This window comes from Mirounga leonina, unplaced genomic scaffold, assembly GCF_011800145.1.
Source record: "Mirounga leonina isolate KUSES-001 unplaced genomic scaffold, KU_Mleo_1.0 Mir_481, whole genome shotgun sequence".
Classification (NCBI taxonomy): domain Eukaryota; kingdom Metazoa; phylum Chordata; class Mammalia; order Carnivora; family Phocidae; genus Mirounga; species Mirounga leonina.
The window spans coordinates 2370443-2507611 of NW_023270773.1; the positions used below are offsets into that span (position 1 = coordinate 2370443).

At 53.1% G+C, this 137169-nt stretch overlaps 9 protein-coding genes across 12 annotated transcripts in view; 5 read left to right on the forward strand and 4 right to left on the reverse strand.

Moving 5' to 3' along the window:
- Positions 1 to 451: 451 nt before the first annotated feature.
- Positions 452 to 10975, forward strand: LOC117999830 (immunoglobulin lambda-like polypeptide 5). The gene is made up of 3 exons (XM_034989216.1): positions 452 to 1077; positions 9027 to 9145; positions 10517 to 10975. Exons 1-3 carry the CDS (start codon positions 878 to 880, stop codon positions 10834 to 10836), a joined length of 639 nt encoding a protein of 212 aa, XP_034845107.1. The 5' UTR covers positions 452 to 877; the 3' UTR covers positions 10837 to 10975.
- Positions 10976 to 42852: 31877 nt separating this feature from the next.
- On the reverse strand, positions 42853 to 48713 carry ZNF70 (zinc finger protein 70). 2 transcript variants are annotated; one of them, XM_034989220.1, is made up of 2 exons: positions 48659 to 48713; positions 42853 to 45619 (listed from the first exon to the last, which is right to left on the reverse strand). In XM_034989220.1, the coding sequence occupies exon 2, from the start codon at positions 45537 to 45539 to the stop codon at positions 44193 to 44195; it is 1347 nt and encodes a 448-aa protein (XP_034845111.1). In that variant the 5' UTR covers positions 45540 to 45619; positions 48659 to 48713; the 3' UTR covers positions 42853 to 44192. The 2 variants fall into 2 exon arrangements, with proteins under 2 accessions (XP_034845111.1, XP_034845110.1); XM_034989219.1 differs by lacking the exon at positions 48659 to 48713 and adding an exon at positions 46151 to 46197.
- A 933-nt stretch (positions 48714 to 49646) lies between these two features.
- On the reverse strand, positions 49647 to 51727 carry VPREB3 (V-set pre-B cell surrogate light chain 3). The gene is made up of 2 exons (XM_034989086.1): positions 51211 to 51727; positions 49647 to 50492 (listed from the first exon to the last, which is right to left on the reverse strand). The coding sequence occupies exons 1-2, from the start codon at positions 51257 to 51259 to the stop codon at positions 50176 to 50178; spliced, it is 366 nt and encodes a 121-aa protein (XP_034844977.1). The 5' UTR covers positions 51260 to 51727; the 3' UTR covers positions 49647 to 50175.
- A 3301-nt stretch (positions 51728 to 55028) lies between these two features.
- On the forward strand, positions 55029 to 57291 carry CUNH22orf15 (chromosome unknown C22orf15 homolog). Its single transcript, XM_034989087.1, has 5 exons — positions 55029 to 55053; positions 55674 to 55760; positions 55855 to 56001; positions 56223 to 56307; positions 56979 to 57291. Exons 1-5 carry the CDS (start codon positions 55029 to 55031, stop codon positions 57142 to 57144), a joined length of 510 nt encoding a protein of 169 aa, XP_034844978.1. The 3' UTR covers positions 57145 to 57291.
- Positions 57292 to 57410: 119 nt separating this feature from the next.
- On the reverse strand, positions 57411 to 59479 carry CHCHD10 (coiled-coil-helix-coiled-coil-helix domain containing 10). The gene is made up of 4 exons (XM_034989221.1): positions 59214 to 59479; positions 58742 to 58949; positions 57720 to 57867; positions 57411 to 57619 (listed from the first exon to the last, which is right to left on the reverse strand). Exons 1-4 carry the CDS (start codon positions 59252 to 59254, stop codon positions 57600 to 57602), a joined length of 417 nt encoding a protein of 138 aa, XP_034845112.1. The 5' UTR covers positions 59255 to 59479; the 3' UTR covers positions 57411 to 57599.
- Positions 59480 to 61494: 2015 nt separating this feature from the next.
- MMP11 (matrix metallopeptidase 11) lies at positions 61495 to 71751 on the forward strand. 2 transcript variants are annotated; one of them, XM_034989223.1, is made up of 9 exons: positions 61545 to 61625; positions 65176 to 65246; positions 66724 to 66953; positions 67872 to 68015; positions 68095 to 68228; positions 68369 to 68610; positions 68697 to 68913; positions 69703 to 69960; positions 70902 to 71751. In XM_034989223.1, the coding sequence occupies exons 3-9, from the start codon at positions 66745 to 66747 to the stop codon at positions 71033 to 71035; spliced, it is 1338 nt and encodes a 445-aa protein (XP_034845114.1). In that variant the 5' UTR covers positions 61545 to 61625; positions 65176 to 65246; positions 66724 to 66744; the 3' UTR covers positions 71036 to 71751. The 2 variants fall into 2 exon arrangements, with proteins under 2 accessions (XP_034845113.1, XP_034845114.1); XM_034989222.1 differs by lacking the exon at positions 65176 to 65246 and having other exon boundaries at positions 61495 to 61625.
- A 1264-nt stretch (positions 71752 to 73015) lies between these two features.
- On the forward strand, positions 73016 to 109612 carry SMARCB1 (SWI/SNF related, matrix associated, actin dependent regulator of chromatin, subfamily b, member 1). Of its 2 annotated transcripts, none has more exons than XM_034989224.1 (9): positions 73016 to 73372; positions 77470 to 77608; positions 79360 to 79489; positions 82868 to 83005; positions 85082 to 85209; positions 94609 to 94775; positions 101287 to 101477; positions 108751 to 108882; positions 109271 to 109612. In XM_034989224.1, exons 1-9 carry the CDS (start codon positions 73280 to 73282, stop codon positions 109308 to 109310), a joined length of 1158 nt encoding a protein of 385 aa, XP_034845115.1. In that variant the 5' UTR covers positions 73016 to 73279; the 3' UTR covers positions 109311 to 109612. The 2 variants fall into 2 exon arrangements, with proteins under 2 accessions (XP_034845115.1, XP_034845116.1); XM_034989225.1 differs by having other exon boundaries at positions 77470 to 77581.
- A 2183-nt stretch (positions 109613 to 111795) lies between these two features.
- DERL3 (derlin 3) lies at positions 111796 to 114083 on the reverse strand. The gene is made up of 7 exons (XM_034989226.1): positions 113984 to 114083; positions 113805 to 113870; positions 113651 to 113724; positions 113438 to 113531; positions 112757 to 112952; positions 112156 to 112246; positions 111796 to 112050 (listed from the first exon to the last, which is right to left on the reverse strand). Exons 1-7 carry the CDS (start codon positions 114074 to 114076, stop codon positions 111969 to 111971), a joined length of 696 nt encoding a protein of 231 aa, XP_034845117.1. The 5' UTR covers positions 114077 to 114083; the 3' UTR covers positions 111796 to 111968.
- A 16046-nt stretch (positions 114084 to 130129) lies between these two features.
- SLC2A11 (solute carrier family 2 member 11) overlaps positions 130130 to 137169 on the forward strand; it is a 16335-nt gene continuing 9295 nt past the window's right edge. Inside the window, exons 1-3 of the mRNA XM_034989227.1 lie at positions 130130 to 130234; positions 133542 to 133640; positions 135488 to 135648. Coding sequence (XP_034845118.1) covers positions 130220 to 130234; positions 133542 to 133640; positions 135488 to 135648 — 275 coding nt within the window. The 5' untranslated portion in view covers positions 130130 to 130219. The remainder of the gene's footprint in view (positions 130235 to 133541; positions 133641 to 135487; positions 135649 to 137169) is intronic.

Here is a 137169-nt window from a genome sequence, read left to right on the forward strand (position 1 = left end):
AGTGTGCCAACGCCATGCTCATGATGGTGACCTCTGGATAAAATCTATGAGGGTGGGCGCCTGGGTGGCTCAGTTGGTTAAGCGACTGCCTTCGGCTCAGGTCATGATCCTGGAGTCCCTGGATCGAGTCCCGCATCGGGCTCCCTGCTCGGCGGGGAGTCTGCTTCTCCCTCTCCCACTCCCCGTTTGTGTTCCCTCTCTCACTGTGTCTTTCTCTGTCAAATAAATAAATAAAATCTTAAAAAATAAAATTAAATTAAAATCTATGAGGGTGTGAGTGTGTGAGTGTGTGCGTGTGTGTGTCAGAGAGAGAGATGACACCCATGAGGTGCTGGACATGGTGCATTAAACCCTATTTTTATAATTGTATCATGATTCCCGAACTTGAACATCGGCTTCCTGCTAAACGACACCTGTTTCCTCCCCTGTCACCACCCCTGCCCCCAGGCTGGTCAGAACAGCAGCCCCAGCCCCAGCCCACTGAACGCAGGCAACTCCTACCCCACCGGCATTTCACTGCCTCCATGGCTTCTCCAGTCCCAGGGGAGAGGCTCCACAGACCCAGGCGCCCTCTGAGAAGGAAGGCAGGAGCAGGTGTGGCCCACCCAGGGCCCCAGGGACAAGACCAGGCTTGCAGCTGTGGTGGGAGACGGTTGAGCTCTGGATGCCGACCACAGCAGGGCAGTTGGCCAATGGCCCGCTGGGAGAGACCCCCCGGAGTAACAGCCATGGGCCTTGGAGAGAAGGTTCAGGCAGAGGACCGGGCCGCTTGGGCCAGGGAACACTGGGATAGCCACTGCCAGTAAGAAGGACCAGGGTACTCACTGACTCTCCTCCAGGGAGCTCAAGCCTGCAGGTCCTTTGACCCTGAGGGCAAATGAGGCTGGGAACAGGTCAGGTGGGCTCTGAGGCCCCCTGGGGGCAGAGCCCTGGCCCCAAGCCATGCTGGCCCCTGCTGCTGCTGGGCTTGGCTGTGGGTGCCCATGGTCGGCTGCCCCCACTGACAGTAGACCCACCGAACAGCACCCCAGACCCTGGAGCCCCAGCAGGAAGGAGCTCTCGGAGCCCGTGGGACAGGTAAGGGACTGAGGGAGTCATGGGGGTGAGGGAGGAGAGGGTCTTTGCAGCCAGAACTGGGACTGGGACAAAGAGCGGCTATGAAGGGGACAAGAAGGACAAGGAAGAATCAGTGAGAAGGGGGCAGCCTGGACAGACACTGGCTTTATTTAAAGTGTTGACATTTTGTCCATGGTGTATTCATTTGCATTCATTTGTTTTAGTATTGTATTAATATATTATTTGTCTTAATTACTGAGCTTTTTGGCATTCCTAAATTTTGCACCCAAGGCTAGTGCCTCACTCACCTCACCCTGGTCTTCTGGGTAGGGAAGAAACAGGAGGCAGGGGCAGGATACCCACGTAGGTGGTAGGTGCTGTGACTGGGTCAGGGTGCCCAGGCCGCCTCCTCTTAACTGATGAGCCACCTCCTTGCCCTTCCCCTGCTGGGCAGGGGCCACCCCCTGGAGCACTAGGGTGCAGGCTCCAGCCAATGCTTCTTTTCTTTTTTTAAAAAGATTTTATTTATTCATTTGAGAGAAAGAGAGAGGGAGAGAGCACAAGCCGGGGGGAGCAGCAAAGGCAGAGGGAGAAGCAGGCTCCCCACTGAGCAGAGAGCCCGATGTGGGTCTCAATCCCAGGACCCTGGGACCATGACCCGAGCCGAAGGCAGCCACTCAACTGACTGAGCCACCCAGGCGCCCCTCCAGCCAATGCTTCTTACATCAGAGTGGGCCTTCCCTGCTGTCCCTAGGTCACCAGACCCTCAGCCAAGGACCTTCAGCCAGGGCCGCTTCCTGTGACTGACCCCCTAAGAACTCAAGCCCACCCAGGGTGCAAGCGCCTCCATGGGAAAGGCCCCTTCGAGTGTCTGTGGGGGCCACGGTCTGCCACCACTTGCTGAGTGACCCCAGGCCCTTCTCTCTGTGTGCGGTGGGAAGTCCCTGGACTAAGTGCCGAGCATCTGGGTCCACTTATGATAATGAGTGACACAACAGCACGTTCATTGTGGGCACTAATCACTTTAGGGGCAGAACATCCCTCAGCAGCCCCACAAGGCAGAGCCTGCTATCGTCCCCATTTTACAGATGAGGATAGAGATCCAGAGAGCTGAGGGGACCTGCCCAATGTCACACAGCCTGTGCAGACTCCAACACGCAAGCCTGATGGCTGCCAGGTCTTCCCACCCCCATCTCCTAACTTGTGGGGCTGACAAGTCTGCCTCTCCCAGCCTCAGTTGCCTACCTGCAAAGCTAGGGGTCCTAGTTGGGTGAGGGCCTTGTAGCCTGACACCCACCCCAAGGATGCTGGTGTTGCCATGGTGCAGGACTGGAACAGGATGAGATGCTTCTGTTCTGTATTAGCAGGCCAGCCATGAAGGGTGGGTCAGCACCTGTGGGTGTTGGGCAAGGACTGGCATCTCAGCATCCAGCAGGGCCCTGGGAAACACAAGGAGAGATGGAGCCCCCATGGGGGGTCAGGCCTTGTGCTGGGGCTGGGATCCCAGGGGAACAAAGCTTTGGCCCCAATTCAAGGTCCAGCGAGAGAGGGGGCAGGTGAAGCAGCAACCACACATAAGGACAATGGCGAGGTAATAGAGGCACAGAATGCCCAGGAAGCTCCCAGTGGTCCGCAGGGCTGGAACGAGTGGGTACTGGGGCCAAGATGGTCTGAGAGAAGGCTGAACAGGTGACCAGCCCCTGACATAGAGGACCCATCCCTGGAGGACAGACTTCATCTGGGGCATCCTGGGGAATGTTTGCAAGGAAAGGACATGATCAGACTTGGGTGGTTGAGGGTGGGAATCCAGAGCTAGAGAGACTTTGAGGAGGGTGTGGCTGTGTCCTTGGCAGAGTGGACGGGCAGTTGGAGATTCAGGAGGTGGGAGTAACAGGAAAGAGAGGAGCCAGGATGCCCCCCTGGCTTTTTTGCTAGCCAGTTAAGAGAGCGCTGTGACTGCACCAGCCTGTCCTGCATCTTAATAAAATGGGCCAAGAGAAGGGGTGGTTTGCAAGGCCTTGGTCTCCCCCAAGGAAGTCTACTCACTTTCCGGTCACTCAGGGCCGGTGGATGTAGAGACGATGGGGCTGAACCAAGGGGGTCACGTGCAGTCTTGAGGACAGACCGATAGACCATTTTTAGAGCAGTAAGGTGGGACGGGGGGAAATGACCAAGCTGGTTTTACAGATGAAACGCTGTTGGCCAGTGATGGGGTGTCTCCAGGCAAAGGGAATAGCAAAGGCTGAAAGGAGAGTGAGGCGCGCAGGCACAGCAGAGATTGGGGGAGGTGAGGAGGGTGGCAGACCGCAGGGGGTTTCACGCCCCCATGATTTTTCCCGAGGTCCTTGAGGGACTTACATAAGGGACTCTCAGAGTCAGATTTGTGTCTTGGGAAAATGGATCCAGCTTTTTTGACGGCAGATGAGAGCTGCAGAGAGGGGGCTGTCCACACAACGACCAAGATCACCTGTGAAATTGGCAGGTGAATTTAAAGTGATGGTGCCAGAGGTTGACGGGGGAGGACTGGGCACTGTCATGGATGGTCAGTGGGAGAAGAAATTCTTGGAACAAATGACACCGTGTGTCAAGATGTATAAAAATCTGCATTCCTTTTAACCAAGTAATTCCACTCCTAGAAATTTATCTTGAGGAAATAATCAGAACTTCAGCTAAATATTGTAAGTGTGTTCAGAGGAAAAAGTAGAAAGCCCTTCAATGTCCAACAATACGAGAAGGTAAAATAAACTATGGTATATCCATGGAAAAGAATAATAAACTCATTATATATATATATATATATATATATATATATATATATATATATAGTGACTATAGTAATGTAATAAAGATTTCTATTTTTATTTTAATTTATACAGAGTAAAATTCCCTCTTTTTGGTATAGTAGTTGTATAAATTTTAATAAAATCATAGAGTCATGTAACTACCACCACAATCAAGATAGAGAACATTTCCATCACCCCCCAAAATTTCCTTGTGTCCCTTTTGTAATCAGTCCGTTTCTCTGCCCCAACCATGGCAACCACTGATCTCTCTGGGACCCTATAGTTTTGCCTTTTCCAGACTATCATATAAATGGAATAATGCAGTATATAACCTTTCTGTAAATTAAACTTTTTATTTTGAAATCATTGTAGATTCACATGTAGTTGTAAGAAACAATACAGGGGACCCCATGTCCCCTTCACCTGGTTTCCCCCAATGGTAATGCCTTGTAAAACTATAGTAAAATATCACAACCAGGATATTGACATTGATACAGTTAAGGCACAGAACATTTCCCTCACTGCAGATTCCTCATCTTGCCCTTCTATTGCCACTCCCATTTCCGTCCCTTCCAAGCCCTTTCTTTATCCGCTGGCAACTACTAATTTGGTCTTCATTTCTAATTTTGTCATTTCAAGATTGTTCTATAAATGGAATCACACAATTTGTAACATTTGGTGTTAGCGTTTTACACCCAGCCTAATTTTCTGGATGTCAGTTCAGATTGTTGGGTGAATCATAGTTTGTTGGTTTTTTATAACTGAATAAGAATATTCCAAGTACAGAACCTTTTGAGTCTGGCTTCTTTAGTTCAGTATAACGGCTTTGAAGTTCACCCAGGTTATTCCATTTGTCAATAGCTTGTTCCTTTCTATTGCTGAGAAGTATTTCATTTTTCAATGTATTACATTTTGTTTAGCCATTCACCAGTATAGTGTTGAACTGAAGGGGCAAAAATAGGCATCCTTGTCTTGTTCCTGACCTTGAGGGAAAAGTGTTCAGTCTTCCACCAATGAATATGATGTTCAACGTGGATTTTTCATAGATGGTTTTATAAAGTTGAGGAAGGTGCCTTCTACTCCAAGTTTTTAAAGTCTTTTGTCATGAAATTGTGTTGAATTTTGTCAAATATTTTTCTGCATCAATGGAGATGATCACCTGGCTATCATCCTTCATTTTATTATTATGATATGTTGTGTTGATTGATTTTCTTAAGTTGAACCCCCTTGCATTCCTGAGATAAATCCCACTTGCTGTATGATTCTTTCAATATACTGTTGGATTCGCTTTTCTAGTTTTTTATTGAGCATTTTTGCATGTGTATTCATAAGGGATAGTTTGTAGTTTTCTTGTGATGTCTTTGTTGGGTTTTGAAATCAGGGTAATTCTCAAAGAATGAGTTAGGGAGTGTTCCTTTCTTTATTATTTTTCAGAAGAGTTTGTGAAGGATTGGTGTTAAATTTTCTTTAAATATTTGGTACAGGGGTGCCTGGGTGGCTCAGTCAGTTAAGTGTTTGACTCTTGGTTTTGGCTCAGGTCATGATCTCAGGGTCATGGGATCGAGCCCCACCTCAGGCTCTGCGCTCAGGGCAGAGTCTGCTTGAGAATCTCTCTCTCTCTCCCTCTCCCCCCCCCACCCGCTCATGTGCCTGTATGCACTCAATAAATAAATAAATAAATAAATATTTTGTACATACACACATGCATACATAAAAATATTTGGTAGGATTTTCTGGTGAAGCCTTCTCATCCTGGGCTTTTCTTTATGGGAACGGATTTTGATTACCATTTTAATCTCTTTAGTTGTTATAGGCCTGTTCAGGTTTTCTATTTCTTTTTGAGTCAGTTTAGGTTGTTAGTGTCTTTCTAGGAATTTATTCAGTTCAACTAGGTTATCTGATTTGTTGGTATTCCATTGTTCATATTATTTCCTTATAATCCTTTTCAATTTTGCATGGTGTGTAATAATGTCCCAACTTCCAGTTCTGCCTTTTTTTTTTTAAGATTATTTATTTATTTATTTATTAGAGAGTGAGCAGGAGAGAAACAGCATGAGAGGGGAGAGGGTCAGAGGGAGAAGCAGGCTCCCTGCTGAGCCGGGAGCCCGATGTGGGACTCGATCCCAGGACCCTGGGATCATGACCTGAGCTGAAGGCAGTCGCTTAACCAACTGAGCCACCCAGGCGCCCTAGTTCTGACTTTTTTTAAAAAAAGATTTTATTTATTTATTTGACAGAGAGAGCGAGGCAGAGGGAGAAGCAGACTCCCTGCTGAGCAGGGAGCGTAATGTGGGATTCGATCCCAGGACCCTGGGATCGTGACCTGAGCCCAAGGCAGATGCTTAACTCACTGAGCCACCCAGGTGCCCCAGTTCTGACTTTAATAATTGGAATCTTCTCTGTTTTGTATTTGTCGATCTGGTAAAGATTTCTCAGAGCTGCTAAACTTCGAAGAACCAGCTTTTGGTTTTACTGGTTCTCCTTATTGTTTTTTATTCTCTAATTCATTTATTTCTACTCTAATCATTATTATTTCCTTCCTTCTGCTAGCTTTGGAATTAACTTGCTCTTCTTTTTCTATTTCCTTAAGGTAGACTTAAGTTATTGGTTTGAAATCTTTCTTCTTTTTTATTTTTATTTTTTTATTTTTATTTTTATTTTATTTTATTTTATTTATTTATTTATTTATTCATGAGAGACAGAGACAGAGAGAGAGGCAGAGGGAGAAGCAGGCTCCCAAGGAGCAGAGAGCCCGATGCGGGACTCGATCCCAGGACCCTGGGATCATGACCTGAGCTGAAGGCAGACGCTTAACCATCTGAGCCACCCAGGCGCCCATCTTTCTTCTTTTTTAATAGAGACTTTTTATAGCAATAAATTTTCCTTAGAACACCACTGTCACTGAATCCCATAGGTTTTAGTGTGTTGGGTTTTCTTTTCATTCATCTCAAAGTATCTTTTAGTTTCACTTGTAGTTTCTTCTTTGATCCACTGGTAACTTAAGACTGTTGTTTATGATTTTGACTACTCTAAATACCTCACATAAGTGGAATCATGCGGTATTTGTGCACCAACATTACACAAGGGTTCCAATTTCTCCACATCCTTACCAACACTTGTTTCCTAGTTTGTTTTTTTAATAGTAGCCATCCCAATGAATATGAGGTGGTATCTCATTGTAGTCCTAATTTGCATTTATCTAATGATTAGTAATATTGAGCATCTTTCATGTGCTTATTGGCCATTTGCATATGTTCTTTGGAGAAATGCCTGTTCAAGTCCTTTGCCCATTTTTGAATTGGGTTGTTTGTTTTTTTCTTGTTGAGTTTTAGGAGTTCCCTATATATTCTGGATATTAACCTTTTATTACATATATGATTTGCAAATATCTTCTCTCATTCTGTGGGCTGCCTTTTTACCCTGTCAAAAGCATCATTTGATATACAAAATTTTGACATTTTCATGAAATCCAACTTGTCTAGTTTTTCTTTTGTTGCCTGTGCCTTCAGTATATCCAAGAAATCACTGCCAATCCAATGTTGTAAAGCTTTTGTCCTATGTTTTCTTCTAAGAGTTTCATTGTTTTAGCTCTTATATTTATGCCTTGCATCCATTTTGAGTTTATTTTTGTATATAATGTTAGGTAAGAGTCCAACTTCATTCTTCTGCATGTGAATATCTATGTTTCCTAGCACCATTTATTGATAAGACTGTCCTTTCCCCCATTGAATGGTCTTGGCACCCTTGTCAAAAATCATTTCATTGTATGTGTGAGAGTTTATTTCTGGGCTCTCTGTTCTATTCCATTGGTCTGTATTTATGTCAATACCACACTGTCTTGATTATTGTAGCTTTATAGTAAGTCTCGAAGCCTTGTGGTGTCATTTCTCCAACTTTGTTCTTTCCTTTCAATATTGTGTTAGCTATTCTGAGTCCTTTGCCCCACTATATAAACTTTAGAATCAGTTTGCCAATATCAACAAAATAATTTGCTGGGAATTTGATTGGGATTGCTTTGAAGCTACAGATCTGGCCTGAGGTTTGGGTAGTGAGAGCACTCATGGTCATGTGTGACAAGATGAAGACAGAAAAAAGAGCTGGATTGGGGGGAAGGTGGTCAATCTCACTTGGATATGGTGAGTTTGAGATTCCTGTTGAACATCCAGCTGGAGATGGTCAGTAGGCAATTTAGGGAGAGTCAAGGAGAGGGTTTAGAGCTGGCCTAGACTTGAACTTCACCAAATGGGCAGTAGTGGGAATCCACAGTATAGGAAGATGGCAAAGGAGGACCCAGGGTGCCAATCTGGGAGTCAGCTGCCATGCATGGGCAGGGGTGAAAGAGAAGTCAGGGGAGGAGAATGGGAGGTCTCAGTACCAACAGGAAGAGAGTCACTGAAAACAGAGGCTGATTCTATGTTGCATCCTGTAAAGACATAATGTACAACAGGAACTGGGGAACTGCCCAGGAAGAAGGCCTTGTTGGCCCTGACTTGAGAGCTTTCAGGGAGAGATGGAGATGAAAGCCAGGAAGGCCCTCCATGTCCCAGCATATGAAACAGTGCCTGGAGCTACTTTTGGATGGATAGATGGGTGAGTGGATGGATGGATGGATGGATGGATGGATGGATGGATGGATGGATGGATGAACACATGGACAGAGGCACAGACAGGTGGACAGAAAAACAGTGGTCTGAGAGATTACAGAAAGCTTCATCAAAGAGGTGGGATTGCATTGTGACTTGATGTGTAGAGAAAAAGTGGGGGGTCTACACATGGAAGTACAATGAGTCAGGAATGACCCAGTCCCAGACCAGTAGGAGCAGGAAGGAAGCCACCTGGCTGGACCATGGGAAATTGTAGGAGAGGAACCCTCGGAAGCTCTAAATGAGACCGTCAGGCAGGTCTGAGCCAGTTGAGGACTCGCTCTGCCACACCACATGAGAGGACAAGGCACCCAGGGATTTACTAAACACCCACTCTATGCAGTGTCACCATCAGACTGAGGATTAGGAGGTGACCAGGACAGCCTTGGAAAGGGGGGAAATATACAAGACATGGGTAGAGTCTGCCTCAATCAGGGGGCTGGGCATGGGGACACCTCTGGGCTGTGGGCTCATCCAGGTGTGCCACAGCCTCTAGGAGGCTGGCTGCCCAGCCCCACCTGCTACAGCCTTATGCCCATCACAGGTTCCTGTTCTGGCCTGGCCCCCAGGGGGCAGGCCCCAGGTGCTGGCCTGGTGGGTTTTGGCCTGAAACTCAGTCATCCTGGTTTGTTTTCAGTGAAGGAACCCAGCTCACCGTCCTAGGTAAGTGGCTCTCACCACATTTCCCAACCTGCCCCACCCCTCTGTTGTCTTGGGAAAGTTACTTTTCTTTGGGGGCTGCTCCCTGTCTGCCCTCCCAGCCTTAAGGACTGACCTTCTAGCAGATCTGTGGGATCTGGGGAAGTGGATTGGTCTCAGGGAAACCAGTAGGAAGGACCCCAATGGTACAAGTATTTACCTTTAGAATCTGACGATTGAATGTGTCCAGATTCCAGGGCTCTAGGCTGGGGGTGAGTGATCCAAAAATGGGGGCTCCTTCCCTTCTTCCAGGGCAGACACCTGTGTGGGGTCTGAGGCTGGTTCTGACTAGGGGCACTGGGGTAGCCTTAGAGAGTCCCTTGGGGTCTTGGCTGCGGGCTTGATGCCCATCCAGGCTAGGAGGACCACACAGGAGGCTAGGGACATGGCTGGGGCTGTGAGCCCAGCCTCTGGGCACACAGAGGGGCAGCCAAAGGGGAGGCCCATAGGAGGGGGACAGAACAGTCTGGTTTGCTCTAGGCTGAAGTGCTGAGGGCCTCTGCTAGGCCATGGGGACATGGAGACAGAGACACAAGCAATGCAGGGCAAGGTGACCAGAAACACAGCCCTCCCAGGATGTTGGTCAGAAGGGAGCAGGTACCATGGGGCAGAGTCTTACCTGTCCCTGGAGCCCTATAATCCCCAGGTGTCTCACCTGTCCAAGGGGTGGCCTCCTGCCTTCCTCAAAGGGTACTTTAGACTCAGAAGATGACAAAGTGGGAAGTGAGTGGGGGCTCAGAGCTACACAGCTGCCCCTTAAAGTCAGGAATCATCAGAAGTGCTGAGGTGGCCATGGGGCCACCCTGCCTGTCGTCTGCGGGGAGTAGCCCCAAGAAGGCTGCAGAAGTGAAGGGTCCTGTGGTCAGGGCAGGAGAGATGTGGGAGATGGCAGAGCCTTGGAGTACCCAGCCTTCCCAGGAGGCAGGGACAGAGCTATTCCTGAGGGGGACAGGGGCTCCTTGCCCCACTGGGTGCAGGGCTCGGGACCTCCATACATACCGTCAGAGTTGTCCTGGCAGGCTGGGTAGGGGACTCCAGTTCACAGGGGAAGCACCTGGATCCAGAAGAATGAAGTGATATGGGGCCCAGATGCGGGGCTGAGGACGAAACTGAGGCTGCAGATGCACCTCTCACACATCTGGGAGAGGTGACATGGAAGAGCTGCTGGGAGCATGGGGGGCTGCTTGCTGTCCAGGGCTGGAGTGGTAAGGAGGATCCCCTGGGTGAACAAACATGGCCACCATGGGAACAGTCACAGAAACTGTAGATAAGGGAAGGGCTGCCCAACACTGGGACTCTCCCTGCATCTCTCCACTCTCTCCTCTGTCCACACAGATCAGCCCAAGTCCGCGCCCTTGGTCATGCTCTTCCTGTCATTCTATGAGGAACTCGGCACCAACAAGGCCACCCTGGTGTGCCTCGTCAGTGACTTCTACCCCAGTGGCGTGACGGTGGCCTGGAAGGCAGACGGCAGCCCCGTCACCCAGGGCGTGGAGACCACCAAGCCCTCCAAACAGAGCAACAACAAGTACGCGGCCAGCAGCTACCTGAGCCTGTCGCCTGCCCAGTGGAAATCATACAGCAGCGTCAGCTGCCTGGTCACGCACGAGGGGAGAACCGTGGAGAAGAAGGTGGTCCCCGCAGAGTGCTCTTAGGTCCCTGACACCCTCCCCCATCCAAGGGGGCCTGGAGCCACAGGACCTCCGGGCAGATCTGCCCTCCCACCAGGGTCACCCCAGCCCTTCTCGCTGCACCCGCTCGACACTCAATAAAATGTCCTTTATTCAATCAGAAATCGTGCTCTCTGCTCATTGTGCTTCTAACACTTTGCATCCTGAACTCAACCATCCTCAAATGTGAACACAATTCTTTTCACCCTGTGGGAAAAGAGTCAGCAGAAGGCATTGTCATGTTTTTGCAAGGGGTAGTTTTACTCTCACCCAGAATTGCCAGAGAATATTCCAGAACAGGAGATACCAACAGCAGAACCAAGATAGGCCATCCTCCACCATGTCTTTATGCTTACTTTTCCTGCACGGACCATGTCAGTCACCAGCAGTACCAAAGCCCACTGCTCGTGGTTCCCTGTGGACTCCTGGATAATGTCTGAGTTCCTCCTTGGACCTGGGGCCTCACTGTCAGGGACTAGCTCTCTCCTGAGATGTCCACTCTCCTTTCCTGGTAGGCCCCTGCTCGACGCCATGTTTTTTCTGGTTTCCTTCCCCATCATCACAGCCTAGAGTGTCCCCTCTTTCTTAGCAGTCCCCTTGCTCCTGCCTCCCCAGTGACACTGTCCTGTGCCCCTCCCACAGACGTCTCTGTCACACTCACTACAGGACCCTCAGTCCCTCGACCCTAGCCATTCAATCCCACACTCCCACTGAGGGCTCCTCCTCCCACGTGTGTCATGGGGGCCCCAGCTGCATGCAAGGTCCTTGGGAGGCAGGGACCCTGTAGAGTCCAATCCATCACTGACCCACCACAAGCACTAACCCAAAATGTCCATCGGTAGTCACTGGGGCCTTGAGTTCAATGTCAAGATCAGATTCTGGATTATGCCCTGGACAAATCTGGGAAACTGATTCACCTTCTTAGGAGTTGGGAATGGGCCCTGAGAACCAGGAAGACTGCCGTGCGGGGAGCTAGCTCAGGGTGGCGGGTCCAGGCTCCGCGTCCCGCACACAGACTGGGCACGTACACACGCACGATCAGGTTGCATGCACACGCCAGTACACACACAACCATGCTATTGCACGCACGGCCGTGTGGGGCCTGTGCCTAGGACGTGTGGTAGCATCCAGAACCCTCCACGGGCCTCAGCTCAGCAGAGGGCACAGGCCCCATCATGTCTGTGTTGGAAACAGGACTGTCAGTTCTTCCAGGTGACATTCCCCAAGCCAGCCGGGCCACAGACCGAGCTCCTTCCAGGAAGTTACCTGGGATGTGATATGTCACTCAGACATTCCCTCCTACCCCTCCATGGCTGGGGATGCGGGGAAGCTCACCCCACAAGGAACTGAAGATGCGGGGGGAGGGGGCCCCCTCTCAAGCTCCCATGGGCCAGACCAGCCCCCACAAAGAGGAGGCTGGACTTTGAGCCTCCCAAGCAGCGGCAGGTGGGCCTGGGTTTGGCGGGGAGGGGGTGTGCTGCCGGGGGTGACCGAGGGTTTGTGTTCGAGGCTGTATCACTGTGTTACGTGTTCAGTGGAGGGACCCAGTTGACTGTGCTTTCTCTCTCTTTGGGGACCAAAGTGAAATTTGGATTTGAATTTCTCTCCTTTCCATTCAGTCTAGGACTGGGATTTGAATCGTTCTGACATTCTGGAAACTTCACCTTCTTGTCTGGCCATCTCACCCCCTGTAGCCTATTCCTGCTCTGAAGCATCTGGTGGGGACAGGATGGGCCAGTTCCAGTGACCCCCCCCCATACACACCCCTCCTCGCTGTGACTCAGAGCTGCTTCTCCAGTTGACCATCTCCTCTGGCCTCTGGGATAGTAGGAATCCTTAGTTTTCCTTATGGGGCAGTTTCATTCTTACCCAGAATAGCCCAGAGAATATTCCAGAATAGAAGGTAGGCCAGCAGGACAGGACAGCCCATCCTCTGCTCCCTCCCTATATTTATCCTTCTTGTGTGGACCATGTCCACCCCGCGCAGTCTCAGGGCCCATTGTCCATGGTTCCCCATGGCCTCCTGGTTAATGGCTAAGCTCCTCCCTGGAATCCTGGGGTCTCACTGGCTGGGACTGTGAGGCAAGAAGCTTCTCCTTGGAAGGGAGGAGAGCCTGAAATATAGATACCGTGTTAAAGACAGACAGACCAAGCCAGCCAGACAGAAGATACTAGGGAGAGTTACCTGGGGGGGAAATCAGACAGACCGATGCTGGAGGACAGATGGATTTCTCAAGAAGCTCTGAGGTCTCAAGGCTGATGCCAGCCAGGAACAGGGCAGCTCAGGGGTGGGATGGCGAGTTTGAGGACCGGTGAACCTGCAGAGGGACTGAGGCCAAAGAGGGTGCCAGGGCTCCCCTGATTTGGGCATTGGGATGCTCCCGACAGACCTGGGGGGCTCTTGCCAGGGCTCACGCCTGTCATCCCCAGCCCTGCTCCCAGCACCCAATCAGCTCTCAATAAAATGTCCTTTTGTCAATCAGAAATCATGCTCTCTGCTAATTTTTTTTTGGTCTTATATTTAATTTGCAGCCTCTCGAGGATTCTCAGGGTGAGATGCATGGGATCCTAGGCACCCAGTAGGAAAGTAGCCCAAGAGGAGAGGCTTACAGTCTCCCTGGGGCATCTCCCAGAAAATTGGCCGGGACATGAGGAGTCTGGTCACTAGAACCTCAGTCCCTCTGTCCTGTCCTTCCACCATTCCTCCTCCAGCACAGAACCATGCCCACTCCCTGCTATCTCTCTGGTCGGAGAGGCCATGGCTGGTGACCTCCAGATAAGCCCTCCCTCCCTGACCTTGTGGGGACCCTCTACACCCTGGTGTCCTCTCTTTCCTCAGCCTGGAAACTCTGCTCTGGCCTGGAACCCCTCCGCTCCTGGCCCTCGCCCCCCATATGCCCTCCACCCCCCACCCTGCCCAGCTCAGCTTCTGTCCACCTTTACCCCCTCCCTGTCGCTTCCTCAGTCTGGACCACCCATGAGGTCCAGGACACCCCAGTAGCTCGGCTTCACAGGCTCTTGAATCTGGGGACCACTTCGATTCCTCACCGGATAGCAGGTTCAGAGATGTAAGAGGAATAGGAGGGGGCGCCTGGGTGGCTCAGTTGGTTAAGCGACTGCTTTCGGCTCAGGTCATGATCCTGGAGTCCCTGGATCGAGTCCCGCATCGGGCTCCCTGCTCGGCAGGGAGCCTGCTTCTCCCTCTGACCCTCCCCCCTCTCATGTGCTCTCTCTCTCTCATTCTCTCTGTCTCAAATAAATAAAATCTTAAAAAAAAAAAGAGGAATAGGAGGAAGCCAGGAAGGAAACTGTCACACAAAAGGCCTGCCGGGGGAGTTGGGCACCAGCAAAATAAGCTCTGAGCTCCCCAGGAACCAGTGCAAGGAGGGAAATAGGTGCCCCACAAGTTCTGTGGAAAGGACACCCTGCTGGAGGGAAACTGGTGTCTCAATGCTGAGGCCAGGCATCTTGTACCATAATAAAAAGTGGGGACCTGTTTCACCCGAGGCCTCCCCTTTGATGGGACTCGGGCTCTGACACACACACACGTAACCACCCGGCAGCCTCGGGATACGGCAATGACCATAAGGATGTTACCGCTGCTTCTGCACGGGGAGCCCCCCCACCCGGTGTTCCTGTCTCCGTTACCACCAGGTCACCATGGCCCCGCGGGGCGGGGGTGGCTACCTACTTACAGTCCCCTGATTTGGCCCAGTGCGGCCCAGCCAGGCAAGCTCCTGCCCCTGGATCCAGAATGGACCCTTGGCGCCAAGTCACAGCGCCCTGCACCCGCTGCACGTCCAGCCCACGCCCCCTCTGCCTGATGGCCCCTTGGGTCTTCCGGGGCCCGTGCGCCACTGTCCCGCTCGTGCCCCAGCTCTGCCGAAGAAAGATGGGGAACTGTCTCAGATGTGTGGCTCAGAAAGTCACCTGCCATCTTCTGGCGGAGGGGAAGGCATCATTTATTCCGAATTCTCTCCACTCAACCCTGGAAGTCACTGGGAAAAGCAGGGTCAATCTGGGGACTTTCTGGGTGGCGCCGTGGGGCTCCGGGGGCCTGGGGTTCCGGCCGCTCTAGGACATAACGGGTCGCAACTGGACCGGGCCCCTGCACCCTCAGCCCTTTGTGCTGGGCCCCTGGGCTCCCGCTTCCGCCAGAACTCTGGGGGGCTACAGGTGGTAGGTCAGGTGTGTCACTGTGGGCGGTGGCCACGGACAGGTTGACGGTGACCCCCTGGCTGAGTGCTGCTTGAGGCTCGTGCTTTACCTCACGTGACGCGCAGACCAGCCCGGCAGGCAGGCGTTAGTGCCCCCCCCACTCACAGATGAGGGGAACTGAGGCTCCCCGAGCACCAGCAGCCTGCTGAGGTCCAGGTGGTCAGAGCCACAGAGAGGGTGGGCACCCAGGCCACTCCCTCAGCCCGAGGTCACCCTCCTTCCCGAAGAGACCATGACTACCAAGCTGGGAGAAGGTGCTGAGCACACAGACCCCCTCGTCTCCAGAAATCAGAGCTAGCCTTAAGGACCTGTGGGGTGGGCGGATCTGGGCTCCTTGGCCCTCTGGTCTCAGATGGTGAGGAAAAGAGCAGCACTGGAAGGTGGTGAGTGCGGCAGCGGGCGTGTCCCTGTGTGCCCACATCTGGAGCCGCGGGTGTGACCGGCTGTGAGTGTGCCGTGCGGGTTTGTGCCTACCCCTCTGCCCCTCACGGACAACTTCTCAGGGAACAGGGTCAGTCAGAGAGCTCCGCACACTGGAAGCGGCCCCTCTGTACCACAGCCACGGACCCAGCGGTCTTCCCCCACCCCCTCCTTCTACTAGACCCGCAGGTCAGGGAGGTGCTGGCCACTTCCTGACCGTCTCCAGAGGCCTCCTCCCTCTGACTTTCAGGTTCCCAGGGCAGGCTCCACACTCCTGTCCTCTCAGCCAGGGGGTGTCTCAGCAGGCCCACAACCCCCCAGCATGCTGAGTCTGAGCTCCCCCGGAGACCTGGGATCTGAGGGTGTCAGAGCCTGTCAGCCGGCCCCTCGAGGGCCACAGACTCCTGAACAAAGCAGAGGCAGGTGTTGTGTGCCCATTTCACAGACGAGAGAGCTGAGGCAGCGCAGCCCCATCGAGTGCTCTGTGGGCCAGCCTTGGCAGAGGCACCACGATGGGACCCGCAGTCCCCCGGCTAACCTCACCAGGGGCCACACCTGGTGGTCACCATGGGGTTCCTGGTCTCCGTGGGCCCCACCCAGAGCCCCCGGGTGTGAGCTCACACCAGCCCAGGCCTGAGAGACCCGGGTGTGACCTGGACTCTATTTCCCACCCAGTGACAGTACAGCGTGTGTGGGGACCAACAAGGGGCGGGTCCTCTGGCAGCCCTGTCCCCAGGAATCCAGCAGGAATCAGGGAGAATGTCTTGAGGAACCAGAACAGGGCCCAGAGACAGGGCTGGGTGACTTCTGTCACAGAGCTGGAGTCATCCGACGCCCCTGTGTCCACTCTAGGGACAGAGTAGCTGATGGTCAGTATGACCCACCAGGGCACACCTTTGTCATCACACCCTCTTCCTGTGGCCACATGAACGCCCTTGACTTGGCCCCAGGTCCCTCCTGCTCTTCAGCGTCCAGCCCAGGGACATCTGATGTCAGGGCTGATGGCTACTGAGGGACCACTGAGCATCCACTGTTCCCCTTTGCTTTGTGGTCGGAGCCTGGACAAGCCATGTGTCCTCACCAGGTGCCCATCCTTTGTGGGAAGATGTGGGGTCTCCCGACCACCCTGGGAGGAGAGAGGAAGCTGCGGCCAGACCCGGCCTGACTCCCAGCAGAGGACAGAAAGGCTGCCGTGGGCCAGGTGGTGGAGCGCAGCTCTCTGAGGGAAGGGGTGCTGGGCCCGGGGCCGCAGGGCTGGAGAAGGTGGGACCCCAGACCAGCCAGGGGAGCCCCATCCTCAGGGGGCCCTAGTCAGACAGGGGCTCCAACTCAGTTCTAGTGTGAAAGGTGAACCTTCCCAATCACTGCCCTGGGAACGCAGAAGCACAGTTGTCCCTCAAGAGACTGGCCAGTCACTCATCTGACCATCCACCCCTCCATCCATGAACCCTCCCTGAGGCCTCCTGGGGCCTGGCTTGTGTGGGGCTCTTGGTTCCTTGTGCCCTGGGCAAGGTGGTGCTGGCCCAGCTGAGGCCAAAATGAGACCTGGAATGTGCTTCTTTACCCCAGGAAGAGGGCGCTGTGGTGCTGGGGTGCTCTGGGGAGACTTTTCCAGGCATGTGCTGGAGCTCATGGCACTGAGACCACTGTAAGGAAGACAAGGGTGGGGGTTCTAGGGGTCCTGAGTAGTCAGAAAAGGTTGCCTGGCAGCAGCAGTGACTTCAGTAACCTCAAAACAGGACGTTGGAGCCGGACCCCCAGGGCTGGAAGGACAGAGGTAAGGAGGGCATCCTGGGGGGGCAGCATGAGCAAAGGCGCAGAGGGGGACCATAGCACCCCTCAGCTGGTGCTCTCCAGCCCCACTGAAGCCCCCTGACCCCTCCACCTTAAAGACCCCAGACTCCTGTCTTCCATGCCGCCTGGCCCGCCCTCCTGCTCACCACCCAGAAAGCCCTTGGATTCTGTGCCACGCGGCTGGGTCCTGCCCTGGGGAGGAAGGAGAATCAGACCCAGACAGTGACCACGGGGCAGGGGATGCTGGGAAGCCAGCCAGGGCGGGGTTGCAGGGGCATGCAGGAGTTCTCCGGGGTGGACGAGTGGTCAGTGCTGCAGGTAGGGGACAGCAGGGCGAGGGCCTGAACGCGCATGCTGAGCCCAGCCGGCAGACTGGAGTGTGCAGAGCCCTGGAGCCTAGCAGAGGGGCAGGGGCAGGGCCCTGAAGGCCTCAGCACTGACTAGATCCTTGATTCCAAAATCAACTGATCCCTGAGACCCTAGTGAGTGGCCTATTGTCCCTGTAGCACTTACAAAACATGGGGACATGTGGTATTCAGCTGAGCCACTCAGGGATTCTGTGAGGCTGACAACCAGGATCATCAACCCATTTCACCGGTAGGGAAACTGAGGCTCAAAATGGTTAACCTCCCAGAGTGAGCTGGAGCATGCCTGCATGTCCCGACTCTCAGCCTGGGGCCTCCGATCTGATGGAGGGAGAGACTGAGGCCAGCAGAGGATGGGGAGAGCTGCTCTCTGCCAGGGTCCAGACATGCTCATGGGGGGAGACCTCCCTCTATTATCCTGTGGCCCCAACTCCCTTTCAGGGGTGCAGAAAGGAGGCCCAAGAGTGGACATCAGGCGGAGCCAGGACTGCAGACCCCTGAGAGGAGAGAGGGCCAGCCTCCCACAGCTCCCATTTGCGGTGGGAGCCCAGACCCCAGGGTCCCCACCCACACACAACCCTTTTCCGCCCTTGACCTTGGGTGATTTGCATCCCCTCTGTGGGCCTCAGTTTCCTCGTCTGTACAAGGCAGAGCTAACTCGTCTGTCCCCCACAGGGTGGGTGTGGGGATTCAAGCCTGTGACGTGCCTGACCCATGGTGACCCTCAGCAACCACCAGCTATTGCTGTCATCTCCTGGGCTCTTGCCCAGGGGACACCTCTGATATGCTCTGTGACCCTGGGCAAGTTGCTTCCCCTTTCTGCACCCCAGCCTTCCTTTCTGCTCAAGGAGAGCTGGGTGAGAGGTTCCAAGGGCCAGCCTGCCAGGAAACCATAAGATTCCTAAATGAAGGCATTGGGCAAGGAGGCCCTGGGCCTACAGGGGCCTTGAAGCCTGAAGGAGAAGGGGACTAGGCTGAGTTGCCTTCCCCAACCCTGGTGGCCTTGCTTCCTACCCTGGGAACCCCCAGGCTAAAGTTAATTCTAACTTTGACCTAAACCAGAACTCAAGGTGATAAATGGGGAGAAGTAAGGGGAAGAGAAACTGAGCCCATGGTCAGCAGGGCGTGGAACAGGTGACAAACACAGCCAGGTGTGGCCCGGGAAGAGGACACAGCAGACTCAGGGCTATAGCTGGATGTTCGTGTAGCTCACAGGAAGGAGTAGAAGAGCCCTCCCCCTACAGCCAGCCCCCTCCCCCACCCCACCTGGGCCTGGTGCTACCCCCTGGCTGCCTCCCTGAGCGCCACTCTGAATCCCGGAATCCTGGAGGCCCAGACCTCAGGGACTCTCACCTTCTCCTTCCAGGACCCTCACTGACAAAGGAAAAGCTACTGCCCACATGGGGTGCAGCCCCTTCCTGGGTCTACAGACTCTTTATCTCATCCTTGGCTCAGTACCTGGGAACTGCAAGGCTCCCAGTAGACAGTATGAATGAGGGAAGGAAGGAAGAGATGGGTGAGCAGATAGATGTGTGTGGGGGTGAATGATTGATGGATGTGTGGGTGGATGGATGGATGGATAGGTGGGTGGGTGGGTGTGTGAACAGATGGAGAGATAAGTGGATGCTTGATGGATATGTGGGTGGATGGGTGGATGGGTGGACGGAGGAGGGATAGATGGATGATTAATGGATAGGTAGATTAATAGGTAGAGTGGGTGGATTGGTGGGTTCATGGATAGGTTAGTAATTTGATGTGTAAATGGATGGACAGATAGTTGGGTGGAAGGGCAGATCCATCCTGGCAGTTCTGTGCAAAGTGACTGAACCTGACACTTGGTTCTGATGCTGATGCTGATGCTAACTTGAGTGTGACCTTGGGGCTGTCATTACCTTAATGTCTCTAAGCCTTGTCCACTCACGGGCAACAAAGTTGTGGGTTAGTACCTGCCCTGCCCACCTCACCAGCTCAGCTGCTGGGTAGTCAGCTGAAAGGATAGACAGGCATGAAGGTGCTTTAGGAACCGTAGAGGGCTTCCCAGGTATGCTCTTGGTGTGGAAGGACCTTGCAGGTCATTGAGCCGACTCCTCCCTCCCCGCCTCGAGTTGGATCACAGCTTGTGGGAAGAGCCTGAGCTTGGAGCCAAGACAGACCTGCGTTCTAGTCCTGACTACATCACTTTCCAAGTGTGCGACCTTGGGCAGGTGACTGAGACGATATACTAGTACCAAACAAAATAGACTTTGGGACAAAAATTATTACAAGAGACAAAGAAAAAATATTATATTTTGATAAAAGGATCAATCTGCAAGGAAATATAACAATTAACATATATGCATCTAACTGCAGAGCCCTAAAATCTATGAAGCAAGAACTGATATAACTAAAGGGAGAAATAGACAGTTCTACAACCATAGTTGGAGAATTCTATACTCCACTGTCAATAATGGATAGAACGTCTAGACAGAGGATTAATAAGAACGTAGAGGAGCGGCGCCTGGGTGGCTCAGTTGGGTAAGTGTCCAACTTCTGATATCGGCTCGGGTCGTGATCTTAGATCCCCACGTGGGGCTACACTACATGCTGGGCATGGAGCCTGCTTAGAATCTCTCTGCCCCTCCCCCGCTTTCTCTCTTAAAAAAAAGAACATAGAGGAACTACATATATTATAAAACACATCTAATAATACATATCTAATAACTACAAACCTAACAAAAATCTATAGAACATCCATCCAACAATAGAACATACATTTTTCTCAAGTGCACATGGAACATTCTCCAGAATAGACTATTTGTTAAGTTATAAAATAAATCTCATTAATTTAAAAGAATTAAAATAATACAAAATATCTTCTCTGACTTCCTTGGAATAAAACTAGAAATAAATAATACAAGGACATTTTGTGAATTCACAGATATGTGGAAAGTAAACAACACACTCCTAAGTCATCAGTGGGTCAAAGAAAAAAATCACAAGTGATATTGAAAATACTTTGGGATGAGTAAAAATAAAAGCCTAAGCTGAGATTATGACCTGAGCCAAAACCAAGGTTGGCCGCTTAACCAACTAAGCCACCCAGGTGCCCCAATCATTTGTATTTCTACGCACTAGCAATGAACAATCTCAAAAAGGAAATTAAGACAATTCCAGGACACCTGGGTGGCTCAGATGGTTAAGTGTCTGCCTTCGGCTCAGGTCATGATCCCAGGGTTCTGGGATCGAGCCCCGCATCGGACTCCCTGCTCCGCGAGAAGCCTGCTTCTCCCTCTCCCACTCCCCCTGCTTGTGTTCCCTCTCTCGCTGTGTCTCTCTCTGTCAAATAAATAAAATAAAATCTTAAAAAAAAAAGACAATTCCATTTACAATAACATCAGAAAGAATAAAATACTTACGAATACATTTAACCAAGCAGGTGTGAAGTTTGTACACCGAAAACTATTGCTGAACATTGCTGAAAGAGATTTGAAGAGACCTAAATAAATGGAAAGACCTTCCATCCAATCTGTTCGTGGATTGGAGACTTGCTATTGTCAAGATGGCTACTTCCCAAACTGCTCTGCGGGTTTAACAACCCTACCCCAATCCCAGTGGCCTTTTCCACTATGGAAATGGAAAAGCTGATCCTGAAACTCATAAGGAAATGCAAGGACCCTGAAGACCCCCCAAAAATGAAAAAATAAAAATAAATAAATCTTAAAAAAGAAGAACAAAGCTGGAGGGCTCACACTTTCCAATCTCAAAGCTTACAAAATCTACAGGAACCAAAACCACACAGTGCTGGCGTGAGGATCAATGCGATGGAATCAAGAGTCTGGAAAGAAAACTACACCTGTGGCCAGCTAATTGCTTTCAAACACTTCACCTTTTTGAGCAGTTTTAGGCTCAGAGCAAAATTGACAGGAAGGTGCAGACATTCCCCATATGCCCCATCCCTCCCACACGCACAGCCTCCGTTGTGATCAGTCTCCCCCTCCGGAGGGGCGACAGGCCTACGCCGTCATGGCCTTGTTACCCAAAGCCCGCAGTCGACACTAGGGCTCCCTTTCGAGGTTGTGCCTTCAAAAGTTTGGGAGTCAGCCCAAGGACCTGGAGGGGCTTATCTTGGGTGGAACGATCCAGGCCTGGGGAGATATTTCTCTCCTACCTCGGTGCCATCCTGTTAGAAAGGTCTGGGGAGCCTCTGGGGCCCCCGAACTTCAGGCCCAGGTGGAGGCAATCGAGTGTGATGAGCTCAGCTCAACACAAGGGAGAATCGCCTTATTTGTTTTCTGAGTTCCTTTTAAAATACAATTTATTCATCTTGGCCTTTAGTTTAAAAATAACAACAGCTCAGTCAAATAATGTAGAAAGTACAGAACACCAAACAGGAGAAAAAAATTCACCCCTCATACTTCACCCAGAAGAGCCACTGCTGATGGTGTGATGTACTTCCTCTATTCTAACCATAACTGTAAGGACATATACAGGAAATGTATCTGTAAAGTTTAAAAAGTAGTAACAAAATCGCTGTCACGCGCCACCTATGAACGAGAACGTGCCCGGGACCTCAGCGGCCCCCGGCTTAACCGCCCCTTCACTCTTTCCCGTAGTTTCGGGGCTCTGTGTGCCCCTGAACCAACTACTGCTCAGCTTCGCCTGGTTTTGAACTTCCCGTAGAGCCAGTGAGACTGCGTGTGTTTTCTCTCCCGACGCCGCATCTGTGCTATCCGGCCCCGCGGACCCGACCAGGCTCCTCTGCTCGGCCGGCGCCCACGAGCCACCGCCCGGTCGCGCCCGGTCCTGGCGACACTGGGCAGCTCTGCCCCCCGGGGCCGGCCGCCGACACCTCTGCAGCCCGGAGCGAGGCTTTCTCCGGGGCCCTGGCCCCGGGCAGCGTGTTGTTTTCGTTTGTTCTCTTTTTAAAAATGGAGACAGCTTAGGTTTTTTCCTGATTACAAAAAGAAATTCAAAAATCCTTTTAAGAGAAAACAGAAAAAAGTAGAAAGAAGTTGCCAGCGCAGCCTGGAGACTGTGCTGGCCGTAGGTGGTGTATGTCCTTCCAGGCCTGACCTTGCATGTCACACGGACAACAAATAGATGACAGACGATAGACGACGGACGACCGACGATGGACAAGAGATGATAGACAAGAGCCAGGAGATAGACGGACAGCTTCTTTTGTCACCGAACGGGACAGCCACACAGGGGTGGGGAAACCTGGGCGCGCGTCGCACTTGTGAGCCCGAGGTCCCAGTGACACTCAGGCAGCCTGTCCCGGGTCCCGCCAGCGCCACCGTTCCACACAAGACGCAGCCAACGCCCCGGCCTCCATCCCTGTGCATAAGTACCGCCACGGACTTCGGGCTGCCCGTCGCCGCATGGATCGAAGGTCACGCCTGTCCGAGGCTCTGGAAGCACGTTACAGGCCGACTTCCAGAAAGGCGGCACATCCCTCAGAGCCCAGAAGTCCCGCCTGGGTCCTAACAGCCGGGGCGTGGACAGAGAGGCACCCGAGGACACTGTCCTCCCAGCAGTCCCACTCTGACCTCAGCTCTACTCTGAGGCAGAGGGCACGGGGGCTCCGAGGACTCTTCCCAGCTCCTTGGCGCCCCGCCATGGGGTGGCCCCTCCTCAGGAGGACTCAGACCCCTCTCCGCAGTGGTTACTCTGTGTCTCCTTGGCAGCACCGAGCCCCGGGTGGGAGGAGAAGGCTCAGGGCTCTGAGCTCGGCCTCTGGCAGCTCTGAGGGGGCTGGGAGGGCGTGAGTGCTGGAATGGGGGGCTGTGGGCCAGCGGCTGTGAACCTACATGTGTGGGGCTCTGGGAAGGCACCAGAGGCCCTGCTGGTGGTCCCCACAGTCAGGGCCCCAGGAGGGGATTTAGTCCCCTCTGCCCCAGATAACACATGGCCCCTCTGTTTCTGAGGCCAGAGACCCATCTGGCCTTCTTGGGGCAGTTGCCCTTGATGTGGAGGTTGGAGGGGAGACCTCCAGCAGCAGGGCCTCGTGCCTCCACCCTGGCGGGGAGGGTCTCAGAGCCTGGGCTGTCAGGCCCATCAGGGGTCCTGGCTGCCCCAGGAGCCAGAGAGGAGCTAGGGGTGAGGGTCACTGGGAAAGTCTCTAAGGTTTGGGCTCCACGCACCCAGCTTTCACAGGAGAAACCGAGGCTCACAGGGGGTGAAAGGTTTGTCTGGGTCACGCTGTGAGCCCGGCTACCTGCCTCAAGGCTCAGTGCTCTTTCTCACATGGTGCTCAAATGTCCTTGGCCCCGAGGGGGGCCCCCCTCTCCACTGGGCTCCAGCCCCGTGACCTGTACCCTAAGATTCAGCATTGTTTCTGGGCTGTAGAACTGAAGCACATTTAAGCACATCCTGGCTCAGTTGACACTTGTCATTGTGCAAATCAGTAAAGGAAAACCTCACTAAAGCATACTCTGGAGGATAGAAGGGGAGGCTGGAAAGGGGAACCCTACCACTCAATGTCAATTACAGGATGCATGGTCAGTTACAGATCCCAACAGAAGAATCATCAACAGGAAAGAATGATTACAGGCCCCAAAAGGACCAGACCTACTTTGAATCTTCTGTAAGAGATCCACTACCTCAGGGCGCCTGGGTGGCTCAGTCGTTAAGCATCTGCCTTCAGCTCAGGTCATGGTCCCAGGGTCCTGGGATCGAGCCCCGCATCCGGCTCCCTGCTTTGCGGGAAGCCTGCTTCTCCCTCTCCCACTCCCCCTGCTTGTGTTCCCTCTCTCGCTGTGTCTCTCCCTGTCAAATAAATAAATAAAATCTAAAAAAAAAAAAAAAAAAGAAATCCACTACCCCTGCAACTCAGCCAAGGAGAAACCATCTTCACCCTTCCCTCCTGCCACTCCTCCTTCCAGGCCTGGGGGAGCAGAGTGAGCCCACTACCCCACACCTCACATGCCAGGTCCCTTCCCCAAGGGGCCTCAGGTCCATACCTGAGGAGAGGAGCTTGGGCCTATCAGGAGTTGATGGCCCAGTGATCAGGAGCCCAGCCAGGAGGTCACCGTGCACGGCGCAGAGGTGTCACCCACACAAGGATGTCACAAACTCCCCTGACTGTCCTCCATGGGCCACACAGTGTCCCAGATACATTCCTGGCCAAGGTATCCCGAATGTCCCTGTACAGTGTCCTGTCACACATACACCCCCCCCCCCCCAGTTCCCAGGACCCTGCCAGAACCCAGGGGAGGGGCTGGGGCAGAGGAGCTGGCAGGCTCTTACCCCACCTCCCTCACACACAGGGTGCACAGTCCCCCATGAGGAAGAAGGTACCTCGGGGAAGAGGAGTTTCCAGACCAGAGAGTCCCTGGGAGGGGTCTCCTCCACGCTAGATGGGGGGGACACAAAAATACCAAGGACACTGACAGATACAGCACACACAGAAGCACCAAATCCTAACCTGTGGTCAACCAACTCAGATCTTTCACTAAGAGAAGAAAAAGAACTGGTTGGGGCACCGGGGTGGCTAGGCAGGTTAAGCGTCTGCCTTCGGCTCAGGTCATGATCCCAGGGTCCTGGGATAGAGCCCCACGTCGGGCTTGCTGCTCAGTTGGGAGTCTGCTTCTCCCTCTGCCTGTGCCCCTCCCCCTACTTCTGCATTCGCGTGCTCTCTCTCTCTCTCTCCCTCAAAATAAATAAATAAATAAAATCTTTAAAAAAAAGAAAGAAAAACAACTGGTCAAGCTGGACTCCCCTTGTTCCTGCCCTTGCCCCCTAGTCCCATGTACTCCCTACTTTCTGGAAAGAAACCCAGTGTCATTCATTCCCCAGGGAGAAACTGATCTGCTGCGAAGACTGGCATTGCTGTAGGGCTTGAACATGGCTGTGGCCTCAGACACCAAGTCCCGGAGCAAAGTTCCAGAGGGTGACAGAGGCCAGAACAAACAACACGTTCTGCTCTAATATGTGGTGTGATGAGTTCCTTAGGGAAAGAAGGGGTTAAGGGGGGCAGAGTGACAACTGTTAGTTTAGACGGATGATCAGGAGAGCCCACCCGTGAAGGAAGTGAGAGGACCAGCCCAGGAAGGTGCTTGGGGAAGAGTGCTCCGTGCAGAAGGAACAGTAAGTGCAAAGGCCCTGGGGTGGGGTGTGCCTGACGAATTGCAGGAATAGCAAGAAGGCCAGTGTGGCCCCATCCAAGGAAGGGCAGGAGGCAGGAGAGGGAGCCAGCATGTCCCTGGGGCCTTGCAGTTTAGGCTGAGCACCTTACATTTTATTCCAAGTTTTCAAATGTACCCAAACATCACGGCGACATATCGTGCTCCTTCTAACTTGCTACACAGATAACGACTGGGATCTAACCACTGAGCTGGATGCCTCTGTGTGTGAATAGACAGCACGGTACTGGCCATCCTAGTAGATGGATGAACATTGGGGCAGTTGCGGTTCCTCCTTCACAAACACTGGGCCAGGGAACCCCGCGTCCCCGGCGCACACACCAGCGCTTCTGGGGGGCGCGCACCAGACCTGGAACCGCAGGAACCCAGGGCGTCCTGCAACTGCGGGGACACGGGGCGTCTATGGTCACTTTTACTCTGAGCATCAGCCGGCTCTCCGGAGCAGCCAGACTCATTTGCAGCCCGGAGACAGGTCACGGCCCCCGTTCCCCATGTTCGCGCCCTTCCTTGGACTGTTGACGCTCGCAGGTTGCTGCCCCCGCGGTGCGCATCCCCCCGCGGCATTGAGAACCCCCGGTAAAACCCCTAGGCGTCAATCGACGGTCACTAAGCCCCACCATCCTGGTCTCCATTCTGACCCGCCTAGTGTGACTCTGGACTCTCGAGCCTCAGTTTCCCGTGGCGTCACTCGGAGGTCCCTGAGCCCACCCCACGGTCCTGGTCTTCGCTTGTTTGGGTCCGCGCGCAGGATCTAGCGAGGGGACAGAGACCCCTGGTGGCCGATGAGAGTGAGGCGGGTCCGGGAGCCCGGGCGAGATTAATGGTGGCTAGAGCCGGATGGTGCAGGGCGAGCCCCCTGGGACCCACACTCTGGGCAGAAGCTGGGCCAGCGGTGTGCCCAGAGAGGCCCTCTCCAGGTCGCTCCTCCGTCGTGAGCAGGGCAGCCGGGGTTGAAGGCAGACGGGCCTGGGAGCCCAAGGAACCCCTCCTCCCATCAAGGCGCGCGGGTCATCGCCAGCCTCGCCCACCCTCCCATCAGGTTCCCATCCTGTGTGGGGTTCTCTTCCTAAACCCGAGGTTCTTCCATGTATAGCACGGATCATCCCTTGGCTCCAGAGGACCAATGAATGAGAGTGAAAGAGTGTGAGGCTTGTACAGGAGTATGAGGGGTGGAGGAAATATCACTCTGAGATTGTGTGAGTGGGGGTGTGAGTGTGTGCAGGTGTCTGTGTGGGTGAGGAAGTGAGAATGTATGTAGGTGACGTTCATTCTTCTCCTAGTTCACACACACACACACACACACACACACACACACACACACACAGAACAACCGGAGCTGAACAGAAGTTTGTGAAAATTGATCAAGGGGAAGCTTGCTGAAATGGAATGGCAGGAGCTGACTTACCGCTGGACTCAAGGGTTGTCAATTACAGACCCCCAACAGAAGCATAAACAGGAAAGAATCATCAATTACAGGCCCCAACAGAGAAAGCTGTACACAGCATTTCCTACAAGAAATTGACCACCCCAGCCACTCAGCCAGTGAGAAACCATCATCACCCTGAACTCTTGCCTTTCTCCAGTGTACTCTCCTTCAAAACAATCTGTCCCAACTTCCTCCTCCTCCATATGGTGATGTTTCTCTCCTTTGTTTGTTGGACTAGCCTGTGGTTTTTGCCCTAGTTTGCTTGTTCCAAATTGTAGTTCCCTAGCAAACCCACTTTTGCTGCTAAAATAAACTGCTTTATTTTTTTTTTAAGATTTTATTTATTTATTTGACAGAGAGAGAGATAGCGAGAGCAGGAACACAAGCAGGGGGAGTGGGAGAGGGAGAAGCAGGCTTCCCTGCCGAGCAGGGAGCCCGATGTGGGACTCGATCCCAGGACCCTGGGATCATGACCTGAGCCAAAGGCAGACGCTTAACGACTGAGCCACCCAGGCGCCCTAAACTGCTTTATTTTTAAGGTCAACATTACTTGAAGATCAGAAGTGGGATCCAGAAAAGACCCCCAACAACTCTGAGGCTTGTGAGCAAACAGGTGCTGGGACCCACAGAGCTCACTGTTTTCTTGCTGACCCTGGAGTTTAAGGGTAAGTCTCTCCGGGATTTTGAACTCCTCCTTCTGTATTTTGAGCTCTCCAGGCTTCATTTGGGATCTGTTGTAGAGCTTTCTCCTTTCTGAGAGTACTTGTGTGGCCTTTGATCTAACTCCTTTTTAGAACCTGACTATTTCTATTGAAACTGTTCTAGCTCTTGGTCTGATTCCTTCTGGAACCAGGCTGTTCCTATTGGAACTGTACTGTTGATGATTTTTTTTTTTTTCTGCTCTAGGAAATAAAACCTCTAAGAAATGGGATCCCAGGGGCGCCTGGGTGGCTCAGTCGTTAAGCATCTGCTTTTGGCTCAGGTCATGGTCCCAGGTCCTGGGATCGAGCCCTGCATCAGGCGGGAAGCTTGCTTCTCCCTCTCCCACTCCCCCTGTTTGTGTTTCCTCTCTCGCTGTGTGTCTCTCTCTCTGTCAAATAAATAAATAAAATCTTAAAAAAAAAAAAAAAAAAGAAATGGGATCCCAATCCTCAAAATGCTTTAAGAGGGCCCTCCCCTTCTGGGACCCAGGCCAGTGTTATTTAAGAACTGTGGTCCCTCCTCACGCACATTTTTTTTTTTTTAAAGATTTTATTTTATTTATTCATGAGAGACAGAGAGAGACAGAGGCAGAGGAAGAAGCAGGCTCCCAAGGAGCAGGGAGCCCGATGCGGGACTCGATCCCAGGACTCCGGGATCATGACCTGAGCCGAAGGCAGACGCTTAACCATCTGAGCCACCCAGGCGCCCCCGCACATTTTTTTTTTAAAGACTTTATTTATTTGACAGAGAGAGACCCAGCGAGAGAGGGAACACAAACAGGGTAAGTGGGAGAGGGAGAAGCAGGCTTCCCGCGGAGCAGGGAGCCCCGTGTGGGGCTCGATCCCAGGACCCTGAGACCATGACCCGAGACGAAGGCAGATGCCCAATGACTGAGCCACCCAGGCGCCCCTCCTCACGCACATTTCTAACTAAATGGGCTGACTTAAAGTCATTTAGAACAGCCATGGTCATTATGGGAAATTGGAGGCCACTCTGGCCATTATGGGGAATTTTCAGCCTCCCCAAACTTCCTTTTCTCAAAACTGAATTGGGCAGCCATGCCTTTGAAATTGTCCCCACTGCACGCGATGCCTATTTTGACTGGTATTTTGAAGCTTCCAAATATTATCAGGTATCTAAAATTACCTCTCTGCAAGATACAATGTCTAGACTGAGGCAAAGACAAAAAGGCTTCTGAGGTCTCTTTTCCCTGTTTTGTCTCCAAACACACTGCAGGCACCTTATTATGCTCACACCCCACTTCTGGTGCCACCATCCTCCTTCCCGTCTGCACCTTCTCGATGTCCTTGTTTCCCCATTCCAATTATCCTGTCAAAATTCCCGGAACCTCTCCCTCTTCCTCCTCCTTTGAAACTGTCCCTTTAAGCTAAACTTTCTGAGCATCCAAATAAATCCCAAATATCTTCTGTTCTCTTGACTAAGGCTGGATTTGGGGCCATAATCAAAGAGTTTCCTAAAGCAAGGTAGAACTCCCATAGGTTTGCTGAGGGATGTAATAATAGAGTTATTCAAACTTACCAACCTGATTTCTAAGATTTAGAGGAATCAGTCCAGTGATTGGGGGAGGAAACTTGCCCAAAGGGAACATCCTGAGAGAGAAAAACAAAACCTAACTTTTGGTGAAAATGGCAGAACACTTGCTGACAACCTCCACTGAGCAATTGCAGTAGCTTTTTGTAAGCCTGTTGATGGGAACGAAATTCAGGCTTTGCACGCAAATCTGATGAACCTGTTTGTGACTATTGTAATCAGTGTGCGCTTGTTTTCAAAGAAAACAATCCTGGTCTTCCTTTAGATGTTGAAAACCCTTGGAGAGCCTTAACTCCATGTTTCTTTTGGGGCTGAACTTGGATCTTTCTCTTTTAGTTAAGAGGACCAGGATGGAATGGGAAACTATGTCCACTCCTCACTGCAAAGAGCCAGGACATGGAGGAAAAGATTGTTACAAACTGAAGTGCTCCAGGTGCCTTCAGCTCTCTAGCCAGCTTCTCCAGTGTCCTCCTAAGTCCCAATGATGGGGCCATCCCCAGTCCTCCCTCTTAATGGGCTCAGAGAAACAGCGCTCCAATTTGGCAATAAATCCGTCATTATTCACACTGGAGCTACACTCTTGATGCTCAACCCCACTGCTATAAAGCAGCTCCTGCCTCAGAATACTGAAGCAGTTCAAATAGTGGGGGGCTCTAATAAGCCTTGAAAGATTCCTGTCTCAGAACCTATCCCCTTTTGCTTAGGTCCTTTGAGAGATGCCCACCCTTTTCTCCTTAGTTCTGCTCCTCCTCATTTTGGGAGCCAAGATTTCTTAGGAAATATCAAAAGGGGGAAATAATTTTCTAGAACTTGACAATGGTAATCAAAGAAGCCAGCCAAGGGGTGCCTGGGTGGCTCAGTAGGTTAAGCGTTCTACTCTTGATTTCTGCTCAGATCATGACCTCAGTGTTGTGAGGTTGAGCCCCTCATTGGGCTCCTTGCTGGGTGTGAAGCCTGCTTAAGATTCTCTCTCTCCTGGGGCACCTGGGTGGCTTAGTTGGTTGGGCATCCGACTCTTGATTTAGGATGGGGTCATGATCTCAGGGTTGTGGGATCGAGCCCTGTGTGAGGCTCCGCCCTTGGCAGGGAGTCTGCTTGGGATTCTCTCTCTCCCTCTGCTCCTCCCCCTGCCCTGCATGTGTACTCTCTCTCTCTAAAAAAAAAAAAGAAAGAAAGAAAGAGAAAACCAATAGCCAAACCTCTGTCGTGGTCCAAAGAGATGTTTTTCCAAATGATAATTTGGAAAAACTGACACCCAACAATTGGCCCCAAAAAAGGAAAAACGAAATTGGAAATCTAATAGCTGTTTGATTTATAAACAGTGAGAACTCTGATTTGGATGAAATAACAATCCGGCCTGATCAGAAATGCTAAATTTTCCACTACCTATAACTGTACATACGTTAAACCATTGGTGTACTGACAAAATTATGGCATTCATGAACCAATACCGGTGGGGAAATACTAAAAAGGCTGCAGAAACTGCCTACCTCACTTGTCCCTACTGTCCAAAGTACAGTCTGGGGAACCCTGTTTAAACTGCTCCCAGACACGTTGAACTGCCCATTGGACCATTAGAGGTTTGGAAAATGGATTTCGTACAGCTTCCCCAGTCTCGTGGATAGGAATATGTTTTAGTCATGGTTTGTATGATTTCTCACTAGTCCCTTGTAGACAGACTGCTGCTTCTTCTGCAGCTAAAATTCTCTTAGAAAAGATTATCCCTATCAGGGGAACCCCTGTAGAACTTCATGGTGACCAGGGAACCCATTTTACCAACCAGGTGCTTCAGCAAGTGTCTTTGGCCGGTTTTACCACACTTCGTGATGAATACCATCCTCAATCTTCAGGGTTAGTTGAACACACTAATGGCACTATTAAGACAGGACTGACGGGGCGCCTGGGTGGCTCAGTCGTTAAGCGTCTGCCTTCAGCTCAGGTCATGATCCTGGGGTCCTGGGATCGAGCCCCGCATCGGGCTCCCTGCTCCGCGGGAAGCCTGCTTCTCCCTCTCCCACTCCCCCTGCTTGTGTTCCCTCTCTCGCTGTGTCTCTCTCTGTCAAATAAATAAATAAAATCTTAAAAAAAAAAAAAAAGACAGGACTGGCAAAATTTGTAGAGACCCTGCAAATACATGGCCAAAAGCATTGCCATTGGACCTTCTAAATCTCAGATCTACCCCCTTTGGAACTTGTAGACTCTCACCCTTTGAGATAGTCCCAAGACATCAAATGCACTTGGCGCCTGTCTCCTTTGACCCACAATTGATAGAAGATATATTTTGGTATTGTGAAGGTTTAGTTGCTTCTGTTAAAAATAACTGCTTCGGTAGGAGCAGTCTGTCCACCGTGCACTCGCAGGAGATGAAGATCTTAAGCATCATGCCTTGCAACCTGGAGATTTTGTCTGTTGGAAAAGACCCCTCCAGAAAGACTCGTCAACCTTGCTGGAAAGGTCCTTATCAGGTACTGCTAACCACCCCTTGTGCCACCGAACTCCAGGGAACAGACTCTTGGATTCACATAACGTGTAAAGAAAGCACCAAACCTTCACCGGACCTGCACGGCACCTGGTGACCTGGAATTGAAGCAGACGTCATCTGACAAGACCACTTTGCCAAGATATCCAGACCAGGCCTGATAGAAGGTTCCAGATTCACAGAAGTTTCTCTTTTTCATCTGGACCATGGAATGACTCTGGATTCTTATACAAGTTCATGGTTTCTGAATTTCTTTATTAAATACATTCTGGGGGCACCTGGGTGGCTCAGTTGGTTAAGCGACTGCCTTTGGCTCAGGTCATGATCCTGGAGTCCCGGGATCGAGTCCCGCATCGGGCTCCCTGCTCGGCAGGGAGTCTGCTTCTCCCTCTGACCCTCCTCCCTCTCGTGCTCTCTGTCTCTCATTCTGTCTCAAATAAATAAATAAAATCTTTTAAAAAAAAAAAAACATTCTGTTCCAGTTTGAGATAACAATACTGTTCTAAAATGTCTCTGAAGTTTTGCTGTTTTGCAAAAAATTCATCAGCTATGGCTTCACATTTATGCCTGTATTACATCGTCTCAGACACACTTGGCTAATTGCAAGTAAGGGTGCTCTTGCAGCAAACATTATTCTGCTTTCATGGCTGCTTTAAATGGGGACTTCCAGGAGGCATACGTGACTCCCAAGTTTGCCTCCACAAAGGGAACTTTTCTCCCCTAAGTCAGAATAAATGCCAACAAATATTTTCAGTTGGCTGCTTTCAGACCTAGGTCTCAGGACTCTGAAACCTTAGGATCATCATGCAGTTGGAATTGTCCTGTGACTTTTGATTCTGTACTTGTTGGCTGTCAAACCTTTGTAAAAACGAGGTACCCAAGGAGGAGATGATCTCTGGTGCTTACAATCTCAGTAAGTATGGACTACAGATGGGAAGTGCCTGAGAGTTCTCCTGCTCCCCCTTCTTGTTACTCGAACATGATCTCAGTAGGTTTCCAGTAGGTACAATTTCTCTCCAACGTGACACATGACACCCTGGGAAGGTCCTTCCTGGCACCAAGGGACAAAAGGCCAACGAATTTAAGAAAACCTGACTTGATCAGCAATGTTTTCAGAGAAAGATTTTGGTCAAAAAGAAGGAAATGTGAAAATTGATAAAGAAAACCTCACTGAGATGGAGTCAGGAAGCCAGAAGAGGGAAGCTCTGGTGTCATACCACTTGACTCAAAAGTTGTCAATTACAGACTACCCGCTCCCCGCAAAGAAGAATCCTCAATAGGAAAGAATCATCAGTTACAGGCCCACAGGAAAAGACGTACTTTAAATTTCCTACAAAAAGGGCGCCTCGGTGGCCTAGTCGTAAAGCATCTGCCTTCAGCTCAGGTCATGATCCCAGGGTCCTGGGATCAAGCCCCGCGTCGGGCTCCTTGCTCAGCAGGAAGCCTGCTTCTCCCTATCCCAGTCCCCCTGCTTGTGATCCTTCTCTCGCTATGTCTCTCTCTGTCAAATAAATAAATAAAATCTTTAAAAAAAATAAATTTCCTACAAAAAATAGACTACCCCAGCAACTCAGGCAGTGAAAAATGGCCATCACCCTGAACTCTTGCCTTTCTCCATTGGACTTTCATTTAAAACAATCCTTCCCAAGTTCCTCTTTCTTTTCCATGAAATAATGTTCCTCTGCTTTGTTTGCTGGACTGGCCTATGATTTCTGCCATAGCTTACTTATCCCAAATTACAATTCTCTGCTGTACGTAATGCCGTTTTTGCTGGTAAAATGACAGTGACTGCCTTATTTTTAAGGTCAACAAATTAAAGTGGCAAAAACAGGTTTTATCCAGGAACTACTGCGATAGGGGGAAAGAAACTTAACATAGAGCCAGGTTCAATTCAAACAGCATGGGCAAGAGCGCATTTGTTACCAAAGAGCAGGGTGAGGGGCAGTGGATGGAAGATTACTAACAGCGGACACCATGGGTAAGGCAGATTCTGGCTGACCTGAACCTAACTGGATTCTTTGCTGAAGACAGGCCAGGGCGATCAGACCTCACATGGGGGATGGCAGAGGATGAGGAACCTAATCAATATCGAGAGTGCAGGATTCTGGTAAAATTGACTTCGGAGAGTTCTTGCTGAAAAACAGATTTTAGATGGGATGCCTGGGCAGCTTAGTCAGTTAAGTGTCTGACTCTTGATTTCGGCTCAGGTCATGATCTCAGGGTCGTAAGATCGAACCCTGCATTGGGGGGGGGGGGGGTCTGTGCTCAGCAGGGAGTCTGCCTGTCTCTTTCTCCCTCTCCCTTTCCCACTCAAGCTCTCTCTCTCTCAAATAAATAAATCTTGGGGAAAAAAACAGATTTTAGGGCCCCCTGGGTGGCTCAGTCAGTTGAACATCCGACTTTTTTTTTTTTAAAGATTTTTATTTATTTATTAAGAGAGAATGATAGAGAGCATGAGAGGGAGGAGGGCCAGAGGGAAAAGCAGACTCCCTGCTGAGCGGGGAGCCCGAGAGCATCCGACTCTTGATCTCAGACTTGAGTTCAAGCCCTGTGTTGGGCTCCCCTTGGGTGTAGAGCCTACTTTAAAAACAAAACAAAAACAAAAACAGATCTTAGAAGGAAGTGTACAGATGGGCCTAGGAGAAGGTTCAGGAGCCTGACTACAGTTTGATCAAGGAAAGAATCTTTGTCAACACACACACACGCATTTGATATCCTGTAACTCAGATATCAAAATAGGTTACCCACTATTAATACATCTAGCGTTAGGTTGCAGGGAGATGGAGGGGGGCTGTTACAAATACATGCAGGGGCACCTGGCTGGCTCTTTTGGTCGAGCGGGCAACTCTTGATCTCAGGATTGTGCGTTCAAGCCCTATGTTGGGTGTAGAGATAACTTAAAAAAAATAAACTCTTAAAAGTAGGGGTACCTGGGTGGCTCAGTCGGTTAAGCATCGGGCTCTTGATTTTGGCTCAGGTCATGATCTCAGGGTTGTGAAAGCACACCCCATGTTGGGCTCCATGCTGGGCGTGGAACCTGGTTGAGATTTTCTCTCCCCCTCTGCCCCTCCCCCCGCTCCACCTCCCTCTCCCCCACATGCCTGCTCTCTCTCTCTCTCTCTAAAAATAACTGAATAAATAAAATCTTAAAAAGTAAATAAGTAGGGGCGTCTGGGTGGCTCAGTCGTTAAGTGTCTGCCTTGGGCTCAGGTCATGGTCCCAGGGTCCTGGGATTGAGCCCAGCATTGGGCTCCCTGCTCGGCGGGAAGCCTGCTTCTCCCTCTCCCACTCCGCCTGCTTGTGTTCCCTCTCTCGCTGTGTCTCCCCCTCAAATAAATAAATGAAATCTTTAAATATAAAGGAAATAAGTAAATAAATGCATGTATGTTCATGTAGAAGCAAGAAAAGAAATGCTGGGAACTACTCTTTTCTATGCCTGTTCGCTGGCTATAGCTGGGGTTTCTTGCTCCCACTGCCCATTCTATTCCCTTTGCCTTCAGCAAGCACCCCAGCGGTCGGGTCACTTGTCCAGCGAGGTAACGCAAATCTCCATCCTGGAGGATCTAGGACAGGAGCACTTCTGACTGAAGGAGGGGGGTAGTTGGCATGAACTGTCCAGCTCCAGACACATTCCTCCCAGTCCCCAACACCGACAGGCTGATCACCCACGCCTGTTGTGCACTGGCACGAGATGCCCACAGTGGCCAAGGGGGCGTCCTTGGAGAAAGCATGCTTCTCTTGGGAATGGAAACTTCTCAATTAGCAGAGCCTGAGTGTGTATGGGAAACACGTTCTTATCTGCTGGCGTCCCCGCCTGTAAATCCCGGCAAGGGGGCGAAGAAGCACCACTTTTTCTGTTACATTTTTATGGTTTCTAGCATCATTGTGCTGGATTCCAAGAACATAATCTGTACTTCGGCCTAGCCCAGCATGTGTGCACTTTTGTTCCATGTGTCCTTGGAAAGGATGTGTGTTCTGCACTTGGCACACTCTGCTCCATGGATGGCTGTGAGGCTGTCTCGTTCGGGTCCTCTCTAGCCTTTTTCACTCACAGCCCTCTTCTTCTATCAGTTACTGGCAGAGATGTGTAAAAATCTGGTAGCACCCATGCATCTAGTAGGAGTCCCCAGGCTTGGCTTCCTGTGGCCCCACAGCTGGCGGTGGGCTTCCCCCAGGCAGGCCTGGCTTCAGACCAGTGGCATGGCTGAAGCAAAGGGCAGAAGGAGGTGCTGGATCTGCACCTGTGGAGAGGTGGGAGGGGAGGCAGCTGCTGGCCGTCCCATAGGCTGGTGAGCACCAGGCGGGGGGCAGGGTCCTGCTCCAGGGAGCTCTGCGGGACAGGCTCCTGGCGCCCCCTGGTGGCCTCTTGTTTCATGTCAGCTACTTAGCCTCTGGAAGGCACTGAGGTCTCAGACAAGGAGACCCCGCTGTTGCCCCAGCCCCGGTTCTCCTCTGTCCCCGCGGATTGGCGGGTCTCTTCGTCTCCCTCCCTTTCACTCCCCTGCTCCAGGTACTCTGGGGAAACAGGCTCCTGCCGGCATTCTCAACATCGGTGCCTGAGAACACGAAACACTAAGGTCTCCTGGTACAATTTTGAAACTGACTCCAGGCTCTTCTCCACTTCACTCTTCTATGAACCGGATTTACCTCGAAATTCCTGCTGGCCCCTGGTTCCATCACACTGGGAAGAAGCCAACGATGAGGTGAGCTTCAGTCACTGTGAGGATCTGAGAGTCCTGGCTATCTTGGGCAGGAGATAGGCTGTGGAGGGTGAGGGCTCAGGCACAACCTTTGTTGGGGGTGCTTGGGGTGCTTGTAAAGTCACTTTTAGGAAATATATAAATATGCCAGGTCTTACGATGTGAAAGTGTCACAGCGAGACATAGAGGACAACAGTCACCCTATCTTGGACCTGCTCTTATCTTCTCATTCTCCACTAACCGAAGTGTTGACCCTCACCCTAAACTTGGCCTTCTTCCCTGGTCCAGCTGCACCTGACACAGAATACAGCACAGGGCCGGGAAGGGCGCAGTGGGGGAATCTCGCCTCAGAATACCTGACCCCGGAGAAGGATGCCCCATGTTCAGCCCATGTTCTTTCTGTGGGTGGGAGACAGCTGCCCCCTGAAGGCCACCCTTCCGCTCTTCCCACCAGAGGAAGGCATATTTGGGAACATAGGGGTTCAGTGTGGCTGGAGCATGGAGGGCCTGGGTGAGGAGGAGATGTCACATCAGGAAGGGCCTACAGGCTGGCCTCAACACAGGTTTACATAGAAACCAACGGGGATGTTTGAGGAAGGGAGTGACCCCATCAGACTGAGAGAACGATCACTCCGGCTGCTGAAGGGAGTGGGCAGAGGGGAAGTCAGGCCAGTGGTGGGAGGCCAGGGGACGGGGCTGTGCAGTGGGCCAGAGCGGATGGCAGCAGCCCCGGGTAGGAGCCATCAAATGACAGGAGAAGGTGGCATCAAGAGATTAAGGGCCAGACTTTTGGGGTGGGGATGAGTGAATGAGAAGGCAGAAGATGAGGTGGTATCTGGCTCTTGGCTTGAAATTGGCAAGTCTGGAGAAAAGAACAGATGATAGAGCGCTGAAAAGCATCCTGAATGTGCAGAACGGGCAGGAGTAAGTCTCATTCACACAGCACAGGCTCCAGTCCCCAGCCCGCTGTGGGACATGGTGGCAGGTCCCTCCCCTCCGGGGCTCAGTCAGGTAGAAAGGAAGATGGGCAGAGAGAGAGAGGCCCCTATCAGGGAACTCCAAGATGGGCCATCAGAAGGAGGGATAGGCCTTGGGTTTTATTTATAAGACCCACATAAATCGCCACCGGCCTCCAGGAAGGCAACTGGGGTTGCCCCCCAGCACGAGCCCAGGACAGCTCTTCACTTTTGAGGGTGCCTGTGGTCCTAGGAGAAGATCCATCCAGAACCACACAAGGTGCAGCTTCCTTTTCTGAAAGATGAGACAACGTGAAGATTACACACGTTATTAGCACATTATTACTTGGTTGCTTGTGACTCTCTCTCACTTCAGGGGTTCCAGGACCTGGAAGACCTAAGTGAGGTCCAGAGGGCAGAAACAGTGGTGCTTCCGGTGATCTCCAGGGAGAAGACGAAGCCGGGCTAATAAGTGAAAGACACTTCACTTGGAGAGCTCGTAAGAGCCTTTCATGTGTCTGCAAGTCGCCACCAGAAGGCGCTCTGGACCTCAGAGGGCAGGCACCCACCAGGGAGGAGGCCATGGACACTGGAGGGTCTTCAGCGGGTGCCCCCCACCAGCATTCTGAGTGTTGTGCAAGTGTGTGGCCTGTGGTGGAGGATAGGTCCATGTCCTGACACCCCAATTCTACACTCACCAGGCAACCTTCTGATGTGGCATCCTGAGTTGTTAGATACTGAAGATGGGGTTCTCCCACAAGAAAAGGGCTTCTCGGGCGCCTGGGTGGCTCAGTTGGTTAAGCGACTGCCTTCGGCTCAGGTCATGATCCTGAAGTCCCGGGATCGAGTACCGCATCGGGCTCCCTGCTCGGCAGGGAACCTGCTTCTCCCTCTGACCCTCCCGCCTCTCATGTGCTCTCTCATTCTCTCTCTCTCAAATAAATAAGTAAAAATCTTAAAAAAAAAAAAAGAAAAGAAAAAGAAAAGGGCTTCTCTCTCCCCACCCCCAGTAACTCTGTGCATTGGCATTCTGGCAAATGTGTGTATATATATATATATATATATATATATATATATATATATATATATCCACCTTGTGTAATGTTGGCGGACGTCCACTTGTACAAGGGCTGAGCAACTCTGAGCGGACAGAGTACTTGGTTTTCACTTTATTCACTTGGCCTATGGTGACTAAATCACTTGCCACCTGAAAAGTCCTGGCAACAGCTGCCCAAGGCTGCACTATAACAGGCGAAATTGTTCTTTGCCACGGCTGCCGGGTAGGTCTGACACTAAAGCACCTCACTTCTGCTAAATCATGGCCTCCGTTTCCCCACCTGCCGCAGGAGTGGCCAGAGTGACCATATTCTCTAATCTCTGCAATTGTGACAGTGCTTCTCCCCGCTACCACAGAGGAAGGGGGAGGGCTGACAAGGGGACCCACCTGGGACAGACAGGTGATGGGGATGGGGGTTATGAGATCAGGTTCCCTGCTGCTTGTCCAGATTACCGTACACATTCACTCAGGGAGTGTGGGATGGATCTGTGAGGTCTAATTCTTTGCTACATCTGGCAGTGTTTCCTAAAAAGTAAACCACAATATACTATTCCAAGTTATGCTGAAAGAACTTTGGGAGGAAGAACAGAAAAAGAAACATTTCAAGAAAACACTAATAGCGTACTAATCCTCTATGCCCCCAGTTTGCCATGCAGGTTTGTATTTCTATCTCCTCTGAGCTCCACAGGGCTGTGAGGTGGCATCATTCCTCCGGGTTAGAGCCAAGAGCACTGAAGCCACTTTAAGAGTGGGATCAGGGGCGCCTGGGTGGCTCAGTTGGTTAAGCGACTGCCTTCGGCTCGGGTCGTGATCCTGGAGTCCCGGGATCGAGTCCCGCATCGGGCTCCCTGCTCGGCAGGGAGTCTGCTTCTCCCTCTGACCCTCCTCCCTCTCATGCTCTCTGTTTCTCATTCTCTCTGTCTCAAATAAATAAAATCTTTAAAAAAAAAAAAAAAAAGAGTGGGATCAGGACAGAGCCTGGAACTGACAAAGGCAGGAAGGAGCAGGTGTGCCCAACGGCAGACCATCAGCCTCCCCAGAAATAATATTCCACACATGGTGAATAACTCCTAAAGATGGACATTAAATGAGCACGGCCTTTTTGGGTTAAATGAGTTCATCTGGGCGCCTGGGTGGCTCAGTCGTTAAGCATCTGCCTTTGGCTCAGGTCATGATCCCAGGGTCCTGGATCGAGTCCCACATCGGGCTCCCTGCTCGGCGGGAACCTGCTTCTCCCTCTCCCACTCCCCCTGCTTGTGTTCCTGCTCTCGCTCTCTCTCTCTCTGTCAAATAAATAAATAAAATCTTTTAAAAAAATAATAAATAAATAAATGAGTTCATCTATATTAAAACAAGTATGAAGATAAATTATGCCTTACTCTATAAATTGTGATATGAGAACTTCTTGCATAAAAAAAAATTACAGAAAGAATCAGAAAATAAAATCCAACACTTTGCTGTTTGTAAGTTATACAGCAAAATATATACACAAATTTTAAAAATGCTGAGCAAAATCAACTCTCATGCAGATGCAAATTGAAAAAAGCAAGGGGCTTCAATTATGGTATCTGGAAAAGAAAAATTTAAGCTAGAAGAATTAAAAGAGGCAAAGACACTAAAAGGCACAATTTTGCAATATATTACTATTAAATATATATGCTCCAAATATCCTGGTACTTACTTAATGATAACCCTGCCTATTTCTCAAAAAGGATTTGAGAAAAGTGCACGTCTAACATTACAACAACGAACATAAAATAGAAGCAAATTTAAGTGAAACAGAAAGTAAAAAACACAAAATCAGACTATGATTTGATCATGTCAATGAGTGTTCTTAACTATTTTGAGGCTCACAGAGCCTTTCCAAAATGTGGTGAATGCTACAGGTCCCCCAACCCCCAGCCCCGAACAATTCTTTCACGTATGTAACCACCCAGTTTTGTTCCATTCCTCTCTGCTGCCTCTAAAATAAACCTGTGCACCCACGGACTCCTAGGCAGTCTGCAGACCCAAGTTAAGAACTGTAAACAACAGAGAAAGTATGAATTTGAGTAACAAATAGAACTGATGGAGTACAAACCCATTTCTTGAGATTGACAAATGCTTTATAAAAATTGATCATATCTTCAGGCCCAGAGTAGGTTCCATGGACACTTAGAAATGTTGACACCACAGCACAGTAAGAAAGAACAGCAATGACCTATGCATTCATCACTTAGAAATATAGAAAAAAACAACAACCCTTGGGCCAAAAGGAAATTCCTCATATGGTAACAAAAACTTGCACATGTCAAACTGACAGAGTGCAGAAAAAGCTCTAAGAAAAAAAGTCCTAGACCAAAGTACCTGCATTTACTAGAAACATTAAAAATATGATTAGCTATATCTAAATAATTTCAGAAATGTAAAATATGAAGTAAAAAAAAAAAAAGCAGAATACATACACTTCGACAAAACCATTCAATTAGTCAACAAAACCAAGAGTTGGAGCTTTACAACACTCAACATCTACCATAAGAAGGAAAAAAATGTAAGACAAACATAAAACAACTAAATCCAAGGACGATTAAAATACTACCAGGATGTTCTCTTGTAATATTACACTGTTCAAGAACCTAAATAAATTGAAGGATTTAAAAATACATAAAACAGTAAAGGAATGTGAACAGAAGGTACTAGGTTCTGCTCACACTTTGAAAAGTACCTGGTCCTACCATGGTTATGTGAGAATCTGTCAACCCTTCAGAAAGGGGGTCTCAATCCCCATGTTACATAAATTGTCGACAGGAAGGAGGAGATGGCGGGGGGGACCAGGAGGAGGAGAAAGTGCATATTCCAAAATGCAAGAATGGCATAAAATGAGGTAAAGGAAGCTGAGAGAGGAGGGAGCATCTGGGCAGGGTGGCGTGAACCCCCTGTGGTCTGTTCAGGAGCAAACCAGATTGGCTGAAATAGGGGCTTATGTGCAGAAAAGCCCCTGAGGGTTGGCTTTAAGGAGCATGGTGGCATGTGCAAAGAGATGCTTTAAGAAAATCAATTTGGCTAGGGCGTGCAGAAGCACACGGAGAGACATCAAAGGTAGGAAACCGATGACTGCCGGATAAGGACAGGCCTGGCCAAGGCGAGGCCGAATGGGGGGCCGGGGGGGTGCGAGGAGGTAGATCTTGGGGAGGGGGCTGCTCTCCCACCCACGCAGAGCAGGGGTCTCAATTCTCTCTGCACTCTTAGTAAGTGACTGAAGATCCGCAGCGCAGGCCACATGCAGGCAATCCCCAGGGCCAGCCAGTCAGGCCACTCTAGCTGGTGGTACGGTAGGTTCTAGGAGACCCGGGTGCTGGCTCAAGGTTTCACACATTCACGCAACAGAGAGGAGCTGGACAGGAGTGGCTGCTGTCCTCATGGCTGGGACGTCCACTGTCATCCCCCCAGCTGGAGACCTGGCCTTTTAAAATCTCCAGCCTGCCAAGCTCCACTTGCTAAGTAACAATTATTTGTCCATTTTTATTCATCAAAACTATACATGAGCACCAAGCTGAGCTTCTGATTAGCTGAAATAGCCAGTGTTCCCATGATGCGGGTAATGGGATTCCAGCTATAAACTTTTGGAAAACTTCAGAATCGCTCAGCCTAGGGGCGCCTGGGTGGCTCAGTCGTTAAGCGTCTGCCTTCAGCTCAGGTCATGATCCCAGGGTCCTGGGATCGAGTCCCGCATCGGGTTCCCTGCTCGGCAGGAAGCCTGCTTCTCCCTCTCCCACTCCCCCTGCTTGTGTTCCTGCTCTCGCTATCTCTCTGTCAAATAAATAAAATCTTTAAAAAAAAAAAGAATCGCTTAGCCTGCCTCGGAGGAGCCTGGGGGAAGGCAATACCCAAGAGATCCTGGTGGCCACACGAAGGCCTGAGGACCTGGGACAAACACCTCTCCACCAGCCAGACACGGCACAGCCTGAGCCCATTCCTGGTGGATGGGAGGCATGGGGACTGAGACAGAATGGCCACCTTCAAACTCTGCTCACGGCAAGCAGGCCTGATATTTGGGAGATGCTGGGGTTGCAAGATGCCTAGCATAGAGCTCACATCCTGGCTACCTACTGGAACATTCTAATCACCTGGGGAGCTTTAAAAACATACCACTGTCTGAGCCCCACCTCTGGGGATGCCGACTGCATTGGTCTAGGCAGGGAACAGGCAATGGTACTTTTTGAATAATGCCTGAGGAGAGAGGACAGAAGTACGGGGACGCAGACCACACTGCTTCTGGGGATAGGTTGAGGATGGCATCTGGAAAGGATTCCTGTCTGGGAGGTGGCCCCACAGGGCATCCACAGCCCAGGATACAGACTGGAGGGAGTGAATAAAAGCCTAAGCCCTGGTTCAACGAGAGGGTGGGCTGCAGGCCCTGCCATCCGGGGAACAGCAGGGATGCCTTTTGGGCCTTTAGGAAATAGATCTCTGGGTGGGGCAAGGGTCCCTCTGGGTCTCCATCCTCAACTGCCAGTTGCCAAAGCACTTCATGGGTGGTTTCATTCTGAACAGGAGTTGGCCAGGTCCCAATATCTCCATCTCATAGATAGGGAAACAGAGCGTTGGAGCTTCCTCAAGATCACACAAGTAGGAGGGGCAGACCTGGGATCTGAACTGGGACCTCTGACTGAATCGCCCTGCTTCCTAGGTCCCCCAGCACTGGAGAGCAGAGAGGTGGCTGCAGAGCCCCCAGACCAGAAACGGGCCCTGGGGCCAACCAAGGCACACTGTGGTCTTGGGAGCCCTAGGTCTTGTGGAGGAGTTATAACTGGAGGGCACTGATGCCTTATGCCAGGCTGAGTCAAAGCCAGGGTCAAATGTCCTCTGGCCTACAGGACCAAACCTCTACCGTCCTGTGAAGGCCATCTGCCAGAAACCACCCTTACTCTAACCCAGAACAGGGATTAAGAGACCATGCCAGGGGCTCACCACTCCCTTCCCCAACCCAGAATGAATCCTTCCAGACCCTCCCTCTCTTCTGTAACCTGTTTTGGTTGTCCCCACCAGTGCCCAAGCCAAATGGAAGATTCCATTTTGCTGTTAACATATCTACTTTCGGATTCATTTTTCTTTAGCGGATTCAGACTGTGAGCACAGTTCTGTCTTCTCAAAGTGCCAGACTGCAGTTGACGTTAGAGAGTTCATCTGATATTTTTGTGTGTTTAACTCAACTTTCTCCCTCTGGTGTTTATTCTTCTGGATTTTGACAAAGGCGAAGAGATGGCAAAACTCAATCTCACAGGCTTGGGAGTCAAATCAGAGGCCAGCTCTCTTTTTGGGCTTGCCTCTTATTCAGCGGCCTTCCCATTACTCCACCCTCCCACTCAGTAAACCTGCTGCATGTGGGGCGCCCAGGGCGGGGGGGCGCGAGGGGGCCTGGCTGCCAGCGTGGGTGGCCAGAAGCTCTGGGGGTGGCACATTTCCATTCGGCCCTGGGATCAGGGAGGTGGGTGGGGTCTTACAGACAAGGCGATGGGGTGTGGGTTCCATCTGGGAAAGGGTTTCAAGCTTTGGTGTGAGCTCCTCCTTCTAGAGCTTCTCCCCAGCATGGATTTTCTGATGCCGAATAAGATGTGAGCTTCCCCTGAAGGACTTGCCACATTTGTTACACTCATAGGGCTTCTCTCTGGTGTGGGTTTTATAGTGCTCAATAAGGGCTGACCTGTGCCGGAAGGCTTTGCCACACTCGTTGCATGCGTAGGGTTTCTTCCCGGTGTGGATTCTCTGGTGCTGAATCAGGGCAGAGCTGTGGCAGAAGGCCTTCCCACACTGGCCGCACTCATAGGGCTTCTCCCCAGTGTGGATGCGCTGGTGCTCGATGAGGGAGGAGCTCTGGCTGAAGGCTTTCCCACACTTATGGCATTTGTAGGGTTTTTCGCCGGTGTGAGTCTTGCGATGTTCAATGAGGTTGGAGCTCTGGCTGAAGGCCTTCCCACACTCTTCACATTTGTAAGGTTTCTTCCCAGTGTGAATCCTCTGGTGCCGAATGAGGTGGGACCTGTGACAAAAGGCTTTCCCACAGAGAGTGCATTCGTGAGGCTTCTTCAAGGTGTGGATTTTCCGATGCTGGCTCAGGCCAGAGCTCTGATTGAAGGATTTCCCACATTCCTTACACTGATAAGGTTTTTCTCCCGTGTGGATTCTCTCGTGTTTTCTGAGACTTGAGCTCCGGCTGAAATCTTTCCCGCATTCCCTACACTCATACGGTCTCTTCCCAGTGTGGGTTTTCTGGTGTTGTGTGAGGGCTGAGCTCTGACGAAAGGCCTTTCCGCATTCCCGACATTCGTAGGGCTTCTCCCCAGTGTGAATTATCTGATGTCTGAGAAGGTGTGAACTCTGGCTGAAGGCCTTCCCGCACTCACAGCACTCGTAGGGCTTCTCCCCAGTGTGAATCACCAGGTGCCTGAGAAGGTGTGAGCTCTGGCTGAAGGCCTTCCCGCATTCCCGACATGCATAGGGTTTTGCGGGTGGCGCAGTTCTGTGAGGTTCGTTAGGTCCTGAGTGTGCCCTGCTCGCCTTCTCACAACTGTGTTTATTGGGTTCCTCTCCACTGTGGGTTATCGGACACATACTAAGGTCTGATTTCTGCAAGAAGGTTGGGCTGAAGATTTCATCATCCTGGGATCTGTTTACTGGGGGGGTACTCTGATGCTGAACAGGGCTTGAGCACAGACTGAAATTGCCCTCATAATCATCATGTTCCTCGTCTTGCTCCCCGAGAGGGATCTCCTTATAAATAACAGCCATTTGCTCTAAACCTCTTTCCTGAAGAAAAGGGTCCCCCAGGTCCTCCTCTGGGAAGAGTTCTTGCTGCATCTCTAAGCTGTCCTCAAACACAAAGGTCTCACCAAACTTGGCTGCTGGGGGAACCTCCATTGTGACTCTAGTATCACCCCCCAATGACTGTAGTTCTTGAAAGATAGTCTTCTTAAGGACACACTTACTGTTCTCCCAATCTGAGAAGAAAACAAGGGATATTGTCAAATCAAGCACCTAGTATGTACCTCCTTCCTGTGCCAGAATCTTTCGTGGACAAGACAAAATAAGATACAAGCTTGCCCTTGAGATGATCCCCACTGAGTTAGGGACAAGTCTGATTGATCAGAAAAAACTACAAAGAAGACAGACAGACAGAATCAAGTGCTACACCATGGGGTCTAGAATCTAAAGACTGAAGGTGCTCAGAGAGGTAGATGAGAGCAGGAGTGGGGCCATTGTGGAAAGGAGGCAAGATTCTGGCTAATGGAGGACCTTGGGGATGGGGGTTTTGGAGACAGCGCAAACTTCCCTCCTATACTAGGTTAGCTGCACCCCCTCCAGCCAGGTGCCCAAGCCACAACCCTGGGAGTCAGCCTAGACCTTCCCCCTCTCTCACCCCATACGCCTAGTCTGTCCATTTCCTGAGGCTTTATTAAGAGGCTTCTGCCTCTCTGTCAGTCCGCAGCCCAGGCCTCAGGGCAATTCCCCAGGATTACTTCCATACTCACCTCCCAAATGACCACTTGCCTCCAGCTTCTACTCCTCCCTCAGGTCTGTTGTCTACATCGACACCAGCGTCAAATACCCCAAACACAGGCCTGATCATCGGTCTCAGGATCTTGCAGCAGCCCAAATCCTTCCCAAAGCCCTTCACAGCACTAGCCCTTCCAGCCCCATCTCCAGCCTCTCCTTCCACACAGCCCTAAATGCTTCCTCCTCCTAACAGGTCCCCCTCTCTTCTCAGACTGCCACTGGATCATCTTCCCAGACTCAGTCCTAACGTCCCCTTTTCTGCATCCTAAGACTGGTGGTCTCAGGCACACCCCCTCAGTGCCTGCAGAGCTCAGTGCACGTGTGCAGCACGAGTGCTTCACCATCCTGGATGGCAAACATGGGCCCTCAGGACTCCTGCCACCACTGCCTGAGAGCTCCCTTCATTGTGGAGCCCCCAGCCCCAGACCCCAGCACAACAGGACAATCTCCACACACACTGGTTGCATAAATACAAGACTGAATGGAGGAAAAGCCACTTGGTTTTGTGCTAGGACTGATGGCCACATTTTTTGGAGGGGAGGGGAGCACAGAACTCTTTATTCAAATAAATCGTCTCGGAGATATAAATAAATAAAAGACAAAAGCAGAGCTGCTCCAGTTAATGGGGGTTGTTTTCATAGGGACATGGACGGATCCTGGAACACCCCCCATCCCACTGTGGTGGCCTCTGAGGGAGCCCCTCAGGACCCCATTCAGAAATTGCCGTGCAAGCTAAAGGGAAACCCCAGGTACCATGATAATGATAACCGTTCATGTTTATTGAGCATCTACTATGTGCTAGGCACTACTAGACCTTCTATAAGCACATTTGCATTTGATCCTCACAACTCTATACAAAGGTACTATTAGCAGTACACTGAAACACAGATAGTTAAGCAGCTCAAAAAACACACTAAGTTGGGGCGCCTGGGTGGCTCAGTCGTTAAGCATCTGCCTTCGGCTCAGTCATGATCACAGGGTCCTGGGATTAAGCCCCGCATCAGGCTCCCTGCTCCGCGGGAAGCCTGCTTCTCCCTCTCCCACTCCCTCTGCTTGTGTTCCCTCTCTCACTGTGTCTCTCTCTGTCAAATAAATAAAGTAAAATAAAAACACACTAAGTTAATCAGCATAGTCACGATGGAACTCATTCCTACTTGGAAATGATTTTTTTTTTATGAATTATAAGGCAGTAAAAAGGTCAGGTGTGAAAAGCACAGAACTGAAGTAGTCTCAAAAATTCTTTGACCACTTAACTCCCTTTCCCTCCCTCTTCAGCAACCATAATCTCCAGTCCTTCAGGTTCTCTAGATTGATCTCATCAGGTCTAACAACCCACCAATTTCGCCCTGGTTCTCTCTTCTAGTCCACCCTTCCCTGTCTAGCTTAGACTCTATCATGGATCGAACTATAGACTCTGACCAGCATCACGTTCCTCGCCTCCCTGCCCTGCAACCAGCTGCCAAATACCAACGTTCTCCGTCAATTCCTCCTAAGATGTTAAATGTTGCCAAAGAAAATCATAGGACTGTGTACCGCACGGAGACAAATTTCAAGTTTCCAATTTCAGCTGGGACTTCAGCATCTTCAGCTCTTGCATCCAGTGACCTCCTTATGGCCAATCCCTCTCTTCTCAGCCCTCACTTTCCCACCCCTTTTGGCAGTGCTCACCAATAGCTCCTTTCTCAAAACCCTTCATTTCAGAAGTTGCAAATTGGCAGCCTGGGGATCCTGCCACAGACACGTTTTGTTTGGCTGGAAAAGAGCTGGAATCTTTTTTTTGTTTGACTTAGCTGCCAATATTGGAAACTCTGTGTTTCAGGCTTTCTCTTGAAAACTGGAAGATGTGATAATACGGGTCCACCCCTTCATTAAACCCACCTTGCCTACCTGAACGCCTCAAGGTTTTGAAACCCCCAGCCCCCTTCCCACCTCCTGCTTTATTCCCTTCATTTCTGAAAGTTCTCTCCCTTACCCGCCCCCCCCCCCCCCCCAGTTTTAATGCTCTCTGATCCCCTTTTCTTGGTATCTGTGATTGCAACTCTTCTTCCACCCACCTGTTAAATCCTGGTATTTCCAAGGTTCCCTCCTTAGGGGTTTTCCATTCCCACTATGGACCGCCTATATGCTGAAGTCTCCACTCTGTTTAGAAAGTTGGCAATTCTTTATCTGTCCTCAACGTTTTAAATATTTTTGGACCGAAGATCCAAAGGTCAGGAACCCCACCTTCCCACCTCTCTTGGGGCCTCCTCGGCTCCTCCTGCATCCGTCACCCTTTGCTTCGGGGAGCCCTCAGGGCCTGGGCACCCGGGAGACCCTCGGTCCGTAGGGTTTCCTGGCTGGAAGCCTGCGAGCGGCTGCGGACACGCACACGCCGCCCGAGCGGCGATGCGGGAGCCCTACATGCTTCCCACCGATGAGGGACGCCCACACCCCAGGCCACCGGAGGGACAAGTGGTCAGACCGGCCGACGCCGAGCCACTCACCTGGGCCGGGGCGGGGCCGCTCACCTGGGCCGGGGCGGGGCCGCGGGCGGGCGGGGCGGGGCCGCACCTCAGCTGCTCCAACCCGCGGCCAACCCGGCCTCGCTCTGCGGCGGCTGCTGACGCGGAGCCCGCGGCGGCCCGAGCGCCCGGAGCCCCGCCCCCTAGCCCGCGGGCACTTCCGGAACCGCTCTAGGCCGCGTGGAGGTCCCCGCGTCTCGGTGCTCCTGCGGCGCCTGGTGTCCGCGCGCGTAGCCGCTCCTGCTCGCGGCGCCAGGACAGGGACTGGGCACCGGGCCTTTCCCAAAGCAAATCCTGGTCGTGGGCAACACATCTGGTCAGCCGTTGGCGGGAGTGAGGAAGAGGCAACTGAGGCTGGGAAGGGCGGGCGGGCCTAGAGCCGCAGGCAGGCGGCCGAGTTCCTGCGGCACTTGCCCTGCGGGTGGGGGCGAGCCAGTGGCCGCGGGGGGTGGGGTCTTCAGGAGAAGGGAAGGGGTTCCCAGAGCTGTGGAGCCCGTCACCCCGCACAGGCCCAGAGGTCCTGCATGATTCACCCTTCCTGGGTAGCCTCGGTCCTGCCTGCCCAGCTGGTATCAGCAGAAACTGAGATGAGAAGGGGCCAACTGAGGGCCCAGGAGACTGCTGGGAGTGTAGGCTGGACCCTGGAGACCCCCAACTCCAGTGCATGTGAGGGATGACTCGAGACATAAGGAACCGGGAAGGAAGAAGAGTGTGTTCTTGAGCGCCGCCCCCCCAACCCAGACGCTCGGCTCTGCTTCTAATAAGGATTGCTCTTCCACTCAGTGCTCCCCACTCGGCTCAGCTGCTCAGGTACAACCTTCCCTGCCTGTGGGAGAACTGGTGGGGGAGGGGGCACAGCCCTATCACGGGACCAGTAGAACACACATTCCTAACTGGAGAGATGCTGCCCACCTGAGCCGACCCGGCCTCGCTCCGCGGCGGAGTACCCTCCATCTAAGCCCTGGGGTGCCTCTGAGTGCCCCCACACCACATACATACTCACACCTGCCTTCCTGCCCCATCAAGGAGTAAGCAGGAGCTCCCCTCGGCCCCCAAGCTAGCAGCCTGGGCTCCATGAGGACCCTGTCCAGTCACCCCTTGAGCGTTGAACCACAACCAACCATGCAGAGCTAGGAGCAGCAAGAGCTGGTTCCTTTTTCTCTTCCTCCAGCTCCTCAGGTCACAGGAAGCCCAGGCCACCAGTCTAAGCCCCCTGGGGGCCAGTAGAGAGGCTGGGCCCTGCCCCAAGGGTCTCAGGTGCTTCCTCTTCTGTAACAATCCCCAGAATCCCTACCCCCACACTCCCAGTCACTTTTTCAGCAGGAATTTCATGGCCCTCCGCATAGTTATTGTTCACGTTTGATATTATTTTTTACAGATTTAATATTATTAACCCATTTTACAGAGGAGCAAAATCAAGATTTGAAGAAAGAGGGGGGCCCAAGGTCAGAGTGCAGAAATGAGAGGCAGACGAGAGGCACTCATCCCACACTCCACCCCTAGGATGTGTAACCCACAGAGCAGTAATAATCTGCGTCGTCCTCAGGCTGCACGGGGCTGATGGTCAGGATGCAGGCATTGTGGGCGGCGTCTGTGGCTGCCGAGAAGCGGTCAGGGATGTCAGGCGGCCGGTGGTAGTTGTCCTCTGAGCGGTAGTAGAGGAGATATCGGGGGGCACTCCCTGCCCGTTGCTGATACCAAGACACGCCGTGCTCCCCGACAGTGGCATGGCGGGGGCTGAGCATGCAGGAGAGTTGGGCCACCTGGCCTGGAAAGACCAGCAGTGCATCCGGCTGGGCCAAGCCTGGCTGAGAGACTGAGAGAGAGAAAGAGAGAGACCCATGGGCTCCTTTCTTCCTGTCCCCACCCCACGAAGGCTTGATCAGATTCCAAGGAGACTCTGACTCCCGAAAGCCTCATAGCCCAGTGCCTTGGAATTGAGAGGGATGGGGAACAAAGATGGCAACCCCTAAGTCCTCATTTGTTTTATGTTCGCAAGAATCTGTGTTCAGTTGAGCACCTAGAGTTCAGAGTATGGGGACTGGTGGCCTCTGGGTCCTTCTCTGCCCACCCCCGTTCCTTACCCTTCAGTCACACTGGCTCTTCCAGACTCTGGCTACCACCACCAGGAAGCCTCCTGGGCTGTCCCACCCATCAGCTCAACCTCAGACAACTGGCTGCTGAGAATCTTCTCAAGGAGAGTTTGTCCCTGAAGCCCTTGGGATAGCTTCCCATGTGAAAAACTAAAAAGGTGACTGACCACTTCCAATCTCTTCTGAGTCCCCAAAGAATCAGAACCTGAAGGGATCCTAACGATCTGGTCATTCACAAATGAGGAAACTGAGGCCCACACAGAGAAGTGACTTGCCCCAGGTCTAGGGCAGAGCCAGCTGTAGCCAGTTCTCCCCTCCACCTTAATGCCCCTTCTAGAACCCTCCCACTGCCCACATTGATTTGCTTCCTTGCAGGGGCCTTCTGGAGCCAGTGCCATCCCCCACCCCACCCCAGGTGAGCCAGGCCTAGGGGGAGCTCACCGGACAGGAGGGCCCCAGTCAGAAGGAGGGCCAGATGCCAGCAGGCCATGGCTAGAGGCAGGGAGGCAGACAGGAGTTGTTCTGTTGGGAGTGCTCCAGGTGCTTCAGAGCACAGGCAGGGGAAGCCCCTGGACCATGACAAGGCATGCAAATCAACCCATTGACTAGGGGTGGGGGCATGGGGGTATAGTGGCTGGGGCCCAACAGCTGGGCCCTATCTTCCCAAATGTCGGGATCCTGGCCCCACAGGGCCCTCTGAGAACAGGAGTCCAGAAATCCACACATACACATGCAGTTATAGCAGGTAGATGCTTTTTTATTGAGGTGTAACTCACGTAGGATAAGGTGCATAGATTTTAAGTGTATGGCTTAATGATTTTATTTATATGGAGATATATATATATATATCTCCACCCCCGCAACCTCTACCCAGATGACGATTTAGAATGTTTCCATCTCCCCAGAAGGCTCCCTCATGTGCCATCCCCATCAGTAACAGGCTCTCTAACCCCAAGGGTAACCATCATTCTGACTTCAATCACTTAGATCAATTTTGCTTGCTCTAGAACACCAACTCTAAGTGGAATGACAGTGTGTTCCTTTTGCTCCTGCTTCTTCTGTTCAACATTAGGAGAGTCATCCGTATGTGTGCAGCAATGTCTAATTCATTCTCGTAGTTACATGTGGATAAACCACAGCGTATCCACAGCTTCTCCATTCTCCTGTGAATACACATTTGGGTGCTTTCCAGTCTTTAACCATTACAAATAAAACTGCTGTGAACATCCCTGTCAGTGTCTTTGGTGCACCTGCGTTCTCATTTCTTCCGGTAGACACCCAGGACTGGAGTTGCTGGGCGGAGGGAAAATGTACATTTAGCTTTAGTAGATACTACCAGTGTCCCATGGTTGTACCGATTTGCACTGCCACCAGCAGGTAGGAGAGGTCCAGAGATATCCTCGCCAACACTTGACATGGTCAGTCCCTTTAATCTGCCAGACGGGTGGAGGAGCTGACTTCCCAAGTTGGGGTTCGAACTTGACTCTCAGATCCTCCTCTTCTTAACTACACAACTTCAGCCGAGTTCCTTCCCCTCTCTGGAAAATGAAGATGAGCATAGTGCCAGCCCAAGGGGTGTGAAGAAGTAGGTGGGATTTATTTGCTCAGTGCCAGGCACAGTGCGTGTATTGATCATGCCTTGCATTTTCTGTATTTTGATGCTTTGACATCTGGGGCCTTGCGGACCTTGGAGGGACTGACCTTCCCAGGGCTACCCAGTTCCTAGAGATAGTAAATAACTCACCCAAGCGGGTATTTATCAAATGCAAACCAATCCAGAGCCCACATCCCCAACCACCTCCTCTATGGCTCTCATACTCTGGGCCACTGTACTCCTGCCTTAGTCACCCAGGGCCAGGTACCTGACAGCCAGGGACAGCCCCGATGCCCCAGAGCCCTGAAATTATTCAAACTAGCCACTCTGGAGCCTGCTCACTCTGCCTCACCTGTTCTTTCCCTCAGAAACCATAAGGCTCCCTCTCGCCCTCTGCCTGCTGACCTACCGGGTGCTTCCCCACGTGTCCCTCTGTGGTGCGGCATACCCCATCCCCTAGAGATCTGTGGGGAACAAACTGTCTTCTCAATGGCAATCTCTTGGTCTGCTGGCCTTAGCATACCTAAATAATAATAAAAGTAATTAAAACGGTGCGTTCTTATTAACTCAAAGCCTTGAGAGTTCCCTTGGGGGAGGTTATAAAGCCCCCCTCCAACGGGTCCCATTCTGTTTCTAACATCTCCCTAGGGCATCTCCAAAACACTCAAGATCAAAGACTCTGTTAAGGCAGCAGTGAAAATGAACCCTTGGGACAACAGTGATGGTTGTTGGAGCTGAGGCTCCAGGGCTCGGCATGGACATTTTTCTGGAATATGGTTGCAGCCCCTCCTGAGTTGTGCTCTGCAGGACACAGGGCCCCAGTGACAGTGGTGTCCTGGGAAGAAAGTGTCCTGTGTTTAAATAAATCTGCGAAACACTGCTTGTTCGCACAGTGCTGATTCTGAGCGCTTCCAGCATCCTGAGCACCAAGGTAGCACTTTAAAGTGTTACCACGTTTAAGGGGCACCTGGCTGGCTCAGTTGGTAAAGCATGCAACTCTTAATCTCAGGGTTCAAACCCCACACTGGGTGTGGAGTTTACTTAAAAAGAAAGAGAAAGAAAAAGAAAGAAAGAAAGAAAGTTACCACATTTAATCCTCACAAGGACTCTGCTGAGCCGTGTTCTTACCACCCCCCCAACCCCCCCAACCCCCCCGCTTTCTACAGGGGGAAGCACTGAGCTGAGTGCTTATCCAGAGGCAGAGTGTGATGCTCGGCAAGCTGCGCGGAGGATTCAGTCTTCCTCCTGAGTCAGTGGCCCAGAGGGCAGGACAAATAGCCTAATCACCCTGGTGGGGGGTGGGGGGTGGTTGCATTTCCAAAACCTAGGGGAAAGGGAGCTGGCAAAGGTAGGAAGCCTGATCCAGACGCCTACCTGGCACCCTGGCTGAAGGGGTCTGGTAGGGGCTCATAGACAGGGGGTACAGGAGACAGAAACTGAGAGAGACAGAGGGGGTGCTAGGGGGAGGAAGGAAAGGAGATGGTGAAGAGAGAGAGAAAGGGAGAGAGAAAGTCAAAGAGAGGATGGACATGGATGGAGAGGCAGAGAAACACAATATCCTGTCTGCCAATGTCTATATGGCTTTGTTCATAATTGCAAAAAACTGGAAACAATCCAAACAATAGCAGGTGAATGGATCAACAAACTGGCACATCCAGACAATGGGACCCTCCTCAGCAGTAAGAAGGAATGAGCTATTGATTGAATCTCATGCTAAGTGAGAGAAACCAGACTCAAAAGGCTCCATGCTCTATGATTCCTTTTATATGATTCTGGAAAAGGCAGGGGCAGAACACAGAGCCATGGTGGCCAGGGACTGGCATGGACTACAAAGGGGCGTAAAGGAATTCTGGGGGGTGAGGGAGATGATCTGCTTCCCAACTGTGGTGGTGGCTCTATGAGATTTGTCAAAACTCGAAAACACGAAAAAGGGTGAATTTTACTGTATGTAAATCATACCTCAAGAAACTTGCCCAAACAAGGACAGAGGAAAGAGAGGGGAGGCTGGAGGTCAGGAGGAAGGCAGAGAGGGAGAGGAAAGACAGCACAGGGAAGAGGGCCTTAGTAGGTAGGGAACTGCAAGGGTGGTAAGAACCCCTGCTTCCGCCATGGCCACAGCCCTACCAGCTCATAGTGGGGTTTTCCCAGGGCCAGGGGCCCTGATCCAGGAATCTCCCCCCTTTCAGCCTGGGAGCTCTGTCTCTACTGGTGGGGGGATGTGGTCTTGGGCTTGGGCCATCCCTGGACCACAAGGCTTGAGCCCCCACTGTAGCCCTGCCTTAGGGAGTGCCCATACTCCCGCCCCAGATCCTGTTACCAGGATACTGCAGGGGAAAGCATTTCCTGCCTAGATGACTTGGCAGCTCCCACTGCCATGGAGACCAGCTTGGAAGCTGGGAGGGCCTCAGTCTCCTTGGGCTGCTCTGACCCACAGGCGGGAGGAAGAGGAAGCCAAAGGGACCCCTCTACACCGGTGGGGTCCAGCCCCAAGGGTAGCCAAGCAAGGACCTAAGCCCGGATCCACCCACCCATTCCCACACACATACACATTTCCTGGCAGTGCCATCCCTCCCTGAATAGATCTCAGCCGTAGATCCTTCCTTAGTTGGAAAGTTGGGGGTTAGGGGATCAAAGCCCCCACATCTGTCTCCTCTCCCCTGCAGCCATGTTTATCAAAGTGATGTTTGGAGGTAAGTGGGGTCCCCTGTCCCTCAGATGGGTAGGGGGGTGGTACATTCAGAAGCTTGCTTCCCTTTGCCCTGGGGAGATTGGGGAGGCAGTGTGGGGAAGGGGGATGCACTTGCATAAGAGGATGGGGGTGGTTAGGGAAACAGCTCTGTGAAGAAGCAGACAGAATGCTTGGAATCCCTTGAGGGGCAACCCCGATGGCTGGGTCCTGGGAAGTTCCCACGGGCTCCTCTAGAAGAGCACCCACCACATCACCATGGGGTGTGTTTTTAAATTACACAATCTCTTAATTCGGTCAGTGGTCCTCAAGCTTCAGGGTACATCAGGCGCAGATTTCCTGACTTCCGGTGGCAGGTGGGCCCGGGATGGGAGGTGGGGGTTCCAGTGCTGGAGGGAGGTCTTGTGCAGAGGCAGTGTTGGAGTGGGAGGGGGGCATCCAGTGCAGGAGGCAAGAGCTGTGTGCCCTGGTCACCAGCATCTCAAGAGATGGATGGAGGAGTGTACAGTCTTAATCCTGGAGTCCTATTCCCTGCTCTGGTTAGAGAAGAGATGGGAGACAGATGGTCCCAGATCGGGGGGAAGCAGAGGGTACCATTTGCTCACCTCTGCCCCGCCCCTACAGCTGGCTGCTGGGAGCTGGTGAACACTTGGTGCAGCCCGGTGACCCTCACCGCCCACTTGAGGCAGAGGGGGCAGGTGCCCCCAGATGGTGAGGGGGCAGGGAGGGGTGCTGGGGAGGAGGGGCCGAGGGCCCTCCAGGCAGAGGTGCCAGCCCTGCCTTCCCTCCCTCTCTGCCTTCCCAGCGGTCATTGCCCTCCTGGCTGAGGATGGGCACTTTGTGAGTCTGGATGAGGGACTGGAGGAAGGGGCTTCCCAGGCCCCTTCCATGGGCAGTGCCCTGCTGCAGGAGCGTGGGACCTATGTCCTCGTGCAGATCATCAGTAAGTGGGGCCCAAGATTTCCCCTGGAGTTATGCTGGAATGTGAGAGGGGGGCAGCAGTTCCAGAGACCACCCAAGGCCCTGGCCAGCACCCCCTACTTTGGCCAGGACCTAGCCCCTGACCCTTCCCATCCAATGCCTTGTTGGCCCCAGCCAGGACCAGCAAACAGGTCCAGAGTGAGAGGTGGAGGTGGGGACCAGCAGGACAGTCAGGAATTGGTCTTCCTCCCTCCACAGAAGGGGAGGGTGGGGCCCCCACCCGCTATGAGTCCCTCCTGGAGAACCTGGATGACCAGTATCCAGAGCTAGCAGGTGAGTGTCACGGTTGAGCCCCAGGGGGAGGGTGCACCTTCTCCCCAGCACCCATAGGTAGGGCTTCCTGGGCCTTCCAGAGGAGCTTCGCTACCTGTCAGGCCTACATCCCATGAGTGATGGCCGGAAGAAGCGCACAAGCACTCGGCGTGGCCACCAGGAGCAAGGCCCCTCTTCAAGGCCACGAAGGATGGGCTCCCTGCCATCCAGGATCCGCTAGCTGGGGCCAGAAGCCAGCCAGGTAAGGAGGAGACATGGATACCTGGGGGGATGCTCACACCTAAAAGTCCCAGGGGACAGGCTATGTGTGCTGATACACCACAAACACCACCCCCACACCCTGCAAACACATATACACATAAATACCCACAAGGTGGAACACACTGCATGAAGAGACATCCCCACCACTCCACTAGACGGTAAGTAACCAAGGGCAGGGACGTCCTCAGTGCCCTGGAGATATTGAATAGAGCCTGGCACACAGTAGGTGCTCAATGCAGAGCTGAACTCAATGAAGGCAGCAGCCCAGAGCACATGATAGTGAGGTCTGCCTTGGGTTTGAAGGGCCTGCTTGTCTATTCCGGCAGGTCCTGTGATCTGGCACATCACAGCCAAGTGGCTGAGCTGGACTCTGATCCAAGGGGGTTGGCTGTGACCTCTGCCGTGTGTGATCAGGCCCAAACAGCAGCCCAGGGGCATTCTTCTTGCAGAATCTGGACTTACTGAGAAGTTGCATCAGCCCGAGGGGCAAGGTCACAGACCGGATGTGAGGCCACCAAGGGGGGCCCCCCAAGATGTGGGTGCAGAGAAAGGGATCCAGAGGCAGAGACAAGGAGGGTGAAGGAGGAAGCATCCCTGAGAGCAGGAGGCAACAAACAGGCTCGTCCTGGGATTCCAGTTCCCAGAGTCAGATGCCTTTGGGGTCCCTACTAATGCCTCACTCCTAACTGGACTGTCCAAGGTCATCAGATTACGACAGGGCTCCTCCCCCTCCCCCACCCAGATGTCATCTTAAGGTGAAGGAATTGCACCTCACAGTTGGGACATTCATCCGTGCTCCTTGACCCCACCCCAGCAGACAGGCTAGTGAGAGGGCACACAGCAGGCTATGGTCTAAAATAAACTCTTTTAATTGCACATTTGCGTCTCCGGTCATCTGTGGGGTAAGAAACCTCCTCCTCACTCCCAATCCCAGCTACATGGGTACAATCTGATGTCATGGTCCGGCTGTCGGTGAAGGGGTGAAGGTGGGTGCAGGGCTGGCTCACGGATCTGCACCAGTCCGCACCTGTCTCTTCAGGGCAGGGAGCTCAGACCTGCGGAGAGAGGAGTGGCACAGGCTGGTGGTCAGCCTGCAGGTGCAGGATGAGGGGCTGTCCCTCCCACTCCTGCCTGGGTCAGGGGCTGCTCACTCACCGTGGTTGTACTTGCACTGCTTCAGGGCCTCGCTGAAGCCCTCACACAGGGACAGGTCACTCTGAGAGGTGGAGCAGTCCAGGAACTGCTTGATCTCGTAGGCGCAGGGCCCCATCTGCAGGGGCTGGGGGCCAGTGCGGGTGGGAGCCTGGCGTATGTTAGAGGACGCAGCAATGTCAGCTCCAGGCTGGCACCCGAAAGTGGGCTCCAAAGCCGGGGGCTGCCGGCCGCTCCCCACCCCCCCAGCCCAGGTGCCCCTGGGATCCCTGGCAGGCTGACGGACTCAGACTGGCCTGCCCTGTCTAGCCCCAGCTGCTCCATCTGTGAAACAGAAGCAGCCCACAGCCCTGTCAAACCCACTCAGCTTATGCTAGTGCCGGTATGGACAGCATTTCCCAATTGCCTCATAATGGGCTCGCTGAGCAAGTAGGGCCTGAGGGAGGGAAAAGACTCTAGAAAAGCAAGGTGCTGTGGTTGTACTCTTGGAGTATAAGCCCCACCTCCACAAGTACTAGCAGCTTCCAGGCTCAGCCACAGCGATCCTCATGATCCCTGACCCTGCCACTAAGCCGCATTTGGCTCAGGACTGGTGGGGTGCCCAGTAGGGGAGAGGTGAGCAGGAAGTGGGCTCAGAGCTGCTGGCTACCCCCTTGCCCTTGGGATGCAGGGACTGTAGGGCAGAACCTGGGAATGGGACGAACAGGGCCTCAGAACTTCAACATCTCTCCCCTCCACTAGGGTTAGGTTACCTTGGGCCAGTCTCTGAACCGCTAAGGGCTTTGGTTTCCCCATTTTTAAAGGTCTGCTTGGTCCCTGGGAGTCTAGGGACCTTGGCCTCAGGAAAGGGGCTCGGAGAGCCTGCCTGTGAGTGACAGGAGGCCAAAAGCAGAGTGAGGAATGAGTCCTGGGCCTGAGAGAACTCTGAACACGCCAGGGCACTTCTCGCTGGACATTCCAGTAGCACCCTACTACATGACCCTTGTGGGAAGTCGGCCTCAGTTTCTCCTGAGCCCGCTGCTCACCTGCTGAGCGGCAGGCTGGGCGGGCTCTGAGCTCCCCCCGCTGAAGGCTCCGGTCAGGGCGCTACCCACGACGTGTCCCACAGCCGAGCCCACGGCCATCCCAGCAGCCGTGGACGCCATCTGCGCCATCAAGCCGGGCTGGCCCGACGGGGCCGGGGCCGCTGCAGCCGCCGAGGGCGGCGGGTGCGCGGGCGGGTGAACAGTGCGGCTGCGGGGTGGGGGGGGAAGTAGGGTTAATCCCGGCCGGACCCCTGAACTGGGGCCCCAGGGGCCTGCAGCTCCCGGACACGAACCCCGTCCTCCTCTTCCGTCCCAAGGGTGGGCGACCACAGTCCTAGACACGTGGTTGCGGCACCCCCGCCCCTCCCCCCACCAAGATGGCGCAGCAGCCGCCAAGGTCAAGCTATCGCGCCCTTGCAGGGGAGCGCCCGCGCTTCCCTAGCCGCCCCCCCCGCCCCTGTCCCGCTCACACCTGGCTGGCCGGGCGGCCGCGCTTCGGCTCCCCCGGGGCATGGTTGTGGCGGTGAGACTCGGCCAAGCGCAGGCGGAGACGGCGACAGTAGCAGCGGTTCTGTCTCGGGGACGAACGGGGCACCGCTAAACACCGCCGCCGCAAGGGGGCGGGGCCTAGGGGACACGCCTCCAGAGGGAGTCCCTGGGCGTCCGGCAGCCCTCACCTTCACCTCCGGGACCCGTCCCTTACAGCATCACCTCGTCTCAGCGCCCTTCTTAGCTGGCAGTGTTACCCTGCGGCCTCCCCGCGCCTGGCCCCAGCTGTGTGGGCCCTGGGGACACGGACCAATGGTGCAAAGTGCCGAGGGCTTACGCCGGGGCGTTGGGCCAAGTCCCTTCAAAAACCACCGCGGGGCGCAGGGAGTGGAGTTGGTTTGCTGTCCGAGAGCCAGGGCAGAAATAGACAGGGAGGCGACCGATTGAAGCCAGCAAGGGAGGGGCACGAGGCGCCAGGCCAGGCTCTGGTCCCCCTCCTACGGACTGGGTTTACCGACTACGACTTGGCCTCAGGGTCGCGGGCCGGGGGTGGGGGAGTGTGGAGGAATAGAGCTGGGAAGAAATACCCAGAGGAAGGCCTGGCGCGACCCGTACCCAGAACCCCCGCCAGGGGGCGTCCGGAGCCTCTCTTCGACTCCATCCCGGTTTAAAGGCGCTGCAACCCCGGGAAGCCTTGCGCAGCACCCTCCTGGGGTGGGATGAACCCCTCCTCCCCATGCGGCCCAGCACCCCGCCTGACACCCTACCCCGCAAAACGGATGCAGCGCCGGACAGTGACAGCGTTTACGGGACATACAAGCAGCATGCCCATTCCAAAGGTGCCCAGAGGCGTTTGCGCAGGTTTGAATCCTGTGGCCTCGCAATTTTACCACCTTGGTTCCAGGCCAAGGGAAGGGCGGAGGCATGGATTTAGGACGCTTCCCAACCCTTCAGGATCTTGAGGTTTATGTTTTTTTCTGAGTGATTTCTCGGTGACCGTATCATTACCCTTGGGCTGGGAGGAGCTCTGATTTCTTTACCCTTCCCTATCACCGTCCCCCGTGCGGGAGGGTTGGTGGGGGGAGGGAGGGCTTGTGGCACCAGGATTGTAGGGAGGATGAAATCACCCCAAGCAAAAGTGAGTCACTTTAAAGAAACAGATTGCTAACACTGCAGGTGGGTCTTGTGTCTCCTCTCCTGGCCCTCTAGGAGTCTCTGTGGAGCCTTCCTGGAGAGGCTATGAGGACTCCCTGGACTGGGACCTGGAGGGAAGAGCTGAGTGGGTCTGATTGCCCTCCTGTCCCTCTTGGACTCCTTCCCTTATTCGGCCCAGGCTGGGTGCCCACAGCCTCACCTTGCAGCTTCTCAGGACCCTGCCTGGCAGGATGGGAGCCACTACCTGGATCTGGGCTCTACACGGTTGCCCATGATGGAGCAGACGGCCCTGGTGAAGTGATGAGGCCCCAGGTCATGAGAGTGGAAGATCCCTTCCAGAATATGGACACCACCCTCTCCTTTGATTTTTACCTCCTCTCTCTCAGTTCTCAGGAGGCTGGCCCCGAGGGCCCCTGTGGAGCACGTTAGTCTCTTGGGCAGCCGGTGCGTCCCCCCCACCTGCCACAGCCTGCTGATAGCACCTTCCCTCCCAACCCCCTCCACTTGCCGGCTGGTCTGGGAAAGACTGATCTGGTCCCTTCCTCTTGGGCCCTCAGTTTTCCCATTTATAAATTGTCTGTAGTTCTCTTCTAGGCTGGGGGGCTGGCCAGCCTCCTCGTTATGCCTCAATTTCCCTTGGGACACATCCCTTGTCTCAGCTATTGTACCAGCTAAGGCTGTAAGGGGTAGGAGAACTTGCCCATGGGAACAACCACCTGTCAAAGGCTAGCAGTAGGTCAGAGGTCAGGCCATCAGGGAGACCAACTAGGGAAAGCCTTCCAAAGGTGGGAGTAGGGACCAGGAGGGGTGAAACCCAACTTCTCCAAGACTCCCCAAAGCACAGCGGGAAACTGAGGCACGGAGGAGCAGCAGCTAGCCTGGGTCACCCCGCACCAGGCCTCAGAGACGTCAGGCTCCGCCGGACCCCGGGAAGGACTGGGTCTCGGCCCCCGGCCCCAGCCGTGCCAGCCCCTCCCCGTCCACCTCCCCCACCCTGGCCGTGGCCACCGCGGGGAGAGTTTAGAACAAAAGGCGCGAGGGGCGGGACCGGGGCGGGCCAGGGGCGGGGCGGAGGCTATAAGGGGCGGTGGCCCGGCGCGGCCCAGCAGGCCCAGCAGCCCCGGGGCGGATGGCTCGGGCCGCCCGGCTCCGCGGCGCGGTCCTGCGCGCCCTCCTGCTCCCACTGGCGCTGTTGCTGCTCCCGCCGCCGCCGCTGCTGGCCTGGGCCCCGCGGCCCCCGGTGAGTGCCCGCCGCCGGTCGACCGCTCCTCGCCGAGGGGGTGTCGGGCACGCGGGCTGGGCCCAGTGGCCGAGCTGGACCCACGGGGGCGCCCGGGGTGGCCTGGAGTGGCCCGTTCCCCGAAACGCTTTCTGGGTCCCTGTGGACGTGAAAGATAGTGAGCTTCCCGTCCCCGGAGGTGTGTAAGTGGAGCCTGCGCCTGGATCGCTCAGGCTGGTGAGGCGGGACTCCGCGCTAGACGCACGCCCCCTCCCAGCGTGGGGACCTGCTCCTCGGCGTCCCAGCTGCAGATGCTGGGCTGTGTGCGGCGCCAGGTAGCAGAGGGAGTGGTTGCAGGGCCTCCTATTCATTCCGGGGACAAAGCCTCAGGCTGGTGTCAGCCTCCAGGTGTGTGGCCTCAGTGAGCACACCTCCAGGCGTGCAGTGAGCTGGAGGATTAAGGAAGAGCTGAGAGGGCAGCACTGCGCTGGGACAAATGGGGTCTGAGCCCAGAGGAGGTGGCAAAACCTGGGCACCTACAAGTGGCAAGTTTGGGAAGTGTGCAGCCAGGACAGCATGAGTGTGAGAGCTACGGGGAGGGTGTATGTGTGTGCATGTGTGTGCATGTATGTGTGCCAGAGAAAGAAAGAAAGAAGAGCCGAGAGTGGGCAGCAGAGACCCTCAGAAAGGAAGAGGGTGGGGAGAGAAAGGGAAGAAAGAAGAATGTGTGATCAGGAGAGAAGACAGTCTGGGTGAGAGGGCAGCAGAGTGACTAGAGGAAAGGCAGGCACGGGGTGTTGTGTGATGGCCTGTGTGTGCCCAGCTGGGGCCTCGAGGAACCACTCACGAGGGTGGCCAGGCAGAGCCCGGGCAACTGCAGGCCCACAGGCCCCTTGGACCTTGGCTGTGGCATCCAGACAGCTCAGGCTAGGATGGGAGCATTAGGAGGTGCGACAGGCAAGAGTCCTAGGATGGTGAGGAGGGAGCTCTGACCAGCTGGGCCCCCTCTGTCCAGTCACACCAGCTCTGCGCTGGCCAGCCTTGCCCCATCCTGGCTGTGGGAGCAGAAGAGGATAGGATGGGTGGGTTAGGGAAGGGGGGGCACCTCAGTCCGGAGGCTTTGCCTCTTCCCCAACTCCTCCCAGTCCCCTTGAACTTGGGGCAGAGTCCAGAATCCCCGTGGGTAGCCAGTTGACCCCCTGGGTTCAGGAATTGGAGATCTGGGTTTGAACCACGTGCCCTAGCTGAGTCCTTTTGTGTCTTAGGACCCCACCCCTCAGTCTTGGGGGGGGGTGGATAACAGTGCCCACTGCTGGGCACTGAGGATTAAATGAGGTCATGGGAGGAGAGGGCACAGCCAGTCAAACCAGACACACACTGTCACCTGTGACTGCCACTTTGATGCTCGTGCAGGGTCAGTTGGGGCCGGGTCTGAGCTAGGCTGTTGTCTGTCACTCTGAAGATATGCCGGGAGCATTTGGGGTCGCCTTCGCCGTGTTTATCCCCAGGCTGCCATCCGCAGGGCCAGGAAAGCTCTGTAAATATTTATCCATCCCAGTTCACAGCTTTCAGGACTGATGAAAGCCCTGCAGCCTGGTGGGACCGATGCTGCGTTCCCTCCTGGAGCCAGCAGGGGAGGGGGGCAGTGGATGGACCTGCCTGTTGCCTAGTGCATGGCTTGGGCAGGTTGCTTGACTTCTCTGAGCCTCAGAGGGGCGTGGTGCTCCACAGAACGGTGCGGTGATGCTCCCCATTCTTTCTCACCGCCTTACAAAGTGCCCTCCCATCAGGGTCGCCTCCTGCTGACTAGAGGGCAGAGCTGTTACTAATTATCCCCGATGGACCAATAGCAAACTGAGGCTCAGACTAGCCTGGCCTTACCCAGCAGTTTTCTGGTTTGGGGTCCTTTATCTCCCCTCTGTGGGGTGCCTCCCATTTTCTAGATTGGAAGTTGACCCAGGCGCTGACCCCAAGCCTCTAGTTCAGCCAGGAGACGGAGTCAGCTGAGAAGTTCCTCAAGTATGTTTGAGGCTGTGGTTTGGTGCCCCCAAGAAGAAGGTGGGGTGAGTGAGCTCAGTGCCCACCACAGGGCAGGCCAGGGGAAGCTCCTGTCTGAGGAGGAGGAAAAGGGAAGGCATCGGAAAAAGAAACACTTCTCAGGAATGTGGGTTTTGGAGATAGGCCAAGAGTTGAAGAGGTGGGGGGAGGGGGGCACTATTGGGGGGAAGGGAGGCACGAGCCCCAGGTCTAGGCCCAGCTCTTCTCTGACATGCTGTGTGACCCTGGGCAGTCCTTGACCTCTCTGGGCTCTGTTTCTTCCTCTGAGAAATGTGGTGGTGCCTGCTCCCCAGCCCTCCCAGGGCTACAGATGAGGCCAGGCATGGTCTGTGCCCACCACCTCATCTCACTGAATCCCAGAAGCCTTGGGAGGATGAAGCACACCTTAGGGATCAGCACGGGGCTTTGTGCCAGGCCTTGCAGTTAAGGTGCCTGACCCCAGGCCAGAAAAGACTCAGACAGACGAAGTGTGGGAGGTCTGCAGGGCAGGGAGCATGTGTCCCATTCCAGTAATGGGGAAACTGAGGCCAAGAGCCATTAAATGATGGGCTCCAAACACCCAATATTTGAAAGGTGACCTTGATTCTAGCGCCTCCTGCTCACTCACTCCAAGACCAGTGAATGTGACATGGACAATGAGCCTGAGCCTCTGGCTTTGGGGGAGACCCTGCACCAGTCCCTCTTCTCTCGGCCTGCAAGCTCCCTGCTGCTAGCTGCAATTCTGTTTATGACTTAGTCTGGGAACTTTGGCAGGGCTGGCCCCCAGGCGAGCGCTGGGAGCTGTAGCACAGTTGACAAGAGCAGATTTCTGGGTGTGGGAGGGGAGGGCCCACAGGGGCAAGGAGCTGGGCCAGGGAAGAGGCTGCAGTAGGCAGGAGAGGAGGTTATTTAAAGCCCTCTGCTATGGTGCCATCCCCATTGGACAGAGATGTCAAAGCTAAAAAAGGGAAGGGACTTGCCCAGGGTCCTTCCCTCCAGGGTGACCGTGGCATAGGACTGGGGCCTCTGAATCTCAGACTGTGGCTCTTTCTGTTGGACTGGGAGAGTACTATGCTCCAGGGGTCTGGGCATGGACCTAGAGCTTCATGCGGGCAGGAGAGGAAGGGATGGTGTGTGTGTCCATTACCCACCCTCCCTCCATGGCCGGCTGCTCCAGGCCTCACTGGAGGGCAGAGGAGATGAGAGAATTCTGCACAGAGGTGTGAATAGAGCTGGTAGGCTGGGCCCTGGGCTGTCTGGGGCTCCCAGGGGACAGCCCAGTCCTGCCCTTTCCAGGGTTGGGTGAAGGAATCTGTTCATCCAGGAAGTCAAGGGGGCAGTGTGGGGAGGAGAAGGGGCAGGCTCTCATGGCTAGGCACACAGACCTGGGGTCCACATCCTCAATGTGAGACCTCGCTTATGTAACTTCCCCACCGTACTGGGGGTGTGGGGATGGAAGTTCAATGAGCTGACAGAGTGCCTGGGAAGTAGCAGGTGCTTAATAATTTCCCATTCCTTCTCTTCTGTCACCAAGGTGAGGCCAGCCTGGATCCCTCCTCCAGGGGAAGGGTGGCTCCAGCCTGAAGAGCACAGCAGAGGTAGCAGGTAGGGAGTGGGTTGTGAGCACAGAGAGCCTACCACCTGCCAGTTGTTACCTGGGCAAGTTGCTTAACTTCTTTGGGCTCTGTTTTCTCATCTGAGAAATGGGGGATGATGACAATGGAGTTAGTGAGAGATCCCATCAGGGGCTAAGAGCATGTCTGTGGAACTGTTGGTAGGGTCCTAGCCTAGATAAAGGTGAACCACAAGTGATAAGTACTTAACTAGCAGTAAGTCCAGTGTTGACCGGAACCTATAAGCCAGTGAGGCTGGGCTCTGCCAGATAACTAACCAAGCTCTGAAATTAGAAAGCTGGTCCAGGCTTCTTCTCATACCCCAGGTAGCTGTGTCCCTGGGTGTTGAGAAGACCCCTTCCTAGTGGGCTATTCTTGGGGTTGAGTTTGGGTGGCCCTGGGAGGTTGAGTTATTGGTGGCTCCAGAATTGGGAGAGGGGGGGTGCTGGGACAGTGATCAGAGTCCTGGGATGCCTAGGGCCTGGGAGAGCTGCCAGAGGCTAACGGTGAGGGTGGAGCCTGCGTGGCCTGGCTCCCACCCCAAATATGGCTATGGGGAGGCCCCAGCCACCCAGACCAGCCAGCCCCAGACCAGACAGGCACTTAGTCTCTAACAAATAGCATGGCTCCATGCCTCTCCAGCTTTGCGTAGTATCCCTAGCCTAGCCTTTGCCTCCCGCCTGGGACACCAGAGTCCTCACCTGGCCCCGCCCGTGCCCTTACTAGGTGACCTTGAAGGGTCTCCCAACCTCCCCGAGCTTCTGTTTTTAAGGTATGAGAACTGTGACCCCCGCCCTGGATGTTGCAGAGGGTGGGAGCTCCAGGTCAGAATCCCCATCTGTGGTGCTGGGGCTCCAGCAGGTCAGGGCTGGGTGGGCCTGGGCATCTGGTAATTGTCTGTCTTACCCCCCCTCCCCCCCCGCCCACACATGGATAACACTGGGGAGGTATTCTCCCCATTTGTCAGGTGAGCAAATCAAGGCTGCGCTGCAGGGCTGCAGCTCTTCCACACTTGGGAGTGGTGGTAGTGGGTGTCCTGGGTGGGAGCCCATTCAGGTAACAGGAGAGGGCGGAGTTGGTGTGGCCATGGGAGGAGGGGGGAGGCAGGAAGAAAGGAAGGGGAAAGAGTATTTGCTGGGTTAGGGGCCAGTAGGGGGAGCAGGGTGAGTTCCTCGGTGAGTGTGGAGAGTAGTCCAGGGCTATACCCTGACCCAGACCTTACTGGCCTAAGGGGCTGGATAGGCAGCCCAGGCCCTCCAGGAGGGGGCAGGAAGGCAGCAGGATGCCTCAGAACAAGGCCTCAGGAAATCTGAGCCAGTCCATGTCAAGGGGCCCTGCCGTGTGATGGCTTGCACACCTCGCCCTCAGTTTGCCCATCCACAGGATGGGCTGGGGTTGAGCATGGGTATGCTGATGGGCCATGAGGACCCGGGGCCTGATCAAGCCTTTGCATCCTATCTCCTGCCCAGGATGCATACCGCCGCCACCCTATGAGGAAGGGGCCACAGCCTTGGCATGAAGCTGCTCCTGGCAGCCTGGCACCTGCCCCTACCGCCCAGGAGACTCCCCAGCCTGCCAGCACCCCCAGACCTCCCCGCTGCGGTGTGCCTGACCCGCCTGAAGGGCTGAGTGCCCGCAACCGACAAAAGCGGTTTGTGCTGTCAGGCGGGCGCTGGGAAAAAACGGACCTCACCTACAGGTAGGGGCCAGCGGCTATTCGAGCAGGCTCTAGACCTCTACCTGTGTGTCTGTGTGTGAACTGCCACCCTCTTCTGCTTCTTGACACATGCGCTGGAGCTAGATCTCTGTGGTTCACAGACCTGTGTGTCCACTGACCCCCGAGCCATCCGTGGACCAACTCCCTAAACCCCAACTTAGATGCACACACAGGCAACACCCTACCACAGCCAGGCCTGCCCACGGCGGAGGGGCAGTAGGTCTGTCAACATGTCAAGTCTCAGTACACAGCTGGTGGCTCCATCGACATGTGGGGCATGGCCTCAGTCACCCAGGCAACCTCTAGTGGGGACCTAGTAAGTGCCAGGCCCTGGGACTCTGCGGTAAATGAAGGAAACATGGCCTGCCCTCTCGGGGAGCTAGGCATTCACCATGTCAGTGTTCAGACCTACCATCAGTACTTGGAATCCATGCGGGTGGGAACGGTGGTGAGCGAGCAGGACAGGTCACACTTGGAGTGACGCAGAAGCTGAGCTTCTGCAGGTGGGGAGTTGGCCGGGACAGAAAGCATGTGAAGGATGATGGTGTCACACAGATCGGAGCTCAGAAATGTCCTGGATGGGGAACTGAAACCAAGGTGGGGTCAAGGGGCCTGGGTCTCCCCACAGTGAGTGGCACAATCAGGTCTAGAAAGTGGGTCTTGGGGCTCCTGGTTCTGCATTCTTTCCACCAAATGCAGACACCTATGTGCACCAAAGGACATACAAACCCACACAAAGATGTTCCCCCGTGGAAGAGGGACCGCAGCTGAGGCCCAGAGCACACCTGGCTTGTGTCCCACGTGCATGCATCCCCACTGAGCATCCAGGGGCAACTCCTGGCCCATCAGCCAGCAGGGGGCTGTCCCAAGCGAGGCCCAGGCCCCTCCTCCTCCCCCCAGGATCCTTCGGTTCCCGTGGCAGCTGGTACGGGAGCAGGTACGGCAGACGGTGGCAGAGGCCCTACGGGTGTGGAGCGAGGTGACACCACTCACCTTCACCGAGGTGCATGAGGGCCATGCTGACATCATGATCGACTTTACCAGGTGAACCAGTGGCCTAAGACCCCGCCAGGCACCAGCCCCACCGGTCAGTAGCCACTGACTCTGCCCCACCCACCCGCAGGTACTGGCATGGGGACAACCTGCCATTTGATGGGCCTGGAGGCATCCTGGCTCATGCCTTTTTCCCCAAGACCCACCGAGAAGGAGATGTCCACTTCGACTATGACGAGACCTGGACTATCGGGAACAACCAGGGTACGGGCTGGGGACCCGTTTTCCATATGGGGCAACTGAAGATCATAACGAATGGGGACAAGTCCTTGAGCTGGGCTCTGGGGCTTGGGTGTCCTTGCGGCAGGAAGTTTGGGGATTGCTGGGTTATCTCCCTTTTTCAGGCACAGACCTCCTGCAGGTGGCGGCCCATGAATTTGGCCACGTGCTGGGACTGCAGCACACGACGGCTGCCAAGGCACTTATGTCCCCTTTCTACACCTTCCGCTACCCGCTGAGCCTCAGTCCAGATGACCGCAGGGGCATCCAGCACCTCTATGGCCAACCCCGGCCAGCCCCCACCTCCAGTCCCCCAGCTGTGGGCCCGCAGGCTGGGGTGGACACTAACGAGATTGCCCCCCTGGAGGTGAGGCTCTGCTCCCAGCTCCCTGCACCCTCTGGCCTCCGTGGCTCCAATGTGGGCTCTTTCTTAGCCCTTCTCTCCCATGCCAGCCGGAAGCCCCACCAGACGCCTGCGAGATTACCTTTGATGCAGTCTCTACCATCCGTGGCGAGCTCTTCTTCTTCAAGGCGGGCTTTGTGTGGCGGCTACGTGGGGGCCGGCTGCAGCCTGGCTACCCTGCACTGGCTTCTCGTCACTGGCAGGGACTGCCCAGCCCCGTGGATGCAGCCTTGGAAGATGCCCAGGGCCACATCTGGTTCTTCCAAGGTGAGGGGGAGGGCGTTCCTGCTCAGGAGACTTCCAGGAGCCAGGAACATCATGGCCAAGGAGAGGGCCCGCCAGCCAGACATACTGGGCAGGGGGAGGGTGCCCTGAAGCCTGAGGGCCAAGGGAGAGCATGGCTCACTTCTCCAGGTGCAGCTGGGAGGCTCCCAGAGGAGATGGCTCTCAAGATGGGAGTAGAATAGAAGTATTACCAGTGGGCCATGCATCAGTGCATTCAACCCTTGAAGCCTGGGTGATTAGTATGCCTGTTCTAGAGATGAGATCTCTGGGGAGTAGATGTGGTGAAGCGACTCGCCTGAGGGCACAGTGTGGAAAAGACAGAGCAGGGATTCCATCTAGTTCTGGCAACCCCAGAGCATGTGCTGTAACTTTCAACTGGGAGAGACAAGAGCCTGGAACATTCTAGTGGCAGGGACTTCAGCAACAGAGGCCCAAGCTTGCCGTGGCACGGGTAGGGCCCAGGGACTGGTCAGAAGCACTTGTCGCAGGTAGCTAAATTCCAGGGGATGGAGTGGGGTGGGAGCTCAGGAGGCCTCCTTCCTGTCTAGAATGAAAGGTACCTCCCAGAGCACGCATCACCCCAGCTTATCCCCACTGGCTCTGACTTCCCTCTGGGGATAAAGGGTGCCGAGCAGGATTACTGGCCCAAGTGTTTTATGGACAAGGAAACCGAGGCTGGGGAAGTCTGTGGCGGTGGGGGTGGCCACATGGGTCCCCAGGGGTTGGGCACAGCAGTTGGACAGCTCCATTGCAGCCTCCCCTCTCCGGCAGGTGCTCAGTACTGGGTGTATAATGGCGAGAAGCCAGTCCTGGGCCCTGCACCCCTCTCTGAGCTGGGCCTGCTGGGGTCCCCCATCCAGGCCGCCTTGGCCTGGGGCCCCGAGAAGAACAAGATCTACTTCTTCGGAGGCGGAGACTACTGGCGCTTCCACCTCAGCACCCGCCGAGTGGACAGCCCCGTGCCCCGCCGGGCCACTGACTGGCGAGGGGTGCCCTCTGAGATCGACGCCGCCTTCCGGGATGCTGACGGTGCGTTGGGGTGGAGAGGCTGGTATGAGTGGTGCAAGAGCCACGTCTCCCACCCGGTGGTGGCTGGGCCTTAGCTCCTCATCATAGGTCCTCTGTCCAGTGCTTTCCCCATCCACCCTCCTCCTTGCGCCAGGCCAGTGCTATGCCCCCATGCTACAGATGGGAAGACTGAGGGCCAGAGTCATAACTGGTAAAATAATAACTGCTGCATGCTGAGGACCGATGATGTTCTAGGCACAATGCTAAGCTCCCTGTGTGTCTCTGGCAGTTCTCAGAACAGCCCTCTAACATAACACCTGCTATGAAGCCAGTTTCCAGAGGGGCAAACAGAGATTCAGGTGATGAGGGCCACTCAGGTGGATCATGGGGAACCAAGCCTCCCACCCAGGCAGTGCCTGCCCCTAACCACCGAACCACCTGGCTGGCCTCCCACAATCTCAAAGGACTAGAGTAGGACTGACTTGCAGTCCAGACTTTCTCCCCCGTACCCCCAAGCTTGCTTCTGTGCTCTCCCACCTCAGGACCTGCTGGCAGAGCAATCCTGTGGTGGCTCTGGGGCTCTGGGTCACCTGCATGGTCCACCTTGCCTCAGGATGTCTGTCTATAGTCTGGCTGGCAGGTACAGGAGTAGACTGACATAGGGGGGGCGGGGAAGGGGTGTGGTGAGGGGAGGGAGCCTTGCTTTCCCGGGTTGAGTTTCTGAGACTCCAGGCATCTGTCAAGCTGGACAACAGTCCAGCTTAGACCTGGGGGCAGGTAGGATTCTGAAGGATGGAAAGTTCTGGAATGGCCACCCTGTGGCCTGCAGGTTTCAAGGAATTCAATAGTGGTCAAGCCCTGGCAATCTGACCTCCCCCTGTGCCTGTCCCTGGGCACATCCTGACTGGCAGGTGCAGGGCCCAGTGTCTACTCACCCCAGCCTGACCCTCCTCTCTCCTCAGGCTATGCCTACTTTCTGCGCGGTCGCCTCTATTGGAAGTTCGACCCTGTGAAGGTGAAGGCCTTGGAGGGCTTCCCCCGCCTCGTGGGCCCTGACTTCTTCGGCTGTACCGAGCCTGCCAACACTTTCCACTAACCATAACTTCTCTCAGGGCTCCTGACCCCTGCCAGGCCACTGATATCGGATAGAGACCAGTGGCCATCTTTGTGGCTGTGGGCTCAGGCACAGGATAGAGCCTGTGTTTCCTCAGGGGGGTGGGGAGGGGGTGCTGTCATCTTGACAACTGCAGGGAGGGCCACGCAGGTCGTGGTCACCTGCCAGCAACTGTCTCAGACTGGGCAAGGAGACGCTGGTGTTCCTTGAGGGTGAGGGTTTTCTCAGGCCAGCCCCACTCAACCTGTGCAGGTCACAGTCAAACCCTGCTGCCCTCAGTCTCCATCCCTGTCCCTCAGGTTAGCACCTCAGCAGGGCTGGGGGAGCTGAAGCCCTTATTCTGTCCCTGCTGTGAGGTCCCTGCAGGGTGCTGGCACAGGGGGGCCCTTCTGCCTTTTCCTGAGAGGTCAGCTCTGGGTAGGTGCTTGGAACTGGCTGCTTTCTAGTTGGTGATCCTAGAGATGTGTTCCCCAGGATGCAGGCCAAAAGGTCCAGAGTCAGCTGGGGGAGGGGGGTGTTTCCTGCTAGAGACCCGGGCCCTGGAAGCCCCAACATACCTCAATCCTGTCTTGGGCTAAATCCTTCCCAGCCCTCATTCCAGCACTGGGACCCTCCAAAGTCATGTAAATGTGTGTACAGTGTATACAAAGCCTTTTTTTTTTCTACTGAGGACTGTCATTAAATATGGTTATTTTCTACTTGCCTGCCTGAGTTCTTTCTGTAACTATGAGGCCAGGAGGGGAAAAGAGCTGGGGAGGTGGGAGCGGACTCAGGACCTACTCCACCCACCCACCCAAGCTTCTGGTCCTTGGGGCCAGACACAATGTGGACGGCTCCTCTTGCTCCATTCCTCCATCTTGTTTGGCTGGACACCTGGAGTGGCTGTGTAATTGATTCCAGGCTTCCCCTGCTGGCCCCTCAGGGCATCCTCCACGAAGTGGTGGTCACTTTATCTGAATATGTCCCACCCCAGCCCTGATCCTGTAATACTTTGTTTCTCACTGCTGTCAGGACACAGAACAAAACTCAATGGTTACCACAGCCGACTCCACTTAACTCTGAAGGGTGGCCTTGCCCTGCCACCAAGCCTCACCTATCACAGCTGCAATTGTACTAGACTGAACCACGTGCAATTGTCAGCAGTGGGCCGTTTTTGATCTGCTGCCTTGTGCAGCCGGACACACGGACGCTTTGATGCTTTCATTAATGTCAGCTCCACTCCCAGCTGTAAGCTCTGCAGGGCAAGGCTATCTAGTTTCGCTCACCACCCCACAGCTGCGCCTGTTGTAGGCACAAAGTGCAGAGTTAAGGAAGGAATGGAGAAGTTTGCCTCCCTTCCAGCTCACTGATGCCCCAGCCAAACCAAACACCACCTGGGCCCTGGAATGCTGCCAAGCCTGGGGAAACTTTGCCCATGCCACTTCCCCACCCAGTGTTGTCATTCTGCCCATCTCCACAGCCGCAGGAACAGCTGTGGACCCGGAAATAGGGTATCTGTTCCTAGGATCCCTCTTTTTTTTTTTTTTTTAAGATTTATTTATTTATTTATTTGACAGAGAGCACAAGTAGGCAGAGTGGCAGGCAGAGGGAGAGGGAGAAGCAGGCTCCCCGCAAGGAGCCCGATGTGGGACTCGATCCCAGGACCCTGGGATCATGACCCGAGTCGAAGGCAGTTGCTTAACCAACTGAGCCACCCAGGCGCCCCCCTAGGATCCCTCTTATCTACTCAACTACACTGCGTTTTCCAGGTGGGGAAACTGAGGCACGGATAGCTCTGGCCTCCTACCGGCCTCAGACCTCATTTCACTCCTCCTCCACTGGACTGAGTGTCCAGCTGTGAGGCTGGGAAAACCACCGCTTGAGCCAGGGCCTCGGTTGCTATTTCTGTCCGTGAGAAGTTCTGCCCGGTACCTCCACTTGGGAAACAGCCTGGAGGAGAAACGGGTCGTGGTTCCTTTAAAGGGCCCGAAGGGGCGCGCCCCGGCCTTTTGTTTGGGCGGCGGCGGCGGCGCGCGCGTCAGCGTCAACGCCCCGCGCATGCGCGCTGACAGCGGCCTGGTCGTCGTTTGCGGCGGCGGCTGAGGACCCCGGCGGCGGCACGAGCACCGGATCGGCCCGCCCGTCGCCTCCCGGCCTCGGCTCTCCTCAGCTCGGCACGCCGCGGCTCCTCCTCAGTCCTCTCGATCCCTCGCAGCCCGGCCCCGGCCGCCCGCCTCCGCCGCCGCAATGATGATGATGGCGCTGAGCAAGACCTTCGGGCAGAAGCCCGTCAAGTTCCAGCTGGAGGACGACGGCGAGTTCTACATGATCGGCTCTGAGGTAGCCCGCGGCGCGTCCTCGCCCTCCGGCTCCCGCCCCGCGGGAGCCTCGGGGCGGGTCTGTGCGCCGGGAACGCGCGTCTCCATTCATCGCCGCGGGCGGGCGCGCGCGCGGGTTTGTAGGAAGGGGCGGGGCGGGGCCTGTCTGGCTCCGCCCCGCGCACCTCCGTGTTCAGGGCTTGCTTACTCTGTTCGCTGCCAGGGCTTAGGGCAGCGCGAAGCGCCGCTGGTTCCGCCCTGAGTTGGTACAACTCCAGGCAGCCGCCGAGAAACAAGATGTTTCGGTTAGCCCCTGGAGCGCCTGGGGGAGAGATTTTGAAAGCTTCCCATGCATCCCTCTTCTGTTGCTACATCTGGGATCCTGAAGTCGCAGGTTGGAAACAGGGGCTTACTGACGTCTCATCCCTCACTGTGTTGGTTATTTTTATTTACCAGTGAGGAAATAAGGAGGAGGATGCTTGCTTTTGCGTAGATAAGGCCCCAGTCCCTGAGCTAGATCAATCAGCAGTTCAGAAGAAATTGACACTTGGACTATCCTGAACTTACTCTGAATTTTGAGGGAGAGATTCTAAATATTTTCAATTCTTTATTTTTTTTTAAAGATTTTATTTATTTATTTGACAGAGAGAGACACAGCGAGAGAGGGAACACAAGCAGGGGGAGTGGGAGAGGGAGAAGCAGGCTTCCCGCAGAGCAGGGAGCCCGATGTGGGGCTCGATCCCAGGACCCTGGGATCATGACCTGAGCTGAAGGCAGACGCTTAACCAGCTGAGTCACCCAGGCGCCCAATATTTTCAATTCTTAACCAGAAGTGACAGCATTTTTTTTGAATCAGCTGGACAGCTGACTTTAGGAAAACCCTACTGTTGGTCTTTCTGTGGGAGTTTATACTAAAAACTAAGCTTTTTTCTAGATTGCCTCAAACTAACCCTTTTTGATCCAAAAGTAATCCCAAGCTAGTGTATATTCCTTTTTTTTTTTTTTAAATTGGGGATATGCAGTTCAGATGTGCAAATACCCAAGCTGTAGAGTCTTTCCTGGGTAATGAGATAAGTGCCAATCCTGGAGAGCTAAAGCAGTTACAAGATGCCCAGGGTTGTTTCTCCTTGTAGCAGTGTTCAGTATCATATGCCAACATTTCATTCCCGTTTTTAAAATAATGGGGGATTTTTTCCTTTGCGATTGAGTATAGCATGAATGAATGGAGCCTCATGATGGTCACACTGAGGCTTTCAGGATACCCTGTGATTCCTGGCTTGTTACAATTGTATCAGGTTAGGAGACCAGTATCGTCAGTAGCATCAGGAGTTTATTGTCCATTTTTCAGCAACTTTTATAAAACAAAAAGGGCAGGATTTATAAATCAGTTTTTCACATTATCACATCAGTGCTGTTCTTCAGACATAGCAGGGAGGCGGAGTCCATGCCTGTCCGTGTGCCACAGCTCAGTGACCTGTAGGAAGCGCCTAAATGCAGGATACAGGGCATTTGAGGAGTTTCCTTTGATATTGGGCACATTATTTAAAGAAGCCCTTATCTGATCTAATGGACAGGAAAAGCACTCAGTTTGGCCTTGACTGTGAGTGGATGCTACTTGAAAAGCAAGCTTTTAGTTAATAGGTGGAGTATATTGAGAGATGGGAAGAAGAAGGCCTGGTTCCAGCCCTGCTCTGCCTCCTCACTTTTCTCATGTATATGAGAGATGCTTAGACTCGATGGTCTCTAAGATCTTCCCCATAACACCTCTTAGTTTCTGGAAGGCTAATTGTAGGCTTCTTTTTCAACCCTGTTGAGTGAGAATCGTCCTGAGACCCAGTCTTTAGAAACCTAGATGGGCGAGGGGAGTGGCATCTGCTCTCTTGGGCCGGGCTGAACAGTTGTCAGATCTCTGGAGGTCTGCAAAGGATTCAAGATCAGGAGGCTGACTATTGATAACCAGTAACTCCTGTCACAGCATTGGGTAGATGGCCTCTGGGCCCCTTCCCCTTGGAAAACAGACACCATATTCAGAGAGGTTGGGTCAGCCATAGCAACAGCCCCAGGGCTGCCCTTCCTCGTCTGTGGAGCGACTCTGGGGAGGCATCTGCAGTTGCAGCAAACGTGTGTGTCCCTGTTCTCCTGCCATCTGCCGACAGCTGTGTTCACCAAGCCAGAGTCACAGAGCTGAGAGCACCCTAAGAAATCCCCAGGTTCACACCTTCTTTTTTTTTTTTTAAGATTTGTTTACTGGGCGCCTGGGTGGCTCAGTTGGTTAAGCGACTGCCTTCGGCTCAGGTCATGATCCTGGAGTCCCAGGATCGAGTCCCGCATCGGGCTCCCTGCTGGGCAGGGAGTCTGCTTCTCCCTCTGACCCTCCCCCGTCTCATGCTCTCTCTCTCTATCTCATTCTCTCTCTCAAATAAATAAATAAAATCTTTAAAAAAAAAAAAGATTTGTTTACTTATTTTAGAGAGAGAGCACGAGCAGAGTGGAAGGTGCGGAGGGAGAGGAAGAGAGAATCTCAAGCAGACCCCCTGCTCAGCATGGAGCCGGACTCGGGACTCGATCTCACAACTCTGAGATCCTGACCTGAGCCGAAACCAGGAGTTGGACGCTTAACCGACTGCGCCACCCAGGCGCCCCAACTGTCATATTATGTTTGGGACACTTGGCGTCAAGAGAGGGTGAAGTCCAGTTTAGGGGAAAGCCAGGAAGGCAAGTCCCGGTCTCCCAAGTTCCAAAGGGGTCTTGGGAAGGATCTAGGTGTCCTGGAGCCCTACAGGACCTGCGAGGTAATGGTGGGGGGCATTGTTGTCAATTTCTTTCCAAAAACCTAGTGGAAACTATCCATTTGCCCTTGGATGATAATGGTACTCAAGCCAAACAATGCAGAGGGGTCTTTGCCTTCTGTGTGGAGAGTGAGCAACTCGCTGTGGCCACTCTTCTGTCAGGCTGTTCAGCAGCCCTGGTTGTCGATCATAAAAATCTTTGATTCATGAAAAAGGGAGAAACCCATTCTAATTTAACAAATAATATCGTGCTGGGTAGGTAAATGGGAAGAATAATAGAAATGGTCTCCATGGGGCAAAGTTCAGAGTTGCTGCATGTTTGACGGATGAGTGAGGAGACCCAGAAAAGGGCTGTGCTTCGTGGCCCCAGGTGGAGCTACACATGGCACTCGGTCTACTGACTGTCCCCTTCCAGGGGACCCAAGTGGTCACTGTCTGTGAAATAATCGAGTTTTGTTTTTTTTTTAAAGATGTTATTTATTTATTTGACAGAGAGAGGGAACACAAGCAGGGGGAGTGGGAGAGGGGGAAGCAGGCCTCCTGCTGAGCAGGGAGCCCGATGTGGGGCTCCATCCCAGGACCCTGGGATCATGACCTGAGCCGAAGGCAGACACTTAACGACTGAGCCACCCAGGTGCCCCAGTAATCGAGTTTCTTGACAAAAACTTGGAGACTAGATTTCTTTTCATTAAGGAAGTCATACTTTGAGTATCCGGTACAGACAAACTGAAGTAGTTGTTTGGGGCAGCAATGATTTATATAGCAATATGCTGATTGCCAGTAAGTGCTTTTTAAACTCTTTGGAAAATTCCTTTGGTGTTCCTGGTTTGAGTTTTGTTACTAAACAAAGCCAACAGGGGCTATGGGGAAAATTATCCTGCATCTGTCTAAAATTAAAAGACCTTTTTGGTGTTTATTACATCATGAAAATATCAAAGTCTATTCTTAAGATAAAAGAAAGTCAAAGAGGCCTTACATTTCTGGAAAGGGCCTGGGATCCTTAGTCTAAAATCAAAATCACCACGAGCTTCTCAGTGAGCTCTGGGGGCCTGCCTCAGAAGCGTCTGGTCAGGCCTTTCAGAACTTGGTCCTGTCATCAGGATGCAGATGTTATGGCCCCTGCCTAGAGGGGCAGATGTGGGCCAGATGTGCACTATTGTTGAACCCTCGATGTCAGCAGAATGTGTTTTTATGGCTGCAGAAAGCCTGGTGCCCAGAGGCTAACTCGTGTTCTGCTCGTCACTCAGTCGGGCAGAGCCTCTGCACCACGACCCTCTCTTTCTGCGTCGAGACATGACCCTCATAATGAGCCTTCTTGCTTTACTCATAGGTGGGAAACTACCTCCGTATGTTCCGAGGTTCTCTGTACAAGAGATACCCCTCGCTCTGGAGGCGACTAGCCACTGTGGAAGAGAGGAAGAAAATAGTTGCATCGTCACATGGTAAAAAAACAAAACCTAACACTAAGGGTGCGTCTTCACGAGGGTTTGTAAACCTGTTTCAAAACCACTCGCTTATGTCATGAAGATAAAACGTTTTCACTCCAGAGTGTCTTCACTGCAGCCGTGACCTTAGTGTGGCAGGGAGCATCCGAGGGGCAGGGTTGCCCCGGAGCTTGCCGCGCAGCTCAGGCGAGAAAGCGGCTCCAGGGAGCCGGTGGTCCCTTGTCAGGTATTTTCAGCAGGGCCAGCGGGGTGTGAGGGTGGCGGGGCCGTGAGGGCGGTGGGGCCGGGACACGAGTGGGTGCTGTGAAGACATGTTGGTCTCAAAACGTTTTAGGAATGCTGTGATGCTCTGCCATCTGCCGTGGGCTTGTCGCCATAGTCACCCTCCATGCAGCCCGAGCGGCGGGTGGTGGCCCCAGCTCCCACTCCCCTCTGGGGCTTTCACCGCTTCGCTTCCCAGAGCACATCCATCCCGTAGCACCTCATTCTGACGACCAGCGTGCTAGTGCTCATGTGCATGTCCCTGCTTGGTGTGACTGAGGTGTGCCTGGGGCTCGCTGGCTGAACTGCCCAACACTCGAGAGCTGAGTGGGCTTTGGCAGTGGCAGCTCTGCGCAGGGCCAGAAGATGCTCTGCAGACGCTTCGAGGGCTCCGACGGGAGCGTCTCCCCTTACCTTTAGGGTTGGATGCGGCGTGGCGTTTGGCAGGTGGCGAAACTGCTTCCGCTTGGCAGTGGCGCCTTATAGAGAGCTGCCCAGGCCTGGGTGAAGACTCTGCCTGAACCTGTGCATGCGTGTGTGTGTGTGTGTGTGTGTGTGTGTGTGTGTGGACGCGCGTGCACGCACGTCCGCCTGTCCTGTTTGGTTGTGTCTGTAGGTACTGCTGTGGTCTTGTCCACTGTGGGCAAAGTAGTGGTTCTTTTAATGCAGGAGCCGGAGCTTCTTTTTTTATGTGCTGCTATAACATTGCCACTCACTTGCTTTAAAAAGTCTCCTTTTTTGTCCTCCCTCTGCCCCCCCGTCCCCCCGAGTGGAGCACCAGTCACTAACGCAGTGAGTTCCTAGCTTTGCTTTCACCCCCGCAAGCCTCAAGTGAAGTCTCAGTGGCTCTTCTGCCCTGTGCTTTGGAGACACGTTCCCCATAACCGATTTGTTTCTCCAGGAGAAGCCAGGCTGGATGCGCAGACAGGTAGCAGCTCTTGACCAAGGTTCCCTAGAAGAGCTATGGGTCGAGCTGCCTAGAACCTGTCCTGCTTCCCAGACGGCGGGCGTTGACTGGCACAGGGCCGGAAATTGACGTTTGGTGTGAAGCAGCTCTTTCTAACTCTCTGGGCTCTTGTTTTAAAAGAAAAGTATTTTTCATCTTTCATTCCATCTCTCCACTTTGCTTCGTGTCGTGGATTGCCATGGTGTCAGACCTCTTCCCACTGGTGGTATTACTCTGGAGCCTCCTTCCCACCCCCCCCCGAGGACCTGTTGGCTGTGCCGTGCCGTGCCGTGGCTGCTGCCGCCCCGGGCGCTGCCTCTGTGCCCCGAGCCGATGCTCCTGGCACAAATGAGCGTGAGTCAGTCCTCTGGGAGTGCTTCCTCAGTAGGACCCCGAAAGCACTCCGTCCAGATTGCCCTTTTGGAAGAGGCCAGCATTTAGCAGTAGTAAGGTTGACACCTGCTTGTCCCTCCTCGTGCATGTGAGGACCTCGATGTGCTGCATCCACCGGCTGCCGCTCCTCGCTGCCCCGCCAGCAGGGTGACCGCAGCGGCATCTCTGCTTGCAGATCACGGATACACGACCCTGGCCACCAGCGTGACGCTGTTAAAAGCCTCAGAGGTGGAAGAGATTCTGGACGGCAATGACGAGAAGTACAAGGCGGTGTCCATCAGCACGGAGCCGCCCACCTACCTCAGGTAGTACACCCCCGGCTGGGGCATGCTCTCGGGAGACAGCCACAGGTATTTTTCTCATACTCTAGAACTGATTGCGATTCGGTGGAACTGAAATACTTTCAAAGGTGTATTTATTTGAGAATGAGAGAGAGTGCGCGCACAAGTGTGTGCGTGCACATGCAGGGCGTGGGGTGGGGCAGAGCGAGAAGGAGAGAGTCTTTTTTAAGCAGACTTCCCTCTGAGCTTGGAGCCGGATGCCGGGCTCAATCTCAGGACCTGAGATCATGACCTGAGCCAAAACCAGGAGTCAGAAGCTTGACTGACTGCTCCACCAAGCACCCCTGAACCAAAATACTTTTAAACACTTCACCCACTATGCTTAAAAATTGTCTTAGCCAGGTTTCCAAGTTTTTTCTGTATCTTTGGAATTTCTAAGAAACATAAGCCCAGTCTTGGGTTCTGGAAAGTCATTAGGAATGCTTTGAAAGTGGGACTAATCTGTTCGAAAAATGAGTGGCCCAGATAAGTTCACAGAAGAAACGAACAGTAGCTTTTAAGATTTATTTATTCTTTTATTTTAGAGGGACAGAGCATGCATGTGCAAGCCTTGTGGGAGGCGGGAGAGGGAGGGAGAGAATCTCAAGCATACTCCGTGCTGAGCGCAGGGGGGCTCAACCCCATGACCCCGAGATCATGACCCGAGCGGAAACCAAGAGTTGGATGCTCAACCGACTGAGCCACCCAGGAGCCTGTGAATGATAGATTTTTTTCTTTTAAGATTTTATTTATTTATTTGACAGAGAGATGGCGAGAGCAGGAACACAAGCAGGGGGAGTGGGAGAGGGAGAAGCAGGCTTCCCGCCGAGCAGGGAGCCCGATGTGGGGCTCGATCCTAGGACCCTGGGATCGTGACCTGAGCCGAAGGCAGACGCTTAACGACTGAGCCACCCAGGCGCCTCGAATGATAGATTTTAATATAGAAGCTTAGAACCTTTGAAAGAGTATTTACAATAATAATTAGGTAAGTAATTGGAGGGTGGTTACATTATAGAGTCTGTTCATTCAGATTTATTTTTTAATTTTTTTATCTTTTCATTTTCATAGGTAGTTTTATTTGGTTTTTACACATTCACATTTATAAGAGAAACCTGGATACCCCGGTAGCTAAATAGGTAAAGAGTGGGCCCCCCTGGAAGCACATGGAGTAAACAAATAGAGGAGACGATGTTTGGCCTTGTGTAATGTTAAGAATTCAAAGTAAAAGAAAATAAATGACCAGCGACATAAAGAATTGGGGAAGGTAGGATAGAGCTGGCACACTCAGGCACCCTGCAGAGGCTTTGTACAAGGCCATGGTGATGACACCAACCTGTTTTTGTTCTCTGGCCCATTAATGTCACCCCTGGGAATGTGTCTCAGACAAATAATTTAAAAGGCCGCCACCACCAGCGGAAATCATTATATGCACCAAGAGGCACTTGGTAGCATCATGAGTAATGACGGACAGTATGGAGCCACTTGAGCATCCAGCCTTAGGGAGAGGCTTGAGTGAGAGAACGTGCAGCCAGCTGAGTAGACTAGGGTGTGACAGACTAGGCTATAGACCAGGAGAGACGATATCCTGGAACCAGATAGTCTGGAACATAGGTAACTGTTTAGGTCATAGTTAAATAGACTCTGCGGCAACCAGAAACATGGTTCACGTGAGTGAGCTGTGCAGGATACCTCCGTTACCCTCTCAACTCTCAAGAACACATGCATTTAGATGCACAAAACCCTGGGGACACTGAGGGTTGGGGGAAGGAGGCTTATTGTTTTGAGTGATGTGGTTATGGAAAAATCATTTCTTTCCAGATTGTCTTTCAACTTTACTATTGGGTCGTTTTTGTAATCCTCCCCCCACCCCCACCTAAAGGTGACACACACCCCACCTGGCCAGTGTTAGAGATGTGTGCTCTGCAGATTCCTCTTTCCCCGAGGGATGTGGTAAGAACATAAGGACGGCTAGACTTTCCCAGGGAAGTGGCAGAAGGAAATCATGTACATATGGCTGGGGCTTTCAAGTCTGCACATGTCAGCCAGGAACCTTTTATGGGGCAGTAAACACTTCTTGAAGATCGTGTCATATGAGGAACAGCTGAGGGAATAGAGTATTGTAGTTACCCCAGGGCCCAAAACCACTGGGAGGCAGGCACCTGAGTGGCCTCATCGGTTAAGTGGCCAACTCTTGGTCTCAGCTCAGGGCTAGATCTCAGGGTCGAGAGTTCCAGCCCCGCATTGGGCCCCTTGCTGGACATGGCCTACTTAAAAAAAAATAAATAAAACTGCCGGGAGGGTTGGGGGTAGAGGTTGAGTGAAGCTGCTTTCCTCGGGCCCTGTGCTCAGGAAGTGCCTTCCCACTGCCCACTCAGTTCCACAGGAGGACTGGCACCCCCCCTCCTTGTCACACAGTCAACGCTGCCCTTACATTGCTCAGACTCACCAGGGAAGGTGGCCCTGAGGATGATAAAGTGATAACACAGGGCATAGTGGGAACCCGAGCACTTGTCTTACAAACCAGGCCAGCTCTGGAGCCTCGGTTTAAAATAGCCTTTTGGTATTTTCCTGGTAGTAAGAGGAACCTGTAATTTGCAGAGAAGAGTGAGCCCTTTTATGGTATGCTACTTGAATTACTTTGAGCCTCACTTTCTAGAAAGTTTTCACTAACACAGGTTCTCATCAGCCCTACTGGTCTGGAAACCTGGAAGCCAGAAGCATTGCCTTGTCCATCTCAAGCTGGCCTGTGTACCTAAAAGAATAGTCTGATCGTGTCTCTCCCTTCTTCAAACTCCTTGGGGACTCCTAGCTGCCTGCCGAGTGCAGTCAGTTCTCATGGAGCATGCCAGCCCCTGGGATCGGGACCCTCTCCTTGTCCCGCCTCTCCAGCCCCAGCCAAGCCCACAACCTATCCAAGCTTCCTCTCTCCTGCCACCTGTGCGCTTCCGGAAATGCCCTACCCCCCACTCCCAGTGAGCCCCAACTCAGTGCATAAGGCTCCACTCCAGGGTCTGCTCCCCTGGGAAGCCTCCTCCTCATGTACATTCCCTGCAGAGGGGATAATGCTTCCATGGAGTCATGCCTAGCACATACCATGTTATACTGTGACTTGTGTGCTGGGCTGGGCACTGTTCTGCTGTGTCTGGAGCCCCTCTGCACCCTTCCCCTAGCATGGGTGACTCTGAATGGGTGCCAGTGGGAGCCTCAGGAGTAGACACGTGCAGAATCCGGGGTGCTTAGGGGTCCCCATAGGGTCCTGGAGCCTGGCAGGGGTGCAGTGGGTGTCCACTGACCATGACTTGGAGGCTGATGGTCAGTAGTGGGTTCCTAGACTGAGCAGGGGCATTTCTCGTGTCTCCCCAGGGAACAGAAAGCCAAGAGGAACAGCCAGTGGGTGCCCACCCTGCCCAACAGCTCCCACCATCTGGACGCGGTGCCCTGCTCCACAACCATCAACAGGAACCGCATGGGCCGGGACAAGAAGAGAACCTTCCCTCTGTGGTGAGCATGCCTCACCCCCCCCCCCCCCCCCCCCCACGGATTCCACCTCAGTTTTAGCTTCCCTCTGCCTTGACCTTGTGTTCCCTAAAACACTATGCTGCCTTCTTGAAACTGTCCCCTCGGCTTCTGGGACAGCCAGTCTCCGGCTTACTCCAGCCCCGGGCTCTGCCTGCTTTAGTCTCGCTGCTCTCTCCTGTGTCCCCAGCGCCTCCAGTGGGTGCTCCTGAAGGTGCAGCCCTTGGATCTTGTGGTTTGAGATGCCATCCCCCTGCCATCCCTACTGTTAGTTCCCTGTGGCTGCTGGAGCACATCACCACAAGCTGGGTGGCTTAAAACAACACAAATCTATTTCTTACGGTTCTGGGGGCAAGAGTTTCAGTGCAGCAAAATCAAGGTGTTGGCTGGACCTCACTCCCTCTGGAGGCTCTCGGGGGGAAGCTGTTCCTGCCTCTTCTGGCCTCTGGTTGCTGCCAGCATTCCTGGGCTTGTGGCTGCATCACCAGTTTGTCTCAGTGGGTCACAGGGCCTCCTCCTCTGTGTATGTGAAATTGCCCTGTCTTCTCTTAAAAGGACGCTTGTGATATGATTCAGGGTTACCTGCAGAATCTTCTCTTAAGATCCTTAGTTACATTTGCAAAGTCCCCTCCCCCGCCTTTTGCCATATAATGGTCACAGGTTTTAGGGATTAGCACTGGATATCTTTTGGGAGGCATTTTTTCAAGTTTCCACTTTCATCTCTGCAGCCCAGCCTCACCCCTACATGCTGTCCTCGGGTGTCCGTCACACACTGCTTGCAGACTTGTCCAACCCAGGACACAGTAATCCCATCCTTCCTGCACTCAGGCTGAAACCCCAGAACTTCCTCCTTCTCATGCCACAGAGCTAGTCTCAGCAGATTTCTTCCTTCTCAGCGTGCCAAATGTTTGGAATTGGACCGCCCTTGGCCAGCCCCCACTCAAGTGTGGGCCCCCTTGCCCAGGGCAGATGGCACCACTCCTGTCGCAGGTCTTCCAGATACCCTGTCACGTGTCCGCCAGGGAGTCCTCATAGCGCCACCGCTCTCTGGCTTCTTCTCTTGCCACCCTCACTCACCCTCAGGCCCATGAGCCTCCACGCTGCTTTGAGAGCCACCCAGAAGCTTCTGCCCTTGGAGTTCCCTCTGCCGAGAGCTCACTCCTTGCCACCGTCTGCATGGCTAAACCCCTTCTCCCTCTTCCTTCCCGTCACTATTTGAATGTCCCTTTCCCAGAGCTGCTTCCGCCTCTTTAGAATGGCCACTCTTTTCCCTTTCCCTGTCCATGCTTTCCAGAGCATGGTGTCTGGCATACAGTGTGTTTTCCTCATTTATTTGTCTGTCATCTGTGCCCCTCCTGAGAGCAGGTCTCAGCCCTCTGTATTCCACAGACACCCTTAGGGTCCCCTTACCCTCCAGCATTCCCCCATCCGCCTCACCACCCCAACTTGTTCCCTCTTTGTCTGCCTACAATACAGATATGACCTGCCTTGCTCTGGTTCTCCTGGGGCTCCCTCAGGGTAGAAGCTGGATTCCGTAGCCTGAGGTGGAGAAGCATGGGTACCTGGGTACCTGGACACCCTGTAGCTTCTCTGCGTCTTCCACGCTGCTCCCCCCACTCCTCCCAATCTGCACCCCGCCTTCGGTGTTCTTGCTCTCGCTCCCTCAATAACTCCTCACCGCTCCTGCCCCTTGGCTTTTGCTCAAGTATTTCCTCTTCTGGAAATACCCTTCCTTTCCTACAGTTTTCTGTGAAAGTTAGGCCTGCTTTGGGGCTTAAATCTCCTTTCCTTTGGGATACGTCAAGGTCATCTCCCGCTGCCCAAGGCTGCAACTCCCTCTCCCTTCCCTGTGTGCCCTTGAAGTGTGGAGCTCTGCCCCTGTGGCCGCAGGACCCCTGCTGGCTCGTCTCTGCTGGCTCAGCCCTTAGTTGACAAGTCGCCATAAGAAGTGGGCTTTTCCCCTCTGGCCAGGTTCGCAGTGACCAGCAGTGCAGAGAGGGAGGCCCTGAGCATGGAGACCCCCACCACCCCTTGCTGACTTTGCTGCCACTTCACTTCCAGCTTTGATGACCACGACCCAGCTGTGATCCATGAGAACGCATCCCAGCCTGAGGTGCTTGTCCCCATCCGGCTGGACATGGAGATCGACGGGCAGAAGCTTCGAGATGCCTTTACTTGGAACATGAATGGTACGTGGGCGGTTGGGCCGTGCGAACAGTCCTTTTTCTTGACTACTGCTCGTTGGGATCTTGGACTCTGAACACGACATTCAGAGCCTCATGGCATAGATGGGGAGGGTGTGGACTCTGGGTTCAAATCCTACTTCTGCCCCCTTTTCCTGTGGGTTGGGCACATGAGCTTCAGGTTCCTTCCTCTCCCAGTGAGCTTGGGTGGGTCAGGGGCCAGTCATGATGCAGGCTATCTGTCCACAGAGCTCGATGATGACCTTGATGCTGCTTAGACCAGTTTGGCCGCATGGCCCTCCACACACCTCCCATCAGCCCTGTGCACCCCTCTGGTCTTTCATGATGCTGTGTGTGTATGTGCTCATACCTCTCTCGGCCCCTCGAGGTCTGCCCTCACTCTGTCTGTTCTTCCTCCTCCCATCCTCGCTCCATAAGTCCCGGGTCAGGTGCCTGCTCTTGCCTGGCTCCCAAAATCTGAGCATGACTCCGTGCAAATAAGCAAGCGAAAGCATAGGAGATGTTCGCCAGAGCGTTTCGTCCTTATCCCATGCAGGAAGGAGGATTGCACCTGTGCTTATTTTTTCTTTATTGTTTTCCTGAATCTTTCAGATTTTTTGCAACAAACACATTATTTATATTCAGACCAAAACCAAACAACAACAATGAAAAACCCCAGTGAGTATCATTTTTAAATGAAGAAAAGTTGAGAATCCCCGGAATCTCACCGTCCCTACTAATAGTTTCCCTGCCAGTCACTTGCACGTGCAAACATATTTAACAGAGTTGTAGTTATAGTGCAAGTATAATTTTATTTTTCTTTGCTTAGAAGTATCTTCCTGGTTTCTTTGGGCTTCATAATTGGCGCACAATTTTCTGATGAGTTGTAGCGCCTCTGTTTGCTAAAACTCCTTCTGCTATTAGACGTTTCCAGGGCAGAGAACATAATCGCTAACAACTTTTTTCTCCCAGAGGGCATTTCCTCATGGAGGAACGTGTGTAGTTGTTGATACGTGGTTGCCTGGAACTTTCTGGAGGCATTAGCCTGCTTCCTTTGGTCGTGTCCTGGCACTTGATGTGCCAGGCCTGAGTCCAAGGGCCTCTGCCCAACTCTGGGAACAAGGCCTGAGACCCGGGTGCCTGTCCTCCAGGGCCCATGGGTTAGCTGGCGAGAGAGGATGTGGCCAAGGGGAGATGTGGTGAGGGGTTCCAGGACGTTGTAATGAGTGTAGACAGGGCAGACGTGGTGCTCTGGTGATACTCCAACATGGGGACAGGACAGCTGATGAGCGCCAGCCGGTGGCCTGTGCTGCACATTTCTGTTACACCATTCTCTGCTCATCTCAGCTGGTGTTTGTTAGAGTTAATTGTTAATTCATCTTTCTCCCCATTTCAATCCCTTCAGGTCAGGGAACATGTTTTTTATCACTGCTTTTATTACAACATTTAGCATAGAAACTGGCCATAGGCCATGGCATAGGAACTTAGCTGTTCAGTTGACTCCCTACATGTATTATCATGTTACTTTTCTTTCGATAACATGTAGAAAGCTCAGACTATTTATACTCCCACCCTAGTCCAGAAGGGATAAGGCATCTTACATGAGAATGCTTGGTAGGAAAGAATAAAGCAAATGCAAAAGATGTCGTGAGGAAAAATTGGATGAAGCGGAAAATGAAATGAGAAGATACAAAATGAAGCCAGTGCTCTGGGTCATACTCACAGTTCAGTAGGCGTACGTTGCGAGGGCAGGGCATGACGCTTGGCCCTTTAGAACCAGGCAGAGAGCGACAGGATGATCGGTTCTGCGGTTCCCAGTGTGGTCAAGATGAGCATCCACTCATGGCTCAGAAGCCACAAAATCACACATAGTACTTGAATCCAAGAGAACCTTTCCCTCTGGCCCTCAGGAGGACACAGTATAATTCAGTGAAGACCTATATCTGTCTGGGAACCCTGCCATGAGTTTCTCCAGGCTGTTCCTCAAAGGAGTTCTCCAGTAGCATACCATATACCCCACGAAGTATAATTTGGTACAAACCCTTGGAGAACCAAAATAATTTTGTTCTGTGAACTCTTCCTCAGCCCACAGTGGTATTTAGCATATCTAAGAGCTGTAATTCTTAACTGGTGGTTAGGAAGCTGTGCCCCTGGCATAAGAGTTAAAATTGCATGTTCAAAAAAAAAAAAAAAAATTGCATGTTCAAAATCGCTGGTGTTTTTCATGGTCATATCTAATTTACTTTGAAATTTCAAGTAATCATAAAGGTGGGTGTGAGACATTTTATCACAAAGGGACTAAAAATGTTGAGCTGTATGAATGAACTACATGTCCTTCAGAACCAGGACGTTCTTCATAACCAGGATTTGTCTCCGACAGACTTTGGGAAGGTATCTGTTAACAACGAGCTCAAGGTTATCTTCTCTTAGAAGGACATGAAAGAGCGCTTATCTGTGAGTTGCTGGTGAAGTATGACATTATCTGTCTCAATAGCCAGCCTCCTTGGGGTATGTTGAAATCCTCCAGAAAGGATGAGCTGCTGAACAAGAACACATGGATGCTAGTATGGCCCCACCAGGGGATGAGGGGATCCCAAGGCAGGGCCCTGAGCTGCCTCAGGAGAAGGTGTGGAATCTGCTCCTGCACCCAGGCCAGGGGTGACCCGGGCCCTGCAGGTTAACTTTGCCAGGCATGGCTACAGGAAGCAGGTTCTAGAGATTTGTGTCCATGTGTTCACTTTGGATGCCTAAAATCCCCAAATGACAGATTCAGGAAGCTGAGTGGATCCCAGCAATATAAACCCAAGGAAATCCATGCCAAGACTCATCTTAGTTGAACTTCTGAAAACTAAACACAAAGAAAAGATCTTGAGAGCCAAGAAAAAGAACACCTGACTTAGAGGGAAAGACCTGGGATGACAGCAGATTTCTCATCCAAAACCACGGAGGCTGGAGGAAATGGCACATGGTTTTTCGAGCCCTGGAAGAAAAGGACTGCCAATCTTGAATCTTACACCCAGTAAAAATATCCTTCAGGAATGAAGGGGAAATCCTCAGATGAAGGAATACTATCGCCTTTAGATCTAACCTAAAAAAAGGGAGATGATAGGGCGCCTGGGTGGCTCATTCGGTTAAGTGTTTGCCTTCGGCTCAGGTCATGATCCCAGAGTCCTGGGATCGAGCCCTGCATCAGGCTCCCTGCTCAGTGGGGAGTCTGCTTCTCCCTCTGCCCCTCTCCCTGCTCGTGCTCTCACTTGCTCCCTCCCTCTCAAATAAAATCTTAAAAAAAAAAGGGGGGGGGAGATGATAAAAGAAACTGGAACATCAGGAAGGAAGAAAGAATATGATAAGCAAACATACGGGTAAATATAATCTTACTTTCTCCTCTTGAAATTTCTAAATTATTTTTAGTAGTTGAAGCAAATGTGGTAATGCTATCTGATATGGTTCTAAATGTATGTAGAAGGAATATTTTAAGATACTTATAAATGAGGAAATGTAAAGGGACATGATGAGAGGTACAGTTTCTATACTTTACTTGAACTGGTAAAAATGAAGAAACCAGTAGACTGGTAAGTTATGTGTATATGATGTTACATAGAGAAGGGCACTTAAAAATTCTACACAAAGAGGGGCACCTGGGTGGCTCAGTTGGTTAAGCGACTGCCTTCGGCTCAGGTCATGATCCTGGAGTCCCGGGATCGGGTCCCGCATCGGGCTCCCTGCTCGGCAGGGAGTCTGCTCCTCCCTCTGACCCCCCCCCCCCCGTCATGTGCTCTCTCTCTCTCTCATTCTCTCTCTCTCAAATAAATAAATAAAATCTTAAAAAAAAAAAAAATTCTACACAAAGAGATATACTCAGAAATACTATAGATAAATTGAAATGGAGTCCTAAAAAATGTTCAAGTAACCCACAGGAAGGTAAGAAAAGAAAACAGGAAAAACAAAAACAAAGTGGCAGATATAAGACTTAATATGTCAGTAATTACCAGTTAAAAAAAGCAAGAGATTCTCAGAGTGCATTTTTTTTTTTTAGTATTTTATTTATTTATTTGACAGAGAGAGACACAGTGAGAGAGGGATCACAAGCTGGGGGAGTGGAAGAGGGAGAAGCAGGCCTCCCGCGGAGCAAGGAGCCCAATGTGGGGCTTGATCCCAAGACCCTGGGATCATGACCTGAGCTGAAGGCAGATGCTTAACGACTGAGCCACCCAGGCGCCCCCAGAGTGCATGGTTTTTAACACTTCATTTTTTTTTTTTAAGATTTTATTTGTTTATTTGACAGAGAGAGAGCACAAGCAGGGGGAGCAGCAGGCAGAGGGAGAAGCAGGCTCGGGAGCCCGATGCGGGGCTCAATCCCAGGACCCCGGGATCATGACCTGAGCTGAAGGCAGCCGCTTAACCGACTGAGCCACCCAGGCGCCCCTTAACACTTCATTTTTTAAAGTAACCTCTACACCTGACATGGGGCTCAGCCTCACAACCCCGAGATCAAGAGTTGCATGCTCTAAGAACTGAGCCTGCCAGGCAGCCCTGGCAGAGTGCATTTTTTAAATGACCCAATGATATATTATCTACAAGAAACTTCTTTCAAATATAATGATTAGGTAGGTTGGATGTAAAGTCATAGGAAAAGATAGGTCATGCAGGCATTGATCAGAAGAAAGCAGAAACGGTAGCATTAGTATCAGATAAAGCAGACTTAAGAGCAAAGCAAATTACCACAGGTAGAGAGATTAAATACAGTAGTACCCCCTTGTCCACAGGGAGTATGTTCCAAGGCCCCCAGTGGATGCATGAAACTGCAGGTAATGCCAAGTCCTATATATACTATGTTTTTTCTTAAGCATTCCTACTTATGGTAAAGTTTAGCTTATAAACTAGGTACAGTAAGAGATTAACAACAATAACAGGACAATTATAATACTGTAATAAAAGTATGAATGTGGTCTCTCTCAAAATATCTTAGTGTACTGTATTCACCCTTGTTCTTGTGATGATAGGAGATGATAAAATGCCTACGTGATGAGATGAAGTGAGGTGTAGGATTAGCCTACTGTGATCTTTTTTTTTTTTTTTAAAGATTTTATTTATTTATTTGACAGGGAGAGACAGTGAGAGAGGGAACACAAGCAGGGGGAGTGGGAGAGGGAGAAGCAGGCTCCACGCAGAGCAGGGAGCCCGATGCGGGACTTGATCCCAGGACCCTGGGATCATGACCTGAGCCGAAGGCAGTCGCTTAACCGACTGAGCCACCCAGGCGCCCAGCCTACTGTGATCTTCTGATGATGATTCTGATGATGAAGGAGGATCATCTGCTTCCAGACCAAAGTTGGCTACAGATAACAGGCTGTGGAAAGCAAACCACAGATAAGGGTTGGGGGGACTACTTTAATGATAAAAGGGTCAGTCCACCAAAAAGACATAGCAATCCTAAGTATGTATGCACCAAACAGCAGAGCTGGGAAAGATGTGAAGCAAAAACTGATAGAACTGAAAGGAGAAACGGACAAATCCACAATTGTACTGGAGACTTTGACACCTCTCTATCTCAACAACTGAGAATAACTAGACAGAAAATGAGCAAAATGATATAAACCCAACAACACCATCAACCAACAGTATCTGGCATTTATAGAACACTGCGTCTATCACAGCAAAAAAACATATTTTCTTTACTTCATATGGGACGTATACCATACAAACCATGTCATGGGGTCATAAAACAAACGTCAACAAATTTAAAAGAATTGAAATTTTAAATTATGTGTTCTTCAACCAGAATGGACGCAAATGCTTGTTAGCTAAATAACGCATTTCTAACTAATTCATGGTTCAAAGAGGAAATCTAAAGGGAAGTAAATGTATACATGGACCTGAATGAAAATATCACATACCAGAATTTGTAGGATATAGCTAAAGTAGTACTGACAGGGTAATTTGTAGTATCAGTGTTTACAGTAGAAAAGTTTGAAATCTATAAGCTCCCACTTCAAGAATTGAGAAAAAGAAAAGCAAAATGAAACCAAAGTGAGCAGAAAGCAAAGCATAAGAGAGCAGAAATCAATGAAATTAAAAACAGAAAAACGGGAGAAAATGAATGAAGTACACATGATAATTTGAAAAGCTCAGTAAAGCTGACAGACCTAGCAGGACTGACAACAAAAGATGAAAACAAAAATTATCAAATTCAGGAAAGAAATGGGCTATCATTACAGGCCCTGTGGATATCAAAAGGGAGTACCACAAAAGCTCTCCACACATAAATTTGACAATTTAGATAAAATGGAGCAATTTCTTGTAAAACATATACTATCACAGTTCACTCAGTATCAAATAGATAATTTGAGTTGCCCTATCACTATTAAGAAGTATGATTCATAATTTAAAAACCTCCCCAAAAGGAAACTTCCAGGCACAGATGTGGCTCTGGAGAATTTTACCAAACATTTAAAGAAAAATTAACATCAATTCTCTGCAGTCTTTTCCAGAAAATAGAAGAGGGAACACTTCCCAATGAATTTTATTTTTTTCCCCCAATGCATTTTATAAAGCTCGTATTACCTTGATATCAAAACTAAAGACAGTACAGGAAAAGTAAACTATAGACCAGTATTCTTAATGATTATAGACATAAATTCCCCCCCCCCCCTTTTTTTAAGTAGGTTTCATGCTCAGTATGGAGCCCAGCGCAGGGCTTGAACTCACAACTCCAAGATCAGGAACTGAGCTGAGATCAAGAGTCAGACACTTAACCGACTGAGCCACCCAGGCACCAGGACACATAAATCCTTAACAAAACATTAGCAAACAGAATTCAGCAATATATAAAAAGAATTATACACCATGACTCAAGTAGGGTTTGTTATTCCGGGGATGCAAATCTAGTTAGTTAAATATTTGAAAATTGATCAACACAATCCACCATATTAACAGACTAAAGAAGAAAAACCAGGATCAATTTGATGCAGAAAAAAAAAATTGACAAAATACTAATTCTTGATTAAAAACTTTAAGAAAGATGGGAATAGTGGGAAACTACTTCAATTTAATAAAGAGTATCTACAAAATATCCTATAGCTAACATATTTAATGGTGAGAGACTAGATGCTTTCTGCCTATGATCAGGGACAAAGCAAAGATGTTTGCTCTCATCACTCTTGTTCCTAGCCAGTGCAGTCGGGCAAGAAAATTAAATAAAAAACATACAGATCAGAAAGAAAGAAATTAAACTATCCCTGTTTGGGGGCGCCTGGGTGGCTCAGTCAGTTAGGTGGTTGACTCTTGATTTTGGCTTGGGTCATGGTCTTGGGGTCCTGGGATTGAGCCCCATGTTGGGCTCTGCACTCACCGGGGATTCTGCTTCAGGATTCTCTTTCTAACCCTGCCCCTGCCTCTGCTCACACACTCTCTCTCTCTTGCTCTCTAAAATAAATCTTAAAAAATAAATAAGTAAACTGTCCCTATTTGTAGATGACATGATTGCCTACATAGAAAATCCCAAGAGATCTACAAAAAATCCTGCTAACACTAGTGATTGAGTTCATCACAGGATACAAGATAAACATGCAAAAATCAATTGTATTTCTTTTTTTTTTTTTAAAGATTTTATTTATTTATTTGAGAGAGAGAGAATTAGAGAGAACACATGAGAGGGGATAGGGTCAGAGGACAAAGCAGACTCCCTGCCGAGCAGGGAGCCCGATGCGGGACTCGATCCCGGGACTCCAGGATCATGACCTGAGCCGAAGGCAGTCGCTTAACCAACTGAGCCACCCAGGCGCCCCAATCAATTGTATTTCTTGTACTATTGGTGAACACATGGACACTCAAAAATACATTACCATTTATATTCACTCAATAAGAAAAGGAATACTTCAGGGGCACCTGGGCAGTGCATTTGGTTGAGCAACCAATTCTTGGTTTTGGCTCAGGTCATGATCTCAGGGTCGTGGCATTGGGCTCCACGTTTAGTGCAGAGTCTGCTTGGGATTCTCTCTCCCTCCGCCCCTGCCCCCCACCCCGTGCACACACGAATTCTCTGTCTCTAAAAATAAATAAATCTTTTAAAAAAGAAAAGCAATACTTTGGTGTAAATCTAACAGACACGTATAGGACTTGTATGCCAAAAACTACAAAACACCAATAAAATTAATTAAAAAGATCTAAAGAAATGGACAGGCATACCATTTTTATGGATTAGAATACTCAAGATGTTAGTTCCCCTAAATTGATATGCAAGTTGAATGCAATTCCTGTGAGAATTTCAGCAAAACTTTTGTGCATAATTATCTAAAATTTATATGGAAAGGCAAAGGAACTAGAATAATCAAAGCAATTTTGAAAAAAAAAAAGAATAAAGTAGGAGAATCAGTTTCCCCAGTCTCAAGTGTTAATATATAGCAACAGTAATCAAGCCTGCATATTAATCTACAATTATCTCAAACTAAAAAGTTTAATAATGTTCTGTTCATTGTACTCATGGGGTGCTTCATAGGGCACTTCAGCTCCATGCTACAATCTCCGAAATTAACTATGCTTGCTTGCTCTATGAGTTACTGATCATAGACTGGCTGAGTGTTCTGGGTCTGTCCTGATGGTATTGTTAGGATGGCTGGTCTCTAGCCCTTCTGGGCTAGTGAGGAAATAGTGGGGTAAGTTGTTAAGCAGACCTGGTTCTTGATGATGGAATCATGCCATGTACCAATAAGGGGATTCATCCTTGACTTTCTTCTTGTCTGTGGCTCATCCCAGATGTGGTGCGTGGCTGTTAAATTTGGGTTACAACAACAGGGCAGAACAGAGAGAAAACATTTGACCACATGGGACCTTGCTATAATCTGGCCAGTTGCAGATGGCCCCTGCAAGTTCATACCTGGTATGGCTATATTTCCAGGATCCAGGGTCTATTTACACCTGCATATTTGTCACCTTGTTATGTGTATGTGCTGCCCAGAGAGTCAGAAACTGAGGGAAGGTCCATAAAAAGCCACAAGCAGCCTAATATCTCAGGGATTTCTCTACTGGGGAGGAAGTTGGTGAATGATTGTGTGCCAATGGGACACTGACCTCAAAGTGACTTACCTGGAAGGAGACTGTGCTATTTTGCTCGGGCTTCCATATCGAAGTACCAGACTGGGTGGCTTAAACAACAATTTATTTCTTCTCAGTTCTGGACTCTAGAAGTCCCAGATCAAGGGATCAAAGGATTGTGTGTGTGGAATGAGGGCCAGAAGGGGGTGATGCTCGTCCTGTGCTTCCTCCCCCAGCCCCATGTCTGGGAGGGTCACCCTCAGTTATCATTCTTTGTTGGGGATGTCTAGCAGAGGAGGAAGGGGATGGGGAGGCTAGGGCCAAACATGGTAAAGTTAGGTCCTGTAATCAGCTGGCAATTCCTGATTTCAGAGAAGCTGATGACCCCTGAGATGTTTTCAGAAATCCTCTGTGATGACCTGGATTTGAACCCACTGACATTTGTCCCAGCCATCGCCTCTGCCATCAGACAGCAGATAGAGTCCTATCCCACGGACAGCATCCTGGAGGACCAGTCAGACCAGCGTGTCATCATTAAGGTGGGCAGCTCTTCACCGTGCTCCGGGGTCTTCCTTGTCCTGGGTGGGTCATAGGGTGCTGAGAGTACATTGAGGCCTTGGACCCCTGTGGTTTTGGGTCCATGCTGTGGGATTGGACTTCTGGAAGGCTGTCTTAAAGGTGGTATGTGGCTGTTTACCCCAGGAAGGGTTGTGGGCTTTCTGATTTCTCTGAGTAAGAGTTGTATTCTGGATGTATTCAGGGCACCACCAGGTGTTGAACAGAGCCTGGGTGGTACAGAGGAGATGAAGCCACATGCCAGGCAGAGCAGGGAAGCCCACAGTGAGATGAACAGCAGTGCGACACTCTTCCTGTGGACTAGCTGGGTCAACCACACTTCCCAGTGTCTAGTAACCCACCTCAGTTCTGGAGGAAGTTGCTGCCTTACCCGTTGTGTCACAGGTAAAGAGGTTGCCACATGGAGAGGTTACACATCACCTGCCCCATACTGTCCAGCTGATAAGTGGTAGTGCTAAGATTTGGGCCTTAGGCCTGCCTGCTGCAGAGCCTGCTTGGTGTGAGGTGTTATCTCATTGTGGCTTTGGTTTGCATTTCCGTTAATTAGTGACATTGAATATCTATCATGTGCCTACTGGTCAGTTGTAGACCTTTGGAGAAATGTGTGTTCAAGGTCTTTGCCTTTTTTAAATCAGATATTTTGTTCTTTTGTTGTTGAGTTTAACAAGTTCTTTATATATTGTGGATATCAATACCTTATCAGATATGTGATTTGCAAATATTTTGTTCCATTCTGTAGGTTGTGTTTTTACTCTTTTTTGATAGTGTCCTTTGATGCTTAAAAGTTTTTGTTTTATGAAGTACAATTTGTCTTTTCATTTGTTCCCTGTGCCCTTGGTCTCATATCTAAGAAATCACTGCTAAATCCAATGTCATGAAGCTTTTTTCTGTTTTCTTTTAATAACTTTATAGTTTCAGCTCTTATATTTGGGTCTTTCATCCGTTTTGAGTTAATTTTTGTAAATGGTGTTAGGTAAGGGTCCAACTTCATTCTTATGGATGTGGCTAGCCTCTTTCCCCAGCATCGTCTGTGGGAATGATTGTCCTTCCCACATTGAGTGGTCTTGACACCCTTGTCAAAAATCATTTGCCTGTATATTTGAGAGTTTATTTCTGGGATTTTGTTGGTCTATATGTTTGATTTTTTTTTTTTTTAAGATTTTATTTATTTATTTGACAGAGAGAGACACAGCGAGAGAGGGAACACAAGCAGGGGGAGTGGGAGAGGGAGAAGCAGGCTTCCCACTGAGCAGGGAGCCCGATGCGGGGCTCGATCCCAGGACCCTGGGATCATGACCTGAGCCGAAGGCAGATGCTCAACGACTGAGCCACCCAGGCGCCCCTATATGTTTGATTTATGTCAGTACCACACAGTTTTGATTACTGTAGTTTCTGAAATTAGAATGTGTGAGTCTTCCAACCTTGGTCTTCTTTTTCAAGATTGTTTTGATTCTTCAGGGTACTTTAGATTCAGTTTAAGTTTAAGATGGGTTTTTACTCTATTTCTGCAAAAAACATTGTTCAAATTTTGATAGGGATTACAATGAATTGTAAATTGATTTGGATAGTCTTGACATCTTAGTAATACTCAGCCTTCCAATCCATGAACATGGGATGTCTTTCCATTTATTTATCCTTTCTTTAATTTCTTTGAGCAGTGTTTTGTAATTTTTGTTATACAAGTCTTTCACCTCTTTGGTTAAGTTTAATTCATAAGTATTTTATTCTTTTTGATGCTGTTCTGAATAAAATTGTTCTCGTAATTTTTTTTTCACATTGTTTATTGGTTGGTGTATAGAAATGCAGCTGATTAGTTGTGTGTTGACTTTGTATCTTGTTGCTTTGCTGAATTTATTAGTTCTAACAGTTTTTTGTGTGTGTAATCTTTAGGGTTTTCTACATATAAGATCATATCATTTGTAAATAGAGGTAACTTTACTTCTTCCTTTCCAATTTGGATCCCTTTTATTTCTTTTTCTTACCTAATTTCTCTGGCTAGAAATTCCAGTACTGTGTTGACTAGAAGTGGTTAGTTCCTGATCTTAAAGGAAACGCTTTCTGGTTTTTACCATTGAGTATGATGTTCATTGTAGGTTTTTCATATATGGATTTTATTATGTTGAAGTAGTTTTTTTGTTTTTGTAGTTTGTTGAGTGTTTTTATCATGAAAGTTTGTTAAATTTTGTCAAATGCTTTTTCTACATTGGTTGAGGTGGTCATGTGGTTTTTCAGTCTGTTAATATGGTGTGTTACATTGGTCAGTTTTTGTATTGAACTATCTTTGCATTGCTAGAATAAATCCCACTTGCTGATGGTATATAATTCTTTTAATATGCCACTAAATTCAGTTTGCTAGTATTTTGTTTAAGATTTTTACATCAAGTGTATAAGGAATATTGGTCTGTAGTTTTCCTTTCTTGTAGTATCTGGCTTTGATATCTGGACAACGAGTTATGAAGTATATTCTCTCAAATTTTTTGGCAGAATTTGAAAAGGATTGGTGCTAATTCTTTCAGTGTTTGGTAGAATTCGCCAGTGAAGCCATTGGGACCCAGGGCTTTTCTTTGTGGGGAAGTTTTTGTTTACTCATTCAGTCTTCTTACTAGTTAATTTCTTTTTCTTTTTCTTTTCTTTCCTTTTCTCTTTTTCTTTCCTCTCCTCTCTTCTTTTCCCTTCCCTTCCCTTCCCTTTCCTTTCCTTTCCTTTTTCCTTTTTCCTTTCCTTTCCTTTCCCCTTTCTTTTTCCCTTAACATTTTTCCTTTCCTTTCTTACGTGGAGCTTGAACTCGTGACCTGAGATAAAAAAAATTGTATGTTCTGGGATGCCTGGGTTGCTAAGTCGGTTAAGTGTCTGCCTTCAGCTCAGGTCATGATCCCAGGGTCCTGGGATCAAGTTCCGCATTGGGCTCCTTGCTTGGTGGGGAACCTGCTTCTCCCTCTGCCTGCTTCTCCCCCTGCTTGTGCTCGCTCACTCTCTCTCTGACAAATAAATAAATAAAATACTTTAAAAAAAAAAAAAGACACCTGGGTGGCTCAGTCGTTAAGCATCTGCCTTCGGCTCAGGTCATGATCCCAAGGTCCTGGGATGGAGCCCCACATCGGGCTCCCTGCTCAGCGGGAAGCCTGCTTCTCCCTCTCCCACTCCCCCTGCTTGTGTTCCTGCTCTCTCTCTCTGTAAAATAAATAAATAAACTCTTAAAAAAAAAAAAAAAAAAGAATTGCATGTTCTACTGACTGAGCCAGCCAGATGCCCCACTGGTTAATTTTTTTGAGAGAAATACGAATCTTTTTCTTAACCCATTTTAGTTTCATATTATGGCCAACCAGCAGCAAAAGGGCCTGACTGAGAAAGAAGAGGAACTTCACAGAGAAATGGGAGCCTCACCTGCATTCTTCATGCCTAGTCTCTCAGCTCTAAAGGATGGCCCTGAGGACTCTGCTCTGTGCCAACTCTTTGTCCTGTAACTGTAGTGGGAAAGTGGTCTCATGGAGTTAGCCACACCCACCAGCATGCTGCCAAATGGATGGGGTTGGCCACGATCAGGGTCCTCATGAGTCTGACCAGCTGGCTTCCTGATATTTTTCTCAGAATTTTTTTTTGTTTTAAATCCTGATGGAGCTTGTGGGCAGCCGTACAGAAAGTTGTCAGGCAGTTGCAAATCTGCCAGGAGTTGCCACCATCCCTCCTGACCAGAGGCTTTCTTGGCTACTGGACAGCTTTGGGGCCCCTTCAGGCCCTCCATCCCACCTGTCATCCCCACCCCCAGGTTGGGTCTCCTGCCCGGCTCTGACGCAAGGGCTCGCTGGCACCAGGGTCGGACACAGCTGGCCCAGAGAAGTTTTGCTGCTATAGGACAGTGCTGTGTCTCTCAGGTCAGAGCCCTCATGGGCATGGTGGCCTAGGGGACAGTGCCCATCTTGTAGGTGAGGAAACTGAAGGTAACACCCCAGGTTTGGGTCACAGGGACTCAAGGAGAGCTGGGTACTTCTGTGAGGGTATTCTTTATTGTCTGGCTCCTGGGACATGGTGGAGGGCCAGGAGCTTGGCCGCAGCGGCACCTGAGGAGTGTCTCTCTTCACGAAGGGGTGCCTTAGTGTGGAGTGGCCATTTACAGATGTTCTTGTGGACTCTGGGACTACAGCCCAGGCCTGGCTGCCTTTACCAGGGCACCTGGAGCAAATTGGCTCTGCTCAGTCTCAGGGGGCTGGGGGGCTCAGTGTTTCTTACACGTCAAGCCATGAGGCTCTGCGGGGCTGACCGGGCCCATTCTGTGCAGGTGTATGTGGTGATAAGGGTTGGAGGTTGGGGAGATGGCTGGAGCCTGGCCCCAGTGCTGCATGCCTACTTAGGGGTCCTGGCCCTGCCTCGTCTCTGAGCCCACTCAGAGTCCAGCCACTCCTCACCACCCCACCATCCCCACTGCTAGATGGCTCCCTCCAGCAGAGGTCTCAGTGGCAGCCAGTGTCTCTTCTCTGCTCAACACACTCCCCAGGCCTTCCAGATCCCTTTGTGGAGGCTGGAGCCCTTCCAACAGCCTCAGGCCCAGCTCTGCCCAGGACCCTTCTCTCCAAGGAGCCACAGGGCCTGCGCTCTTTGCCCATTCAGTTCTTCCTAAAATGCCACCTCCCCCAGGGAGGCCTTCTTGGGCCTCCTGGCTAACGTGGCCTCCTGTGCACTCTCTATCCTTCCCCTCATTTTCTCTTTAGGACTTGGCCACACACGACAGGTACCATACATTCACATAATTAACTTGCTTAGGTATCTCTCCCCCAACTGGAATGTCAACCCATGAAGACAGTGTTTTGTTGGTCGTACTCACCATTGCATTCCCTGTGCCTCTTCCTTGGTAGGCACACAATCTGTATTTTTGAATAGATGCGGGCATTAATGACCAGTTACTGGCGGGGCACAGGCACCCCAGTCCGCGCAGTGCCGCCTGGTGGCTAGGAGGACTCCTGCCGTTGCAACCGGGGCAGGGCTTGCTGGGGCTGCATGTGCACGGCTACACCCGTTGCTCCTATTTGGCCCTGTTTGATGTTTTTCTGTGGGCTGCCTGCTGCTTCCCATCTTTTTGGTTCCAGCGTGCCCTCGGGGCTCACTGGGCATTCGGTTCCTATTAGGCCAAGAGGCAGCTCTTCTGGTTCCATTCTGTTAACCATCATTGGTCGGTCGCCTAGCGTGAGCAGAACACGGAAATGGGAAAGGACAGGGGGCTTGTTTGCAGAGAGTGAAAAGTGGTGTGCGGGGTCCAGAGGTGCAGGGCTTTGTGAACGGGGACAAGGAGTGAGGTCCCACGCTTCTCTGAGGGCAGCAGGGTGGGCCCTGAGCAGTGGCCACCCTGATCTTTGTCTTAAAAAGCTGAGCACGGGGGGTGCCTGGGTGGCTCAGTTGGTTAAGCAACTGCCTTCGGCTCAGGTCATGATCCTGGAGTCCCAGGATCGAGTCCCGCATCGGGCTCCCTGCTCAGCAGGGAGTCTGCTTCTCCCTCTCCCGCTCCCCCCTCTTGTGCTCTGTCTCTAAAATAAATAAATAAATCTTAAAAAATAAATTAATTAATTAATTAACCAAAAAAAAACTGAGCACGGGGGCGCCTGGGTGGCTCAGTCGGTTAAGGGTCTGCCTTTGGCTCAGGTCATGATCACAGGGTTCTGGGATCAAGTCCCACATCGGACTCCCTGCTCAGCGGAGAGCCTGTTTCTCCCTCTCCCTCTGCTGCTCCCCCTGCTTGTCTGCTCTCTCTCTCTGTCAAATTAAAAAAAAAAAAAAAGCTGAGCACACAGGGATAGTAGGGTGAACGGGCAGGTGCATTGTGGCCTGCTTACCTGGAGAGCAGCAAGGGGTGCTCCCAGCCCCACAGAGCCATAGGAAGGAGACTCGTGGACACGGCGCCCAGTGAACACAGCCAGACCCTGATGAGTCCTTCCTGTTTCAGAGCAGGCCTGCTCATCTGTGGTGTGACGAGTAAAGATGGTGCTTCTGAGTGCAGCTGTCGGTGGGGAGCTCCTGGGGCTCCGGCTGTGTCCGTCTTGGTCTGGGTGCTGCACAGACAGGGCCCGGACTCTCCTCTCCTGGCGGCAGGTTGCATGTCAGCAGGATGTCTGCTGGGAGCGTGGTGGACGGGGCTGGCCATGGGCCTCTGCTGCCCACCCAGGCTTTGCGGGCACCTTGTGGGCTATTCAAGTGGGGTGTGCATCTGTGATCACACTTATTAAGTAAGATGGGTGACTGTGCCATGTCTTGAGCCAGAGCCCCTTGTGGCAGTCCCAGTAGGTATGCGGTGTCATCTCCCGTTTTCTGGATGGGGACCTGTGGCCAGAAGGACAAGGGCCAGCCCCAGTTCTTAGCTAGTAAGTTGTGGGCAGGGTCCAGCCTGGCCTGGTGGCTCCCTAGTGGGCTGTCCCACCTCCTTGAGGCCTCCCAAGGCTGGGCACCGTTCTGACTCCTCTCATTTGTGTTCTTTGGTTCTTGCCCCAGCTGAACATCCACGTGGGAAACATTTCGCTGGTGGACCAGTTTGAGTGGGACATGTCAGAGAAGGAGAACTCACCAGAGAAATTTGCCCTGAAGCTGTGCTCAGAGCTGGGGCTGGGCGGGGAGTTCGTCACCACCATTGCATACAGCATCCGGGGACAGCTGAGCTGGCATCAGAAGACCTATGCATTCAGGTAGGAGACCAGATGAGCCCCGCCCTCATTCCTCTGCAAACATGTTTTGGGGAAAAGACGGCTCCCTATGTGTGGTGACGCTTTCGGGTCTCTCTGGAGCCTTAGCTGATCAGCGGCCCTTTGTTGGCTCGCTCCTCCTGCCTCATGTGTCTCAGTAGCAGGGCTCCCCATCCTCATCACGGTGGGGGGGGTGTATCTGCCCCCTCTACCCAATAGTGTGTCCCCCGCCGCAGCTGCCCAGGGCCACACTCGGCTACCAGCAGCTCCTCTGCACGCTCCCGCCCCGCTGCCTCTGTACTCTTGCCCACACTCTTCCCTCTGTCAGGTACTGATCGCCCACCCCAGGAGCTGTCATCTGATGGACTTGCTTTCTATCTCAAATAAGGGCTGCCCCAAACAGCCCTCCCCAGCTCGTGAGAGTCCGGGATCTCCAGCAGTTTCTTTCTTTTTTTTTTTTGAAGATTTTATTTATTTATTTGACAGAGAGAGACAGCGAGAGAGGGAACACAAGCAGGGGGAGAGGGAGAGGGAGAAGCAGGCTTCCCGCGGAGCAGGGAGCCCGATGCGGGGCTCGATCCCAGGACCCTGGGATCATGACCTGAGCCGAAGGCAGACGCTTAACGACTGAGCCACCCAGGCGTCCCCAGCAGTTTCTTTCTACTATTCTAGCTCTCCGTCATTAAGTCAGAGATTAGTTGAGCACCCATGTTGGCTGGACCCCGAACTGGGGGCCATGAAAGATAAAGAGCCACATCCTGTTCCCTGAGCTCCTTTTCAACCCTTGGGAAAGTGCAGTCTGGGGGTGGCGTGGAGTATCCCTGCATCAAAACAGGATGTTAGGATTTATTCTGCTCATCAAACTGTCATCGTCTACATTTGGCAAACATTACTCAGGGACGGGAGCCCAAAATGGCACATGAGGAGCCCGTACCAAGGTCTTTTTGCAAAGATAGGACAGTTAATGGAGCTCGTGAGTATGTTTGTGTCTCAGCTGATTTTCCCAGAAATCCCAGGAGGCTGCTTTCTGACTGCTTCCTGTAAATGTGAGCAAGAGAGAAGGAATGACTGTACACTTTCAGGCCTTGAGGTCCTGGCCCCGGGAAACCACTGAGCTCCGTGGGGGTCCAAGCACCGCCTGCACTCCCGGCATCCGGGCTGAGACAGCACATATGTTCCCTCCCGTAACCTCCCAGCAGCCCTGCCGACCAGGTGGTCTTGCTTCACAGACAGGGTCCAGGCCCTGCCTGGGCGGAGGCGTCTGTGAGCCACGATGTGGCGGCGTCTCGCTCTTGTGAAGAGTCTGGCTGGAGGTGCGGCCGTGCATGTCCGTTCATGCTGTGCTTGAGCCAGGCCGATGGGCCTGAAGGCCAGGCTGGGGTGGCCTCGCTCCCTGGAGTGCCCCCCGGGGTCCTGGGAGGTGGTGATGTGGCACAGGTCATGGGAGTGACATCGACCCCAGGTACCTTATCCCCGAGATGCTGATTGGGTCAGAATCCACATTCTGACTGGCAGATGCTGTGTGGGGTGCGGTTGTCATGCTGCTCAAAGCAGCAAGACCCGGAGGGTGGCGGGATATGTGGTGGTGTCCCTCCTGCTCTGATCCCGGGGTGATCAGACCAGATGAGCCCCGCCCTCATTCCTCTGCAAACATGTTTTGTCCTCCTAAGAGCCCCCGCCTCCTAAGAGCCCCCGCCAAGGCTTCAGGCCGTTGGCAGTGTGCCAGACAGTTCCAGAGCAGGCCCCCCTCGGGAGTCCCTGGTGGCGGCAGGTCAGGACTTACAGACGATCCCCCCCGCCCCTCCATCTCAGAAGCCACTTAATGAATTCCAGCTGGGTGGATGGGGGCATCGCAGAGCCCCGGGCCGCTGCACTCAGCGAGTGCTCAGTATGCAGGTTTCACGTCCTTGGAATGGAAGGCAGGGCCGCTTGCCGGAGACCGGGGTGAGCACACATCCCCCCGCCAGCAGCCCCGGCCCATGGGACACAGCCTGCCTGGGATCTGGGAGGCAGCCTCAGCGCCTCTCTGGCATCGGGACGGCTGCTTGTGTTTTCCCAGCTGACCAGGCCTCCTGAACTCCTCCTACTAGGCCCAGCCCGTCGTGTGTGCTGTGTGTGGCCTGGGCAGCTGGACGCCCTGGAGAGAGCTTGCAGGACAGAAAGGGGAGCTTAGGGTCAGAGGCTGGCTTCATCGTCCAGGGGACAGAACTGTGGCCTTGTAAGGCAAGCAAGGAAGGGGACTGCAACTTCTGTCTCTTGACCCTGACCCACATTATCACCACTGCACCACGCCATCCTTTGGGAGCTCCAGCCGCTCTTTTTTTTAAAGATTTTATTTATTTGACAGAGACACAGTGAGAGAGGGAACACAAGCAGGGGGAGTGGGAGAGGGAGAAGCAGGCTTCCCGCGGAGCAGGGAGCCCGATGCGGGGCTCGATCCCAGGACCCTGGGACCATGACCTGAGCCAAAGGCAGATGCTTAACGACTGAGCCACCCAAGCGCCCCTCCAATTGCTCTTGACTCTCCCCAGGGAGACCAGTGTCAGTCCTTCTCTCTGGGCCACTGCCTGGGGAGAGTAGAGTGGGCTACCACGTCTCCAGGGCCAGGGACCACTTGGTCTATGGAGGGTGGGACCAGGAGCCCCGGCCTGGTCTCTGCTACACCCAAAGCTTGGCAACTGCTGAGTCACATGACTCCTTAAAAGGGGCTTTAAGTCCTGGGCCTCCGTCATCCTGTGTTGTAAATGCTCTGACTTTCCGCAAGCCAGTGCCGTCTGTCTGCCCCCAGACCGAGCCCACTGTTGGGCTCCAGTGCCTTCCTCAGCGATGGTGGCACTGAGTTGTGTCCGCGGTGGAGCAAGGCGAGCTGCTGGTCACAGGGCACATGTGAGCGGAGGCAGAATGCCCACAGATAAGTCAAGGGAGCCAGGGCAGAGAACAGGCTTCCCTTCAGCCGTGGGGGGAGCAGGCCTGATGTGGGCAGGCATGAGGAGGGGCACGGCATGTGGCAAGTAGATTGGGGGCCCCAAGCTCCTAGAGGAGAGCTGAACTGGAACAACACACATGTCCAGGGGCCCGCGGAATGGAACAAAGATGGTGAGTGGGAGGAGGGAGACAGGGCTCCACTACGGGAAGGGCCTGGGCTGAGCAGTCCATGCGAGGCTGTCAGACATTCACCCAAACCCGCGAGCCGCTACCTATGAGAAAAATTGCATCAGCAGAGTTCCTGCCCCCTCCTGTACCTGCGGCTGGGGGCAGAGAAGAAACAGTACGCTGTCTAGTAGAGGAGACTTGGGTGTGGCCACCGAAGGTAATCGGCAGGGAGCATGAAACCCCGGAGGGAGGTGGCCGGGCAGAGTGCTGGCCGGGAGGAAGCTGGGGACAGGCAAGGGAACCTGCCAGAGAACCTGGCAGCTGGGCCTGATGGGGGACAGAGAGGCAGTGTCACTGGTGCGTCTCAGGGCTGAGAGACACCAGGGTCACTTTGGACTTGTTGACCAGGAGCCACAGAGGTTACTGCTGGAACTCTGCCCACCTGATGGCTGCAGCGCTTGCTTGCCTGCTTGTCCGTTGTTAGAACCACTTCCTTGAGGTATAGTGTGCGTACGGGACAGTCCAGCCAGCTAGCATGAGCTTTGTAGGATCCGCAGTGGTGCAGCCATCACAGTTCGAGAGCGTTTCCATCACCCCAAAGGAAGCCTCGCCCCCTTTCCCGGCCATCGCCCTGCCCCCACGGCTCTCAGCCCTGGACACCTACTGATCTGCTTTCCATAGCCTTGCCTGTTCTGGGTACTCAATATAAATAGAATCCTAGAACACGTGATCTTTTGTGGCTGGCTTCTTAGTATCACGGCTCCCTGTGGTAGCCTGTATCGGAGCCTCATTCCTTTTTGGGGCTAAGATCTTGTCATACAGATGGACCCTATTTTATTTACCCAGTCAGCAGTTGATGGACAGTTGGGTTGTCACTTTTTGGCTGTTAAAGAGTAGTGCTGCAAGCATTCGTGTACAAGTTCTTGTTTCAACACCTCTTTTCAGTGCTCTTGGGTAGATGCTAGGAGTGGAATTGCTGGGTCACGTGATAGCTTGTTTAACGTTTGGAGGGACTGCCCAACCCCTTTCCAGAGGAGCCACCCCATTTTACTTTCCTACCAGCAGAGCCAGGCTTCTGGTCTCTCCACATCCTCGAGCAACATCTGTTATCTGACTTGTTGATTCTAGCCATCCTAGGGGAAGGGGGTGGGAGATCTCATGGTTTTGATTGGCATTTCCCTGGCCACTAATGACCTTGAGCATCTTCTCAGGTGCCATTGGGCATTTGTATATCACCTTTGGAAAAATGGCTGCTCAAGTCCCCTGTTTTTTAATTGGGTCATTTGTATTTTTATTATTGAGTTGTAAGTGTTCTTTATATAGTCTAGATATGAGTTCCTTATCAGAGATATGATTTGCAAATATTTTCTCCCACTTTGCGGTTTGTCTTTCCACTTTCATGACAGTGTCCTTTGAAGCACAAAAGTTTTATTTTTTTTTTTTGTTTTACATTTTATTTATTTATTTTTTAAGTAATCTCCACACCCAGCGTGGTGGGGCTTGAACCTACAACTGCGAGATCGAGAGTCGAATGCTCCACTGACTGAGCCAGCCAGGTGCCCCTGAAGCACAAAAGTTTTAAATTTTAATGTAGTCCTTTATTTTTTCTTTTGTTGCCTGTGCTTTTTTTTGTAAGATTTTATTTTTAAGTAATCTCTACATCCAGCGTGGAGTTCGAACTCACAACCCGGAGATCAAGAGTTGCACGCTCCACCAACTGAGTCAGCCAGGAGCCCCCACCTGTGCTCTTTTTAATGCGATGCCTACGAAACTGCTGCCTAACCCAGCAGGTCATCTTGTCCCGGCGCCATTTGTTGGAAAGACTGCTCTTTCCCCATTTTGTGGACTTTGACACCATGTAAAAATCAGTTGACCATGAAGAGGAGGGTGATGTCAAGTTTTGTCCCCCCTGCTCCCAGTTGAGTGGCCGTAGACAGGTCATTTCCCTCCAAGATTCTGTCCTTCTCCTTTGTGAAGTGGGTATAGTAGTGCTTCTTGGCTGGCATTTTGTATCACGTGAGGGCGTAACAGTAAGATCACCCAAAGATAACCCTACAAGCTATGGCCCCGGGCCGTCTGTCACCTCAGCCACAGCCCTCTCCTGCCTAGGCTCTGTGTCGCCACCTGGACTCTGCAGGGTGGTAGGAGCATCTGGGATCCCAGGTAACCTTGAAGCCATGATGCAGAATCCGCTCAGAGGAGTGGGAGGCAAGGTGACTCCCCCGCCTGTGTATTTGTCCCAAACCCGAGGCAGGCCTGCTGGCTCTAGGCCCATTCTTACAGGGTTGGATCGAGCTAGTTCTTATTTTAGAACAAACCCACTGGAGTGGAATCTTCCCAGAGCCAAGGGGAGGTAAACAAAGGGGCCTCCAGGACCTACTCACAGCTCTTGTTTAAATTAAGAGAAAAACATGTTTTGCTCCCCTCAGCGTGGGCTTGGCGCCTTTCATGTCTGTCCTCCCGAGGAAGGCGGCCGGGAGCCCTTGAGGTGAGGAATGATGTTTGGGTCTGTGGCTGGGGGGCTCAGGATTGCCAAACCACTGCACTGGCTGCAGAAGAGCTGTAAGGAGCTCCTGAGGAGGGCTGGCCTCGGGGAAGCACGGGTGGGGGCTTGGCACTGCCCCTGTCACTGGCCTCTGAGTCACCAGCACAAGCTGGGGCTTTGGGGCCTAGCTTCGGCAGCAAGAGCTGAGCCCCACTTCTGCAGAGGAGCCAGGGGTAGCCCTGGGTTGTGGTGACAGCCTCAGCCCACACGCTGGGACTCCCGGCTGAGGAGAGTAGCCCAGGGGAGGCTGGAGCAGGCCCTCGGCCGCTGTGGGTCAGCTGGCAGCGTGAGGAGCAGAGCCTCTAGTCAGGCCTGCGTGGATGCCCCTTTCCAGTGGGCCACTCACAACCTTGGGTACACGTTACAGGGAGACTCCATGACAAGGCGCCTGGCCCCTAGGGAGTTCCTTCGGTGGACGTACATTGGCTGCTTTAACTAATAGTAATCCTCCGAAAAGCTGTCACAGCCATGATACTTTTCCTGTTTCCCAGATGAAGTATCAAAACCAAGGCCGCCAGATCAGGGGCCCGTCCCCTTTTATTCTTTCCATGTCCTCCAGGTGCCTCCCCTGGGCCCTGCCCGCCTTTAGTCTTCCCAGAGTGAGCCGTGTCCTGCAGGTGGGCAGACACCTGATAGGGCTGCAGTGGAGCAGGGCTGGCCTGGGGGTGCTGAGCCTCGGGACACAGGTGCAGGACGCCCAGCTGGAGGACAGAGAAAAGGGCCTGGTGAGGCCGGGGTGGTGACGGTGGGAAGGGGCTGGGAGAGGTCAGTGTTAGGGCCATGCTCTGAGGCTTGCCTGCCAGGCCAGGAGTTTGAGCTGTCAGCTCTGAAGCATCCTTGCCTCTTCAGCCTCCTGTCACATAGGCTTGGAAACCAAGGCCCAGAGAGGCGGCAGCTCAGCTGTGTCCTCCCTCCCATGGTGCTCCTGTGTGTATCTGCCCCCCCCCCCCACACACACACCCACGCTGTGTCTCCTTGGCAAGAGGGTGCACAGGTGGCCATCGGGGTGGTCACTGAGGGGCTGTGGAGTGTAGTGATCAGGGGACCAGGGGACCAGGGTCCCAGGCCCAGCTGTCTGCCCTAAGCAAATAGCCCAGCTCTCTGGGATTTAGTTGGACCAGTGAAGTGGGCTGAGGGGCAAGTGTGCAGAATATTCAGGAGCAGGCCGGCCCAGCGGCCTTCAGTGATGAGGTGTCGAGGCTGGTGGGTCCAGGTCCTGGGCACTGAGTGGGGTAGACCGCCCTCCCCTGCCTCCCCAGCAACACTGGTCATGGGGAATGCCCTCCCCAGGCTTATAGACCAGAGACACCTAGGCAGCAACAAAGGGCCTGTTTGAGAGTGCTTTGAAGAGAAGCTGTTGTTGTGGGGGGACCTGGCATCTCCAGTGACTCTGCCTTGACGTTTGCGTGACCGGTGATGACCAGGCCACTCCTCTCAGGAGTGCTGTTCTGAGGAGCCAGGCACGGAAACGGCCCAGTAGGGAGGAGGCAGAGGAGGTGGCAGGAAAGGCCTGGGCCTTCCTGCCGTGCCCTGGCTTCAGTGTTCTGGCAGGGGGTGGACGCTGGTTTCTGGTGGCCTTTCTAGCTGCTGCTCTGTGCACTAGCAGTTACTACCCCCCCACCCCACCCCGGCCCACAGTGAGAACCCCCTACCCACGGTGGAGATTGCCATCCGGAACACAGGTGATGCTGACCAGTGGTGCCCGCTGCTGGAGACTCTGACGGACGCCGAGATGGAAAAGAAGATCCGCGACCAGGACAGGAACACAAGGTACCCCTGACCCCCGCCCAGGCTCCCTACAGCTGGCTCTGCCCAAAGGTGACCTGGTTTCTGGGAGGGTACCGAGTTGCCAGAGGCAGGCCCCTGAGTGGTAAGTCCCAGTCTAGCCCCTGGGTGGGTTTCCCTGCCGGGAACAGAACTAAGCCCTCAGGTTGGGTCTGACCACAGCCCAGACCTGCGTGTCTGGAGCCCTGGAGAGGTAGACAGGACCTGAGCAAGCTGGAGAGAGGGCAGCCTCAGGGCCTTAAGCAGCAGACAGGCTCAGAGCAAGCAAGGGGCTGGGGACCCCGCCCCTTTCCATGTCCTGTCTGTCCCCACTCCCCTGGCTGCACTAGAGATCCCCGGGGGATCTGGGTCACCGCCTGCTCTCCTCCTGCAGGCGTATGAGGCGTCTTGCCAACACTGCCCCAGCCTGGTAACCAGCCCATCGGTGCATGGCTCCCACGGAGCGTTCAGAAGATCGGACCACCTCTCCTTCATCTTCTGGAAAGGAGGGCGGCCAAGGGGGCAGGCCGGGGCCATCCTGAGGAGCATGGGGTGTGGGGAGGGCTTCCACTCACCCTTCCCTGGGCACACATTCCATTTGTTGAGCCCCAGTCCCCACCCAAGTCTCTGGTCAGAAAGAGGCCTCGTTTTTGGGTTGTGTTTTGTTTTTGTATAGGAGCCCCAGGTAGGGCTAGCAACACTTTTTAAATAAAGACAACAGGTCATGTTCCATTTTTTCAAAGTGGTAGCATAAAAATAGAGGGGACGAGGAGCAGGGTCTGGCTTGGGTGGTGTGTGGCCAAGGTTGGCATGCCAGGCCTCTCGCCCTCCTGGGCCTCGGAACCCCAGCTGGGCAGGTTGGGGCTGATACGGCTGCAGCCAAGGCCAACGGCAGCACAGTCGTGCATTCCTCAGGCCCGCCGCCCGCCACCTGTGCCGTCCTCGTACCGACGGACAGAATTGAGGTCACGAGGCTCAGAGGGCAGGAGGCCCGCTTACCTTGCAGTGACAGCCCCGCCCCGCCCCCTTAGCTTGGCCTCGCGAAGCCGCTTAGGCTTTCCTGCTGTCTTTGGGCTCTGCTGTGTCCAGACTGTTGTCGCGCCCCGCCCCCCCCGGAGCATTGCTTCTCTGGAGTCCCTTGCAGCAGCCATGTCCTTCGTGGGTGCTACGGGGGTGTCAGCAGCCTGGGTGCCCGAGGGCCCACGCCTGGCTGTTCCAGCTGCACCCCGGCTGGTGCCATGGGCCAGGCCAGCCCTTCTCTCAGGCCGGGTGAGCAGTGAGGCGCGCGGAGCAGCACACCTGCCTAGGGCCGGCCGTGGGGGGGATGTGGTGTGTCGAGGAGGAGGCATCGCCCTGGGCCTCTCCTCAGCTCTGCCTCCAGTGAGCTGCTTGCCCCGTCTGCATCCTTGTCTCATGTGGAAGTGTCCCCACTCTACAGAAGGGATGTGGGCTGCGTGAGGGTGGCATGTGTGGGTCTCCTCGCGGAGCCGAGCAGCGCTTGGTGAGTTGGGCACACAGCTGCAGTCTTACCGAAGAGAACAGACCCAGCTCTGGGCTGGTGCCTTCAGGTGCTGCTAGGTCTTCGCTGTCAGGTTAGGGCTGCTCTGCTCCCCAGGAGCATGGCAGGAGCATGATGCCACCTGGCTTCCAACCTGAGCCCCACACTGGCCAAGGGCAGAGCTCTTGAGTAGGAATTGGGGTCTTGATTACCAGGATAATAGGGGTAGATGGGCCGGGCCCTCTGGGCTGGGGGTCCTATGATCATGTCCTGGGACATGACGGCTCCTACCTCCCAGGGAGTTTGTACTCAAGCCCCTTGCCCTTCATCCAGGAGTGCAGCTTGCTGGAGCTCCACAGCAAGGAGATGGTTGGGCTTCACTGGAAGGCCCTGAACAAAGAGGAAGACTCCAGGCCCAGGCTCCGCTGGCCTTGGAGACAAGTGGGCTCCATTGCTGAACGGTTTGCTTGGTCCATGTGCCCCTACAACTGGTGGGATGGAATGAAACTGCCCACCTCAGCCCCTCTGGGCAGGCCAGCCCACCAGGCCCGCCCAGAGGCTGAGCCCTCACTTGGCGCACTGCTGCAGAGCCAGCTGCGACTCCACGCGGTTTCCCTTCAAAATTAAGGTCAGACTCCATGGTGAATACTTGGGCCATCCGTGAATGTGACAGCCTGCAGCTGGAGGAGCCCCTATGCTGCTTATTATCCAGGAATAAAACAGAGTTCCGACTGGTCTAGGGCAATGAGGAAAGTTGGTCAGGGTGTCTGGTGCCCGCTTTACCAAAGAAAAAAGTGAGCTGTGGGATCAGATCAGGCTCCCATGGTTCTCAGCTAAAAACATAAGGGAGAGAGCTTTGTAGAACTCTGCCAAGATGAAAACTTCTCAAAGCTTTGGGATTGCAGAAAGGGCAGAGGACCTGGTCCTGGCCCTCTGCCGCACCTGACCCCATGGAGCCTTGGCCAAGTCCATTGACTGCTCAGCTGGAAAGTGGGGCAAAGGTCCACTTGTTGCCACTAAGGGACAGGAGGAGCCAAGTGAGGCATCAGCCTGAGGGTACCACGGGCAGGAGCCCCTGCAAACTGGGCTTGGCATGACAGGGACATCCCAGTCCTGGCCCCAGCCAATGAGACCTGGCCAGTCCCCTGCTGCCTGGCCCGGAGCAGAGATCAGTGCAGGTAGGATTTGCCAAAGGCTCCATTAAGGCATTGGCAAAGCTGGAGTGAGAACCCCGAGTATGCCATCTGTGAGCTCAAAGCTGCTGGGCAACTGTGGGCAGGTTCTTGACCCCCTCTGGGCTTCCCATCCTACCACCTACAATTGGTCTGAGAGGGCAGACCAGGCTTGGTGGCCCTAGATCAAGGCCAGTAACACCTGCCCAGCGTGGAAGGATGTGGCCAGCCAAGGCAGGGAGCCAGTGCTGTGGGCAAAGAGACGCAGGTCATTCTGTTTATTTGGGTGGGCCCTGGGCACCAGCCCAGTCTCCAGGACAGGTTGCTCTCCTGTAAGCGGGAGTTAGGGGTGGAATGGAGGCCTACCAGAGGCCAGGAAAACAGGCCGCTGGGGTTGGGGCTGGCCTTGGCCCTGGGTAGGGTCATTGCTGCAGGGGTCCTGGCTGCTCCTCTGGGAGGGGCAGGTAATCGGGGTCCTCCTGTGGGGCATCCAGTAGCAGCTTCCTGTAGGGAGGGGCCCATGCTGAGCTGAGGCCAGCAGGCATCCCCACTGGTATAGGAAGCCATCTGAGGGAGGGCAGCGGGAGAATTGTCATCTCTAGCACTCACAGGAAGCTGGGGGTCAGCAGCAGCCTCTTGCCTCCAGGTTGGTTGGGGAAGACATCCTCTAGGAAGTAGTAAATGTGGCCCACAGCAATCCCTGTAGGAGAGCCATGAATGGCTGAGGCCACTCTCCACAGTCCAGAGCCTGAGGCCAGCATAGCCTGCTCCCTGCCTCCAGGCACAGTTCCGGAGGCACAGCCAGGCCAGGCAACCTCAGGCCCCAGAGTATGAGCCCAGTGTTCTGCACAGACTGCCAGCCCCCACCCCAGGGTGGGAGAGCAGGGTTGACCCTGAAGGACAGGCTTACCTGGCCCAGAAGTGGGCAGGACCTGGGGAGGGGAGGGCCTGAGAACAGGGGAGGAATAGAGCCAAGGCTGCGAACTTGACACACCTATCCCCACCCTGGTCAGGACCCACATGGGCATCAGTACACCGAAGATGGGGAGCCTGTAGCTGGCTGGCTTGTTCAGGGGCCAGAACAGAGGAGCTAGCAGGGCAGGAAGGGGGGGGGGGGAGGACAGGGGAGAGGTCCAGTGCGGGGGGGAGGGGGGGCTCTGGCACAGCACACAGGCCTGTCTGGGGAGGGCAAGTGCACAGGCAGGCTCACCCAGCAGGTCCACGAGAATCGAGTTGCCCAGCAGCAGAGAGAATCCCATGAGTGCCCAGGGCAGGAATGGTGCCTGGAAGGTGAGGAGGCCGAAGAAGTTGACCCTCACTCGGGGGTTTCGGCGGCTCCATACATACACCAGCATGACTGTGAGGGCCTGGCCCAAGAAGAACAGGCTGCCCAGGAGCCCTAGCAGCTTGAGCCAGAGTCAAGGTGCTGGAGGCCTTCTGGTGCAGGCCTCAGAGCCCCTGCCCAGGACACCTCTGACTTGCGAGCCCCCTGGAATCCTCCCTAGTTTCCCTTCCCTCATCACCCCTATGTGCCATTCCAATCAAAGGCCACACTTCAGGCCCCACGTGATCTGCCCTGCTTGTCCACCGCGCCCCAGCCTCCAAACACTGCCGTCATTGCCCCAGTTTCTCCTGGCTACTGGCATGCAGGGTACGCAGCCAGTACCCCACCTGGCTCTCCTGCACATCACCCTGTGGTATTTTGTGTACAGCACTGAAAAGCTGGCGCTGACCTCCGGAGCTGAGCACACGATGTACGCTAAATACATCCTAAGCTGGAGTGAACTACTCTGTCCCTCCCCGGCCCGGGCGCTCATGTCAGGCCCCAGGGCCAGCACAGGCTGGCCCCAGAGGCGCTGCGGCCTGAAGTTTCAGAGCCCGGGAAGGATACGGTCATGAGGACGCCCCCGAAGAGAAACATGAAGACGAAGTCGGCTGTGCGGCCGCGGAAGGAGCCCTCCTCCAGCATGCGGCAGTAGCGGAACCTGCGGCCTCCGTAAAGGAAGTGTCACAGGGCGGAGCCTCAGTTTCCCCACTCCGGGCCGCCCCCCAGCCCCGCGAGCCGCCCACCGCCCTACGCCTGGGTCCGCGCGGGGCAGGATACACGAAGAGCATGTTGAAGAAGAAGCTGAATCCCAGGGGCCCGAAGAAGAGGAAGTTGGTGACGAGCCTCCAGACCTACGGAGATGGAGGGAAGGCAGGAGGTCAGGCGCAGGGCAGGCAGGGCCTGTCAGGTGCAATGGGTGGGGCCGCCTCACCTGGAACTTCCGGAACACGAGGTGCGGGTTGAAATAGAGCTGGAAGGGGCTGAGGAGCTCCAGTTGCTGCGGAACCAGGGGCGCGTCAGGTGCTTCCCCCGGGAATCCAGCGGTAACCATGACGACACCCCTCCCGGGCTGCAGCCATGGAGACACCCCCGCCCGCCCGGCCAGCTTACCACAGCAGCGGTGGTAAGGACGCAGGCCGCGGTATAGGCCCGCGTCACCGCGGGCACCTGCAGGAACTCGGCCGTCAGCCCCTGCCACGCCATTGAAACTTCTCTGACACGCGTGGCGCAACCTGCTGCACGCTCTTTAACCCGCCTCCAAACCCCGCCTCACTCCCGAATTCGGCCAATCCGCGTCGGAGGCGCAGCGCGCTCAGGGCCGAGGGAGGGGCCCTGGGCCCGGTAACCAATAGGAGGAGGAAGCGGGAAGCCGAGGGCGGGACAGGGGAGTGGGCGGCTCGGGACTCGGGACCAAAGAGCAGGCCCCACAGGTGAGCACGTGGCGGTTGTTGTGATGGCTGTCGTGGTGGCGCGGGAGAACGTGTGGCCAATGAGGAACGGGTCGCTTCGCGGCAAGCTAGAGAGAACCAACAGCAAGGACCCACAAGACTTTGGGGGCGGGGCTAAGATTACTCCGAGAGTGAAGATGAGACGGGACCGAGTAACTGAGACCGGAAGGGGCGGGGTCACCCTGGGGCGTGGGCAAGGCGGGACCAATGCGAGTCTGGTCTGGAGGCTCTGTGAGGCCCCCTGGGGCGGCAGCGACTCGGTCGGGTCTTTCTCCCCTACTGAGAGCCAATCAGTGCCACCTGGCCCACAACAGAGGAGGCGCTCAGCACTGTGTCCAGCCACCCCCCACCCCCGCCGCGGTCCACTTCACCGCGCGCGGACTCCTGCGGGGAGTCTTCCCAAGGACCCCAGAGTGCCGACACTGGCCAGAGCAAGTGGGCGGCCTGGAGAGGGCCTCATCGTTTCTTTTTTTTGAAAGATTTTATTTATTTATTTGACAGAGACACAGAGCAGGAACACAAGCAGGGGGAGTGGGAGAGGGAGAAGCAGGCTTCCCCTCGAGGAGGGAGCCCGATGTGGGGCTCGATCCCAGGACCCTGGGACCATGACCTGAGCCGAAGGCAGACGCTTAACCGACTGAGCCACTCAGGCGCCCCAGGGCCTCATCATTTTGATGGAAAAGAGAAACTCCGTTTATTCATTCATTAAGTCAACCTTCAACACAGACTGTGCTTTTCTGGATGTGGGAGATACAGCAGCCAAGAAAAGATGAGAAGACAGGCAGTCATAGGCCTGTACTAATATGAGAGCTGGTGTTCACAGGACAGTGAACTGATGCAAATAATGCCAAGAGTGGAGGGTTGGGTAGTGAGCCATCACTGTAGATGGGGTGATCTGGGAAGCCTCTGTGAGCAAGTGACACTTGACTGTCACTTTAAAGATGTCCCTGTGGCTGCTGCAAGGACAGTAGACTGTCAGAAGAATCCGGGAGCAGGGGGAGGCGGCAAGGCACGTGGTGGCTTGGGCAGGGTGGAGCCTGGAGAGTGGGGGAGGGGTGGGAGGTGGGTTTGCCCATGGATGGGACAGAGCTGTGAGAGAGGAACCAAGGGTGACTTGACTGTCTGAGCCACAGGGCGGATGGAGGGTGGTGGCCTTTACTGAGATGAAAAACGCTTCGGGAAAAGGCAGGCAGATGGAATCCCATTCTGGCCTTGTTGAGTTTGGGGCATCTGTGTGACATCCACCTGGAGAAATCCAAGGGTGGTGTTGGGGGAGAGATTGGCCAGGCAGTCCAGTTGTGGATGTCAGTCCTCAGTAGGCCAATGGAATTTGTAGTCTTGGGCCTGCATGAGGGGTCCAAGGAGCAAGGCTAAACGGAGAAGAGAAGAGGCCCCCGCCTGGGCAGCTTACCCTTCCACAGTCAGAGAAGGCAGACCTGGCCAGGGAGGCCAGGGGAGGCTGGAGAGGGCTTCCAAGAGCTGAGCCAAGAAAGAGCTTCAGGAGCAAGGCAGTGAGAAGCTCACAGAGATGAGGCCTGGGAACAGACAGTGGGATGCAGCCATGCCAAGGCCCCTGTAACCAGGATAATGGAGGATAGGAGGGAGAGGAAGGTGTCCACAACAGATGTGCCTTTACCAACATGGGGAGCTCAGGTGTGGACGTAAGTGTAGGAGATGCAGCATGCCCTGGACAGGGCCCTGAAGTCCCCCGAGGAGATTGGAAAGGCCGAGAACCAGCTGACAAAGTTATCTCAGGTGGATCCTAAGAAAACAAGGGTGCTAAAAGGGGTTCCCTAGGGAGTGGCTCAAGGAGTCCCCAGGGGAGGGGAGGGAGAGGCTGGAAGCATTGAAGGGGGATGTGCATTTGGCTCTGGAGTGAGAACAGGTCTGGCCTGATACAGGGGGAATTGGACCAATGTGCTGAGTTCGGGTGGTGGGAGCCCCCCCCAGCCCCCCCCTCCCCCCCGCTGGCCTCCATTTTCCAGCGAATCAGGCCAAGGTCATGTTTGAGGTGGGCCCCGCAGAGTAGATCCCATCAGGTGGAGGCAGGGCAGCAGGGTGGGGATGCAGAGCCTCAGACGCCAGAGCTGGCGCCTGCCATTCATGAAAGCCATCCAGGGAGGTCAGGTTTCATGTCAGCATGGGTAAGTGGAGGTTATTCCTGCCTCCAGGCACCCAGCAAGCTCTGGGCCCTCCACTCAGGGTCAGGCCGGGGCTAATAGGAGGGGCTGTCATTGCAGACAGGGGCATCTGTCTCCCCTTTGATTGGGGCCGATAAGGCAGGCGCCTGGCTTGGGGACGGAGAAGCACATTCCCCGGGAGGCCGGGATAGGTGGGGACTGCCAGCTGAATGGGACATCCAGGGGAACAGTGGCTGGATTCCACTGCAGATGCTCCCTCCTCAGAAGCCTGGGTATTCTCAGATGGGGAAACTGAGGCCCGGCAGGAGGCCCAGCAGAGCCTGAGGCAGATCTCCGTCACCAGTCCAGGCTTTTCCTGTCCGGTGTCAGGCCCAGGGCAGGTCCACTTCTCTGACTCAGGCACCTGCAGACAGTTATTTATGGAGAGAAGCCCTGGACACCCCACGGTCCCAGGGGCCTAGAGATGTAGGTAGGCAGTGTGCCGGATGCTAATGTCTATTTGCCTGCCCGTCCTAAGCAGGCAGACCTGCCAGCTGGGCCCACCCTCCCTCCTGGGCTGAGGATGTGGCTGAAGGAGGGCCTGTGGTCCCTGGGCAAGGTGACAATGAGCCCTGCTCCTCAAGCTGCCTCTCGGGCCTTGCGGTGTTTTCCTTTTGACATAAACATGCCCCTTTCTGACCCTGGGCCTCCTCCGTCGGGGGCTTTTCCTCAGGGGCTGTGAGCTCAGTGCCCACCCACTTCCAGCACATGGACCCCAAACTGCAGTGGAAAGGCCTCCCCCGCCACCGCAGCAGCTCCAGCCAGCCCCTCCCAGGAGCAGCTGTGTCCCTGTTGGCCCTTCCTGTCTGGGTCATGGGGTATTTTTAGCACCGAATCCGGAACCTATGAGGCTGCAGCTGCTCATGGCCAGAGTGCAAGAACAACAAACTGTCCAGGTGGGCTGTGTCAGGCCTGGGCCTGGCCCTCTGAGCTTGATAGCAGATTCCAGACTTTCCAGGAATCAGCAGGTCTCTGGGGTGGATGGGAAGGGAGGAAGCAGTTTGGGGCAGAGGATGAGTAACATGAGCCAGGCCCATCAGGGGATCAGCCTGTGCAAAGGTCCTGAGGTGCCATGGTGAGGGTGCAGAGAGAAGAAGGCATCGCGAGGAGGGGCTGTGTGCAACATGAGGCTGAGCAGGGCTGTGTAGGCTGCGGTCTCCGTCCCAAGGGCAATGAGGAGCCCTCAGAGTGTTCAGCATGGTGGTGGGTGACGATCAGATGGCAGCTCTCGGGAGGAAGGAGACAAGAATAGAAGCGCTCATCTGAGTGGAGGAAGATGGCAGCGGCCTGCAGTAGGGGTGAGTGACAGAGGGAGTGAAAGGGTCAAGGAGGTGGAAGCCACAAACCTTAGTGAGTGATTGGCAGACAGGTGAGCGTGGGTTTCTGAGGGAGACCTCCCACTGGCTTGGGACAGGTCAAGTCTGGGGTGCTGTGGGACATGACCACCTTAGGGAAGCCCTCCCTGGCCACCCCAGCTTGGTCCTCCCAGCACCTTGTCACTTAGAATGCGCCTCACACCCACAGACGTGCTGCACCATGCTCTCTATCCCCGGAAGTCCCCAGTGACCTTTGAGCCTCGAGAAGGCTGAGACCTGTGCTAGAGGGCTGGCACTGAGACCTGACTCCGCCAGGTCCCCACCCTGGGCCTCTGTGTCCCGGTCTGTGAAATGGGCTGGTGGGAAGAGCGCATCTGTACAGCCTCCTTCAGCTGTAGTCTGTCCTACTGTGGCAGGGGGGGCGGTAATCAGATTTCTGGGCAGGGGCCCCTTCCTGTGACCCAGTCATGGCTGCCCCTCCTCCAAGGCTGGTCTCTGCCGTGAAAGAGCGAGAATGCACCAAGGCAGGACTCTGTCCCCGACGCTGGTTTTCTCGCCTGCCTCCTCCTGGCCCAGAGCTCTCACAGAGCTGCAGTGGAGAACATTCCTGGAGGCCTCAAGGGCCTGGGAGGGAGGCAGCAGGGTCTGGCTCCGGTGGGGTTGTGGAAGAAAACCCAGACATCATGCAGGGAGAGGACAAGAGTTGTGGTGGGGAGAATAGCTTGAGCAAAGGTGTGGAGGCATGAAAGAATCCATGTCTCGGGGCTCCTGGGTGGCTCAGTTGTTAAGCGTCTGCCTTCGGCTCAGGTCATGATCCCAGGGTCCTGGAATCGAGCCCTGCGTCGGGCTCCCTGTTCAGCAGGGAGCCTACTTCTCCCTCTCCCACTCCCCCTGCCTGTGCTCTCTCTCTCTCTCATTCTGTCAAATAAATGAATAAAATCTTTAAGTTAAAAAAAAAGAATCCATGTCTCATGGGGAAGGCAAGGACAAGTGGGGGCCTGAGAGCCAAGGTTGATGCCAGTCACCATAGTCAGAACAGCTGTTCGGTGACCCCTCACCAGATTCTGCACCCCTCACTTAAGCCCGGGTTCCTGGACCCAGTTCTGATGCGTGTGTGGGGGGGGATGTGTATGTGTGTGTTCAGGCTTCCCCACACCAACAAGCAACTCAGACACCAACAGGGTGTCCAAGAATTCAGCTCAATTCTGACACTCTACCCTGAGATAGCATCAGATTCCACAGGTTAAGGGCTCAGTCCCCCCAAGACCGCCCCCCACTTCAGGGGAGAGTCAAAAGGTTATTACCTGTACTTCTTGGCTACAAACCAGAGGTTCCCACGACCCCTCTTTGGGCTCCATTAATTTGCTAGAGTGACTCACAGAACTCAGGAAACCTGTTTCCTCACTAGATTACTGGTTTAATTCAAAAGATATTAAAGGGTACCAATTGGGGCGCCCGGCTGGCTCAGTCAGTACAGCCTGCCACTCTTGATCTTGGGTTTGTAAGTTTGAGCCCCACATTGGGTGTAGAGATCACTTCAAAAAAAAAAAAAGGATATCAATCAGCAGCCACAGGAAGAGATACCTGGTGTGAGGTCCCAAACAAAGGCACTTCTGCCCTCGTGGAGTTTGGAGTTCTGCACAGTGGTACAGGGAAGCATTCTGGTTTCCCAACCTGGACGTTCTCGGAACCCCATCATTTGGAGGCTTCATTACCTAGGCACGATTGATTAAATCACGGGCCACGGGTGATTGAACCCACCTCCAGCTCTTCTCCTCCCCCCATCCCCATGTCACGGGGTGAGACTGAAAGTTCCCCTGGCAACCAGCCCCCATCCTTAAGTGCTTTCTGAAAGTCACCTCCATAACATAAACCCAGTTGTGATGGAAAGAACCTTGTTATGAGTAATAAGACACCCATTTCACCTTTATGGCTCTGAAGAGTCTTCAGGAATTGAGGATGAGAAAACAAATCAAAAGATGCTCCCCTTGCTCTTATCCCTCCAGGAATTTCAAGGGTTTGGGGAGCTGTGAGCAAGGAACTGTGGGTGAAGACCTAATATATACGAGAAATATATTTTGGTCATCTGAATGACCAAATATATCTATTTCTTATGAATCACACTATCACACGGCCACCTTACCAAGGAGGTTACTATTACAGATGAGGAAACAGGCTCAGAGAGATTAAGTCACCTACTTGAGGACACTCAGCTAGAGAGAGGGAGGTACCGAGACACCAGGGGCCAGCGCCGGCTTGGCCACCATGAGGCGTGATGGAAGGGGCTGGTGGCCAGGCGGTGAGCTGCTCCTATCCTATTGTGGGGCACGGGGGGGTTCAGCGTGGGGGGCCGAGGGCCATCACCTGCAGGCACCTGTGAATGGTACCACCAACCAACCAGCATCGTGCAGCCTCAGACTCTTCTCCAGCCAGAGTTTGGAGGCAAAACCTCTTAGCCACCTCTGGGCTTCTGGAGTGTCTCCATCATGAGCCTCAGCTCCCTCAGTGATACCCCCCTGCTGAGCAGTGTGGGTGCCTGGCTCTCTGCCTGGGCCTCAGTTTCACTGTCTCTGACCCTAGATAGCTGGATGAGCTGGTCCCTCCCCAACTTCAGCTCCCAGGCCAGCCCGACCTGGGGCCCAGCCGTCTCGATCCTCAGCAACTGTCCTTAATTCCCACTTCCTTCTGTGGCCACTGCCGGAATGTCAAAGCCACCTCCGGCCTGCCCCTCGGAGCCCCCAGCGCGTGTGGCAGAGCCTCGTTCTCCCCGGCCTCAGCTGTTTTGGGGCTCAGCGCTGTGGGTGGTGTTTCGGGAGAAGCGGTCAGTCAGCCACCTGGCAGGGCCAGGATGCCAGTTCACTGAGACAGGAGAAGCGCGAGGCGTGGTAAAAAGACCGGACAGCCCCGTGAGTGTGTGCTGCTTTTCTGCACACCCAGGGGGCCACAAATGTGGGTGTGGTTCGTGTGGCCCTGAGGTGAGTGTGTGGAACCCGGAGCCACACTGTCTTCCTGCTCGTTAGCAGATCATCAGGCAGTGCCGGCCTGTCCGCCTGTGGCCGTGGCCTGTCCACCTGTGGCCTGTCCGCCCGTGGCCGTGCCACCAGAATTCTGCCTCCATGCCCTTGGCTTACCCCAGCGACTGGGGCCTCTTTAACAAAACAAATGCAAAATGAAAATGGCAAGATTCGGTGCAAAAGGAAGCATTGCCTTAGAAAGAGAACTCAAACAAAACAAACACTAAATTCATAAAGGCTGGCAAATACCACCCAACATCATAAAATCCAGAAAAATAATCCCTCCAAGGGGCGCCTGGGTGGCTCACTTGGTTGAGCGACTGCCTTCGGCTCGGGTCATGATCCTGGAGTCCCGGGATCGAGTCCCGCATCGGGCTCCCTGCTCGGCAGGGGGTCTGCTTCTCTCTCTGACCCTCCTCTCTCTCATGCTCTCTCTCTCTGTCTCTCTCAATAAAATAAAATAAAATAAAAAATCTTTAAAAATAAATAAATAAAATAATCCCTCCATCTTGAGAAGCCTGTGGCCAGACGGCCTGCTGTGGCAGATCAGGCAGGGACTGGGAAAGCAGCAGCGTGCACGCGTCCCCTTGTCCCCTCCGGGCCGCGGAGGTGTGGGGAGGGCTCCATGAAGGGGTGAGGGGGGACCCAGGAAGGGCTGGGAGGCCTGTCCAGCTCCCACATCCCCACACTGTGGCAGGTGGCCCCGCCACAGGAGAATGGCCGCTTTGGTGCCCTCCCCTCTCCTTCTTCGCTGGGCCCTGCTGGGAGGGGGTCCTCTCCTCCCCGAGAAAGGCATCCGTGCTTCAGACTCTGGCCTGACCACCCCCCACCCCCCCATCCACCCTTCCCCTCCAGATGTGGGCACAGCTGTATTTTTAGAGCAGCCAACCACAAGGACATTCTTTCCTCTAATTACGAAGGCTTCAAATTTCCCAGCCGCAGCCAGTCTCATTGTCCAGTCCTCAAATATCAAAGGGTGGCCAGCAGCGGCTGCTTCGGCTGCTTGTAGCCTGCCCTCCCTCCCTCCCTCCCTTCCTCTCTTCCTTCCTCTCTTCCTTCCTTCCTTTTCTTCTTCTTTTTTTTTTTTGACCCATTAAGTTGGAAATGAGACCCAGAGCTGGAATGAGTGCCCGCCATATCTGAGGAGGAGGGTGAAGCAGGATTTGGGGTAGGGCCTGCACCCCACCCCCGCTGGGGATGGCCAACTAGGCTGCAGCCCCCTCTGTGTTCACATACCCGAGGGTAGGACCTGTTTGGGACAAGTGTGGGGATCGAGAGAGGGACCGGTGCCTGTCCTCAGGATGCTCAGTGCAGGGAAGGTCATCAGACACACACAGGGGCTTGGAGACACAATGCCTGTGCAGTGGGCAAGCCAGTTGTTACGATGTCCCCATTTTACAGTAAGCAAACAGAGGCTCAGAGAGAGGAGGTACCTGTTAGAAGTGCAGGTAGCGGGCACCTGGGTGGCTCAGTTGGTTAAGCGACTGCCTTCGGCTCAGGTCATGATCCTGGAGTCCCGGGATCGAGTCCCGCATCGGGCTCCCTGCTCGGCAGGGAGTCTGCTTCTCCCTCTGACCCTCCCCCCTCTCCTGCTCTCTCTCTCTCATTCTCTCTCTCAAATAAATAAATAAAATCTTTAAAAAAAAAAAAAAAGAAAAGAAATGCAGGTAGCTGGCATGCTGTGCTTGGTGGCCGCTCCCTGCCACCCTCTCAGTCTGGTGTCCAAGGTCAGCAGACCTCCTGACCTCTGCCCCCCCACCCCCTACCTCCTTGGGAGGCTTCTGGGGGTGGGGCAGAGGTGTCAGTCCACGTAGGAGGAACAGGAAAGCCTGCAAGGAGGAGGGGCCTTTGAGTGGCCTTAAAGCAGAGGGATAACAGGCTGCTCCCACTGTGCGGCACTTTCGGGAAATAGAGGCCCAGAGAGGCTAAGAGGCAGGCCCAGAACGGGGCCGCCCTAAGTCAGGTGCTCGGTACCTCGACCTGGAGTAGTGGTCCGGTCCGCCCACCGCTCAGCCCCAGCGATGGCCTGGCCTTGTCCTGGCCTGAGCCTCTGGGTCCAGAGTGAGCCCCGGTGCCAGGGGCGGAGGCACTAGCCCAGACCACTGGCCCGCGCTCAGAGACGAGGGGGTGGGGTGGGGGTGCGGAGGGCCAGGCCCCGGCCCACGGGGTGTGACACAGGCTGGGTGCGCGGGACAGAGCAGGGGAATCACCCAGGGGAGGAGGGGGCGCCTGGGCCCGGGCGCACAGGCCGGGGTTCAGACGCCCAGGGTTTATGGGGGCAGCCCCCTCCCCTGAAGTGCCACCGCACCGCGGGGAGCACTGACGGAGGCCTTTTGGTTTCCCGGCCAGATCAGACCCCTCCGGAGGCGGCGGAGCGCGGTGGAGCCCGCTCCGGCACAGCCTGGGCTTTGTCGCCCCCTCGTGGCCAGAGCGGGTGGCGGCGGCGGCGGGGAAATCTCGGGAACCCAGCAGGGAGGGTGCAGGCTGAACGGGTCCCTGGAGGGTCTGGAGGCCGGATCTCTGGGACGCCACCCACCCACCCACTCCCCCCGAACGCGCCAGCGCTGGGACCCAGGCCCGGGAAAGAGGCAGAAGCATTTTCTGGGACAGGCCGGGTGGGAGAGGGGGCCCTGCCGCTTCTGTAGGGTAAAGAGCAGCAGAGCCGGCTGGTTAGGGGTGGGGCGCGGACCCCCATGGAAGTCTTACTGGCTTTACTGTATTGATTATTATTTTTTTATTTTAATTTCAATTAATTAACATATAATGTATTACTGGTTTCAGGGGTACAGGTCTGTGATTCATCAGTCTTATATAACACCCAGTGCTCATTACAACACATACCCTCCCCTATGTCCATCACCCAGTTGCCCCATCCCTCCATGCCCTCCCCTCCAGCAACTCTCAGTTTGTTTCCTATGATTAAGAGTCTCTTGGGGCGCCTGAGTGGCTCAGGCGGTTAAGCGTCTGTCTTCCGCTCAGGTTCTGGGAGCGAACCCCACATCATGCTCCCTGCTTGTCACTCTCCCTCTGCCTGCCTCTCTCTCTCTCTATCAAATAAATAAATAAAATCTTAAAAAAAAAAAAAAAGAGTCTCTTACGGTTTGTCTCCCTCTCTGGTTTGGTCTTGTTTCATTTTTTTCCTCTCTTCCCCTATGATCCTCTGCCTTGTTTCTTAAATTCCACATATCAATGAGATCATAACTGTCTTGCTCTGACTGACTTATTTTGCTTAGCATAATACCCTCTAGTTCCATCCAGGTCGTTGCATGTATTGATTATTTTTAAACAGACTCTTTTTTTTTTTTTTTTTAAGATTCTATTTATTTGACAGAGAGAGAGAACATAAGCAGGGGGAGCTGCAGAGGGAGAGGGAGAGGCAGGTTCCCCGCTGAGCAGGCAGCCGGATGTGGGACTCGATCCCAGGACCCTGGGATCATGACCTGAGCCAAAGGGAGACACTTAACTGACTGAGCCACCCAGGTAGCCTGTATTCATTATTTTTAGTGTGAGCAGCGCTCCTCCCTGCTTCCTGCTGAGTGCCAGGGGCAGATCCCCGCCCACTCTGGGCCTCAGTTTCCCTATCTCTAGAGTGAAGGGCCCTAGCTTGTACGAGGGGGCATGGAGGTGTGGACTCGCACCGAGGGAGAGAGTGGTCGCTGCGCCTATTGTGAGCGGCTGGTGACTGTGGCAGGTCACCCCTCTCCCCTGCCCCTCACTTCCACCTTCTCTGGAAACCAACTAGGTGAGAATCAAATGCAGAAAGCCAAGGGCTGGAAGAGTCAAGCGGTGTTCTTCCGACGTTCCCCCCAACTCTTTTGTGGTTTGGCGGCACCATTGGGACTGGGCGGGCAGGGCTCCCCCATCTGGCAGGGTCTGCATGCCTGACTTGAGATCTGAGGAAAACCAGCTTCGACTTCTGGCAGGGTTGTTGTGGGTCCATGCTTGACCTTGTGAAGTCTCAGATGATGTGGGAAACACAGGCAAAAGAAAAAAAATCCTTACTACCTACAGCCCATTGACAAGTCCTTGAAACAGGCAGAGTGACCTTCCTCCGGGAACTCCGTGGCCTCCATGTTAACACTTTGCTAAGGGCAAAAGGCCCAACCCCCCAGGATCCTGTAAGTCTTCTTTAACATATAAAAGTTCCTTTGGAAACATCCTTTATCTCTACTCCCCAAGATGCACGTTGGCAATCATCCCGCAAGCGTATGGCCCACGGATATACACGTCTCAAGGATCTCATGACTAGGGTTTTACTAGACAGTAATAAATGACCTTTTCCTAACAGCAGCTAGCCTCTTAAGGTCCTGGAAACCTTGCTTCCAAATTCCTTACAGACTTACGCTCTCCCTAACCCCCTCCCAACTTAAAAGTATATAATCAGCCACTTGTCACAAGCCCAGTGCATCTTTTTCTGCCCATGGGTCCTGTCCCAGTGCTTTAATAAAACCACCTTTTTGCACCCAATATGCCTCAAGAATTCTTTCTTGGCTGCCGGCTCTGAATCCCAACAATTTCTACCTCATCAGGGACTCGTTTGCAAAGGAGACTGAAGCCTCCCACAGAGGAATTGCTGAGAGGATTAGCATATAGCACGGGGCCACCAACTACTCACACCTTGACCTTCATACTCAAGGTTTAACTCCCAGTTAATGTTTGCTGAGGAGAAACCTCAAGCTTCCTGGCTTAAGGATAATAATTAAAGGCTGGGGAACCCAGGTACCTGGGTGATGTGTCAGGTGGCATTTCAGGGAGAAGGGAGGGGCAACTGAGTATTATCCAAGTATTAGTTGTGGTCCTGGACACAGAACATTAAACCCAGGGGCTCCTGGGTGGCTCAGTCTGTTGAGCGTCTGACTCTTGATTTTGGCTCAGGTCATGATCTTGGGGTCCTGAGATGGAGTTCTTTGTGGAGCCCCGTGCTCAGCTGGGAGTCTGATGGGATTCTCTCTCTCCCTCTACCCCACCCCCGCTCATGCTCTCTCTCTAATAAATATTAAAAAAAAAAAAAAAAGAGGGCCTCCTGGGTGGCTCATTTGGTTGGGCATCTGCCTTTAGCTCAGGTCATGATTCCAGGTTTGTGGGATCGAGCCCCATATCAGGCTTCCTGCTCAACGGGGAGCTTGCTTCTCCTTCTCCCCATTGCTCGTGCCCTCTCTCTCTCTCAAATAAATGAATAAAATACATTTTTTTCAAATAAATGAGTAAAATCTTAAAAAAAATTAAAACCCAGTTCTGAATTTGGTACTTATCCCATGCACACCCTCAAGCTTTTACTACATATGCATATATTCCTACCTAAGACATAGGTATGATTTTGTATATTTCCAAACTTAATATAAAGACTTTAGGGTTGCCTGGCTAGTTGGGTTGTGGATTGTGCAATGCTTGATCATTTTTTTTTTTTAAGATTTTTTATTTATTTTTTGACAGAGAGAGAGACAGCGAGAGAAGAAACACAAGCAGGGGCAGTGGGAAAGGGAGAAGCAGGCTTCCCACGGAGCAGGGAGCTTGATGCGGGGCTCGATCCCAGGAGCCTGGGATCATGAACTGAGCCGAAGGCAGACGCATAACGACTGAGCCACCCAGGCGCCCCATGCAATGCTTGATCTTGAGGTTGTGGGTTCAAGCCCCAGGTTGGGTGTAGAGATTACTTTAAAAAATAAAATCCTTGGGCGCCTGGGTGGCTCAGTTGGTTAAGCGACTGCCTTCGGCTCAGGTCATGATCCTGGAGTCCCAGGATCGAGTCCCGCATCGGGCTCCCTGCTCGGCAGGGAGTCTGCTTCTCCCTCTGCCCCTCCCCCCTCTCATGTGCTCTCTCTGAAATAAATAAATAAAATCTTTAAAAAAATAATAATAAAAATAAATAAATAAATAATAAAATCCTTAAAAATATATATAAAGGGGGGCACCTGAGTGGCTCAGTTGGTTGGGCGTCTGCCTTTGGCTTGGGCCATGATCCCGGGGTCCTGGGATTGAGCCCGGGGTCGGGCTCCCTGCTCGGTGGGAAGTCTACTTCTCCCTCTCCCCCTTGCTCATGTTTTCTCTCTTGCTGTCTCTCTCTCACTCTCAAATAAATAAAATCTTTAAATATATATATACATATATAAAGGCTTTATAGTCTGTGCAACTTTCTGCAACTTTATTCATGCCGTGTTGATTCACCTAACTTTATGCTAATGCTGTTCCTCCAGTTCATCACTCTCCACTGATGAGTGGCATTCTCCTATAAACCACAATTCACTTCTCTGTTTTCCTGATGATTGACATCTGGGTTGTTAACAGTTTTCTAATATCACAAACAGTGCTGCATGTGTATACAGAAGTCCTCTTTTTTTTTTTTTTAAAGATTTTATTTATTTGACAGAGACACAGCGAGAGAGGGAACACAAGCAGGGGGATTGGGAGAGGGAGAAGCAGCCTGAGCTGCTGAGCAGGAAGCCTGATGTGGGGCTTGATCCCAGGACCCTGGGATCATGACCTGAGCCGAAGGCAGGCGCTTAACGACCGAGCCACCCAGGCGCCCCTAACATAGATTTTTAATTTTATAATTTTATTACTATTTCTTAAGTAGGCTCCATGCCCAACATGGGGCTGGAACTCATGACCCTGAGATCAAGATTCGCATGCTCGAACACTGAGCCAGCCAAGTGCCACTAGATTTCTATTTTTATTTTTTTTTAAGATTTTATTTAGGGTGCCTGGGTGGCTCAGTTGGTTAAGCGACTGCCTTCGGCTCAGGTCATGATCCTGGAGTCCCTGGATCGAGTCCCGCATCCGGCTCCCTGCTCGGCGGGGAGTCTGCTTCTCCCTCTGACCCTCCCCCCTCTCATGTACTCGCTCTCTCTCATTCTCCCTCTCTCAAATAAATAAAATCTTAAAAAAAAATAAAGATTTTATTTATTTATTTGACAGGGAGAGACACAGTGAGAGAGGAAACACAAGGAGGGGGAGCGGGAGAGAGAGAAGCAGGCTTCCTGTGGAGCAGGGAGCCTGATGCAGGGCTCGATCCCAGGACGCCGGGATCATGACCTGAGCCGAAGGCAGACGCTTAACGACTGAGCCACCCAGGTGCCCCTAGATTTTTATTTTTAATGATGTTAAATCCTCATAAGAAACCTATATGTTTTATCCTTGTTATCCTGAGGTTATTGTAGAGGCCACTTTTAGGCACCAACTTGAGCAATGGACACCTGAGTAAGGTAGAAGGGCACACAGTGACCACCTAGCCCCTGGGTGAATACAAACAGGCCCATTAAGTGACCCATCTCAAAATATCCATAAGCCCTAGCTGATCAACACAGCTATTTGTGGGGAAAAAGAAGTTTTTTTTTTTTTTTTAAGAAATCTATTGGGGCGCCTGGGTGTCTCAGTCGTTAAGTGTCTGCCTTCAGCTCAGGTCATGATCCCGGAGTCCCGGGATCGAGCCCAGCCTTCGGCTCCCTGCTCTGTGGGAAGCCTGCTTCTCCCTCACCCACTCCCCCTGCTTGTGTTCCCTCTCTCGCTGTGTCTCTCTGTCAAACAAATAAAATCTTAAAAAAAAAAAAAACTATTTCAATATTAGCAACCAAAACCAACAATGTGTTAGTAGCAACAATGACAACACTATGAGCAAGTTGTGTTTATCCCAAGAATTCAAGGATTAATTACCCTTAGAAACTCTATTGATGTAACTGAGCTCATAAACAGTAAAGTAGAACCCATATAATCATCTCAACAGGTGCAGAAAACGCATGCAACTAGCAACTGCTACTATTTTATTGTATTTTTCCCTAAAAACGCATGGTGTTTTTAGAAAAACATTTTTAAAAGATTTTTATTTATTTGTCAGAGAGAGCACAAGTGCGGGGGGGGGGGGGGCAGCAGGCAAAGGGAGAAGCAGACTCTCAGAGGCTGAGCAGGGAGCTGGACTCGGGGCTTGATCCCAGGACTCTCAGATCAGGACCTGAGCCGAGGGCAGAGGCCCAACCGACTGAGCCACCCAGGCGTCCCAGTGGAAATCTTTTAAAAGTTCAGAGCAGCAGGGACTCCTGGGTGGCTCAGTTAGTTAAACAGCCGACTCTTGATTTTGGCTCAGGTCATGATCTCAGGGTCTTGCGATGACGCCCCCCAGCGGGGCTGGGCGCTGAGCGGGAAGCCTGCTTGGGATTCTCTCTCAGCCTCTGCCCCTCCCCACTCCCGCGAGCTCGCTCAATCTCTCCCTCTCTAAAAAAATTTTAAATGTATTATTAAAAAAAAAAGTTCAGAGCAGCAAAAATCAAACAAAAACCAGGCATGAGCAAGAGAGATACTGCGGTCTCCATTATGGGGTATGTCCTAGCACAGTCTTTGCTCAAAGGGCTTCCTAAGGCCATTTTCGGGTATACGTTTCTATGACCACAAAGAGCATCTTTGGCAAGTCTGGTTTCGGTTTGGCCTTTATCCACGTCCTGGATTCCATGCAGGGTCTGAGAAGCCCCGAGAAATAAAAGATTAACCAGACCCAGTGGACCCTGTGGTTCCTCACCTCCAAGGGCCAGCCTCTCATGCCTTCAACCCCAAACCGGTTCTCCCCTGCACCCAAGTCACTGGCTCTGCCGCGACTAACAGATGAGAGCGCTCCAGAGACTGGTGGGTCTGCCCTTCAGTCCCTCCTAATTCTGCCCCTCCACTGGGTCAAGGGTGGGGCACCTGGATTGGGGGAGGCTGGGGACGTCGGTGGGGACAGGGGCCTCCCCAGGACTGGGGGCTCCCGCGCCCTGGAGGTGGCCAGGGGGGCGCAAAGGAAGCGGGGGAAAGGGGCCGGGAGGGGCAGCGGCGGAGGGCCGAGGGGGAAGGAGGCGGGCACCGGCAGAGTCACCCTGGGGCGGCAGAGGGAGAGGGGACGAGAGGCCAGGACCGGGTTTCGGGTGAATCTGGAGCTCAATGGGACCTCCCGGGGCGACTGCAAGGGGTTGGCTGTGGTGACCTCGGACCAGAGCTCCCTTCCGCTTTGCGGAGATGGGCCCCAGGCTCGGCCGACCAAGGAATGTGTCGGTTTTCAGCCTCAAAGCTACGGAAAGGGCGGGATGGAGGTGAACAGTAACGGCCCTTTGGGCCTCGTTCCCAAGTGACGGCTGGAAGCGCCGCACACCCCTTAACCGCGCTGTGCGCCTGCGCCTGTGTCTCGGGCGCGCGCTCGGCGCAGAGGTAGGCTTTGCGCGAGCCTTCCGCTCCCCAGGCCGCCCTCAACACCCACTGCGCTTGCGCATCCGCTCCTGCCTCGAAGATGGCAGGCGCTTCTACCACGCCCACTGCGCGTGCCCCTCCGCGTCCGCAGCGGGGGTCCTGCCGGAGCGACTGCACTTCCCTCCGCGCCGCGCGGTTACGGCGGCAGCAGTTCTGTATCGCAAACCCGGTGTCGCAGCGAATGCTCGAGAAATGTGTACGTGCTCGATGCCCTCCTGCGATCGGGAAAGGTCTGAATTCCGAAGCACGCCCGGCCCAGGCGTTTCAGACGAGGGCTTGCAGACCGGCGGGAATGCACGGGCGCAGCCGCTCTGGAAGGCTTAACGGAGTGTATAAAAGTAGCTGGCGCTTGTTTGCCCAGTGGAGTTAGGTGCTGGGCTCAGAGGAGCATAAGCAGGAGGTCGCGCGCAGGGATGGCCTGGGGGCCAGTGCAAGGTTGCATGGGGTCAAGTGTCTGCAGGAACCGTGGCCCGGCAGCATCCCACGCGAGCAGCCGTCGCGCTGCCCGCGCTGTTCTGGAGCCCTCTGGCGGGTCGGACAGGCCCGGGGAGGCAGCAGCCCTTGGGCACTGCGGTCCTGGTCGCCTCGCCCCCTCCTGCGACCGTTTCCCACTCTCGCCTCACTCCCCAACCTTCATTTCCTCCTCCACGCTCCGTCTGAGCTGTCCTGATGTCCTGCTTCACAGAGAAATGGGGGGCAGCCAGAAGAGAACGTCCACGCCACCCACCACCCATCTTTGGATGCCCTTTCCCCCTCCCCCATACCCCCAGTGTTGCCACTCCTCTGCCAGCCTGCACTGATTTCCTTCAAATACCTGCATGGCACATGCCTCCATGTCCTTCAAGTCCTTGTGCAGATGTGACCTTCACAGGGCGTATTCCCTGGCCACCCTCTCCAAACATTCCCTCACACCCCTTCCCTGCTTTATGTCTCCATCACACCAGCTGACATACTATGTAATTTCCTTGTTCATGTTATTGCCCGTCTTCCCTGGCTGGAAGGAAAGCTCTGTGAGGTCACGGATTTTGTCTCCTGTTTCACTGGTTATATCAGTAGCACCTAGAACAGTTGGTTTATTGTCCACAGTAGGGAAGCAAGAAATATTTGTTCACTGAATTGATAAATCACCATCATAGCTAATGTTGTAAATGCTTTTCATGATCAGGCACAGGACTAGGCAATCTCCATGCATGATCTCAGTGAATCAAATAATTTCCTGAGTCGCCCGGGTGGTACAGTTAAGCTTCCAACTCTTGGTTTCTGCTCAAGTTCTGATCTCAGAATCCTGAGATCGAATCCCGAGTGGGGCTCACGCTCAGCACGGCCTCTGCTTGAGATTCTGTCTCCCTCTCCCCCTCCAGCTTGTTCTCTCTCTCTCTCTCAAATCAATCAATCAATCTTTAAAAAAGATTTCCTGCTATCTTGGAGACCCACCAGCATCTCCTGCCCCATGGGCTTAATGGTCATCAGGCTCTGTGTCTCTCTTTTTTTTTTAAGTTTATTTATTTACTAATCTCTACACTCAACATGGGACTTAAACCCATGATCCTGAGATCAAGAGTCGCATGTTCTTCCAACTGAGCCAGTCACCTCTTGCTGCTTCCTTTTTTTTTTTTTTTTTTTAAGATTGTGTTTGTTTATTCGACAGAGAGAGGGAGAGAGAGAGCACAAGCAGGAGGAGTGGCAGGCAGAGGGAGAGGGAGAAGTAGGCTCCCCGCTGAGCAGGGGCTCCATCCCAGGACCCTGGGATGACCTGAGCCGAACCGACTGAGCCACCCAGGCACCCCTCTCTCGCTGCTTCCTGCAGATCTAAGTGGAACACTCACCTCCATGCAGCCCACATGGAGCTTTAATGTGACTCCAGTGAGACCAGAGTCCTGGGTCCTCACCTGGCTGCCTCTTCTGGCTTCCAGAAGGAAGTTACTTAGGCCTTATGGGATCTGTGGGCAGGTCCTCTGCTGGACCTGTCTGTAGACCTGTGGCAAGATCTTTGGCAAGATCCTGCCCCCCAGAGCCTCTTCCTCAGCCTCCCCACCGCCAGCACAGTATCTCACCAAATGGAGAATGCACATCAGTTTTTGGCCCAGCTGTTTCTGCCCCCTAGCTCAGCTCCTATCTGGGACAGGCACTGGGTGTTTGATAAAATGAATAAATAGTCCTCAGGTTCTGGAAATTCCTCTGTAAATCTTTAGCCAAACATCCTTCTGCCATGAAACTTGTATGTAGGTACTTAAAAAGTCATAAATTTGACTTATAGGACTTCAGATTTGCAGGATGATTTGCTAGAACAAGAAAGGCGGTGTGATTTACTAGGAAAAGATCAACGATTTGATTTTTGTGTGGTCAACTACTTTGTGCATGCCTAGGAAAGTATCTGAGAGGAGCAGTTCAATGCTGTGCCTTTGGGTCAGTGGAGAACTTTCAGCATATACTGAATTTTCGAACATTTTAACAAGCATGTTGTTTTGTCATTAAAAACTAGAAGAGGAAAAATATTAATAAAATTGAGAATCCCGGGACACCTGGGTGGCTCAGTCGGTTAGGCGTCTGCCTTCGGCTCAGGTCATGATCCCAGGGTCCTGGGATCGAGCCCCGCATCAGGCTCCTTGCTCAGTGGGAGCCTGCTTCTCCCTCTCCCTCTGCCTGCCGCTCCCCCTGCTTGTGCTCTCTCTCTCATACACACACACAAATGAATAAAGTCTTTATTTAAAAAATTGAGAATCCCTAAAAAATATACTGACCTAAAGGGATGAGACCTCAGAGTGCTGAGCTCTCATGGCTGGGTACTCTGGAGAGTTCTCTCTCCATCTCTAAGGGGGATGAAAACTGTTCTCTGTTGTACCAAGTGTGTGTGGCACATGTATACCTTGGCTGCCTCCCCCCCCCCTCCCCTGGAGGTAGGCATGATCATCTCCAGGTCCAGCAAAGAAGTGACTGAGTGAGGACAAGTGAGTAGGGGCAGAGGTTGCATTGGGACCCAAGCACGGCCACCAGCTGCGTCCATTCTGCTGCTTCATATGCCCCACAAGTCCCCACACATACAGGTCCACGCGGCCCCTTCTGTTAGCCTTACTGCAGAACGGGCTGGCAGGCGAGAGAAGGAGGCACAGCCGCTCTGTTGGAGCATGTTTTGCTGGGGCAAGCCCCTGGGACTGGGGGGGGACTCCAGGGGCAGAGTTTCACTCTCCTAGGGCCCCAGCTCAGAGCTCTGTGCTCCAGAACCACAGCAGGCCCCGCCTGGCATGGAGGGCCAGAGAACTGTTGTCTATTTCGGGAAAATGCTGATGGGGGAGAGGGGGGAGGGGGCAGCGGGGTCCTGGGGTTCCTCTGCTACCCGCCGGCCATGTGACCTAGGTAACCCCTCTCCTCTGTGCCTCAGCTGCACAGTGGAAACATCACTGCCTGGTTCAAACAGATTGCAAGGCCATGATTGCTAGGTTCGAGCCCTGGGAACGAGGCGGAGGCTGTTAAAGGCCATTCTGTGTCCTCCCCTCTCTCCTCAGATTCAGGGCAGGGTCCTGCTCCTGACCATCTGCGCGGCTGGCATTGGCGGGACTTTTCAATTTGGCTACAACCTCTCCATCATCAATGCCCCAACTTTGGTATGTATTTTCTGTGCCCACCATCACCATCCCAGTGGGTGCAGGGTGAGGGCTAACGGCTGCCCGCTGTGGGGCTTCAGGCCAGCATCCACTTGGTGGTGCTTTCACCCCATGCATCCACCTTCACTGAATGACCCACAGGTCCTGCAGATCCAGGTTCAAACCCAGCTCTACATCCTCCCTTGAACCTGCATGTCCTCCCGGGTCCCTGATGTCAGCGCATAACTTTACTGCTTGCCTGGTTGGGGGCCAGCCTTGACTCTGCCTCCCTGCCTCCAAACACCAAGCCCTTCCTAACTACCTCTAGCTAGCCATTTCTCCCCGTGTCTCTGCCATGCCTCCAGTTCAGGACCCGTCTCTCCTACCTAGATCCCTGGCTTAGCCTCCTCACTGGCCTCCCTTCCTTCAGCCTCGAAAGTTTGACCAAGCCACTCCCCTGCCCAAAAACATTCTGTGGCTCCCCAGTACCTATAGGGATAAGAACAGACTCATCCACCTGAAGTTCAAGGCCTCCTTAGATCAGAACCTGTCCACCTTTCTCCTACCTTCATTCCCTGAACCCCACTAGCAAAGCAAGTTAAATGCAGTTCCCCAAATGCACACAGCCCTCTCTCTAAGCCTCTTTTGCTTGGGAAGCCCTCTCTGCTGCCCCTGCAGAAGCCTCTCAAGGACCACGCAAACACCATCACCATCCTGAAGCCTTCCTTCGACAGCCCCACCCCACCCCAGCTGGAAGTCGCCCCTCCCTCCCCAGGCCTTCAAGCGGGCTGTCCCCACTCAGGTTGCATGTTGGTTGTGTGGGGCCCGTATCATCCTCCTGCTGGTTTGCTTTCAGTGTCTGAGTCATCCTTGTGCCCCCAGCGCCTGGCGCTGACCTGGCCCAAGGGACTTTCTTGGCCTCAGAGACTCCTCCTAATCCCTCAAATGGATTTCCAGCCAGGGACAGGAGAGGCTGGGCCTGGTCCCAGCTCCCCTAGATGGTCCTGCCCCCAGAGGGACCTGGCAGGCACCAGGCTGACAGTCATTACCCTGAGCTGGCCTGAGCAGAGGAGAGCTGGCCCAACCCCTAAACCTGCTGCCCTCCTCACGTCCTCCCTCACATCCTGTTGGGAGGCCTGAGACCAGTCAGACGCTGAAGTGTGTCCAGGTCTTCCCCGAGTGCAGTCATTCCTAACCCTGTGGCCTCTGTTTACTTACCTAGAACTGCAGCTCTGGGGGTGGGGGCCTGGGGTGTCCTGACCACCCGCGGCAGCCCTGACCTGTGGCTGAGGCCGTGACAAGTCCTTTCACCTCTCTGGGCCTAATCCCCCACCCCCAAAGGGACACGTGGAAGGAGCGGTTACCGAACCTGGAAGGAAAGAGCCGTGTGGCGTAGGACCCCTTGAGAGGAGCCAGGACGCCTGGTTGAGTGTCATAGCCGGCCTGAGGTGACCCCCCGGCCTGAGGTGACCCGGAAACAAACACCCCTCCCGCCTCTCTCTCATGTCCTGCTGGGGCTCACCATTGGCCAAGCCCCACAGAAAGCCAGTCAGCAGGGGGCCCACTGATGTGAGCCATACTGGTGGATGCTTAGGCCAAAAGCAGGGGCCCGGGGGGTGGGGGGTGATCGTGGACTCTGACGGGCAAACAGAGACTGGCCAGCACCAGGCTCCAGGAGACACTGTATGTGAAGGAGATCTGTCCGGTGCCCTCAAAGAGGAGGAGCTCAGGTGACTCTGTTCCTGCCCCACCGGAGTCTTGCTCGGGAGCCCTGGCGCCTGCTCTCTGCTGAGGAAGAGCCCTGTGGGCGAGAAGGCTTAGCCTGTCCAGCCTGTCGCTGGGAGGCTGACTGGCATCTCTGTCCACAGCACATTCAGGAATTCATCAACGAGACATGGGGGGTGCGTACCGGCCAGCCACTGCCCGATCACCTCGTTCTGTTGGTGTGGTCCCTCATTGTGTCTCTGTACCCCCTGGGGGGCCTCTTTGGAGCACTGCTTGCCGGGCCCCTGGCTGTCGTGCTGGGAAGGTAAGTGCTTTCTGTGTGTGCCCCGGAGGCCCCTTGATGAGAGGTGCCCCAGTCTGTAGGCTGAGGAATGTGGGAGAAGGAAGAGGCCCTGAGGCCCAGGCCCAGGCCACCTCTGCCCGCCCTCCGCCTCCTACCCTACCAGCGGTTTCATCACAAGAGTCATATGTCTAGGGGCGCCTGGGTGGCTCAGTCGTTAAGCATCTGCCTTCGGCTCAGGTCATGATCCCGGGGTCCTGGGATCGAGCCCCGCATCGGGCTCCCTGCTCGGCGGGAAGCCTGCTTCTCCCTCTCCCACTCCCCCTGCTTGTGTTCCTGCTCTCGCTATCTCTCTGTCAAATAAATAAATAAAATCTTAAAAAAAAAAAAAAAAAGTCATATGTCTAAGCTGATTTGGTAGACGGAGGAGCCTTGTGCTCTGAGGGAGAGAGGACTCCTGGTCTCTAGTTCCATGTCTGTGGGCAAGTGCTATTGGACCATAAACTAGGTCCTCTTCAGGCCTCATTCCCCTCTCTGTATCCAACTGAGACAGTTCTTGGGGTGCAAACAAGAGAGACAGGCTCATACTAAATACATACATACATACATACATACATACATACTTCTGGCCGCCTCAGTCAGTGGAGCATGGGACTCTTGATCTTAGGGTTGTGAGTTTGAGCCCCATGTTGGGCAGGGAGCCTACTTAAATAAAACTTTTTAAAAAGTCTACTTAAGGTGGGGCGCCTGGGTGGCTCAGTTGTTAAGCGTCTGCCTTCGGCTCAGGTCATGATCCCAGGGTCCTGGGATCAAGCCCTACATTGGGCTCCCTGCTCGGCGGGAAGCCTGCTTCTCCCTCTGCCACTCCCCCTGCTTGTGTTCCCTCTCTCGCTGTGTCTCTCTCTGTCAAATAAATAAATAAAATCTTAAAATATATATATAATAAAAAATTAAAAGTCTACTTTAAAAAAGAGAGAGAGAAAGACAGGCTTGGACTGATCTGATCGAAAATTGTAATAACTGGAAAGATGGTGGAGCGGCTCATAGAATGAAAGGAAATACTCAGAAGCCAGGTCTTCAGAACGGCAGGATCCAGGGCAGTGCTGAGGATCTCAACAGCCAGAGCTTTGGGCCATCCTCCCAGGGAGGATGCCTTTGGAGTGCATTAGCTCCAACTACATTCTATCTCCAATGTCTTCATTCAAGATTCAGAATCCAGGAAGACAGATTGTTACCGACCCACCATGGGTCACACATTTACAACCATGAAGCAGTACTGGGCAGAAAAAGCAAATGGCTACCACGGTCCACCCCTTTGCTAGCCACCCTGCACGCGTAGACACGTTTCTCCCGTGTATTCAGCTCTATACGTGCCCCTCCTAACATTCCTCAACCATCCCATCATATACACCATCATATGTATTCACCTCTCCCTGAGGGAGACCACTTAGAGCCTTGTCTTGTCTGGAAAGCTACCATAGTGCCTCACCCAGAGGCAACATTATCAAGCAGAACGGGGACTTCTTCCTGGCTGATGCTTTATAT

Bases quoted from the DNA above. Each gene is read 5' to 3' on its own strand.
- MMP11 (XM_034989222.1), top strand. From the start codon at position 61,515: ATGGCTCGGGCCGCCCGGCTCCGCGGCGCGGTCCTGCGCGCCCTCCTG. The intron at 68,016-68,094 runs GTGAACCAGTGG...ACCCACCCGCAG, and splicing joins ATCATGATCGACTTTACCAG to GTACTGGCATGGGGACAACC. The intron at 68,611-68,696 runs GTGAGGCTCTGC...CTCCCATGCCAG, and splicing joins ACGAGATTGCCCCCCTGGAG to CCGGAAGCCCCACCAGACGC.
- DERL3 (XM_034989226.1), bottom strand. From the start codon at position 114,076: ATGGCGTGGCAGGGGCTGACGGCCGAGTTCCTGCAGGTGCCCGCGGTG. The intron at 112,953-113,437 runs GTATCCTTCCCG...CTCTGGCTCAAG, and splicing joins TCGGGGGCGTCCTCATGACC to CTGCTAGGGCTCCTGGGCAG. The intron at 112,247-112,756 runs GTGAGCCTGCCT...GCTCTCCTACAG, and splicing joins GATTCTCGTGGACCTGCTGG to GGATTGCTGTGGGCCACATT.
- SMARCB1 (XM_034989224.1), top strand. From the start codon at position 73,280: ATGATGATGATGGCGCTGAGCAAGACCTTCGGGCAGAAGCCCGTCAAG. The intron at 85,210-94,608 runs GTACGTGGGCGG...TCCTGATTTCAG, and splicing joins CTTTACTTGGAACATGAATG to AGAAGCTGATGACCCCTGAG. The intron at 101,478-108,750 runs GTAGGAGACCAG...CCCGGCCCACAG, and splicing joins CAGAAGACCTATGCATTCAG to TGAGAACCCCCTACCCACGG.
- VPREB3 (XM_034989086.1), bottom strand. From the start codon at position 51,259: ATGGCCTGCTGGCATCTGGCCCTCCTTCTGACTGGGGCCCTCCTGTCC. The intron at 50,493-51,210 runs GTGAGCTCCCCC...TCTCTCTCTCAG, and splicing joins GACTGGGGCCCTCCTGTCCG to TCTCTCAGCCAGGCTTGGCC.
- CHCHD10 (XM_034989221.1), bottom strand. From the start codon at position 59,254: ATGCCCCGGGGGAGCCGAAGCGCGGCCGCCCGGCCAGCCAG. The intron at 58,950-59,213 runs GTGTGAGCGGGA...CCCACCCCGCAG, and splicing joins GCGGCCGCCCGGCCAGCCAG to CCGCACTGTTCACCCGCCCG. The intron at 57,868-58,741 runs GTGAGCAGCGGG...AACATACGCCAG, and splicing joins CCCAGCCTGCCGCTCAGCAG to GCTCCCACCCGCACTGGCCC.
- ZNF70 (XM_034989220.1), bottom strand. From the start codon at position 45,539: ATGGAGGTTCCCCCAGCAGCCAAGTTTGGTGAGACCTTTGTGTTTGAG.
- CUNH22orf15 (XM_034989087.1), top strand. From the start codon at position 55,029: ATGTTTATCAAAGTGATGTTTGGAG. The intron at 55,054-55,673 runs GTAAGTGGGGTC...CCGCCCCTACAG, and splicing joins TATCAAAGTGATGTTTGGAG to CTGGCTGCTGGGAGCTGGTG. The intron at 55,761-55,854 runs GTGAGGGGGCAG...CTGCCTTCCCAG, and splicing joins GGGGCAGGTGCCCCCAGATG to CGGTCATTGCCCTCCTGGCT.
- LOC117999830 (XM_034989216.1), top strand. From the start codon at position 878: ATGAGGCTGGGAACAGGTCAGGTGGGCTCTGAGGCCCCCTGGGGGCAG. The intron at 1,078-9,026 runs GTAAGGGACTGA...TGCCCATCACAG, and splicing joins TCTCGGAGCCCGTGGGACAG to GTTCCTGTTCTGGCCTGGCC. The intron at 9,146-10,516 runs GTAAGTGGCTCT...CTGTCCACACAG, and splicing joins AACCCAGCTCACCGTCCTAG to ATCAGCCCAAGTCCGCGCCC.